Raw genomic sequence first — 144,179 nt, forward strand, 5'->3', positions numbered from 1 at the left:
CCACCATTCACATGCCATAAGGTAAAACTCCTTGGGAGCACAAAACAATGTGTTCCTAAGTAAGAATTTTTCTCAAGGCCTAGTTCTTGAGTAATTCGTTGACTATTGTACCATGAACACTCTTTGCAATCTCTTCCAATACTTGTCCCTTTTGAGTTCCTTGAAAACCTTGATGTGCCAATTTTCTTGATAGGGGGCTAAACACTTATCATTGTAATTTTTAGAGGCTTGCATGACATTTATAAATATGTCAAATCAAGTAACACAAAAAACCAACACGAATTTTTATTAAAGTCATTAAGAGATGTTTACAATTCCTAATTTTGTGCTTCCAAGCTACCAATGCAACTAATACTAGCAAGAGCACGTATCCAATATTTATAGAAGCCTTAGGTTGGCCAAAAGAGCCCACTAATGTGTGCAAACTCAATAGCATAAAAGCACCCATATGGGAGTCCTTGACATTGCATGTTGTTGAGGCTAAGCTTGGCTCTATATATGAGAGAGAGAGAGAGAGAGAGAGAGAGAGAGAGAGAGAGAGAGAGAGAGAGAGAGAGAGAGAGAGAGAGAGAGAGAGAGAGAGGACATGATATATGGATTCATGCCCCTTTAAAAATAGGATGAGAGAGAATCTCAAGAAGCTCTTAAAAGAGGATAAATGGTTGGTCTTATTTCTTGTATCACGTGCTCTATGAATATTCTACTCTTGGCATGCAGGGTTGGGTCTGACAATTCTCATTTCCTTGCTTTGGGGCTTAGGTTCTGAAGATCTCTCATTAAAAACTAGGAGTTGTTCTTGTGAGGGACTTCCTGGAAACCCGTGTTCTAAGTGGTTTCTGGGTGGCAACTTACAAATTACGAAAACAAGCACCAAAATTGTTATCTCTTTCTCAGTGCAATTTGATACCTAAATCCAAAAAGAATGTTTTTTTTGAGACCTTTCCTAAAATATTCGATAGTTTCTAATAAAGAAGCTAGCCAAATTGTATCTTCAAATGGATACAAGGTTTTCACCAAAAATCGAAAACCACTCCGCATGATTGGGAGGGGTTTTCGAGTTTTTGGAGGAAACCATTTCTTGGTTTTTGAGAAGAAACTCCCTCGTGAGAACAGCTCCCTAGTAAAGACTAGTGTAGATGTATATTTTAGAGGAGCTTTAGAGCATAATCAATGACATTAAAAACTATAACTAACTGAAGTTTATCTATATCTCAAATGTCTCTTTAAATAGACCTAACTTGTCGAGAATGATACGTCGCTCGAGCGATTACACATATTTGTAGTCGTCGTTCGATCGACGCGAAGGTGACTATGGCGGCAAGCAGCAGTACGACCACCAAGGCCTCGGAGGAGGAGCTCACCCTGAGCGTCAAATGGGTGGGCAAGGACTACACGGTGCGCGTGTGCGCAGACGACACTGTCGGAGAGCTCAAGAGGCGCATCTGCGAGGTCACTAACGTCCTCCCCAAGCGCCAGAAGCTTCTCAATGTCAAGATGGGAGTCAAGCCTGCCGAAGATTCTGTGCTTCTCTCCCAAGTCTCCCTCAAACCTAACGTGAAGATTATGATGCTCGGGTATGGCCTCATACACTCGCTACTTAGCTGCGTTTAGACGTGAAACCATGCATCTGTGCTTTTAGATTGTGCTGCATCTATGCTTTCATACTATCCTGGCTGCTTAGCTTTCGATATCTCTCATACGCGGTCTAATAACGTGACATTTTGTGTACTACGAAAGGTGACACCAAGTCATTGTGTACTGTGAAAGGGTGACGTCAGTCATTGCAAACGAGCTCCATTAGTCTCAAAGCAGTAATTAAATAGGGTGTTCTGATTACACTATCATCTTGTCATCATGGTCACGGCTTTAGACATCATATCATGGCAATTAGGAATGAGGTCTCAACCGAGCATACATCCTTTGATATTGTTTAAGGGCACTGCCACTAATCCTAGTATCGTTCTATTGAATCGTGTACTTGTCACTATGTGGTGGTCAAATTTATTATTGGCATGAGCAGGATTGTGATATCGAAAAGCATTAAGAAGGACATCTTCTTGAAGTCTCAAAAAGTAGACAAATTGAAGTTTCACAACAATAGAGAAAATATTACCATCCACAAGGTGCAATGCATGCCAAGTTCAAACATAGCAAGAAACAAATTTGGAAGGCTTAGGTGGTTAGGAGTAGTGGGTCTACCTGGAGTAGCACATCAATTTGGAGAGTTCCCATGCCAAGCTTCATGCAAGAAGTGTTAGAGTGCAGCGATGTGGAAGCGTGGGACCAAGACCGAGAGAGAATGAACACGGAGAGAAGAGAGAAAGAGAGAAGGAGACAGTGAAACACAGAAAATCTGCAGTGAAGAATGCTATATAGGAATGCAGAAATATATATGGGTGTAGAGAGAATATCTGCGTAAGTCTTTGCCTTGAGGACCTCGATCTCCATGAGCTCATGTGTTGTCTGTCACCAGCAGGCCGTCTTTGTCAGATACAAGTGATCAAGTGTTGGACAAGATTGTCATAAATAGCAGGAAAAATACCATGAAAATAGCCAGCATTAGGTTGGTTGCATTTAATGTAGCCGACTGCATAAAAAAATTGTCCGATTGCACCAGTCCGACTGCACCTGCCACGTGGCATATGATTCGATTGCAGACGTGGCTCCTGCGCTGTACTGGCTATACTGCTTGTTGCTGCTTTGCAATACTCTTGGCTGTCCAGAAAATGATATCTCTAACAACCTCTCAGAGCCTGGACAAGTCAAAAGACTGAGGAATTTGGCATGTCTCCGAAGAAGAGCCTGGGGAAGCGCCTTTGTGAATAAATTTGCAAGATTATCCTTCGTTTTGCAGTATTCCACGTCAATGGTCCCATCCAGAAGCTTCTCTCGAATGAAGTGATACTGTATCTCAATGTACTTCGTCCGGGCATGGAATACAGGATTCCGTACCAAGGTAACGCAACTCTCATTGTCGCACCGCAAAAGAGTAGGATGAGTCTGGGGGCAGCCAAGCTCCTCCAATAATCTCCGAAGCCACACAACCTGACATGTGGTGGAAGACGCGCCCCGATACTCCGTCTCAGTAGAAGAAAGGGCTACGGTGGGCTAATTCTTGCTACTCCATGAGATAATACTTGAACCCAAGCTAAAACAATAGCCTGTAGTAGACCGCCAGTAGTCCACATCGCCAGCCCAATCCGAGTCATTCCAACTGCAAGAACAAGATCTGAAGCATCTGCACCTGTTGGATAAGAAATTCCTAAGGCAGAGGTCCCCCTTATATACCGAAGGATCCTAAGGGTAGTAGCCTGCCAATGCACTTGTTTGGTTTCACTCATGAACCCTGCCAAAAGACCCATAGCAAAACAAAGATCAACACGAGTGTTGAGTAGCCAAATCAAGGAGCCAATCAGCTGACAGTAGCGGGAAGTATCCGTCAAGGGAATAATTGAGTGTGAAGTGGCCTTCCAGTTCGGATCCATGGGAGTAGAAAGGGTCCGACAAGTCTCCATCTCAAGTCACCAAGAGCTCCTGAATGTATCTCTGCTGAGAGATGAAAAGCCCCCTTTGAGATTGATAAATCTCGTGACCCAAGAAGAAATGAAGAAGCCCTAAAACACAGCCTTCCATCCCTTCAAATAGCAACAACCTGCAGCAAATTCACCAACTGGACTCCTTTCCTGCACGCCCACACTCGCTTCAGCCTTGTTCTGATGCGCAGCCCTCTTGCTCGCCCTCGAATGCTGGAAACGCAGCCTTGTGTCACGCTGAAATCTCCTCTTCAGGTAGATTTTTGACTTAGCCAGTCCGATTTCACCGTTCTGATACCATGTCAGAGTGTAGCGATGCGGAAGCGTGGGACCAAGACTAAGAGAGAGTGAGCACGGAGAGAAGAGAGAGAGAGAAGGAGACAATGAAACACAAAAAATCTGCAGTGAAGAATGTTGTATAGGAATGAAGAAATATACACGGGTACAAAGAATATTTGCGTATGTCTCTGCCTTGAGGACCTCGATCTCCATCAGCCCGCGTGCTGTCTATCACCAGCAGGCTGTCTTTGTCAGATACATGGAGAAGAAAAAAGAAGAGAGAAGAAACTCTGATGAATGGAATGATGAAGATCTGAATCATGGAGTGAATGTGATACAAGGGAACAAGGGTGCCGTAGCACAAGGAAGATGATGAAGACAGCCGCAAACCACGAACCACGAACCACAATGTCCTCTTGAAGGGGTATGAGGGCAGTGGAGAGGTTGGAGAGAAGAGGTGACAGACTGAATGAATCAGCCGTGAGGAATGAATGAGAGAGTGGCCTATAAATAGGCACAGTCAGTCTAGGATGGCGCCCCTTTTTGGGGCTGCAAACCCTAAACGCAAAATGCAGAAACGCAAAAACGCAAACTGCGGGTGAAGGGTCTCTCAACATCTAGTACTAGATGTTACTTGATTTGATGGGAGAGCTCTTTGGGACAAACTATTTCTTCTTTGAATTTATACAATGCAATCATAGTTTTAGTGTGGAAGGGCAATGATTGACCTATTAGGTGAGTTTGGAGGGTTTTTATGTACCGCATGCACATGGTTGTCACTAAGGTCAATATAAAATAATTGCACAATAGTAGGCGATAGAAGATTATGGTGGGAGTTGTTAACTTGTTTTATTTCATGTTGTCATCTCCTGGTTGTGAGCTTTGTCAGAGGTTGATGGAGATGGAGCTATGACAGGTTTCAACCTTATATTTGAGTGGTTGAGAACTAAAGTCCATAGTAGTGCCATTGGTGGACTAATTAGATAACCCCTTGGGTGTAATGGGAGCGGATGGTCTTGCCACCATGTGAGTAGTGAATCTATCTTACTGGGGTGGAGGATGACCTCCTCTTGGTTGTGGAGGTGGTATTGAAGTGCCCTTGCTTGTTGATGTGCTTGAATTCTTAGGTGGGGTCTAGGGAAGAGGTTCTAGTCTTGGGTGGATTGCCTTGGTCTTTGAGTGACACTTGTCCTTGAGATGGCTAGTCTTTTGGCAATGTTGCTAGTACTTGTTTTTTAAAGGACATTTTGCCAACCCGATTTCAATCTTGGAGGGGAGTTACCTGGCTTATCACTTACTTGACTCAATCTTGGAATTGTTCTTTCTATAGGAAAATGGGAATTTCTTATGAGATTGATTTAATAGTTAAGTGTAACACAACAACTAACACTCAAACTCATATAACATGTGTAATTGGGGATAGGATGTAACTCGTTGGATAAAATTGAAATATTTTTATGATAATTTGTTCATGAACGAAGTAACTTGATCATCCAAGTGATCGGCGTAAGCTAGTGGTGGAAAAGTCTGCAGGCAATTGGTGATACTCAACCAACGCGATAGTCAAATGATCCCTCTCAATTATTTTGAACTCTTGGAGCTCATAGTCAAGGTTGATACATAGGGTATGATCACGCGTGGTGTAGTAGTCAACTAGATGTGCCCAACACTTAGATGCAAGGTCAAAGTGTTGGAGTTGAGAGTGAAATTTGGGCATAAGACCTTGCATCGACTCAAGTATGGCTATGCCATTTATGCTCTTCCAAGAGCGAAATACCTCATATAAGAATCAACAGAGGTCAAGCTGAGGTTCTTGCTCCTAAACAAGTTCCCATAAGCCTTGGAAATCCAAGACATGCTGCATCAAATTAGACCAAGTAGTAAAGTTAGACCTGTTAAAACAAGTCTCATCTGTTATCGAAGGCTTGGTTGATGTAGATGGATGGATGGCTAGAGGAGGTGGGGGATAGATGGGTGCCCCAAAGGAGGTGATTGATTTGTGGTGAATGACCCTCATGTTGAAAAGGTGTAGGATGGCCCGTTGTTGAAAAACCCTTCACCCTTCACCCATAGTTTGCGTTTTTGTGTTTTTGCATTTTGCATTTAGGGTTTGCAGCCCCAAAAAGGGGCGCCATCCTAGACTAACTGTGCCTATTTATAGGCCACTCTCTCATTCATTCCTCACGGCTGATTCATTCAGTCTGTCACCTCTTCTCTCTAGCCTCTCCATTTCCCTCACACCCCTTTTGGAGGACATTGTGGTTTGTGGTCCGTGGCTGTCTTCATCATCTTCCTTGTGCTACAGCACCCTTGTTCCCTTGCATCACATTCACTCCATGATTCAGATCTTCATCATTCCATTCATTTGAGTTTCTTCTCTCTTCTCTTCTCTTCTCCATGTTTCCTGAGTTCACTCCGTGTTCCTCCTCGCAAACCCTACTGTGTCATTGGTACACCATCTTTTGACATGGTATCAGAGCTGAATCTACTCAAACAGCAGCAAAGATCCTCCACTCTAGTGAAGGCAAAGACAGGTGGCAGGTTCGATATCCACTTCTCTTCTTCTGCTAGTGTGTTTTACTACCACGCTTTATTGCTGTGTTCTACTGCATTGCTGCATTTTATTGTGACGTTTTACTGCCGCATTTTATTGCTGTGCATTCGGAGATATCATTTTTCTCCCTCCCACCCTCCCTTATTCAGTTTACCATACCGGTACCATGGCGTCTCCACTAATAGATTGCCCTTCTATTGGGTGCTCCTACTACAGCACGAACGGTCATCCCACTGAAGACTGTTGACATCGACCTTTGCTCCCCACCCCTCCAGAGTATATGCATCTTCCACCAGGCACTCCTTGTGCCACCTCTCCTTTCTGGGCCACAGAGATCGTTCTACATCAGCTATCAGAGTATTATGCTCAAGGCAATAAGCCGCACCCGTCGCACACTAAGTCCTTTCGAGCACACGGAGGCTCTAAGACCTTACGAGGCGATAATCCCTCTTGGAGACTACCCCACTATGTGGAGGTTTTCCCCATCCACTTCTGGGTATAGTGGCTTCCGTGGCCCACATCTCCTCCATAGTCCACTCTGTTGAGAACCCGCGACTATTCCCCACCCTTGGCTCATCATTAGTCTCCTTCCCTACCCTCTTCCACTCAGGTTTGAGAGGCCACTTCTGGGTGCTTTCCGGCTTCTTCTTTCGAGCCCCAGATCCCTTCAACGTGTGGATGTCATATCCTTGTATATGGGTTCCATGGATGGTTGGATTGGGGAAAAACCCCACCAATGGTGCACCTCCACCACCTGGATGTGTAAAAGTGGAGAACCTAAAGGGATAGGATGTGCCTATATTAAAAAAGATCCCCCAAGTGTGGTATGTGGTTGGACATGTAGAATAGTGAAAGGTGATGTGAATAATGGTGTTAATATAGATGCAAAAGTAATGGAAGAAAAGGGTGGGATTTGAAATTGTGGTGAAGACGTAGAGGGAGTGCATTTATTAAATTGATTTTGAGAACTTAATGGTGGAAACAAAAATGTAGATGATTATGGAAATGAAGATGAGGCATCGACATGTGACTAAATATGAGAAGCAAAACTCAAAGAAGAAAAGTTGGAAGAAGAACTACCTCTTATATCCATCTTTATGTGTTAAAATATAGAACTTGGTCCTCTTTAGGACTTATTCTATAGTCAAACTGGAATCTACTTCCTTGTGACTTGCTCTAGAATCTTAGATAGATTTAGAAGCAAAAGAAGAAGAAGAAGGGTCCAAAGTAGAAACTTGTGTACTTTGCACGGGAGTGGATGTATTAGGTCGAAAGAATGGAACATTCTTGGATGTCTTTCTCCAATAGGAGGGCCCATCCCTATGGAGGCTTTGATGATCCTGCAACATTTTAAGGGAAAGGGTCATTATTACCTTCAATGGTTTGTTGGGCTCGATACATGAGAATGAAGTCGCACGTAGCACGTGAAATCTCAAAGGGTTTGTAGATACCATGATAGTTAGAAGTCTCTCCAACAGTGTCAGAAGAGTCGTACCTAGCACATGAAATCTCAAAAGGGTTTGTAGATACCATGATAGTTAGAAATCTCTCCAACAATGTTAGAAACTTGTTGGACAAGTTGTGAAGCCTTGCTCGAGTCTCCGAGTAAGATGTTATGGAGATTGGAGTGATATGAAAGTGTTTGAAGTCATCTTCCCTTTGAAAGTTCCTATTTTTTATGACAAGCTTTTCGATTGAGGGCCTAGGCTTTTTCAGAGAGTATCTAGCTTTGATACTGTGTAAAGAAATATTTGAACATAGAATACAAAACACAAGTGTATGACAAAGCAAAGATTGATAAAATAACTGAGTAGGGTTAGGGTAACTTAGAGTAAATGAATATAGAAGATAAACGAATGAACGAATAGATGCAATGATAAACACACTATGTAGAGTGAATATAGAACTTTGAACTCCCATTTCTTTGAAGGACCAAGGCAGATGGTATTAGCTAGAGAGTGGTGTTGTACTTTCTATGGATCTAGAAACCATAGTTGCCCTCATATGTAGTACGGATCAGCTTGTTCCGTATAATCCATATCGTATGGTACTGTATAGATTCGTATGAAGAAATGGGCCACTTTTGGCCACCTTGTTTGGCACATTCTCGTGGAGCGAAAATGTGTTCCAATAGTGCATTTGTGCAATGGTGATGTCCTGTGTGGCACTGTAGGGGGTGGCAAAGCCTTGGATACTATAGCCCACCCCCTTTTCCAGCCATGTACTCCTCCCCTAGCCCCCTTGGATTCCACCCAGCCCTCATTGACTGTTTGACCCTTCTTTGGCTGTTGACCCTTCTTGGATCCCTCTTTTCTCTCAAACTCTTCTCTCATCTACAAAGGATACTCCTCTCCTCCATGCTTTTACACCAAATGAGCAAACATTTGCCATTCTCATCTCCCTCTCCTAAGCATCATTTCAATCTTGATTCTTGGTGGTGAAGCTCTCCCTCTCTCCTCTTTCTCTCATCCCCTCCCTCTTCAAGCATCAATATATTAAGGCTCAAGCCTCTCCTGTCCCCTCTTTTCTTACTCTTCCTCTTTCAAGTTTTTCCCAATCCTCTTTCTCTTAAGATTCAAGCCTCTCACTCTCCCTCTCCATCGGCATCATGACATGTGTGAAGCATGAGGCCTTCAATTTGCATGCGATCCATGTGGAGAAGGATCAAATAAGTCCAACTTCCACCATTAGATGTGCAAGTATTGTGGGAAGCGCTACACAAGTGGTGTGATCCGACTTCTCCAACATATTTCCAAGACGGGGGGCAAGTTGCTCTATGCAAGGAAATTTCTCAAAAACATCATGACCGAGATTCTTGCCAAGATGAGAGGGGGATCCACTAGAGGAGGAAATGGCTTATTTGCACCAACACCTATACCTACTCATGAGGAAGCATCGAATATGGGCATATCTTCAACCGGTGAGGGCTCCACAATTGGTGTTCTTGGCTCCACATCCGCATCTGGCTCCGCTAAAAGACACAAAGCGGAGACTCATATAGTACCTGAGAGGCAATCCTCTCACTCTCAAGCTGCCGGTCATGTGTATGGATTGGTTGCAGATAGGCACATTCATCTACTGTGACATTCGGAAAGCTATCATTGAGATATACATTGTCTTTTTAAATTAGTTTCTTTCAAAAATTTGAGTTTGGTATTATAAATATAATTTAATGATCATGATTCGTGAAGCCTCTCTATCTTTATCTCTCTCCCCGCGAAGGCTCTCTCTCTCTCTCTCTCTCTCTCCCCTTGCGAAGGCTCTCCCCCCCCGCGAAGGCCTCAAGAGTGTAGCTGCTCCAAGACATCGAGGCCCTTCACAGAGGCAACTCACAGACTTCTTTGCAAAGGAGACTCAGAAGACTTCAATACAGTTATAGCCACAATCCACACGAGAGCCTCTCTCACCGCCACAGTCCACACATAGACAAGGAGTATTGATTGATCAAGCCGTTCAGCTTAGCCGATCTAGACGTCCTAGGCCTCGACACAGACACCGACGACACCTCCAAAGGCGGATACAGGGGATTATTGCTCGGGCTAGAGCTAGGCTCTCCACACCCACATGAGATTGTACCATTTGGAGCTCATTGTTACTAGATAGAGCTCTATGTTTTACACAGCCGTAGTTAGTTTCCTTTCTTATTTTGCTTTGTGCTACATATTTTACCTAGACAGTTGTACCATCATACACATGATTGTAACTCAGGTCTCATAGGTCATTTTGACCTTTTGTAGACGTTAATATATCATTTCTCTTGATTCTCGAATGATGATTCTTTTTAGGCTCAACTCTCTCTCTTTCTCTCTCTCTACTTATTGTAACTTGTGGTTGTAGGTAGGTTTCTCAAATATGGTGCAAGTTGTTACCGATAATGCATCCAATTGTCGTCACATGGGCCATTTGCTTGAGGCTGATTTTTCTATAATTGTGTGGACTTCATGCGTAAGTGATTATTTGGATTTGCTCATGGAGGAGATTGGGAAGTCCAAGTGGGTGAAGATGGTGGTCCACAAAGCTACAATAGTTGTCACCTTCTTCATAGTAAAGGTAAAGGTGCTTGTGATGTATCGTGAGCATAGCACACTTGAATTAAAGAAACCTTCTTTAACTTGGTTTGCCTATGTGTGGTTGTTGTTGAAGTGCCTTTATGAGGTGTTGTTCCTTGACAGTGGTGTCCACTCTATGGAATGAGTATGAGATAGAGGAGGCTAAGGCCATGCAACACTTGTGCCTCAATGAGTAGTTTTGATAGAAAGTCCATGTAGAGGCACTGTGGCTCGCATGGTGATCACAGAGATACAACGTGCACATGTTCTACAGATACAGAGAGGAGATGGGCATGGATACGTAAGCCCTTCCATGGTTTTGTAGCATTGGTACATTCGACCTACAAGTTGCCAGCAATCATGCATGATAGAGAGTTCTGTTTGGAACAGCTTGCATATTGAACTCGTGTGGTCCCCATGGATAACCACAATGCAGTGCTAGAGGAGCTACGATGCTGTGTAGATCAGAGAGGGCATCACGCATTGGAGGAGAGAGTCACTTGTGAAGCCTCTCTTTTTGTGGCAAAATTTTGGATATGTGTTGTAGACTCTTCAGCCCTTGGCCATGAGAGTCCTTGCTCAGGATTGCTCTTTGGGTGCTATTCTCTCATTTACACGAAGATTCAAAATCGGCTTAGCACATGATAGGTAGAGGGGCTAGTCTATTGCCACACTAACTGACCCATGATTAGGGCCATGATGAGCATGGGTAGTACAAAGTAGGTAAAGACTTCATAAATCTAAAATTATAAGTTAAGTTTTAATTTGTTGTTTTAAACTTCATACTTTACAATTTAGTATTTACTATCTTATATGCATTGTGTAGGTAAATGTTGATACATTCAAGACGACGGGAGACACTCTTCTGAGTGTACATCAAGAGGTTGACGAGGAGGAGGAGATGATCTTTGCATAGTAGGAGGGGCGTGGTTATTCGACACCCTTTGACATTGAGGAGGTGTGGTTTGAGTGGCTTGTAGACATATATGAGGCGGAGCTCTAGTAGCTCTCATCACGTGCGTGATGATGACATCACCCTAGTAGCTCTCATCCCGTGCGTGATGATGACATCACCCCCTTGACTATGCAAGCATCGCTTAGGGACCCATCATTTGATGATGATGGGAACCTCATCATTGAGGATGAGTATGAGAGTGTCTCACCATCTGATGCCAAGGAGTCATCTTCAGACTCTCTTGATAAGCACTTAGATGGTTTTGATGCTGATGATAGTGATGCCTCATCATAGGCCTATCTCTTTTTTGTATCATTGTCTCCACTATGATCCATGTATGCACTATGATGTATGTTGTATCACATGTTGCACATGTGATTGCGAGGGCGTAGCATATGACAATTTTGGCTTTTAATCTCATGTATTCATCTTATTTTGCAATGGCATTACTATTTTCACTTTAAACATGTGTTCTATCATTTATATTATTAAAAAAATCAAGTTGACTTTTTGTTTCTCATACTAATATTGTACTGTACCTCATAAAATCTTAAGGCACCATTTAGTACCATGTTTTATTGTCCCATATTGTATCGTACCTTTTGTAATTGACAACTATGTGAGAAATGTAGTAGAGAGCCTCCGTATGTGATTGACAGCAGCAAAAACAGATCCCATGAGTTTGGATCAGGCTGAATATGCAATGGCAGCACCAAATACTGGGCAGCAAGCTGGAGATGCTTTGTGTAAAACATGCAACAGCAGCTAGCTGCAATATGCATAAAATATTGGGCTGTTGGTGTGAGAGCGTGCAATGGAACAGGATCACAAACATGGAGAGAAAGATAGCTGGAGATGAAGGAAAGAAATCTGCACTGATTGAACAAGAATGCTGAATACAAAAGAGAGGACTGTTTAGTCTGTGCATGCAGCCCAAGGCGTAAGTGAGGGCCCTGGATCATACTGAATAATGATGACAGCACCATCGATGGTGATGGAGATGGATGGTATGTAGCCTGCTGTCCATGCAGGAGAAGAAGACTGCAACCATCTGATGGAGCATGTGTGAGGCAGAAGAAGTGAACGACGGCTCCAAAAAAGTGACCAGCTATAAATAGCTGGAAATCAGCATTGGCCGACCTGATGCTGGCTGACTGCATTTAATGCAATACACTTGGCAGCATAAAATAATGCAAAAAAATTCTGATGTGGCATCTAGGCAGTCAAGAAAAAAAGCAATAAATGCTGGTCACATAGAAAGGAATGCTAGAAAAATGGGGGACACCCTGGAAAAATTCGAGATGGCAATGACAATGTTTGGTAGGTGTAGACAAATTGTGGAAAGCAGTAACTGGTCTAGGAATGCACATAGGAAGCTGAAAACAAAGAAAATTCACCTAAAGTGCCAGAACTCCTATGTCTCCGTTAGACTCCAAGAGGAACTCACAACCAAGAGATGACTGATCGACATAACTAACACAGGTAGACTAACACTTCCTCTTAGATCTTGGGAGTGTTTGGAGACCCAACAACCTCACATGATGAAGCATAGAAGCCTTAGGCAAAGGCTTCATGGAGATCTGTTGCATTGTTCTCTGTGGGACAGTAGGCCACCACCAACTGGAAATCCATGATTCACTCTCGAATGTAGTGGTATTGAACCTCGATGTGCTTTGTGTAAGCATGAAACACGGGGTTCCTAGCTAGGGCTAGAGCACTTGGGGTTGTCCACACGCAACTCCATAGGTCCTGGTTGAGGAAAGCCAATCTCGAGCAACATGCGGCGAAGCCAATCCGGCTCCATAGTTATAGAACATAAAGGTATGATACTTTGCCTTTGTAGAAGAAAGGGTCACAATAGGCTACTTCTTGTTGCTCTACAATATAATTCCCAATCCAAGGGAGAAGGCATAACCTATAGTGGACCTTTGTGAATCCACATCACCTGCCTAATCAGAATCACTCCAACCAAAGAGAGTAATCCCCTCTCCTTATATGATCTTGTAGGATCGAGTCCCCTACAAATAATGAAGAACGTGCAAGACCGTGCTTCAATGCGCTTGAGTGGGAGTTGTCATAAAAGAAGACAACAGAGCCACAACAAAGGAAATATTCGGCCGAGTGTGAATAAGCTAGATGAGGGAGCCAACAAGATACCGTAACGGGTGGCATTTGTAAGTGGGACTCCAGCTGCCAAAAGCTTGGACTTTGGGTCTATGGGGCATGAAAGAGGTTGACAATCAGCCATATCAAATTTTGAGAGAAGCTCGAAAATGTACCTGTGCTGCAAAACAAAAATGCCTTGTGCCATTTGAAAAACCTCCAAACCAAGGAATAAGTGAAAGATCACTAGATCTGTCATGTCAAACTCCTGTTGCAAAATCTCTAGAGTACCATCAACCTCTTGAGTATGGCTCCTTGTAATAATAAGATCATCCACATACAAGATGAGCAAAACACACTTGTCACCCTCAACCTGGAAGAATAGGTTAGGGTCATGAGTTGATTGATGGAAGCCAGTTTGAAGAAAGAATCGATCAATCCTCTGGTACCAAGGTTTGGGAGCTTGCTTCAGGCCATAGAGGGCCTTCTACAATTTGTAGACATGGTCCTCCTTCCCTTGCACAAGAAAACCAAGAGGTGGTGAAACATAAATCTCCTCCTCAAGGACTCCATTCAAGAAGACAGACTTTATGTCCATTTGATAAACAAGCTACCAACGGTGGGCTACAAGAGTCAAAATAACCCAAATAGTAGACATCCGAGCCGTAGGTGCAAAAGACTCAAAATAGTCCAATCTTGCTCACTTAGCAAAACCCTTGGCAACAACCTGAGCTTTGTGCTTGTCCAAGGAACCATTTGCAAGGTAATTGGTCTTATAGACCCACTTCACACCTACCACCTTCCGCTTTGGAGGACACGGAACCAAATCCCAAGTCTGATTACGCTCAATAGAATTGAGCTCCTCCTGCATGGCCTGACACCAAATATCCTATGCAAGAGCCTTCTCAACTGTAGTAGACTCACTATTATGAAGAATCTGTGACATAAGAGCATAGTTCACACAAAGTGAATTATTCTGCTAGGCTTGTAAGCAAGCTGGTTTGCATGGACTTGTAGGAGAAGCAGGAAAGTGAGAAACACTTGAATCTTGCATGAGCTGTCAGTATCAACAAGGAATCCGAAGAGGCTCATTTTGCTGCAAGAGAGATTGTCTAGTCTCTAGTACCTGTAATGCACCTGTCTGGAGGTAAATCCTCCTTATTTGAAGAAGGCTCCCCCTTCGCCGACTGAGCACTCCTAGAAGACTCCGAAGGGGAGGCAGAAGGGGGGGAAGTATGTGATGTAGTAGTAGTCACATCTATCAGTGGTGGTAGGGAAGCCAGAGTAGAGGAAGGATAAGGCAGAGGGGGAGGAGCTGAAGACGAAGAAGGGGTGCGAAGAGGCAACTTGGAGGGAAGAAGAGTAACTGAGGGTGTTGGAAGGGGTCAAGCGTTGATGAAGAATCACTTGCAATAGAATCATCAATTGGATCCTTGGAGGCTGAAGCCTCATTGAAGATCACATCTCTGCTCACCTCAAGCTTCCATCTTGTTGGGTTGTAGAGTGGATAGCTCTTCATGGTAGTTGTCACGAGGATGTGAAAATTTGATGCTTTGCTTGTGTTTAATTGACATTTGATTAAAGGATTAATCAAATGTGCAATTAAAAGATGCACATGTGTTGCACATGTGAGGTGCAAGCTACTTTTTCATAGTTGAAGGCCAAAGGACCCTGTGTAAAAAAGATGGGTGTCAAAGGCAAAAGTTGTAACAAGTTACACTTGTTAGATTCTAGGTGAATTTTGGTGTCAATTTGCCCCTAGGACAATTAATTGTCCATTAAGTGTCAGTGGTGACACTAGGGACTAGGTATTAATTAATGGATTAATGCTTGTCCAAGGGTCAATTAATGCATGGGACCACTGTGGGTTGCAAATGGCCTAGCCAATTAATTTTTGGATGGGCAAGGTCAATTTTTTGGGCATGGATTAAGGGCTGAATTAATTTTCAGAATTAATTAATTCTGAAAATTAATTAAATGACTGGAAATTGCTGAAAATGGATTAAGAAAGCTGCCACTTGGCAAAACTTTCCCATGCAAGTGGGGGAAAGGCTAAACAGGGCTGAAGGAAGAGGGAAATCTTGTTTTTTCATTTTGGAGCTGTTGGAAAGAGGTGTTGGACTGTTGCTGCCAGCTTTTGGGGCCATTTCTCAGCCATTGGAGACCATTTTGGTGATGGAGATTGCATATTCTTAACCTTGGGAAGCTGGCAATTGCTGCTGATGCACTTTCTCCTGAAGATCACAGTCTTTGATGCTCCTATTGTTGTTGGTGCATCCGTTTGGGGCTGGTACAACAGGGCAGCAACTGATTTTGATTAGTTCTTCATGAAAAATCTCAAAATTTTCTCTCTCTATAGCATTCTCTCATCTCCTTCAGCCTATGCTCAGCCATTCTTAGCAATTCTTAGCCATTCGGAGGAGATCTCAGCCATTTTGGGTGGGCTGATCTGTAATTTCTGCAGTAAATCCTAATTTACAGCAGAAATTAGAGTTTAGCAGCCACCTTGGGATCCGTGCCAGAGATTGAAGGCTCAAGGGACTGAAATCAACAGCTGATAATTGAAGATTATCAAGGGATTTCAAGAGGCACGAATTGATTTGGGGCAGCATTTGGCCAGCCAAGGGTCAAATTGGAGAAGAAGTCCTGGGTGAATCAAGGGGCAAATGACCCAAAAGGCTTGCTGGTCATTTATGACAGCAAGAGCAATTGGTTAGCAGGAGGAGATTGAAGAATCTCAAGTTGTACTCCTTTCAATTGAATGAAAGCTAAAGAAATACCGCAAGGGGCGTCAGTTTTGGGGCCAACAGGGAGTCTACTGTCCAAGAATGTTATGGTAAAGTGTGTATTTCATTTTATGTGCATTTATTTATTGCTGTAATTAACTCTTAAATGAGGTTATCACCACCCATTCAAAGAAGGAAGGTTGGTTACAGTAGTGGTGTAGCCCATGAAGATGAGCTTCCTTGACTTCAAGTCAAGCTTCGTCTTTCTCTTTTTCTTATCCACATGCACAAAAGCATCACAACCAAAGATGCGAAGATGAGATACGGAAGGCTTTTGACCAAAGAAAGTCTCATAAGGAGTCATGTCTTGTAACACAGAAGTCAAGGAGTAGTTACGGATGTGAATTGCAGTAGCCATTGCCTCACCCCAAAGGGTATGAGGAAGACCTTGATGCTTCAATATCAATCGGGCCATCTCTAGCATGGTCCCCTTCGCACGCTCCACCATACCATTCTCCAATGGTGTGCTCGGATGGGTATACTGCACTTGAATGTCGTGATCCTCGCAAAACTAAGAAAAGAGATTAGAAGTAAACTCGCCACCATGATTTGCTCGTATATCACAAACTTTGGAAATAGTCTGTCTCTCCACAAATACCTTCCACTCGTAGAAACGGGAGTACACCTCTCTCTTATACTCCGGAAAATAAGGCCACACATAACAATTGAAGTTGTCGATGATTAGTATTAAATACTTAGCCTTCCCAAGGGAGGTTGTGCCCATAGGTCTGCAAAGGTTGATGTGAATAAACTTAAGCGGGGTAGAAGCCCTATACTGCAATAATCTCATCTCCACTCAGAAGAGTGTCTGGAAAGAATCTCCTCCTCTGAGTCATCAAAGCTTATGAATTGGTAAGACATCTTCGAATTTGCAATCACCTAGAAAGTTGTGTTTGACAAAGAAACAATTGTCGCCTACCACCAAGAGGTTGTTACTTGCACAAAAACTATTATCCATAGCAGAAAGCTGTTGCCAAAGTCGAGGAAGCTATCGCCTGGAAAAATATCCCGACGATAGTAGAGATTGAACACCAGCAAAAACACAAATTTGCATTTTGGACAAAATGCAAAAGTTGATGTTGTTTGATGCAAGAAAGTTGTCGTCTAGTCCTTGGGGACTGTCATCTAGCTACTTGGGGGTGCAAACGGGTAGTGGACCACCTGTTCGGGATGTAATGCAGGTTGAAATCCCATGTTTTGGAAATTTGGGTTGCCCCTCCACGATGAAAACTTGCTCTTTTGCAAGAAATCACTAGACAGTGTCCTCACTTAGGTGATAATACCATGCGAGAGTGCACAATGGAAGAGAAACACGAGAGAGAGAGAGAGAGAGAGAGAGAGAGAGAGAGAGAGAGAGAGTATCATGAGGACATGTATTTTTTAAACCTCACTTAACATGTGGATTAATTTTTAATCACATGATTAAGTAAATGTTGCACATGTGAGGTGCTACTGGGATTAGAGTAAATTTACGAGCGCGGGACTCGAGAAAATCACGGAATGTCAAAGGCAAAAGTTGCTATAAGTTATACCACATAGGTACTTGGTGGTATCTGGTACCAGTTGTTGGCCTAGATCATTCATTTGGCCATAAGTGTTAGTTGGTGACCTTAGAGAAGTGGCCTTTAATGGTACCTAAAGCTAATCTGATGGTTAAAGATGGCGCAGAGACACTCCCTAACCAATTTAATTATTGGCTAGTCAGATTATTTTTCAAGGCACCGAAATAATTATTAGATTAATTTTTAGTATTTAAAGATTGAAAATTAATATTTAATTATGGCTAATATTGAGAAAACCATTTGGGAAGGCTACTACTTGTCAAAAATGCCCATGCAAGACTGAAAAACATCTTTAGAGATTGGAAAGAGGCATTTTTGGTGTATTCAGCCTGCAAGAGAGAGAGAGAAGATGTTGCTGGTTTGATTTGCAGCCATTGGAGGACCTCCTGAGGTAGCCAGGGGCTGGAGAAGACCAATCAACAACAGGTGATAGCATCTACAGGCTGTTGAGATAGGGCAATAGCAGTAAATGACTGATTTTCTTCAGTTCTTTGCATCTACAAGTTGTTGTGGAAGGGCAACAGCTGCATTTGATTAATTTTCAGTCATTCTTCGCGACAAAACTCTGAATTTTCTCTATCTACAGCTTTCGGTATTAGTTGACCAACTGGCTGGGAAGCCTTCACATAGTGCCATGTTGAATAGGTGGGCTAAGAGGGGGGTGATGGTATCTCTAGCGAATGAGAGGTGTTCTGCTACTAGTCCCACATGGTCCTGGGCCCACCAACCATTCTAGAGTCTGTCAATGGCATCACGGACCGTTTCAATCCTGAAGAAGGTGGAGGTAGTTGGCATGTTCTCTGGTGGTCAAGGTAGAGGGGTTGTCTTGGCACGTGGAAACTGGATTCACCATCCACATAAGAGTGACCTGTATTCACATCAAACATGGGCTGATCTACCTTCTCTTTTCCTCACCTCCCAGCCATTTCACAGCCTTGCTCCAAAGATCTCAGCATTTGGACCCTTGGAGATTGAGAAATTGCAAATTTCTCTAATGTAAACCCTAATTTACAGTAGAAATTAGGGTTTACTAGCAGCCTCGAGAAGCATTCCAGAAATCGGAAGCTCCAAGACTTGGATTTTTTAGGGCTGAAGGTGAATTTCAGCTAAATTCAAGTGGAGGACTAGCCAACCATTAAATTTGGGGCGTTTCCATTATCTATGAAGTGGGTGAAGGGCAATTAAGTGCTCGAATCAAGGGGCAAATTAGATTGAAGACTTGCCAGTCACTTTGGACAGCAAGGGGGGTTTGGATTGCGAAGGGGATCGGAAAAATCCCATTGTAAATCAACATTTTCTTCAATAAACCTAAAGAAATACCGAAAGGGGCGCCAATTTTGGGGCCAATCAGGTGTGCATTGTCCATGATCAGTTGGCATTTGTTGCCGTAATTAGGTTGTAATCAGGGATTTACCACTCATCCATGGAAGGAAGGCTAGTTACACACACACACACACACACGCACACACACACGCACACAGAGAGCAGAAGATGAGGGATGAATATTGCACTGTCTGAAGAAGAATGTTGATACAATGATGATGGACGCATCAGTCCCTGCACGTAGCCCACAGCGATAGTGATGGCAGTAGATCAGGCTGATGATGATGGCATCACCAAGCATGGAGAGTTTGAGTTTGCACTTGCAAAGGAAAGACTAAAGACTAAAGGGCACCAAACTGCCAAACGTAGCATTTGCTACAAGGATGCAATCAAATGAGAAAGGATAAAAGACTGGGAGACCTTAATAGGCCTAGTGGAATTAAGTACATACCACCAAGAAGCGTGAATAATCGTGCTACCATGAGAGATGCCTGTCTTCTCTAGGAAGAATTTAGTAATATCTGACCAAGGATGTCTCTGAACACATAGACTTTGCAAATGGGATAGCCTCAAAGTGGCCATATGCAAATTAACATCCAACAAAGCTGCATCCCCCATCCTTGTCCTCTCTCTTTCTCTCTCTCTCTCTCTATGGTTGTCACTTGTGTTTGCTCTTTCTCTGGCTTGTCATGTCTTTCGTTTGTTGCCTTTGGCGTGATCATCACATGTCTCTAGTCCATTCACCTTGATCCATGATTGCGCCCCTCTCTCTCTCTCTCTCTCTCAGTGGTAGTGTGAAGGCTGTGCCTGCTTGTATGGCAGTGAGACTCTACATCCCTCAAAACCAAAAAACAAATTTTCTTTTTTTCTTCTCTCTCCATCTGCTTTTTTTTCCCCTTCTCTGTCAAAAATTTTCCTCTCTTTCGCATGGGACCCAATTGGGCCTCATAACTATCATGTTATTTGACTTTAGACCCAAATGGCCTGGACCTTCTATAGGAGACAAGTTGTCAGAGTACATTTAAGACCTTGGGGCTATTAGTGTTTTGCTGGTTTAGCTGATACATGTGCATAAGATAACCTGCCCTAATAAGAAGCAGCAGTTAACTTTATGCTGACCTGTTGTAATTTATCCTAAAGAGCTGAATGTAAAACAGATAAAGAAAAAATGCATTACTGTAGTGATTATTTGAAAGCTAAATGCTTAGACCACACATGCCTTCAGATTTGTTATGCTCAGATATGCATTTTTTTGGTGAATAGCCTTGAGGCTTGTTTTCTCCTCTCTGTTACTTATCATGTTGGGAATGCACATGCTTAACTTATACTGCAGAGATGGATCACCTTACAGAGAGAAGAATGATAGTTAATGAACTGTATGCTAATGATGTGGGATTTTTTTCAAAATTATTATCGACAAACTATAAGCAGTTTTATGAATTGCTGTGGTCTCTTGATTAGAAGGGCAATATGGTTGATTGGATTATCAGATAGGTCTTTCTTTGTTCAAACAGTTAAGTTTTGGTCCACTGGCTGTTCTAATTGATGATTTCTAGCACTTTGGAAGATGAATTACTTGTAGAGCCAGTAGATGCCCCTGAAGTCTTAGATGATTTTGAACTTGAAGAGGGTGATACGTTGGAGATTAAGGACAAGGAGATCAACAAGCAAAAGCTAAGAAGGCGGATTGAGCATTATAAGGTAAGGATTGGCCTCAAATGTACATTTCTTGTCTCATATTTGTGTGGTGCTGTGGCGATGCGCGGGCAAAAGGCCTGTGTTGTGTTTACATACAATCGGTTACTTGTTTGCTTGCTAAGGGAATATTTTTGCTACTTTATCTGTTTAATCATTTGATTGGAAATTGGTAATATATATATATGTTGTCTAGTTATCAGTGGTTGGTTTCTTGGTGCCAAAGTAAAGTTTTGAGCTGTACTATTTTGCAAGCCAGGTTTCCAATAATTGGCTGCAAAATCCTTTTGTTTTGGGGGAAAAAGGTGTGGGGAATTATATTACTTAGAAGAAAAGTACAACACTTAATAGTCTTGCTGGAGCTAAGTGACAAAGAAATCAAATATATACAAGGCATTTCAGACCGAAGGAATCTCTTTTTGCATGCGCAAGGAGGATGTTACATAAAGTAGAAATGTGATTTTGGAGAGAGATTGGAGGAATCTCTTTTAGCATGCGTGAGGGATGTTATGACCTGGAATATGTTTATACTCCACTTGTAGGTTATTAAACGAGAGGGACCATTGGAATAGCCTTTAATTCCCTATTTCATAAAGGTTTTTAGAAGATAAAAATTCTGTGATATTCTTTAAAATCTGTTCTACCTATAAAGGGGTTGTACTTCACACATGTTTTGAAAGCTCTTATGCATTTTTTCAGGGCTATATGCTTCAGCTGTTGGCAGTTTGATTTATGCTATGGTTGCTACATGTCCTGACATTGCCTTTGCAGTGGGAGTGGTTAGCAGATACATGGCAACGCCTGGCAAGAAGCATTGGGATGCAGTGAAAGATGTGCATCTACTTTGGAAAGCAGAAAGCATCTGTTGTTGGCTTTACGGATGCAGACTATGTTGGTCTTGTGGATTGTAGAAAGTCCACTTCTGGGTATGTGTTTACTTTCATAGGAGGAGCAGTCTCTTGGATCTCTAGGCTACAAAAGTGTGTTGCATTGTCTACTACAGAGGCAGAGTATGTGGCTGCCACTGAGGTATGCAAGGAGGCTTTATGGCTTTCACGTCTGGTGGGAGAGCTTGGCATCACAGAGTTACCTGTTCTTCATTTTGATAGTTAAGAGTGCTATCATGCTAACACGGAATCCTGTCTTTCATGCAAATATACAAAGCACATACAGGTGAAGTACCACTTCATTAGAGATGTACTTGACAGCAAGAGCATTGAGCTTGTCAAAGTACATATAGATGATAGTCCTGCAGACCTCATGAAGGGTCTTCTAGCAAAGCAGTTTGTTCATTGCCGACAGATGATGGGAGTTGGATAGATATATGTATTTCAGCTTTGTATATATCTAGACTTAGTTGATTCTTTTCTCCTCTTAAGGCACATTGCTTTTAGGTGGGAGGTTGTTGGGAATAAAGGCCTTGGTGCCTTTAAATGTGCTCGGGTGTGAACACACCCTTAGCAGTTGTACTTACACATTTATATCTATCTAAAAACCTAAAGGTATACACTCGTCATTGTACCTAAAAACGTGCTCACTCTCTGCTATTGCTCTGTCTCACACTCTTTGTCTCTCCGCGACTAAGAAACACCCACTGTCTCGATCTTCGTGTCCGACCCGTCACTACAAGTCTCACATGTAGTAGAAGACGCCCCTTGATACTTCGCCTCGGTCGAAGATAGGACAACCTGTAAGAAGTGGAGGAGCAATGGAAGCGTAAACATATGTTGTAATAAACTGCTGAAACACAAGATAAAAGAGAAAGGGAAAGAAAGAACACAATACAGATGAGAACTCAGATGTATGGCTTGGAAAATGGAATCCATATATCAAATACGAGACTTTCGCATACAATAGTGAGTCACTGGTTGTGTGGGCACCGGCACCGACTTCTCTCTGAACGGGACCTCTAGATGGTGAATTGACCAACTGAGAAGGAGGAGTGGAGAATAAATAGACATAAATAATGCCATAAAATATGTTAGGTTGGCCAGCATTGAATGTTGGTCGGCCAACAATAAATGCCCAATATGACCATAAAATGACACAATAAAAAATGCTTGAATAGCCTAAATAATGTGCCCAAGCCTCTACAGCTCAGACTCACACGTGAGGTGACATATCAGCTAACACCCTCTCTCAGATCATGGGTGATCTGATACAATACAATGGTACAATGAGAATGAATTATAAAACATACAACATAGAACCACCAAGTAGAATGATGGATATCCAAGTAGTGGGTGATTAAGCCACCACTAAGGTGCCTCGGAGAGAACTTGAGGTCGATGTCGATCGTACCGGCTCCTGAAGATAGAGAAGATCACAACAGCTCTCAATGTCTGTCAACAATGTCTTTGATGTAGCATACATGACCATCCTGTCACTAATGTCGCATCACATAAATGACCATGGATTCTCCTTCTTTGGCCAAACCGCCAAAGTGTCCCCTTATGTGAGCTCTAGACGAAAGCCACCCGCTCTCTGTCAAGTAACCAGCCCATCATGAACCTGGATGTCAATCCTAACTCCAGGATTTGAACCTGCTAGACTTCGTCAATGCATCAGGGACGTCCCTCTTTGGATCCTGTGCGTCCGTATAGAAATGAGGAGGCACGGCTTCCCCATCGCACCACCCTCTTAGACTCCCTCTTTGGCACTGGAGAGTCGTGAGGGATGACCTCATCACCACCACTAGAAAGCAGCTGAGGAAGGGGCAACCAAGCCCTTCCCACGATCCGAAGAAGAGGATCCCTTCCGCGCCTTGGACTTCACCTTGGCTAGAGGATTTGAGTTGGAATCTAAGGCAGATGATGACTCGTTGGAAGAGTCTGCATCCTGCTTCGTCTTTTGCTCCTTTTTCTTCCTAGAAGCTGCTAACTCTTTGTAGTCCTTCCACAAATGGCCCTTCTTGCCATAGTGGTAACATTGGGCCTTCGACTTCTTTGTCTTCTAACCCCTCTGTGAAGCTCTAAGAGCCTCACTAGAACCTGGTGAAAGCCTCCCTTGTAACTGCTTCTATATAAACCAAGCCTTCATTAGAGCACTCCATGTAAGATAATCAGATCCATGTAACTTATCATTAGTGGATGTGCATGGAGGAGCCATTCGTAGAGGATTTAGAAGGGAAGTAGAGAAGAGAAGGAATTTGCAGAGGGAACACAACCAAAACACAAGTACAGACTGTAAAAAAAAAAAAAGAGTTCACATACAGTATAACCCAAAATTTGACCAAAAGAAGACAAAAGCTGCCGCAAAAAATCAACAAATCAGTCAAAAACTGCCAAAAACAGCAAAAACGGCCTGAAAATACAGTCGCCCAGCCAGGAAGTGTGTGTGTGTGTGTGTGTGTGAAAGAGAGAGGGGGGATTGGAGAGTAGCAAGAGGGAGCCAAGGAGAGAGACTGGGGGGTGACAGATAGAGTGAGGGAGGCGAAGGGAGGGGAGGAGAGAGAGAGAGAGAGAGAGAGAGAGAGAGAGGTGTACATACTTGCAAGGTTAAGAAAATATTCCACAACTTGAGGGAGGGAGAGGAGCTGTGTCATAGGGGGTGTGTGGCCTTATATAACCACTTTGAGATAGTGTTGCATTAAATGCATGTTAGATAGAGAGAGAGAGAGAGAGAGAGAGAGAGAGAGATAGAGAGAGAGAGATGGAGAAAGGGAGACTGGGAAACATGTGTCATACGAAGAGAGAGATGCAAGAGGGAGAGGGAGGTGTGATTATCATATTTTCCTATACCAAATATTGGGGTGTCGGTGACCCCTTCTTTGGCAACAAAATAATCCCAATCCACATGCACTCTCTCTCTTCAACCATCCTAGGGCCCAGACACACTCTCTCTTGCATACCCTAGACCCTAAACCCAAAGAACTAATATAGATGCGGGCTCCGACGACCCGTTTCTCGATAAGCAGAATGATCCTAATCCATATGCACATGCACTTTCTCTTTATCTTCTCAAAAAAAAATCCCATACAACAACATATTAATGTACTATCATATTAATTGATTAATTAGTATTACTATACTAACACATTGATTTATATGAAATGATTAATACTAACATATAAATTAATAGACAAGTTAAGTAATATTAATATACCAATGGTTCACTTCATACTCATTGATCATTATAATAACTATTTTGATTAACAAATTAAAAACATAATTATTGTGTGTTATAAATTAATTAATAAATTATTTGTTATAAATAATTATTTCAATCGATCTTAATTTAAATGATTTATATCTAATAAATAAATAATTTATTATTAGTTATTAATTATTAATATTAACTCATTTATTTTTAATTTCAAGTAACTAGTTATTGGTTATTAGTTATTAGTCATTAATTTTAAGTAATTAGTTATTAATTTTCACTAATTGACTAATAAATATTATTATTAGCTATTTAATTGACTTAATAGTTCTTTAATCAATTATTTATTATATGCTTATAAATTTTTAGTAATTAGTTATTACTTTTAAATAATTAAATAATAAATAATTTTATTAGATAATGAATTATTAATTAAATAATTTATTAATTAGTTACTTAATTAGTTATTAATTAATTAATTTTTAAATTTTATTAATTAACTAGTTAATTTAAAGAAGTTATTACTTAATTTTCATTAGTTTCTTAATTAATTAATAGATTTATTAGTAAGTTAATTAATGAGACAGGCATGTAGGTGGTGTAAACGAGCGTGGGCAAAGAGGTAAGGTCGAGGGAGCCCCATAAGGAGGCATCAATGCTGCCTTTTTTGAGGCAAATAGAAATTGCCACTAGGTCATTTGCCGCGTCTCCCATCCAACTTTTTTCTCCCTCGCCCCCTACCACATACACCCCCCCCCCGCCCCAAAAAAACAACCAACATCCCTCAAAATTTAGTTATTCTTTATTTAGCTAGTTAAATTTAATTCGTTAAATTAATTTAATTACTTAGTTAATAATTAGTTAAACTTTTTATTAGTTATCTAATTTAAATAGTTAGTTAGAAATTAGTTAGTTCATTTATCAATTAGTTTCAACATTAACTAAACTAAATTGATTTTAAAAATTTGATAATTAAAAAGTTTATTACTTAACTAATTTAATTAGCTCGTTACTTTTGTTAGAAATTAACCATTTTATTAATGAATTGATATTAATTAGCTAGTTAATTAATTGAATTAGCTGGTTCTTAATTAGTTAGTTCATTTATCAATTAGTTTCAACATTAACTAAACTAAATTGATTTTAAAATTTTTGATAATTAAAAAGTTTATTACTTAACTAATTTAATTAGCTCGTTAATTTTGTTAGAAATTAATCATTTTATTAATGAATTGATATTAATTAGCTAGTTAATTAATTGAATTAGTTGGTTCATAATTAGTTAGAAATTTTTGTTAGTTAATCAATTTTATTTGTTAGTTGATAATTTGAAAGTTAATTATTTTATTAATAATTTCATTAGTCAAAATTATATTAATATTTAATAATTTTATTGATTAACTAATTTAATTAGATAGTTAATTTTATCAATATTAATATTTTTGTGAGTTGAGAAAATTCAGTTAGCTAGTTAATTAATTTAGTTATCTGATTAATATTTAGTTATACTTTTTTAATAATTAATTAAAATATTTTTAATTAATTTAAAATAGTTTATAATTAGTTAAAAGTATTTAATAATTAATAATTGGTTACTCATTAGTTTATTTTTACAATTAGTAATCGATAATTTGTAACTAATAACTAATAATTAGTAATTAGAAGTAATCATTAATAACCACTAAGTATTTATTAAAATTCAATTTACAACTAATATATATTTAAGTAGTTAATTATTACTTACTTAATTAGTTTATTATTAAATATGATCTCTCTCTCGTAAATTTAATTAAGTAATTATTAATTAAGAGTGATGAGAAAGAGGGGGGAAGAGAGAGAGCATGCGATATGTGTAATTTTGTCTCACTAGAAAAGAGTCGTCGGCAGTCCCTTATTGGACGAAAAAAAAATTCGATGACTCATTCCTATGGTGAGAGTAACTTTATGCCCAACTAGATTTGTAGGTTTTTTTTCACCCAATAAGGGCCTGCTGGTAACCTCTTTTCATCAACAAAAAAACAAACTACAGTTCTTGCAAGAGAATAGACAGCACGGGAAGAAGAGAGAGCAACAGAGTGTGGGTTTTTTTTTCACCTAAGAAGGGGTTGCCAATGACCCCTTCTTGACAAAAACAAACCCACATCCAAGAATGCATGGGAGAAAGAGAGAGTAACAAAGTGATGGGAGAGAGAGAGAGAGAGCAATATGTGCTATTTTTTCTCATCGAAAGGCATTGTCGATAGTCCCTTCTTGGATGAAAAAATATTGCATGCTCTCCCTCTCTCATCACTCTGTTACTCTCTCTTTCCCCCATGCTCTCTATTCTCGAACCTGTGTATTCTTTTTTTTCAACAAAAAGAAGTCGCCCACCACATCACCTTCTTGGGCCAAAAAAAAATCACACTTTGTTACTCTCTCTTCTCCCCATGCTATCTATTCTTAGAATTGTGGTTTGTTTTTTCACCGAGAAGGGATCGCCAGCCATCTACAATAATATTTTGAAGGATGAATATGTTGCTAAATGTAAATTCATCGTGTTGCAGAGGGCCATATTGAAAGTCACATGGAAGTTCCCTTGCAAGACATCATCTCCCACGAAACTACAATGGTGCAAGATGTGCCAAAACACATAGGTAAACAAACATGTATTAAGAATATTATCTATCATAATATTCAGTAAGAAGAATATGTTGTTAATTGATGAGTCGGTCAATGTGCAGAGGTCCACACTGAAAGCCCATGGAAGACCCCTTGCAAGTCGTTGTCTCCATGCCACTATGATGGTGAAGGTAGAGTGGTGTACTCTTTTATGCAACCCATTTGAGATAGCAAATGCATTTGTAAGGGAGCTATGAAGCTCTACCCTCGAGACCTACGGACCGCTTATCAGAAACTATACAACATAGAACCACCAAGTAGAACCATGGATACCCAAGCAGTGGGTGATCAAGCCACCACCAAGGTGCCTTGGAGAGAACCTGATATCGATGTCGATCGTACCAAACACCTGAAAATAGAGAAGATCATAGCATGTCTCTGTGTCCATCACCAATGTCTCTCAGTAGCATACAAGACCATCCTGTCAAAAATGCCGCTGAACATATGTGGCCATGGACTCCCCGCCTTTGGCCAGACCGCCAAAGTGTCCCCTCATGTGAGCACCAGACGAAAGCCTCCCGCTCTCTGTCAGATAACCAACTCAGCATGAACCTGGATGTCAATCCCAGCTCCAGGATTTGATTCCGCCAAACTGAAGTCGATGCGTTAGGGACGTCCCTCTCTGGAACCTGTGCACCTGTATAAAAGTATAGATGAAGTGCGGCTGCCCCATCTGAACACCCGCTCACACTCCTCTCTGGCACAAGAGAGTCGTGAGGGATGACCTTATCACCACCACTAGAAAGCAGCCGAGGAAGGGGCCACCAAGCCCTTCCCGCGATCCGAAGAAGAGGATCCCTTCCGTGCCTTGGACTTCACCTTGGGCGGATGATCTGAGTCGGAGTCTGATGAAGGAGATGACTCATTGGTAGAGTCAACATCCCGCTTCTTCTTTTGCTCCTTCCTGGACGCCGCTAACGTCTTGCAGTCCTTCCGCAAATGTCCCTTCTTGCCACAGTGGTAACACTGGGCCTTCGACTTTTTCTTCCCATCACCCCTCTCTAAAGCTACATAAGCCTCACCTCCATAATGTGCCGGAAGCCGCCCCTGTAATCTCAAGGATGTCTCATGCTCAAGAAGCATCGAGGTCATATGTGTAAAACTGACAGGAGTTGATGATGTCTGCGCCCGCAAAGCATTGGCCACTCCATCAAACTCCGGGGGGAGCTTGTAGAGGACCGTCCCGACGAGATGCGTCTCGGGAAGAGCAGATTGTGTGTGCCGAAGCTGGTCTTGTACCTGCGTAACATGAAGAAGAAAAGATTGAAGAGTATCTTTCGGCTCAAACTTCATCTGCTGGAGCTGGCCATAAAGTGTGACTGCCCGCATGGTGGAAGGTGCCTCGTACATCTGCTGCAACTTCTGCCATACTTCAGGAGATGTCCTACAGGAGGTAACCGCCGGTAAGACCGCTTTAGAAATACACTGAAGCAACGCCGAGTAAGCACGGGCATCGTCCGAGTCCCATGTGAGCACCGCTTCCTCATGGTTGTCCTCATCAAAGTCTTCAGGAAGAGGAAAAGGATAGAGAGGTCGAGGAATAGCTCCACAGACGATGTACCATAGCCGCTTCTGCACAAACCAAGCTTTCATGACAGCACTCCATGTGAGATAATCAGGTCCATGTAACTTATTATCAGTGTAAGTGCACGGAGGAGCCATATGGAGAGGATAAGAAGAGAAGTAGAGAAGAGATGGAATTGAGAGAGGAAACACAAGCATAGACTGCAGAAAATGAGAGTTCACATGCAATAGCAACCAAAATCTGATCAATAGAAGACAAAATCTGCTGCAGAAAGGCAAAAAAACAGTCAAAAACTGCCAAAAACAGCAAAAACGGCCTGAATTAATAGTCATCCAGCCACGAGAGATGCTTAATCAGCAAAATGCAGGCTGTAAACTGGAGAAAAAACAGGTAGAAAACTGTCGCCAGCAGCTGCAGATGAAAAACGCAGGCAGCAGAGGGTGCGTAGGCAGCAGACGATGGCAAAACTGCAAAAAACGCAGGCTGAAAACAGCCCCAAAACAGGTTGCCTGGCTGCTACACAGTCGCCTGATCAGCAGGGGCACAAAACAGTCCTGAAATCAGCAAGAAAACACAGCAAAAACACACATCCTAAAAACTGATACCATGTCAGAAGTGGAGCAGTGGTGGAAGCATAAACATGTGCTGAAATAAACTGTTGAAACATGAGACAAAAAGAAAAAAAGAAAGAACATGATATAGATGAGAACTCAGATGTATACATGGGAAATGGAATCCATATATTTGAATACGAGACAATCGCATACAACAGTGAGTCACTGGTTGCGTGGGCAATGGCTCTGGCTCTGGCTCCTCTCTCCACAGAGTCTGCAAATGGTGAAGATGATGATACTGACTGAGGAGGAGCCACTGAGTATAAATAGGCTGAAAAGTGGGGAGCAATAAATGCTAGTCAGACAGGATTAATGCTGGCCGACTGGTGCATAAAATGCCCCAATGGCATAAAATGCCACACTAGAAAATAACCTAAAATACCTAATAAAAATGCCCAGCCCAGATCAAGCTCAGACTCACACACGAGCTGACAAATACTCTGCTAACAGTAGACAGCAGGTGATGGCAAATCTGCAGAAAACGCAGGTAAAACAAGTCACCTGTATGGAGCAGCAATCACCTGATTGGCAAGGGTGAAAATAATCCTGAAATCAGCAAGAAAACACAGTAGGAGTAAAATCTTGAAATTTGATACCATGTTAGAAGTGAAGCAACAATGGAAGTGTAAACATACGTTGTATGAAATTGCTGAAATACAAGACAAACACAAGACAAAAGAGAAAGGGAAAGAAAAAACACAATACAGATGAGAACTTTGATGTATCCTCGGAAAATGAAATCCATATATTAGACATGAGGCTGTCGCATACAACAATGAGTCATTGGTTGCATGGGCACCGACACCGGCTCTCCTCTCCATGGGACCTCTAGGTGGTGAACTGACCAACTGAGAAGGAGGAGCCAAGAATAAATAGGTATAAATAATGCCATAAAATATGTCAGGTTAGCCAGTAATAAATGCCCAATATGACCATAAAATGACACAATAAAAAATGCCTAAATAGCCCAAATAATGTGCCCAAGCATCTGCAGAGCTCAAACTCACACATGAGCTGACATATCAGCTAACACAACCATGGGTTGCTTCTTGTTGCTCCATGAAATAGCACCACCATCCAAGGAAAGAAGGATCCCCTTCAGAGTTTGATAGATCTCATGACCTAGAAAGAAGTGAAGAAGTCCCATATCCGTAATCTCAAACTTCTCATGAAGTGTTGCCTTCGTTTGCTCGACCATTTGAGTGTGGTCACCTGTCACAATCAAGTCATCCACATAAAGGACAAACAACACACGACCTCCACTTAAGGTGTGTACATATAGCTAGGGGTCAGCTTTGGAATATCGATACCCCAATTTCTCCTAGAGGAACGAGTCAATCTTCTCATTCCAAGCACGGGGAGCTTGCTTAAGGCCATAGAGAGCCTTTTGCAACCTGTATACCTTACCATTAGAAAAATCGAAACGTGGAGACTGCTCAACATAGATCTCCTTCTTCAACTCCCCATTCAAGAAGGCAGACTTCACATCTAACTGATAGACTCGCCATCTCCTATAGCTAGCCAAGGCAAGAACTACATGACTAGTTGCCATCCGAGCTGTAGGGGCAAAAGTATCATGGAAATCAATGCTTGGGCATTGTGCAAAACCTTTAGCAACAAGGCGAGCCTTGTGCTCGTCCAATGTGCCATCACTGCGGTACTTGGTCTTGAAGGCCCATTTGACTCCAATGATCTTCTTATGAGGAGACTTAGGCATAAGATATTAAGTGCCATTCCTCTCAATCGACTCCAGCTCTTGCTCCATCGCTTTCCACCAATGATCATGTTTTAAAGGCTCATTTACAGAGGTGGGCTCCCAATCTTGCATGACATGAGTCATCAAAGAGCAATTAGTGTAAACAAGCTCGGTGTGGGGTGCTTGGTTCCTCCGAGAATGCTGTGGGCCATCTTGCAGCGGCTGCCACTCCTCAGGGACCCCTTGAATCCATAAATAGGCCGGCAAGAAATGGTAAAAATTACCAGGTCGATTGCATTAAATGCAGCCGACTGGTTAGCAACGACTCTGATTGCCACGTCAACTGCTGCCTACCATGTGTCACCTACTCCTATTGCTCCTACTACTTCTACCTGTCGAAGGAATGTCCAGCTGTCCAGCTCTAACATGTTGCCTATCGGAAGATTAAGTAAACACTTTTTAGGTCACAAGAAAAGCAAAGAGGGTAGTTGATCATCATAGATGCGCTATGTAGTTTGTAGAGGGTGATTATGTGGTACCGTGATGATTTGAAAAGGCATGGGTGAAAAAAATGAAAGGTAGAGAGTATATGTATCCAAAGCGGAATATGCGTTATTATGGGCCGTTTTAAGTGTTGGAAAAGATTAGTGATGTGCCTATAGGTTGAAACTACCATCACATTGATATATAGGTATTGCTTTTCATGTCAGTTTATTGAGGCCTTTTCGTGGTGATGTATCTGAGGATATGTTTGCTGAAATTCAGCAAGAGGTTGAGGAATTGGATAAAATTTTAGTACTAGAGCAGATTTTGGCATATAAAGAAAGGAAAAATAAAGGTAAGATTTCCAAAAGGTACTTGGTGAAGTTTCAAAACTACTAATCCATGGATGCCAAATGGATGGAAGAGAGTGACTTGGTAGACCACTCTTAGTTGTTGCAGCTTATTTAGGAGGCATTTCAACTTGAACATACTTTAGATTGGGTTCATTCAAGTTCACTAGAGTAGAGGTCTAGAGCGCTAGTTGATGCTCAAGGGGAGGTAACACTTCCACTCCCCTAGTGATAGATAGCTCGTGTATAGTGGATCTCTGATGTATTCAGCATGTATCTAAAGTATTGTTTGTTGATAGTATGTTTGCCAAGAGATCACTATTTAGTGTTATAGTCACTGTACTATGTATGCAAATGCACATGGTTTCCACTACAGCTTTGAGACTGTACATTTGCATAAGGTTATTAGCATAATATGATGAGTTATGCATCATTGGATCATGATTGGCTCACAATTAGAGGCTGATTTTCAGTTGCTGGTTTTCAGCGTACGGTTATTAGTTTTAGTGGTATTCAGCTGGTTTTTGTGCAGAGCAGCATGTAAAGTAACAACACTGATAGTGCAGCCATGGTTTATGCTTAGTTTATGCTTTACTATGGTTGTTCGGTCAAAATACTCTTGCGACAAAGTTAATGGATGCATGCACATTGGTTCTGACAACAATTAGAGTTTCCTTTTGGTTAGTTATGACTTGGTTATTTTGGCTGAAAATTTCAGTATGAATTGGCTAGTAGCATTATAGAACAACAACAACCGATGTTCTTTGGCTATGATGCATATGCTTTTTCTAGTTCAATGTTAGTTTTGCTTTGTTACTTGTTAGTGCAATCAAGGATGATTGCAAGGATTTCAAGGGGGAAGTGTGAGGATTTCAAGGAGGACGATTAAGTTGTGCACATGTGGAATGCAAGCGAGTTCATTGACAATGAGACCTTAGTAATCCTAGTAATTAGTAGGTGACATTGGCAAAAGTTATACAAAGTTATGCTAGACAGGTACTTGTGGGTGCTTGGTATTAGTTTGGGTCTAGGCTATTAATTGTGCCATTAAATGTTTGGTGGTGACATTAGAGGGGTATGGCAATTGTGAGAAGTCTCGTATTTTATGCTTATTGAAAGCACATTGAGGTGTACTATCACTATTGCAAGGCTCCATGCTAGAGAGATCAATGTTATTATCCCTATAGAAGAGAATGTGATAGATGTGTTTACCAATGCTCTTTTGAGAGAGAAGTTTAAAGTCTTTTACAAGGTTACTACCATTTGGGGATTTATATGTTCATTTCATTCAATCGAAGGGGGTTTGTTACACTTATTGTTCTAGTGTGAGCAATCTCTTACACATAGGCGATTTCTATGTTTCTGTTGGGAAGAGTTTTTCCCTTGCATAACTGCCCTCTTGGTAGCAATACTTCAGTATCTTAGAGATAGTCTACTTTCAATTCCACATTATTTTTGTTTGTGTTCCAATGCGTGCACGTGTGTGTGCACACATTCTCTCTCTCTCTCTCTCTCTCTCTCTCTCTCTCTCTCTGTGGGTTTGTCAGTATATAGCGTGTGCACTTGTGAGTTTTGCACTTAAACCCATACCTGGTTTTTGACCACGTCAAATAGGAATTTGTTGAGGAAGCCCTAGATTACCTTGCCTTTGACCATGTCGAATAGGAATTTGTTTAGCAAGCCCCAGATTTCCCCCATGGGCATACATCAAGCATCGTGGAACGTAAATAACTTCACTTTAGTGGAGTTTGGGATTCTAGGAAGCTAATTGTTCGGTAGGAGCTAGAGTTAGTCCTTGCAAGTCACAGTGATGTTTTGTTACTTTAAGAGCACAAGCTCTTCTCGTGTACAGCCCACAGAGTTGGGAATGTGCCTCTGGGAGGTTCCTTCAGCGATGAGTACTCAATCAATTCCCATAGGTGTAGTGGTGGATTTTGCACTTCAATTTGCTTGAGGCTATTGTCTTTGTGAGAGATTTATGACTGTCTTGCTAATGGGCCTCGTGGATCACGATAGATTTGAGGGTTCTAGAACCGTTTTTTCCATGTTTATGTACTGTAGAGCATGAGTTGTTTTTGGACTAGAGTTGTGGCTGGCTTGCCTCAAGTGGATTGTTAGAGATGACTTCAACAACCTAGAGACCCTTGAGCATTAGTAAGGTAGAGACTCAAACTTTAAAGGCGACATAGAGAGAGAATAGGAGGGTTGGGAGGTATTTCTTTTGTAGTTGGTGCTAGAGATTTTTGAAGTAGAGATTTTTGAAGAGGAAACAATCAAATTCCGTAATCCAACAAAAAAACGCTCTCGCCCCGTCGCACCGCCGACCTGCCATTGCGCCCACCGCTGACCCCCCGTTCCTCTACCATGGCCGTCACACCGCCGACTTGCCATCATCGAGTGCCATCGCACCTCGCTGACCCCTCGTTCCTCCCACCTGCTTCTCCACGCGGCGCACTGTGCACCTCCCCTCACCCGGCGCTGTGGCACCTCCCCTCGCCTTGGTCACCCCCATGCCTTGGTACCTGCCCCACGCCTGGTCCCCCCCCCACCCTAGTACCTCACCCACGTTGCCTCCCGTCTCCTTTACCCTGCGGCCACCTGCCTGTAGGCCCCCCACGCTGTTACCTGTGGCGCCCGATGCCTCTATCGGCATCAGAAAACATAATCTCCCACCCCTCTCCCCCACCCCCCTTATTACTCCCTCCATTTGCAGCAACACTCCCTCCTTCTGCAGTACAATAGTGTAATTGGTAGGTTCTCCATAGGGACGCGCAATGGAAACTTTTGGTGCATTCTGCGAGTGCCTTCTAGTCAAACACCTTGCGCGTTGTCCTCTTTGAGGAACAACTCTTGGCCGTCCGTGCCACAGAGCTAGAGCTTAAAGAAATAGCGATTTTTGGTCAGGTAATAGGGCATTCTCCATCCAAGGCGCAGCTTCGGGATTGGCTTCACTCCACCTGCGCATTGGCACAACGCAGATTGTGGAGGCAATCCTCATGAGCCGAGGGATCTTTATGGTTCATCTCACCTCTGTGGATGTAGTTTGTGAGTTAGTGGAGAGCTCGCCCTATGCCTCCACGAAGGGGGTCATTCACATGGTTCCTTGGTACAATGGCTTCACAGTGGAGTCATTTGAGCTCCACAACAGATTTCTCAGACATCGAGTCACTTTACTTTTCCCCGGATTGGCGGTAGAGTACCGCCAGTTAGTGGAGGACTTTGGACAGCTCTTCGGCACAATTCTTCTTGCCTCCTTCGCGGATGCAGTGACAGTTGCAGGAGTCCCCAAGGTACGAGTGGTCGTGAAAGACACAGAGTGTACCCAAGTTCCTGGAGATTGAGGCAAGAGGTCACTCCCTTAGGCAACAAGTCACTGTGATCGGGCAACTAGGGCAGTGCTTGTGTTGCCATGACTTTGGGCATCGAGCAGTAGATTGTACGCATTTCAGTGCCCAGGTGGCTCCACCAATAGGCCCGTAGGTGGACGTTGACGGCTTCACACGGGTCCAGAGACGATAGAGAGGGAGACGACAGAGGGGTCGTAGCCAGCTCCTCAGACGCAGCCTCGACAACAGGGAGCAGGAGGGCGAGCGATGCCCCCTCGGCAGAGCACTTTGTAGGCCCTTGTGCCTGCCCCACCCGGCAAGACTGCAACCCCCCACATCCACCACCCGCGCTACAGACTATCTCACCTGAGATCCCCGCCCCCCCCCAAAGCACACCCACCACGTACCTCCGATCATCCCACCATCCCTCAATCTTTTTCCCCCCCACCACCTCCTCTGCGAAGCACCCCCCCTGATCCGCCTCCGGTTCAGGTGATCCCCCCTAGATCCATCCCCCTCCTCCCATAAGAGGTGATGAGCCACACACGCCTACATCCTCCTCGCACAAGCAGTTCTCCCCCCTTCCACACAGCCACCGGCTCATTTGCCCCTGTCACTTGTCACACCTTCCCGAGACAGGCACAGCCGTTGCCACAGGAGTTCTTCTGCCGTGGCCCATGGTCCTACATGAGAGTTGTGGAGCGCGGAGAGTTTCCACTACCTATAGAGGTGGGAATCTTTGTGGTTCGTAAGTCAAGGAGGGGCAAGGTCCATTTACTAGCACCACCAGATGGATCAAACTACGCTTTTTTTCTTTAGTCCTCTCACTCAGGGGATTGGATGACGACACAGATAGAGGAGGAGTTGAAGAGTCAGGTGGAGGACCACATCTCCCAGTGGATGAGAGAAGAAGAACTAGCACTGTTTGCACAATAGTGGCCTGGTTGCATGATGGACATTAATTGGTGGGCTGGTGCCGAGGTCCCACACTTGAGCATCATCTTTCGAGCCCCTCCACAGTGGAGAACTCCACGGGATGTGATCGAGTGACCCCTGGCACAGGCGGCCCGTTTCTACTAGTGTACAGAGTCACGATTCTCAGCATGGTTGATAGATGCATTGATAGTATCACCTGGAGCATCTATTACCCCTATGGTCCGGTCGAGGGCCACCATGGGGGATTGGAGTTCACCGTCCAGACCTGCGGCATCGCGCACTTGCATACCCCATAGGTTCTCCTCCTCATCAGCAGCCTCCACACCGAACAGATGCCTGTTCGGTCATGTTGAGAAACCCTTCACCCTTCACTTGTAGTTTGCATTTTTACGTTTCTGCGTTTTGCGTTTAGGGTTTGCAGCCCCAAAAAGGGTTGCCATCCTAGACTGACTGTGCTTATTTATAGGCCACTCTCTCATTCATTCCTTACGGCTGATTCATTCAGTCCTTCACCTCTTCTCTCCAGCCTCTCCACTACTCTCACACCCCTTCAGGAGGACATTGCGGTTCGTGGTTCGTGGCTGTCTTCATCATCTTCCTTGTGCTACGGCACCCGTGTTCCCTTGTATCACATTCACTCCATGATTCAAAACTTCATCATTCCATTCATTAGAGTTTCTTCTCTCTTCTCTTCTCTTCTCTATGTTTGTTGAGTTCACTCCATGCTCCTCCCCGCCAACCCTACTGTCTCGTTGGTATGTCATCTTTTGACATGGTATCAGAGCTGGATCTGCTCACCTAGCAGCGAAGATCCTCCATTCTAGTGAAGGCAATGGCGGGTTCGGCATCCACTTCTCTTCTTCTTGCACTTCATCATCATCTCATTTTTGTAGGTTTCAGGTGTTTTCAGCTTGCTGCCCACACCCCTTTTATGGAGGACATCGCAGTCTTAGCTATCCCTTGCTGTCATTTGCAGTCTGGCACCTGTTTCCAGCCTTTCACCCGCAGTTTGCAGCTGTTTATAGCAGAGCGACAAGTGCTGATCACTCTCCATTCAGAAAACAATCTCGTTTTTGCAGATTTCAGTCTCTTACTGCTGGTCACATCCTCCTCCCATTGGCAGCTCACTTCCAGCCCTTCCACTACCCTCCCACCCCTTGAGGCGAACATTGCGGTTCGTGCTTCACATTGCCCTTACACCCCTTGAGACGGACATTGCGGATTGTGGTTCATGGTGGGTGACCTCTTCCTTCTTCAGCAAGGCACATTGGTATCCATGGCTTCTTTACCAACAGATGACCAGACTATTGGGTACTCCTACTGTGGCATCACCGGATACACCACCGATGCTTGCCGACTTCGACCTTTGCTCCCCACCCCCCTGGAGTATATGCGTCTTCCACCAAGCACTCCTTGTGCCACCTCTCCTTTTTGGGACACAGAGATTGTTTTGCATCGGTTATTAGAGTACTATGCTCAAGGCAATAAGACGCATCCGATGCGAAAAAAAGCGCAATGCCAGCGGCAGTCTTCTTCCACGTATTTTCAGGTACAGTGGCTTCCATGACCTACGGATCTGTAGTCCGCTCCATCGAGAGACAATGATTGTTTGATATCGTCTCCTCGTTAGTCTACTCCTTCGAGAGACAATGGTTGCTCGACTCCTTCCTCTTCTTCGGCTACCCAGTCTGCTCCACTAAGCGACAACGACTGTGGCCCATCTCTTGCTCATTTTGAGCCCCACCCTTCCCCACCCTCGACTACCAGGTTCGAGAGGCTACCTGTGGGAGCTCTTCGGCACCCCAAATACCTTCTTCAGTACGACCGGCGGCACTTCCTTCGTCATCAGACATTTTGGAGTTTGTGATTCATTAGTTTTTGGATTCCGTATCTACTTCAGAGGGATATTCAGAGGGGGATGTTATTTCTTTGCCCTTAGAGGGGGCATCTACTTCTTCTTCGACTTCAGGGGGGGCCCTTCCACCTCCCACCTCCCATCTCCCACCTCAGAGGGCGATCCTACTCCACATGAAGTCCTTCACCCATCCTCTACTTTCTTGGGGTGGCTGTCTTCGACCAGTCATCTCTTCTACTGATACCGAGGATCTTCAGGTACCACCTAGATCGGGATCTTGGAGGTTCAGCCGCGACTTGGTGACAAGGCCTTCGTATTCCTTCCAGCATGGATGCACGGAGCTAGTGGCTTCTCTCTGGAGGTTGAGTTTCGGATTCTCCAGTTCACTCTGTCTACTGTTCTTTATTGTAGGTTCCCTTTCCAGTGGAAATCTTGAATCTTCGGGATCCTCTACATCTTCTTCCTCCTCTTCTTCTTGTCTTCGTCCCTTGGTCAGTATGGAGCCACCTCCCGAGATCAAGTACGTGCATCTTCTTATGGTTCTTGGCACCACATAAAGTTCGACATTCCTCCTATGCATTGCATGCTTTCATCATCTTTGTACTAGGGCGCTTGGGCAAGTGAACAATTTCCCCACGAGGGACACTATCCAAGTGGCATCTGCTGCATGAGCATTCTTCAGCATGTAGCATTGTATCTCCACCTCACTCTTCTCTTGTTCCCCTTTTTGGGCCTGAGAGGGGGTGTTGAGAAACCCTTTACCCTTCACCCGCAGTTTGCGTTTTTGTGTTTCTATGTTTTGCGTTTAGGGTTTGCAGCCCCAGAAAGGGGCGCTATCCTAGACTGACTGTGTCTATTTATAGGCCACTCTCTCATTCATTCCTTACGGTTGATTCATTCAGTCCGTCAACACCCCTTCAGGAGGAGATTGCGGTTCGTGGTTCATGGCTGTCTTCATCATCTTCCTTGTGCTACGGCACCCTTGTTCCCTTGTATCTCATTCACTCCATGATTCAGAACTTCATCATTCCGTTCATCAGAGTTTCTTCTCTCTTCTCTTCTCTTCTTCATGTTTGTCGAGTTCACTCCGTGTTTCTCCTTGCCAACCCTGTTGTCTCGTTGGTATATCATCTTTTGACAGGTCAGTCACATGTTTTCCCATGAGCTTACACCTTGCATCATGGAATGTGAATAGTCTTCACTACAGTGGGGTACGTGGTTTTAGGAAGTTGATTGTTCGGTAGAAGCTGTAGCCTGCCCTTGCCGGATGGATCGACATCCTACTTCTACAGGAGCACAAGCTCACACCCACCCAGCCCCAGCGGATAGGAAAGGTACTCTCGGGCAGCTCGCGCACTTATTGGGAGCCATAGGTACCCATGGCAGGAGTGGAGGCATATGTACTTGTATCGTCCCGAGTCTCACCGCCTGTGTACGAGATCACGGGACGATAGTGGCACGGAGGGTTCTATGGATAAGACTGGATATTGGGGACTCGTGCCTTGGAGTCCTCAATGTCTATGCCTCTAAAGAGGTTAGGGCATGCAGCATCTTTTGGGTGGAGATCAGGAATGAACTCCCAGAGGTGGATTCCCGGATCGTTGGAGGAGATTTCAATAACCTGGAGGCTTTGGAGGATCAGTAGGGCAAAGACAGAAACTACCAGGGCATGGTTGGGGAGGAGTAGGAGGTATGGGAGGTTTTTCTACTGGCAGTAGGAGCATGCGATGCCTGTAGAGACCTTGCCTTCCACACATGAGGGAGAGGTCGCTGGACTTCTCTTGGGGTACAGGCGGCTGGGTGGAGTCTTGCTGGAGCGGTTGGATAGGTTTTATGTGGGAAAGTGGAGAGGCTCTCGTGGAGGCCAGATTGGGTAGTTGGCGGGTACCATGTTGTCTCGGTTCTCCTAACAGTTGATCCCCCAGTATTTGCCCTAGACACACGATCCTATCGGATCCCTGACTCGATCTATAGGAGGGAGGAGGTGGTGAGATAGATGGAGCAGATTTGGAATAGGGAGTGGGGCATGAGGGACTGGATTGCAGAGGAGGTTGCAGAGGTCCTAGTCGAGTCGAGCAGTATTTGCCAAGAGGCAGCCATACAGGCCAAGTAGCAGAGCTGGGAGGAGGAGAGAGCACTGCGGCGGGACCTTGCAGCCATATAGAGATTATTACAAGAGGCTCCAGGGGATCCCACCCTCCACGCACAAAAGGCGCGCGTGCGCGAGCAGCCATTGCTGGCCTAGAGGACATGCACTAGGAGTTTCCTTTCCGCACCTTTGCAGCTTTCTGGGCGCAGAAGGGGGATACGATGTGCAGGGAGTTTTTCTAGGTGCACCAGTCTCGCACCTTAGGAGAGTAGATACGCAGCCTTCGAGATTAGTATGGGAGGACTCGTTCTAGCTTAGATGAGGTGATGGAGATTGCCACCAACTACTACAGACGCCTTTTCCAGCAGGAGACATCCTCAGCTAGAGGAAAACGATGTAGACAGTAGGTCTGGGATCACATCCTATCCTTCGTCACAGAGGAGATGGGACGCTCCCTTCTAGCCCCCTTCACAGAGAAGGAACTAGAGGCGGCTTTCCATACACAGGACGGGCAGAAATGCCCGGGAGAGGATGGCCTCTCGAAGGCATTCTTGACCACCTACTGGGAGGTGGTGAAGGACCCCTTACTGATGGCCTTCTAGGAGATTTGCACTTCACGACAAATGCTAGGGAGTCTTTCGGCAAGCCTTATCAGTCTTCTTTTTAAAGGGAGAGACTGGTTGGAGCTTTCCCAGTGGAGACCGATCATCTTATTGTTAGTGGCCTATAAGACAATGGCAAAGATGATTGGTAGGCGACTATGCCCCGTGCTTCCAAATATCATCCATGACACACAGACATGCTTTGTCTAGGATAGGAGCATCCTAGACAATGTATTTACCTTCTTTGAGGCGACAGAGTGGGCGCAGCACAGTGGGCAGAGACTGGCCGTACTACTCTTGGATTTTGAGAAAGCTTATGATAGGGTGGACTGGGATTTCTTGGAGGGCATCATGGTGAGGTTGGGGTTCCCCCAGGCTTGGATTTGCGGGGTCTCCGCACTTTACAGATCGGCCACCGGCAGGGTTCTCATAGGTGGTAGGCGAGGGGTGGAGTTTCGACTGGAGAGATCGGTCTGGCAGGGCTGCCCGTTGGCCCCGTACATGTTCCTACTCTTTGCAGAGGCGATGTCTCATTGCCTTAGGTCATGTTTGAGTGGATTACACAGCCTCCGACTTCCCGTGAGAGAGGAGATTGAGTTGTTAGACTTAGAGTATGCAGATTATACATCACTCTACATAGAGGACGATGAGTTGATGCTGAAAAGAGTGAGGCTCGCTCTTGAGGTGTTTTGTTCTCCAGCGGGAGCGAAAATCAATTGGCGAAAGTCGGTTGGTTTCCTCACAGACCCGGACTTTAGCATAGAGTGGGGTGTCCACCTGGAATTTAGATGGGTGAGCAGAGGGCAGACTGTCCGTTATCTAGGGTTCCAGGTGGGACTCGACATCACTCTCGCCCAGCAGTTTCTCCCAGTCCTCGATTCTATTCGGAGAAAGTTGACCTATTGGAGTACGGCTCGATTCTCACTAGCAGGCCAAGCCCTGGTGGTTAACCAGGTCCTCCTAGCGATGGCCTGGTACATCGCCTCATGTTGTTGCTTCTCCTCATCTTGAGTAGTGCAGCTTTGCTATCTATTGCGGAATTTCCTCTGGTCCAGGTCAGACGGCTCCACAGATTCAAGGGCCAAGGTGGTGTGGGCAACCATCATATGGCATCGGTCAGAGGGAGGCCTGGGGATCATAGACCCAGAGTATCAGAGTATGGGCCTCTTGGGCAAGCTAGTTTTCCGCGGCCTCACACTAGGAGGGCAGACATGAAAGGTTCTATTGCAGGAGGGTCTTCAGGACTATAGACCGACCGAGGCTTGGCCATGAGTGGAGGCTGTCCTTGAGATGGATATTCACATCAGCCCAGATCACCTTGCCTAGATTACCTTTCTTGCGTAGCTTGATCCGCGTGTGGCAGGGCCTTCGTAAGGCCCTAATCAAGAGCCCCCCAGGCTACCAAGAGGAGATGGATCGTTAGGCGGTAATCAGAAACCCCCAGGTCAAAGATCGAGAAGGGGCACAAATTGGCAAGCGCCTCCACATCCAGTTGGCTGGTTGGGAGGCCGGCCCGGCTCGTACCATCAGGACATTGCGGGAGGTGTACAGGATGGTGGATGAGGAGGTGCTACAACGAGTATCAGGCTATCAGAGGGGAGTGGAGCTGAGGAGAAGGAAGATAGACGCAGCAATACCTTAGGAGTGTCTTGCTTCTTCGAGACGAGAGCCGATAGAGCCCAGGGAGGTATGGACTGCTAGGTTTTCACCAGTAAGCATCCCCCTACAAGTGGCAGGTAGAGTGGGCGACGCTCCACCTGGGACTCTCTTGATCATACAGGAGGGGGGGCCTCTGGCCCTTGACAAAGGGTAGCAGGATGAGGGGTTAGATGTCCTTTCATGGAGGAGGATCCGGGTGATTGGCCTTCAGGGGAAGATATGGCGGCTGGACCCTTTTGTCTTCTAGCAGGATCTCAGGGAGTGGCGCCTTTGGATATGGGAGGGCAGGTCACTTGATGAGTCGGAGTGGGACCCGGGAGAGTGGCTATGGCCTGCCACAGTGGTCGCCAAGAAGCCATCGAGGTTCTTGGAGTACACTGCCAGGATTGGCAAACATGTACTGATGTAGGAGGATATGGATTGGGGACTGTCACGTAGCAGGCACTAGGCAGAGCACGGCATCACAGAGCCTTTCTGACGGACCTTTTGGCGATGCCTATGGGATAGTTGGAGGCCGAGGAGAGTATCATATTTCTTATGGTTGGTGGCACATGGAGGCTTGGCGGTGGAAAGTTGGCTTGTCCAGATGTAGAAGGAGGGAGATTGCATGCGCTGCACACAGCAGCCTCTGGAAACACCAAAGCACTGCCTTTGGTCATGTGAGGCAGTGCAGCTCGTGTGGAGAGGTGCATGCCGCATCCTTCGCCGTATAGCACCTAGCCTTGGATGTATCTCATGGGGAGCTTTCTACTAGCAGGCAGTCAGCCAGGGCCGCCACCTTCTGTATGAGGCCGAGATGCTGGACACGATATTCATTATCGAGGCAGGGTCGTGCACAGTGGTTGGTTTGGAGGCTCTACCCATGCGCCAGGTATTGGAGCCCACAATAAACCGCTCTGAGGTATGGGAGATCATAGGGATTCTTACTGGTTGGCATATTTGGAAGGCGCGGTGTCAGGGGGCTTTCGGCAGAGATAGACTTTCAGTACAGGCGACCTTAGCAGAGCTCTGGACCTCCATCATCCACTCCCTCCGTGGCCGATGGGATCAGGTGCAGGGTGAATCAAGGGCTCGTCAGGAGCTCCGATGTCATTTCATGCACACTTGGGGCGGCCAGGACCTGTTTTTTGTGATGTAGGCAGGCAGCCCCAGATGGTGATACACCCCCCCCTCCATGGCTTCTTGCTCCCATCCCCCCAGACCGCCTTGAGAGGCTTGTGTACATGATGTACTTGTGGCTTTTATCAGCTCCAGCTAGTCTGTTGAGCATGAGCACTCCGTTGTAATCAGTTTTTCTGAGTAATATAATCCGCCACATTTTACTTGCAAAAAAAAAAGAGATTTTTGAAGAGACTTGGTAGGGACCACATTGTTAGATCATGTCCTTGTCCTATTGTCTCTAGATGCACTAAACTTGGCCCTCAATTCATGCTCATGTTGGATCCTAAACTAGTGTATATATAGATTAGCTAGCTTTGGGCTAGAGAGAGGGTGCAAGAGGAGGGATTGCACAAGGGATGGCACATACCTTGGGAGAGTAGAGCAGGTTATGCCAAGGGGGTCCCTTTGAGCAATGTAGTGTTGGACAGAGGGCTTTGCACTATGACTTGGTAGCCTTAGAATAGCTGCTGTATGACTCTCTTGGAAACCTCACCCTTTAGACTTAGGGGCTATTCATGAGCTAACCTAAGTAAGTATAAAGGACAAGAGGATAAAGTTTTTCTTTTTGCACTCTTATAGCCTTATGGACGTAGGGGCTACTCATGAGCTAACTGAAGCAAGTATAAAGGATAGGAGGACAAAGTTTTTATTTCTGCACCCCTATAACGTTTTGGGCACGAAAAGTTCTAAGTGTTCTTCTTGGTGCATCAAGCTAGCATATCGAGGAAGAAAATTCCCACCCTTCAAGATCAATATGGGAGAGTTAGGTCTTGATCAAAGGAGATGATTGGGCTAGCCATTGATCTATAAACAACTATTGTAGTAGGAGATGGTCTCCATTGGAGTGCTCATTGTTGGGAGCAGGATGGGATTGTTTCCTATCTCTCATCATGGAGGGGATGAGGCCTCAGGTGATCCCTTCTTACATCCTTCATCAAGGAAGAGATACTTTGAGCCCTCTAGTTGGAAGGTGTCGTCCAAGATTAGAGCATTTTGGACAACATGTTTCTTGTCTCTCATCATGGAGGAGATGAAGCCTCAGGTGATCCCTTCTACATCCTTCATCAAGGAAGAGATACTTTGAGCCCTCTAGTTGCAAGGTGTCGTCCAAGATTAGAGCATTTTGGACAACATGTTCACTTTGTTCAAGGCTATAGAGTGGGCCCAACACAATGGATGGAGGATTGGAGTGCTTTTAGACTTTGAAAAGCCTACTACATGGTTGATTGGGACTTTCTTGAGGGTACCATAGCTTAGTTAGACTTTCCTTAGTAGTGGATTGGTAGGGGTCTCTATGCTTTACAAGTTCATGGACCTTTTAGACGTAGTGCAATATTCTTCTTAGTGACACCTAGAGACCTACAAGTACTATCTTTGTGAAGCGTACCCATCCCTAGCTAGACTAGAGGAGGTAAGAGATAGTAGTTGCTTGGATGCCTTTCTTGAGTAGCATTGTTTGGTTATCATAGGATTCACAGACTTAGCTAGTCAAGTTGTTTTTGAATCTACCTTGTAACAAAACGTCTAGGCCTCAATCCATTAGGGCCAACCTGAAGGATCTTATACTTCTATGGTCAACTAACAACAATCTAACGCTCATCTAAGAAGGGTCACTTTGCAACCAATCGACTATGAGAGTAGTTAACATTGCACTTTGTTCAAAGAGTGTGAAATGAGGGGACCTGAGCGTCATTGCTTTGATGCAACATAGTTACTCATTTGGTTTCCTATAATAGTGTTAGTTTGGTTTTATAATCTAATACTTAGACAGTCACAATCAAATGACTTTAGTCCTAATTAAACATACAGAAAGCCACTCAATTTATCTGGTCCACCCATTCATAGGATCCAATGCATCCATCATAGGGTGGTTTTTGTATGTTTAGTATGATATGATACGATTTGAACGTGAACTAGTGCGGTATAGAACGTACACAAAAACTTCAAAAGTAAAATACGTTGTTTCGTAGGTTCATTAAAAAATACATGTAAATTTATATATATGTATATATAAAAATACATATAAAATGTGCAACTTAAAGATAGATCAATCATCACAAAGGCTCATGAATTAGAGACTAGAGTTTAGAAAACAATTGCGATGTCATATAGGTCTAAAGAGTTGAAACTAGAGTCATGTATTGAGTGCTTCAAAAAGATGCATCAATTGCAAATACTCATGAAAGGACTCAAAATGTATAATGACAAATGGACTAAGTACAAAATGTCTAGACTCACGAGGACTCCTCATCATCACGCCTTAGACACATCAGAAGAGGGAGAGCAGCCCTCATTAGAAGAGGTCTCAGATGGCTCACCAAAGTCGCCATCACTTAACATTCCCATCATCATACTCAAGCTCCCTAATTGGAGCATCCTCTACAACACTTGCATGTGTAGTAGAGGAACTCTTAGAGCCTCGTTTCACATAGCTTGATGGTTGGTGTAGGGCTGATCCTAGTGCTCGCAACTCGAGCAACAACTCGACGGTTCCTACGCATGTGTGAGACTCGACGGTTGATCTCCTCCAGCTCCATATAGAGATCCTTGAAGATGGCCTCTTGCTTCTCATTTTGCTCCTCGTTTTGACACTCTTCATGGTAGCCCCACTTAACTTGATCTCATCAGCATTCATCTAATTGAAATAAAATAATAATTTGTATATTTAGAATCTGACTCATTATTTAGAATATGTAATAAGTGGAATACAACTTGTTACTTCTAAGTTCTAACTTGTCTAGCCATAGGCATAGTTTGAATCATATGCAAGTTAGAATGATAATAAATTAGTCGCTCTAACTGCCGTGTGATCAACTTGTTTCGGATCTTGGTGTGAATGAGAGAATATGCTGACCAGTTTCTCTCACATGCATCAGCTGAACAATCCTACATTAGACAAAAATTTCAAATTGTTTCAAAATTCAAATTCAATGATCACACAACAATTCAGCTTTAGGTGACAACGTACAAGTGGGTACTTACAACTTACTTGTGCAAGCATTCTAAGGGCAATCTTTTGGATAGTGGGTACTTGATATCCAAAAGATTCGCACAAAAAAAGAGGCTTGACCAAAGAGACTCTCTTTTAGCATAGAGTGCTAGCAAAAGCAATTCCTCTTTGGTCACTATAATTGATGATTTCTTGTAAGAATGCTGCATGCTAGTCTTCATCCAATGCCTTCGAGAGGTAGGCATCTCTTTTGACTGCCAACTCTTGATCCATAAAAAAGGATGGAGCTTTATAAGTAGGATGTAAGAGGGCAATCAATCCGTGGATGGGCCTTCTCATCCACGCCCATCTTTTCTCCACTAAGTAAAGGATGTCATCATACCTTGGCATGGTATCCAATATGTCAATACTACATTAAAACAAAAAAACATTTAGTTTAGTCATTTGAATTGAAAAATTGAAACTCTTTACTTTAAACTTAATTAACTTATGTAAAAACAAGTGTAGTCACCTCGAGTTCTCTGCATCTAGTACTTTGCATGCCTTGATCTCTTCAATGGCTTTTCTCATGAAGTACACGAGAAGACCCAAGGTGGTGCCCTCCATGTCAACAGTCATGCATAGAATCGAACCCTATATAAGGGAGTAATAGCTTTGACTAGCACTCGCACATCATTTCAAAATGCCTCTCTCAAGCAAAGCCTTTGAATGGTTTTCCCCTCCTCCACGCTTGAGAGTGGCTCCTCCTGTAGCCATGCCTTGAACTCCTTCGAGACCATGGCTTACTGAGTTTTCTTTTGCACGTCATATAGTCACTCTAAAAGCAACCACATGGCAGTAAAACGGATCTTGGAGGGCTTCTTTAACTCTATATCACTACAGGCGTGGTAGATAGGGAAGATCTTTACCTTCTTGGTGATGAATTCTACTATGAGACGAGTCCCAAATAATCTTCCTCACCTATTTCAATGACTCTATGTCTTCCATGAGGAGATCAATGCAATGGGTGGCACATGGGGTCCATACAATGGATGGGAACTCCACTTCAAGCAAGCAGCCCATTCTTTGATAATGGGAAGCATTGTCAGTGACCACTTGCACCACGTTGGTCACACCAATCTACATGGCACAAGTGGAAGAGAGGATAGGTTTGAGTTATGATGGAATCATGGATCATGGAGATATAGATTTATGAATCATGATGGAGAATGAAAAGGTAGAGGTTTATGAACATTGAAGAGATAAAATGAACTACGATTTATAAATATTGAAACATGAAGTGAATAATGAATCATTGAATCATAAACCAAAAAGAGATTATCTCAATGATAGCTTGGCGAATATATGAGTATATGAATGCACCCGTAGTTCTTTGTCCTCGTTGCTCCACATCCATGGTTCGCAAGAAGAATGTGCCAAGAGGTGAAGAAATAAGGATGTTGGTGATGCATCGTTTCTTCCGATCGCTCCATCCATTGGAAAGTATGGTGTAACTATAATTTGTCCATCCAACATGCACGGGCTCGAGAGATTTATCGATTCTCTCTCTCTCTTCTCATTGAGCTTCTTGGTCCGCATGTCATCGTAGCTAACACCATACCACCTCTCACATGGATGAACTGCGGCAATGGCTTTGACCATTCTCTTCCACCTATCCACTCGAAGCAAGTGGAATGGGAGATTGCACTCAATGATAGTGTGTGCAATCTCTATCTCTGTATTCCTTTGCCTCTCTTTGAGGAAAGTCAAAGAACCTGTATCTTCTTATAGTGAGGCTTGCCTACATAGCCTTCTGCGTTTAATGGTGGTGGTGGAACCCAAGGCCGTTGAGACGCATGGGCTAGGAGAAGGTGTAGGAGGAGGCATTTCAGAAGCATCCACTTCCATGTTGGGGGGAACCACCTCTTCTTGAGCTTTTGCCATGCTTGATGGCACATGGCCACTTTGACGGGAGAGGGGAGAGTACTTCTTTATGATCTCATCGGCTACGGATTGAGGGATGGATGGACATGCACCCACCTTGGTCAAGTGGATGATGAGCCTTGCCGCATTACTAGTCATCGTCTTCCCACAATACTTGCAAGTCCTTCAGTAGCAGGTTGTATTGCCCGAGACCTTCACAAGATTTGTGATGTAGAGACCAAAAGTTTCGTGAAGAGGCTTCCACATTATGGATAGGGATAGGGAGAGGAAGAGGGAGGTGGATGAAATGAAGAGAGAGGGAGAGAGAGGGCAAGAGAGAGGGAGAGGAGAGCAAGAGGAGGTGAGGGAAAGGGATAGGGAAAGGGAGAGTAAGAGGAAGAGGGATAGGGATACGAGAGGGAGAGAAGTGGAAGAGAAGGAGAGGGAGAAGAGAGGAAGAGAAGGTGAGGGAAAGGGATAGGGAAAGGGAGAGTAAGAGATAGAGGGATAGGGATAGGAGGGGAGAAGACTCGAGAGGAAGAGAAGGTATTGGAGGTGCTTCAAGCTTGAACCCAAGAGGGGAAGATTGAAGGAGGAGGCTGATTTTTGGATGAAGAGGTAATAAGGGGGGGCTGCCCTTTACAGTGGGCTGAGGTGAGGGAGAGGAGAGAAGTTAGAAAGAGCCGAGAGGAGAACAACTTTCAAAAGTTACAAAATGCCCATCAGCCAACGTTCATGTGTGCAACGGGCAGAAATTTGAGAATTGTGTGCAGTTTGCAATGGTTGGATCCGGTTGGCACTTGCTAGAACGCACGGAACAATGCATGATACCATATGGAACGTCCGTATGGTACAGCACCACACGGAACATTCCATGCTTGCACGGAATGCAACCTTGATCCATCATCTCTAGTTCTCTAATTAAGAGTCCTACCACACTGTGATGATATATAAAAATAGCTTAGCCATTTAAGAACATTCGTTGAATGTCCTTTAGGCATGTATAGAAAGCTAATTGAAGAAAATATTTTCCAAAGCAATTATTTATAAACAACTTTTTGTAGTTTGTACAACTTCTCCCCTTTGAGACAAATATCTTGTTATTGGATACCACAACCCTTTTCCTGTTCTACCTTGCCCTTATCTAGAATTGGCCTATCTAATGCATGTACATCATGCTTGTGACAGGGTGTCTTCTCCACCTTTGGATCGGCCATGGGGATGATTTGCATGATTAGAGACCTATTGGTTCCCATGCCACCATCGGAGAAAACCTTCTTGCATTAATGACTTCTTACCTTAGGTTCCGGTCTTGATACTCTAGGTAGCTATATTCTAGCTTGGGGTGATGGAGCCTCTCCTTAGTGAAGACCCTCATGAAGTGTGATTTCTAGTAACTTCTGTCAAGAATCGCATGGTGGGGGGACTTGCTTGAGCTGTTGCGCCAAACACACATTGTATACACAAGAGGAAGCTCACTCAAGAACACAAGAAGAGAATCGGAGGCCAAAACGTTTTCTTGCTGATTTTTTCTTCTTCCACACACTATACAATGTACACAAAGTATAGATAAGATACAACATAAAGGAAAGTGGCCTACTTAGTCAAACAGTGCATAACAGACCACTAATCGAGTGGCGCTATATCTTTGCTACCTGTAGGTAGGTGTAACAAACTAAATATAATAAGTGATAAGTCAGTTGCCATGTGAGTATCATAATGACCACCAACGTGGTAAGTGTAGGGGTGCGGACCCATCTAGCCAGGCCGTCCATCATCAATGTCTGCACGTGTTGAGCTTGCCATCTCAACAACTTCTATGCAGTTAACATTTATATGTTTTTATTCATATTGTTTAATACATATTAAGATTTATAACACAATATCTTTTTACATGCTCAATTCTTTTGTTTTAAGATAGGGTGATTTCTTAAACACCTTGTTGTACTTGTATTTTTCATGCTGTTTGGTTTTTTTACTTTATGGAGTTTTTTAAATAATACCATTTTTTGATAACACAACGTCTTTTTACATGTTTAATTCTTTTGTTTTAAGTAAGGTAATTTCTTAAACACCTTGTTGTCCTTGTATTTTTAATGATGTTTGGCATAGACTTAATGGTAGCTCTTTTGTCAACCACAACAAAAAAATAAGCCATGCCTAAGGTACAAAACAATCTTTTCAAGGTATTTAATCCATTTTAGGATAATACAACTGCAACATTTCAATCAATGTATCAAAATACATATATAGAGATACTAGGTGCTATTCATCTAGGCAACCTTCATATCGTACACATTATTTAAGAGGAGGTTGAGATGATGCTAAATGCTGATTTGAGCCTTCAACCCTCTCATTTCCCATCTAAGTCACTCTCCTCCTCATTATAATGAAGTTTAAAAAGTAGCTGTATCTAATTCGATGATAGAGAAGGAGACGTTTTTGACAATGTGGTGGTTTGGAGCATGAAGCCTTATGAACTTCATAAAGCCTGGCTACGTGTTTGAGCGATGCCATGCCACGACTTAGACAAAAAAGGTTAGAGTAACTGAAGTAGTAGGAAAAGAGAGTAACATTAGTAGAGAGAGAGAGAGAGAGAGAGAGAGAGTGTGTGTGTGTGTGGGCTAGACTCTTTTAGCATCACCATTGTCATCATCATTATTATTTCATCTTGACGCTATATAATTTCTTGTTATTCTTCTCGTCAAACAATGGGGATACAGCCAAATAAGCTTTGTAGGCTTTTGGCATTGAGAGGAGCAATCGTACTAGACAAGATGACAGAAAGAAAGAGGCATGTAGTGGCTACAAGACTTGTATCCAAAGAGACTCCTACAAACACCATACCCACAGTAAACCATGATATATAAGTAGTTGCCTAATTGAATTCAATTCTTCTAAACATGGTTATGGTATCATTTAATTGCAAGAGAATGATAGTATAGTATGCAAAAGAAAAGGAAAGACAAAATGATAAGATCATTCAGTGTTATACTTGAAAAGTGGGACTCAATTAAGGATCCTAGGTTGATTCTAAGGCAAGAAAAGGATAAAACCACTAGCCTAAGGATTGGGTTCATGTGTAGGAATCAATCTAAAGTTTCTTACAAAACAATAGTCACTTCCTCAGTGGGACAATAGCAAGACCTATTGATGGGTTGAAAGGTACAATGAGAGGATTAGAAGTTAGAATTGGGAACACTCACAAGGGCTTAGCACAATGAGGGAATAAATTAAAGATTGGGAATTGCGGATTTATGAATTCCAGAGTAACTTGAGTCTTGGCAGGCAAATACTTATTGTGCTAAAAAAGGAAGCCTTTAAGGACCGAGATTAGGATGTTTTTAAATCCTTTGAAAGAGTATATCGCGATTAAATAATATGTATGATGGGAAGGGTGCCTAGGTGGATAGCACGTGGTGTTTGTACAGATGCATTATTGTGCATTGATTGGAAGGTTGCAGTTGTATTACCCCTAAAATGGATTAAATGCCTTGAAAGGGCTGTTTTATACCGTGAGCATGGTTGTTTTTTTGTTTGTAATTGAAAACAGGAGCCACAATGAAGTCCATGCATATTTGCTGAACAAAAGTTGTTAGGCACCCTATGTCCCCATGGTCTTCGCCACGGAGGAGAGGCTCCATCACCCTAAGCTGGATCTATAGTTGCTTAGACTGTTAAGACCTGCACCTAATGCAAGAGGTCATTGATGGAGGAATGTTTACGGCATGGGGCTTTGGTCGTGCAATAATTCCCATGAGTGGTGGTCCTAAGATGGAGAAAACACCCCTTGCAAGCGCAATTTATGGTTATCGGATAGGCCCGATTCTAGATAAGGATAGGGTGGAACTCAAGAAGGGTTGTGGTATTTAATAGCGGGATATTTGTCTCAAAGGAGACAAGCTATACAAACTACATAAAGCTGTTTTCAAATAACTGCTTTGGAAAGGATTGCCTTCAATTGTCTTTGTGTTCTACCTTAAGAACATAAAGACTAAATTAAGGAAGCCATTTTTATATGCCTTTACATTGACTCTTAATTAGAGAATTGGAGATGATTGATGCATTCGGTGGAAAGCAGGTGGATGGTGGTTCTGAAGATGCTATCGCATGGACAGGTGGACATGATAAGTTGGGTGGTTTTCTAATGTTTTAATTAGGATTAGAGCTGTTTGCTGATGATAGTCTAAGTATTAGTTTATAAACCTAAACTAACACTATTTAGGGGATTGGATGTATGATTATGTTACGACAGAGGGGTTGAAGCTTAACTCCCCCTCATTTTACACTATCTTTGAACCAAGTGTAGTGTTAGCTAGTCTCGTGTTTGTTGGGTTTTCAAGTTATCCTTCTTAGATGGGTGTTACATTGTTTTTAGGGTGACCAGAGAAGTATAGGGTCCTTCAAGTTGGGCTGAGGCCTAGACATTTCGTTGAGAGGTAGACTCTGAAACAACTTAACTAAGTCCGTGAATTATATGGGAATTGGATGGTGCTACTTAGGATATGTGTCGGAGCAACTACTAAATGTTACCTTCTCTAGTCTAGCTAGGGCTCGGCATGTTTCATTTTGGTCATGTGAGGCTGTGTAGCTGGTGTGGAGAGGAGCTTGCGGGGTTCTTTGTCGAGTAGAGCCTAGCCTCCGATGTGCCAATTGGGGTTCTTTTTGTGGCAGCTAGTTAGCCAGGGGTGCCACCTACTCTACGAGATGGAGGTTTATGATATGATCTTCATCATCATTGAGGTGAGTTCATGTGCAGTTGTGGGCCTAGAGGCTCTATCTAGTTGACAGGCATTGGAGTTTGATATGTCCTGATCAGAGGCATGGGAGATTATTGGTAGCCTCATAGGGTGGCATGTTTGGAAGGCTTACTACCAGTTGACCTTCAGCTGTGAGGATCTTTCAGTATATGCCACTTTAATGGACTTTGATTGTCCACCATTGATTCCCTCAGAGGTTGCTAAGAGCAGCTCCAGAGAGACTCTCAACATTTGATGAGAGCTTCAGCATCAGCTCCTTCGTGCTTGGGGTTGCCATAGCCTGAATTTCACCTTATGGGTCTATACTTCTCTGTGATGGCTTCTTTCTTGCCCAAGATTGCTAGAGAGGCCTTGTATATATTTGATTTGATTTGCATTCAGCTCCAGCTAGATGGTTGAGCACTTGTTCATAGTCATCTTTCCATCAATCAGCTATATCTTTTGCTGCAAATTTTCTTGTGCTACTTGTTTGCATTGTTGAGAATTAGTGCTGCTTGGGATCTTGGTCCCTTCCTTGTTCTTATATCTCTACCATCTCAATCTTTTCCTTTCATGCTTGATCTAGTGTGATTAAATACCAAGTTACAAATAGTAGCCAACTGGGCCTATGGTGAATATGGGCACAGAGAGTATGCTGCTTGGCTGCTGTAGAAGTGTGGTACTATCTCCAAGGTGCCATTTTGGAGTGAGAGGCTGTACTATGCAAAAACGAGTAAAACATTCTTGACAGGCTGTGAACATATTGCTAAGTGAAGAAGGTGTCCTCTTTGTTAAAAGAGATGGTGGTGAAGTTAAACTGATGAAGTCAGAAGGGACCTTTTGCTATTGCCTCCATCTGATACGACCCATACACATGGTATGGATGTATTCCATTGAGATAGGATTTTTATTCCTTGTCTCACCCATAACCTATTCTACATTCTGAATGCAATTCATGCGAACATTGTAATGAGGAAACTATAACGCACACTGTATATCTCCAAAAGTATATTACTAGATGGCTGAAAGTAAGGATGTAGAAAGCTCACTGCAGCAGTAAAAGCACTAATTTTAAACCGCTGCTTTGTGCAGATTGAAAGTATTGAAATGAGCATTATCATGTTATTAAGGCTTTTTGTAGGTGCATTGGTTTTGGTTGGGTGATATTTAATTATACGCTCGATGTTGTGCTACTTGAGCAATATGATTTCTTTAGTGCCATGCTATAGAAAGGTTGTAGAAATACATTTTCTTGATATAGAGACGAGTCACATTTGATGTCTTTTTTTCCCCCCCCCATCAATGGTAGCTTTCTGAAAGGAAACTATGTGATGATCAAGGTATCTATGGCACACGCGCAAATTCTTATTTCTTAATTTCATGAACTGGACTGTCCATCAGCTGTTTTGCAGTTGTTACTCTTTTTGAAAACTTGAGTCGTTTAGAGATTCTTGGCCTGAGAAGCAGGTTGTTGTATGCAGATCCGTGTACTGAATAGCCCTCGTGAAGCTAAGAGGTTGGTTGTTCTGGATATTGATTACACATTATTTGACCACAGGTCTGCAGCCGAAACCCCACATGAACTGATGCGACCATGTAAGACAATGTTTTACATGTTGTTTTATTCGGTTTACAAACTTTTTCTTGACATATTTATTTAGTAGCCTTGTATGCTGGCAGTCCTCCATGAATTCTTAACAGCCATTTATTCTGAATATGATATCGTCATTTGGTCTGCCACAAGGTGAGATGTTTCACAAAGTTATTTCAGCAAATTGAAACTAATATACAAGCGTTTTGTATTCTAACTGTTTCAGCTCAGATAATATTCTAATGCAAGTACTATGTTCCTTTTTGGGCTCAGCATGAAGTGGGTTGAAGTGAAGATGAAGGAACTTGGTGTGCTAAACAATCCCAATTACAAGATCACTGCATTGCTTGATCATCTTGCAATGATTAGTGTCCAGTCTGAGTCACATGGTGTGTTTGACTGTAAACCTTTAGGTTTATTATGGGCAAAGTTTCCTGAGGTAAGCATTTGTCATCCTTTTTTATATGATTGACAATTGAAGTGATGCCTGAGCCCAAAAAAAGGCCCCATTTTTCCTTTACGTTTTTTCTCTCTTTTGCCTTGTCCTGTGCTCTCATTATGAATCTCAATTGCCATTTCGAAATGAAACACTTGGATTTTTGAACGAGGGAAAAGAAATGAACGAAAAAACAATGGTACACATAGCTGAAGAGAATATTGACCCAGTGTTGTCTTGTCACTAGTGTGAATATGGATGCAAAAGAAGAATGGAACATTTTACTGGTTTGTGTTCTCACCAAAATGATCAATCGTAAGAAGACCTGACAGATTGTGGTCCCCTATTTAGCAGTTTTGCCAACCTCTTATCAAATTTTGACTTTCACCAAAGTAGCATGAGACATTGAACAAATTTCTATGGAAAAGCTCATAACTGAGGCAATAGAGTTTTCAAATTTAGGATCCAAATGGATATAAAAGAAGAATGGAAAATTGACCAGTTTTGGGTTTTCCCCAAATTGATCAATTATAAAAGACTTGACAGATTGTGGTCCCTAGTTTTAGCAGTTTTGCACACATCTATCAAACTTTGAAATTCAATAAAATAATACGGGCATTGAACAGACAATAAAATAATACGGGCATTGAACAGATTCAGTGGAAAGACTCAAAGTAAGATGATATAGATTTCAAATTTTAGAGTTTGAAGATGATCAGTCAGTTGTTCTGTGGTCAGAATGTCAAACAAACCAGCTCCAAATGTTTCACATATGACTTCGTTGCATCAATAAAGATTTAACTTTTACAATTGGCCATATGATCAGCATATGTGTCCTAAAATTTTCACCTTTATTCAATCTCTATCCACTTCCTATCTTATCCTTGTCAATCACCCTTGTTGTCGTGAATGACATTAAAAAGCGAAGCATTCAGTGTTGTGAAATATGCCAAGAGCCTATCCACAACAGAAGAAATGGAAAAGGTTTTAATGCTTCTCTTCCAATTTGCCTTGTACCAAAAATGTAGTCATTGACCTTAGAGGGTTGGTGAGTAACAGCCTGGCACATTTTAGAGTTTTGTGCACACAACATCACTGGAATAGGTGTGTGCACTCTGAATGAAAGATGTATCTTCAAAGAAAAAACCATCCCATTAAGAGGAAAGATGATTTATGAAGGGAATGGCCAACAAAAATATTGTAAGAGGGTTGTGAGTGCTGTAAGCAAGAAACACAGAGAGAAGAATGAATGTGTTGCATTGAAGGCGAAGAAACAAAACTGATCTAAACAGAAAGCTGAATACAGTGACAGTCCCTGCACATGTGGTTGAACCATGTCAGTGAGGGACCAGGGTGGGCAGGAGACAGAAGATCTGATTGAGGAGAGAGGATAGAGAAGAAGATGATGGCCGGAGGAGAAGACTGGATCAGTAGATGTGATCACAAGCAGCAGGAAGAAGAGGGAGGCTGATTGTAATAGTGGGCATTGCTTAGCATTTGGCTCAGGCATCAATCAAATGTGTACATGTGTGGTGCGCAAGTGGTGTGCAAGTCAGTTAAGTCACAATGACAGACCAAGGACCCTAAGTTTGCAGTGGGTGTCAAAGGCGAAAGTGCAAGTCAGTTAAGTCACAATGACAGACCAAGGACCCTAAGTTTGCAGTGGGTGTCAAAGGCGAAAGTTGCAATAAGTTATATTGGTCTGATATAAGTGGGGTGCCTGGTGTTACTTTTGGCATAGGGCATTTAATTATTAAATTAATGCTAGTTCATGGACCAATAGATGCAAAGGACCACTTGGGGGTTAAAATAGCCCAGCCAATTTAATTGTGGATGGGCAATGATAGTTTCTTTGGGGCAAGGATAGAGGGCTGAATGAATTTTCAGCGTTTTTAATCTTGGAAATTCATTAAAATGGCTGAAAGTTCAAATTACAAGATTTCCACTTGGCAAACTTTCCCATGCGAATGAAAAGAGGCTGGTTGGGGGCTGGAGGATCGATTTTGGACTCTGTGAGGTAGGGGGAGAGCAGGTTCGCTGCTGTCAAAGGCCATTCTGGAGCAGTTCCAGCCAATGGAACATCCACCTATAGCAGGCAACCTATCCAGAGACCCCATTTGCAGTAGGCGACAGCTTGGAAAGGCTGTCCGTAGAAGGACGACAGCATTTGGAGCAGGCTGCAGCACTTTTCAAGGTCCTAGGCAGTAGATGACAGCCATTTTTGGCCCTGCCTTGAGTGCTGGCTGCCATTCAGCCAAAGTTTGGCACCAGGTTTCTGAAATTTCTCTCCCCTCAGCATTGTCTTCATTCTCTAGCCAATTCTTAGCAACTCTCAAAAATTCTCAAGAATGCTGCCCAGCATAAAGAATTAATGGCTGCAAATAAGTGCTTGGTTTGTGAGTAGGAGGGGCATATGGCAAGAGTTGTCTTAGTAAACAGCAAGCTGAAAAGGCTGAAAGCAAAGAATGTTTATAAAATTATGTAAAACATTAGGACAAGTGAAGTTGCATTAATAATAGTTTCTTTAGTTTTTACAAATCATGTGAACATAAAGGATAGTAAAAATCGTATCAAGGATATTTCTCTTCGCGCTTATGAAGTTCTTCATTCTCAGGGCCGAGATTCACCCTGAGGAAGGCCGCGACAGACAGGCTGACACGTAGCTACACTGCCTTGGGATCCATGGAAAGCCACATGTCTACAATTTCAGAAACCTCGGACGAAGCTATGACTCTTTGATACCTTGGTCACACTAGCACTTCTGTATGGGGTCCCGATATGGGGTTCTAGCCTCTACCATACACGACGAACCACACAAGATCAGCCATTGCTGAAGGGGAGGAGAGATACGAAGGATGGGAGCAGATGGAACGTCCCCTGGTGATGATGATCTCCCGGCTGATTAGGAGCAAACCATTAGTACCACACGAGATCATGAGGGCAAAATTGGGAAAAAACCTATAGTAGAGGCCCTATCCCAGACGGTGACTTTTTTGCATAGGCTTTGGAGCCTATCGTGACACAGATACTCTTGCCTTGCACTAGAATCATCCAAACAACTTGCATCGTAAGGGGACACTGAATGCTGGTACGCCTGTACTCAGGCGTGGCTGCAGCTGCATGGGCTACACATGGACCACCTCACGCCCCTACAATATAGTTTGGATTGCCCCCACCTGAAGATTAGCCGGGAGGAGCTGAACCGCGTCATTAGGGCGGATATTATTCAGCTACACACAGCCAGGACATGGGTGTTACCGGCCGAGGATTTGGGGAAGAAGATGGCCTTCTACTGAGAGCACCTCCTACGGCTCACACCTGACGGCTTCATTATGCGTTCGAGATACATGGATGTATACCTATCCCATGGGGTCCGAAGTGCCATCGGGCAACTTCGTATGTCATTACACTAGCTATGGATTAAGACAGGCAGATATAGAGCGGACTCTCTCCCCCCAAAGGACAGGATCTGCCAACTCTGTCCGTTTGGAGCCAGAGACAGAAGAATATTATATATGTAGATGCCTAGTGTACTACGGGATCAGAGGCGGGCCACTCTCCCAAACACTAGACTTCCCCAACCAGAAATGCCTCGGGCTTTTCCTCCTGGAGCTACGCCGACATAGAGACCACCTTCTACAGGTTCGGGACCATACAGCCGGGAACACACAGCAACGCACCCTCCAAGAGTTCTATAGATCCTTGGCTACCCCCTCTACAACAAGGATTGCAACCGATTGACCAGTGGCCCCACCCCGAGGAGTCAGCTTGGATAGAGCTACAGAGAGAGGCAAAGCTTGCTGCTCACACCTAGCAGGCCCACGTTCCCGTAGGAGACATCACCTACAGATATAACGGATACTACAGCGCCACCGGGGAGGCATACCTTGCTGCTTCAGCCTCTCCATGCTAGACAGGCCCATGCGGGACATCTTAAGATGACCATGCTCCATGAGCAGTTCCACATTGCACTTAAAGTACATCTAGATTGTATCAAGTTTGTATACCATTTTGTACCTACTCACCTAGTTCACCATAACACTATAGTAGCTTTATTGGGACTTGGAAAACTTCCCAGACATTTTGTATGTAACCTTTTGGCCTCATAGGCCAACTTGGCCTTTTGTAGACGTTAATATAACTTTCTTCTTTCTTTCTTTCTTTCTCTCTCTCTTCCTCCCTCACTCTCAACGATAGTAATATTAGATGATAACATAGAAGAAGAAATTGAATGCTCAATAGTTGCACTTGACAGAGCTTTAGCAGGATGGATGCACAAACTTGGATGATTAGGATTGAGATTTTCCACCCTTATATAGACCAAATTAGGGCTAGGGTCAAGCCTTCTATGGATTAAGGTTTGTGCCTCTTTTGCTTTTAGGGTTTTTGCCACTCTAAATTAGGGTTTGGAAATTATCCAAAGGGTAAAAGACCCAAAACATCAATTGCTTTAGTCCTTGATGTGCTTAGTGATTGGCCTAATGCCAATGCTACTGAGTTTTGCAGAGTGTCATGAATCGCGTGGTGGGGGGACTTGCTTGAGTTGTTGTGCTAAACACACACCATACACACAAAAGGAATCTCACTCAAGAACACAAAAAGAGAGATTGAGGCCAAAATGTTTTCTTACTAGTTTCTTTTTTTTCTTTTACACACAATAATGTACAAAAACTATAGATAAGATATAATATAAAGGAAAGTGGTTTACTAAGTCAAACAGTGCATAACTGACTATACTAATCGACTGGTGCTATAAGTATGCTAGTTGGAGGTAGGTGCAACAAACCAAATATAATAAGTGATAAGTCAATGACCATGTGAAGATCATAATGACCACTGACGTGCTAAGTGTAGACATGCAAACCCATCTAACCAAGTGGTCCATTATCAATGTTCCCACGTATTGAGCTTGCCATCTCAATAATCCTTCTTAAGCTCAACCGTATCTTTGCAACTTTAAGTAAGTTTCAATATTTTCGAAGCTTCTCTGTACCCAATGCCTTTAAGAAAATGTGAGCTATTTGATTCTATGTGTTGACATATACCAAGTCAATCTCTCTTGCAAGCACCTTCTCTCTTACAAAATGGTAATGCATCTCAATGTGTTTTGTGCTAGTATGGGACACTAGGTTCCTAGCTAATTGTGTGCTGCTCATGTTGTCATTGTGAATGACAATTGGACCATCTCCTTGCACATCTAAATCGCCCAATAACTTTTTTAGTAATACCACCTCACATGCTGCTATAGCAATACCTTTGTACTCGATAAAGCAACTGCAGGTTACTTTTTGCTACTCCATGTAATTGCTACACTACCAAGAGAGAATATGAATCCACATGTAGATCTTTTGTCAGACGTGCTACCAGCTCAATCTACATCTGGCATCTACGTAAATTGATTGACAAGGCTAACAACATAACTCAAGTTTGGCCTTTTGATAGTCATGTAAATCAAACTCCCTACTATGCTCATGAACATAGTAGGGTTTTTTATCTCACCTCAACATCAACACTTAACTTCACATTTTGCTCCAATGACATTGAAAGAGGTTACATATCATATCATACTTAGACAACATATCCAAGCTATACTGCCTTTGGAATAGCCATAAACCGTCATCACATTTGATCACCTCAATATCAAGAAAGTACCTTAGCTTACCCAAATTCTTCATCTCAAATTTCTTTTTCAAAAGGTTCTTAACTTCAACAATCCCACTATCATTGTTACTTGTAATAATTAAGTCATCCACATAGATGACCACGATGACCAGACCTGTATCTTTATTTCTCACATAAAGTGAGTGATCGGCATTAGAAACATAAAAGCCAATGTTGACAAGATACTGTCCGATCTCGTCAAGCCATGTTTGGGTGCTTGCTTTATCCCATAGAGTGCCTTTTGTAACTAACCTAGTCCTATACCTGTTGACAAAACCATCTGTATTATGCTTAATTTTGTAGATCCACTTACAACTAATAGCTTTCTTGCCCTTAGGCAACGGTACTAGATTCCAAGTCTTATTGGCCTCTAATGCAGCCATCTCCTCATCCATTGTTGCATCCCAAAAAATGAGCTTGATCAACAACATCCTTTAAATAAGTGGGCTCAACATCCTCAAACGTAGTTTTTATCGGACGCGTCTGATTGCCCAATTAGATGTATGAAAAACATATAAAAATAGGAGTATGAAATCTTGTTTTATACTTGACATACTTTCGAGGAAAAAAACAGACTGGAAAAAGCAAATAACATCACAATTTTGCCAAAAAGGCTTTTCTCTGGCAAAAACCATAAAAAACACTTGACGATTTCACCTTGGAAGGTGTTAGTTGCTGTTGCTTGTCTTGGCCTTGCCCCAAAACATGGAAAATTTTCTTGTGGATTGTGCAACAGGTCGACTCAGCCTTTAGCCTAGATATTGACTGCCCCAGAGTTGAATGCTTTTTCATACTATTTTATCCCTCTGTCATCTTTTACATGTGCTATTTCTGTCTGTCTGAAATTTCAGACTGCATCTCTCTCTCTCTCTCTCTCTCTCTGTGTGTGTGTCTTGCATGTCTTGACTCTCAAGTCTGAGTAGCTGATTACTATTGCAAATTTCTTGGACTGGTCTGAAATTTTTAGAAATTTCAGATATTAACGGTCGCTTAACTCTCAAATTGTTGAGAAACACTCCTTTTCCCTTTTGTATCAGCTTAAGGATCTCTGAAAACTTTGATTAGAAACTGAAATTTTCAGAAATTTTTGACTTTAACAGTCGTTAAACTCTCTCAAATTCTTGAGAAACACTCTTTCCCCCTTTAGTATTGGCTTTAAAATTTCTGAAATTCCTGATTTTACAGCTGAAATTGACATTTCAGCAAACTAAATTAGTTGTAATGTCTTCATCTGACGAAGCCTCATTCCCATTCTTTTGCTTCAAGACAACACAAATGGGAGGAAAGAAAAAAAGTGAAGGGGAATTTGTAACAAGTGTGAAGCAATGAAAGGGGGCAATTTACATGCAAGTGCAAGTGGTGTTAGCATACTTGGGATTCTAGTTTTCATTTAGCTTGTTAGCTTGCTTACTCAATTTAGTTTAAAATACTAGATTTAGATACATTTTTATAGTTTTTTAAAGTTAAAATCAGGGTAACGTATGATTCAGCCCTAGGGTGTGAATCATACTTCAATCATACTTTCATACCCATTTGTATATGACATGTGATTGCTGTATGAAAAAACTATGTTCTCAACCATCTTTACTATGCAAGTATAATGATGAGTTGCATAACTTTCAAAACCAAATCTTTTAACAGGATATCTAACTTGCTAGGCTTGTGTATCACTAGATTACTCAATGGAGCCTTTACATTACCATGTCCTCTCTGTATACCTCATATCTTGATTGAAGGAATACCAAGCTCATCATCTAAACTCTTTGAATCACTAGAATCTCCATCAAACCCCAAATGACTAGTAGATGCATTATTGCTATCTGACACTCTCTTCTTTCCTTTGTCTTTACTTGCAATACTCGTAGATGCACGTGAAGATGTGGGATTGATCCTTAGTCTCCTGGACCAAAGGCTCTAATTGTAGATGTATTACTAGATAATGTTTCTAGTCGATTAAGACTTCGTGATTCTTGTTTTTCTATCTGTACATGATGATCATCATTATCCAATGCATTACCACTAGATATATATCAATTGCTTATCTCATTAAAAATAACATCTCTTCACTTTGAACTCACTTGTGACAGGGTTATAATAGTGATATCCTATCTACTCTAAAGAGTATCCAATAAAAATACAGTTTTCAATCTTTACATTAAACTTCTTTGCAGCTCATCTAGCACATGAATATATGCAATACAACCAAACACTTTTAAGTGTGACACATTGGGCTTATTGCTTGTAAAGCATTCTTCGGGGGTCATTCTAGTAGGAATTGTAGTTGTGGGATTTCTATTTATAATATATATAGTAGTATGAATAGCTTTAGACAAAAAATATATTGGCAAAATTTTTTTAGTCATCAATGCTTGTGCAACTTTTGTAATATGCATATTTTTCCTTTCTGCAATCCCATTTTGCTATGGGATATATCTATAAGTAAGCTCTCTTTATTCCATGAGACCTCAAAAAGTCACTAAATTCATTAGAGGGATACTCTACCTCTATCTAACCTCAAGCACTTAACTTTTAAGCTTGTTTCTGTTTCAACGACAACCTTAAAAGTTTTAAAGTGCTCAAATATATCACTCTTTTCTTTCATAAAATATATCCATAACTTTCTTGAACGACTATCAATAAACGTGTCAAAATATTTGCTATCATGAAGACATGTTTTGTGTAGGTTCTCAAACATCTGTATACACAATGTCAAGTATATTCTTGCTGACATTTCTATCATGTGAAAAAGGTTGTCTTGTCTGCTTACTAAACTAACACATTTCATACACGTTATGGAATTCTACAACCCTAAAAGCAGATAACCTTGTGACCAATCCATTGGATTGCATTAATTTTAGTCTTTGCACATTTTTTGCATGTTCAATACGTTTGTGTCATATTTCAATGTCTGCAATCATTCCTTTTCCTTTAGCATACATAGTAGCATTCATAGCAGGATATCTAGTATCTAAAGTGAATATGTGGCCAACTTGACTTCTTTTTATAACCAATGTGTATTTATCATTAAAATCTTCCAAAAAACAATCTTTTTCATTAAATTAAATTTGCAGCCCTCGCTCTAGCATCTAGCCAACATACACTAAATTCTTTGTGATGGATAGTACATGTAATACATTTGATAAACTCTTTGTCTGACCATCATGCAAGGACAAGGAAACTTTTTCAATGTGTGAAATTGGGTGGCATGAATTATTATTCATTTGCGCATAACTTGGATTTTGTAAATCTTGTATCTTCCCATACTATTCTGTATGGTTGGTTAAATGATTAGATGCACTTGAATCAGTATACCATACATCATAATGTATCCCCTTTCTTGTAATAACATTTATCATATACTACATAATAAAAAAATGTTAATTTTTGTCTTTATTTTATCATAAAGACAATACATAGTTCCTTTGCTGCAATTTCCCACTACGAATATCATCCTTCTTAGCATAACATTAGGTTACAATATGATTTGTTTTGTCACAATAATGACAAATAATACCAAAATTGCTAGAACCTCTATTTGGCCATCCAACTTTTGCTCTAGTGCTCCCCTTGTCTCTAAAGTTGCCATGGTCTTTTGAACCTGCATTTCACCAAATTACTGATTTAACTTGTTTTGTTGGTTATCACCAGCACGTTCTATACCACGGTTCCTTGAAGAGGATCTGTCACGTTCCCTTCTTGAACTTGAGTAAAATACTTGGACTTGTTGATCATTTCTTTTAAATAATTCATCCTACATGTTAATCTCTTCAATGATCATGAGAGAGACCAATTCATCAAAAATTGGAAAAGGCTTCTGTAAATGTATAGAAGTAACAAACGGTTCCAAGCCTTCTCATTATTAAGACCATCCAAAGTAGATGAAACCAAATCATCATCGTTAGGCATTGCATCAATAGTTACTAAGGTATTTGTAATGCTTCTCACTTTCAAAATATACTCATTTATAAACATTTTTCCTTTCTTCAAAGTATTTTACTCTTGCTTGAATTGAATCTTGCATGCCTTTGTGTTTAGTGAAAACATGTTCTAAAAAATTGTCCAAACTACATGTGAAGTTTTTGTATTTTTGATAGGTCCCAACATGGTATTGTTAATGACTGTAAATAGCTAATAAATCATCTTTTTGCCTTTTGCATTCCATTCTTTCCATGCCTTTAATTCTTCTGTAGTCACAAGATTATTTAACTTTGGCTCCTTTTTTTTTATACCTAAAACAAACTCATAGAGGCATTTTACAATAAATAAGTTTGTCACATGAAACTTCCATGATGGGTAGTTGTTATTGTCTATCTTTTCAATGATGGGGTTTTCATTGTTCTCTGCTATTATTACAAAATTGATACAAAACAATAAGTCTTTTGTAGTCTTTCACAACAAGTGCACAACAACATTGCAAGTAGTCTTTTTCACTAACTACTCAACAGTATATGTAATTTGTAACATGTTAGCAGTTAAAACTTGTGTTTATTTTCAGGTAAACACCTTAAAACTTACAAATTCAAAATTTATAAGTCGTGCATTTTGGTTAAATAAATCAAAATCGTAGTATACTCTAAAACTGCTATTTGTAACCTTGTGGATCTAAAACGGAGCCCAAAATGGCCTTAGATGGGCAAAAATGTAGTAGGATAGTCCTAAAGGGCTAATTTGCAGAATATAAAGTGCTCTGCTCATACACCAAATCTCAAAGTAATTTGAGATTTTCACTTCGCTCTGCTTTCGGTGCCTCCACAAGCACTATCTAATAAAAAGAGTGGAAGAAAGGGAAAGCTTTTTACCCATTGCTTGCTTGCTCGAGTTTTTGTTTCTTTTCCTTCTCTTCAACCTTCAAAACTAGCCTCTCTTAGTGGCATAGCTTTGATATCATGTCTCGAATTGCATGGTGGGGGGACTTGCTTGAGCTGCTACGCCGAACACACATCATACATACAAGAGGAAGCTCACTCAAGAACACAAGAAGAGAGATAGAGGCCAAAACGTTTACTTGCTAGTTTCTTCTTATTCTTTTACACACAATACAATGTAAACAAAGTATAGATAAGATAAAACCTAAAGGAAAGTGGCTTACTAAGTCGAATAGTACATAATTGACTAAACTAATCGATTGGTGCTATAACTATGCTAGTTGTAGGAAGGTGCAACAAACCAAATATAATAAGTGATAGGTCAATGGCCATGTGAGGATCATAATGGCCATCGACATGCCGAGTGTAGATGTACATACCCACTAACTAAGCGATCCATCATCAATGTCTACACGTGTTGAGCTTGCCATCTCAACATAAAGCATGGAGAAAAGTCAAAGATCAATATACTTTAATATTGCTCATCTTAGTGCACAAACGAAACTTATCCTTTAGGTTGGGTTGTCTGTCTAGGCATTGAGGATGATGAGATGGGGTGTATGGGAGGGATTGGAATGGCATGTAGAGCCCATTACACCCATCGTTGAGAAACTTCTCTTGCATATACAAAGGTATGTGGATAGCAAAGTGTTCTTCATGTTACCATTTGAGGTTGTGATGTCTTATTGGGAATGCCATGGTGTCATTGTGTGCATATAGTGATTGTACCCATAGCAAAGTTATGAATTTGCAGTGTTTGGGCAAAGTACATGCATTGGATGTAAACTTAAGAGGTAAATCAGTCCTAGTTGTATTTGCTTCAACCATTTCTAAATCAATGGAAAATCATCTTTTAGCGTACTTTGTTTTTGTCAAGGATAAAGACGATAGTGCTATTCTTGGAAACATGTCTAGGTCGGGTAAAGATTGCGTGTCATCTTTGAAAATGTATATTGATTGCTTCTTACGTGACATGTAAAGAAATGCTTGTTTATAGATAACAAATACAATTGTATGACAAAGCATGGATTGATAATGAATACAATTAGGGTTAGGATAACTGAAAGACAATGAACACTGAAGATGAATAATCGATGAATGAATGTGTATGATGCTTAATGCAGCAAACATAGTATGCTAAATGAAAATTGACCCTTGAATTTTGTGTCTCTGGGACCGGGATAGAATGTATGAGTTGTGAATAAATATCTTATGCAAAAACATAAATGAAAGTATATGACAAAGCATAAACTCAACATCTCACCATGCCAACTGATCTAGAATTTGATTGAGAAAGTGCAAGGATAGTTATCCTTGGCCCTCTGTTTATTTAGCTCCTTGAAATCTGCACATAAGCGGATTTGATTGTTTTTTTTCTTTCTAATCACAACTGGTGAGCACTATTTAGTGTGTTCAATCAATGAGCACGATCAACCTTGCCTTTAGACGCATCAACTTCTCAAAAATAGGCGCTCTCAACTTGAAATGCATTTGTCTTATCTTCTAGCTTACAAGCTTGCTTCCTTCTTTCAACGGGATAGTATGCATGGCAGCAATAGAGGAAATGCCCTTTAATTCATCATAGCTCCATGCAAATACATCTATGAACTCCAATAGAAGTTCCATATAAACCTTGTGCAGAGCATTAGATAATATAGTATTGAGTTCAATGGATAGGGATCATTGGGAGTTCCGAGATCAAACTCTACCACATCAGCATCACAAATCTAGTCTTTTGTCCGTATTGGTTCATTTAGACACACTTGATAGACGTCCTCCATGGTAGAACCCTCTTTAGAGGCTCTAGAACTAGAGGTTCCAGTTGCAGAGATCCCCTTAAGTGCCCCCATTTTATAGTGGGAGACAAAGCCCTTCCATTCAATGGGCATTTGGGATAAGCATCTAAAATTGTCCTCTTTAACCCATGCCCAAAGTTTAACCGATCTGATAGGATGTCAACCAAACAATTAGAGTGTAAGATCCATGGCCACCATTGGACTGCATTTCCCTTTAGGGTTATGCTAAAGAACATCACGTGGTGAGCTTGCTCATTTACTTGGCAGTTGGATATTAACTTATGGAAAATTTTTATATGTAATTATGCGTCCTCAATTGGATCTCCATTGGCTATGTGCTATGGGTATCCTAAAACGAGGACTACTGTACTTACCAAAATATGGATCACTTGAGAATGTATCAAAGGTGGTTGCTGTGTTATCTCTGTGGATGTAGGGATAGACTTTTAAACGATTGAAGCACTAGGCAGAGTCAACCCACCACTGTGACTAGTCCTTGGGGGGGTGAACTGTCCAAATACACCGTGGTGTTAGGGATAAACTTCCACTTTTATGTGCATTAGGACTGTTTGCACGATCTAAGCTTAACCTCATGATAGTACTGAATTTTGTTCAGAGCCTTTTTCGAATTTCAATTCTCGCAAGTTTAGGTGCATTTTCTGTTCTCAGTTTTACTCTTTGGACTGATGAATTGGCGTTTACTCGCAAGTTGAAGCGCATTTTCGGTTCTCAGTTTTACTCTGTGTACTGATGGGCTTTATTGTTGCAGTTCTATAACCCAGGAAATACTGTCATGTTTGACGATTTGAAGCGCAACTTTGTAATGAATCCACGAAACGGACTTGTGGTTAGGCCCTTCCGGAAAGCCCATCTCAATCGGGCAACAGATCAGGAGCTTGTTGGGCTCACTCAATACCTGCTTGCGATAGCCGATTTGCATAGCTTTGAAGGATTGGACCATGCCAAGTGGGAACATTATATCGGGCATGACTCCAAACGGAGTCGGAGGTCTGCGTAAAGCCCTGAAAGAGGCTATTTCTGTCTATTAGAGTGCCCGCACTACATTAAAGAAACAGATTGGTTTTGACATCTGATTAAGATTGTTTAATGCAACAAGCAATCTTTCTCTATATTACACATATTTAATGCTTGGGTGCATACATTTATCACATGCACATTCATGTAGGCCGCTGTATATTTGGAACAGGAAACCCTGATGCTCATGGCTTCTCATTTTCTCGCAAGGCAGTCTGTGTCAAGGACGAAACCACCCTCGTGAAACCTGCCAGATTATATGGTTTGAGTGGACATGTCAAGTGACAAGATTCGTCCAAGCTCTTAATATTGCCTGGTAGAGTTCTGTTTCAAAACTGGCCGTATACCAAAATATGAATTTTGAGTTCATTGTGCATGGCAAGATTTCCTAGACAGTAGCTATCCTCTTCCTGTTTGATATGTCCATGATGGGAAATTCAGAAAGACATTTTTTCCCCATTTGATATCTGGGATTGTAACCGGCATGTACATCTTCCTTCCATCTTAATAATTCGCTAACAAGTCAATTATGATGATGTCTGTGCTGGGTAAGGCAACTTCACCTTCCAAATGACTTGATAGTTTACTGAACCGTTTAATTTTATAGTTGGCTCCATCTTCTTAATTTCTCCCTTCTTCAGTTCAACCAACAAAGTACTTGGAGTCTGATCACTGAAGCATTGCAGGACTAAAGATCTTTCAGATGAAGACATGAACTTCCCTTTGTTGTGTGTTTTGAAATGAGTCTATACTCTAGTCTTCACAGTGACAGAGATGACCTTGTTGCAATTGGATGTACCGACTCTATCTGAAGAAACTGTTAGCATTAGGAAAGAGGGCCTCCTTCCACAAAGCATACAGTATTGCCTAGGGTTGGCCATTGCACGCAGTCTACATTTGACAATAGATTAACCAGTTCGATGGGGCAACAGAAACATGAGATCATTTGCTCCCATAAGAACTTGGCGGTTTTCTTGCTTCTTTACAATCGCTCTGGAAACGGAAGATTGCTTCTTTAACTCGCGTAAAATTTTTTTGAACAGGGTGCAAATTTGGATTTGTTTGCCTTCTATTAGTGTTATTGGTTGTTTCATCGGCTACTGGCAAGTGAAAGGCTGGGGTGTGTGATGGCTGCCAAAACGAACCCACCCGGGGGTACTAAAAAATAGAAGCATGGTTGAGAATTTTGTGGGCATCAATTCATGTAGCTCTTGTTGCAGGTGACATATTGCTCTTATCTTGACTTACATGGCGACACCCCTGGGTTCCACGGTTTGTCACTGTTGCAGCTCACAGCCTTCAGTAAAACTGCAGCCCTCCTGTCCTTATAGGCCTCCCTGACATGCCATGTTGTGCCGACACCTCGGCACTCGTGGTAGGGTACAGGTGATTGTTAATGGTTAGGTTGGTCTCCATGCAGGGTAGAGGCGTCAGTAAAAAGACGGGTAGCAGTAATATAACACTCTTTTGGTACTAACAAAGACCGGTGATGGGTATTGGAAATTTTTTTCTGCACCGCTGCTGATGAGGAGCATCAGCGAGCGACAGATCGGAACTAGCTACGATTACAAATTAGTGAGAAATGAGTGGTAGCGATGCGCAACTTTTACAAGCTGTCATTTTAGTGGCTCCTCTACCCTATGTATATCTAAAAGGCTTGCTCTACCAAATTTGGAGGATAGCTTTACCAAATTTGGACGATAGCTTTAACACTAGGTGGGTGGAGGTTCCTTATGTATGTTTCACACTCCAGGATCCAATTTTTGGACAAGAGGTTGGTTCAACCTGCCAGATCATTCCAACCCGCTTGAAAAATCCTTGGATGGTGAAAAGTCGAGTTCTACTTGATAATTTCAAATATGTCGAGAAAGGCAATCACATTTAAAGAAAAAGTGTAGGGGATGTGTATGCATGTGCTTTTTATAATCCTAAGGGTTCAAGGATTGGGTGAAGGGGGAGGGAGAGGATAGAGTGACTTAGACAATTGGTGGCTACCTAGGAGATAATGTTGGAAATAGAGAGTTGATGTAGTAAAAAATTGGGGAGGAAGGGGTGATTATGCTCTGTGAATCATGTGCTATGAATCTATTGTTTCTATAAGGCTTCACAAGTCAATAGATGGCAAGAGTTCGGCTTTAAGATAGAGTTGGGACCATGGCATCCAAATCGATTTATGTTTTGATGTCAGAGGACAAAAGGCAAGGGGTTGGGTGCACAATCTTGCCACCTCACATGTGGTGTTTACAATAAGACTATATCGAGTTGTAAGTAGTTCATATTCATACTAGCTCAATCACGGTAAAGTTTTGGGTGAAATCTCTTATGGATTAGATAAGGGTATAGAGTTGAAACTAGTTAGAAGGGTTGGTTAAGGCATAGACCTTGGGTACGATAGGGATGTGCCCAATGCCAATCCCTTATTGGATCAAATCCCTTGTCGACCTAGTGAGGGGATGGGTAGTGACTAAGGTTGGCTCAAGCATTAGATGTAGCCCAATATGCATATCATGTGTAACGACATTTTTTCTTGTTGCAGCAAAATGTGCCATATGGGTTGAATACTAGAGATTCTCACATGCTTAAGCCTTGTGGTTATTTTGCCATTTATTAGCATTTTGAAAGAATTGAAGGCAGGTTGCTCTCTTTTGTGGGTCCATAAAGTAATATGTGAATCTTGATCCAATGTCAATTAAGTGCTTGGTGAGGAATAGAGAAAGGGTCTTGTGTTGCCTAGGAGATTAGCTCACTATCAAATGTAACAAGGATGTTCACCATTGAATGCAAGTCTTAAACTAGTTTCATTTGTACAACCGCATTATTAAAAAACATGTTTGATGCTTTCAATACCCTCATATAGATTGTGTAATATCTTAATTATCATATAATCATTAATCTTTTGCACATAAAAATTCTTTTGTACAAACGATATACTTTCTTATAAGTTAGAATCCATTGTCAAAAAACTTGTAGGAACGAAAGAATTTAAAATAGTCAAAATTGGAGCTTATAACATTACAACCTTTAGTAATATTAGTAAACTTATATTTACATGGCAAAAAAATGTTTTAATTTTAGATTAAAAATGAATAAATAAATGAATAAATAATTTTAATAAATGTTAAAAATTATTGAACGAATATCTATCGTAAAGTGGTGTGCAAAGTAGTTAACTCAAACAGGCTAATATTCTTAGTCATTGAAAGAGCAGTACTTTGTTTCAAAAGATCATAATAAGAGATACTATTTGGGAAAGAATAGACACTAGGATAGGATGTATGGAGTATTTTACCTTAATAAATATTGTAATTAGTTTTGAATGAAATGAGTATTAATATTGATCGTGATTTGAATTTTCATTTCAAAAGTGATTTGATTGAAATTGTTAATATTGATTGTGATTTGGATTTTTATTTTACTCATGATTTTAGTGCTTAGAGTCATTAACATGAATGTATAAATTTTTCTAATATTTGTGGTTACTACACTTTGATAGACTCATGGCTAATCTTAACGATCATATTGATCTAGTTGAAGTGCACTAAATGATAAACAATAGCTTCAACACTTTAGGGTAAGCTTGATCATTCGACCTACCAAAAGGCCATGACCATAGCACTTGTGAGGATTTACCTTCGTGCAATTTGAAGGAGGTTGGAAAGTTATGCCCAAAGTGCTTTCTTTTTCACAAAACAGACACTTACATGGACACGGGTCCCCCAAATTTCCATGATTATCAACATATCAGTTTGACAAAGATTATTCTTCAATGCTTCATCGAAATGGAGAAGTCGGTACCCCACAATGAGCAGTCGCCTCTATACATTGCCCAAGAAATTTATGTCCATGACATCTTTTTTAAAAAAGTGAAGGAGCAAAGAAGCTTGTCAACGTCGATATGGGCTTGAAAAGAGTGATAGCATGGCTATGGGAAACAGAATTGAGTACAAGAACATATGCTACCTATCACAATGATAGAATAGCAACATAAGGCCCTCAAAAGCAAATTGAACACATTGAAACTAGTGGGGAGTCTCATAGGAGAAAACAATGTATTGCAAAGAGAAATACAAGGCACAATGACATATTACTTATCTATTGGAAAAGCTCAAGAGCACAAAAGCTAAGAGGACAAAAAAACAACGCAATGATAAGTGGGATCTTGACCAAATCCTTGGTGGCTCATGTAGGCCATGAGTCAAGGAAATGCAGATAATGAGGCAGGCCCTTCAAATATCAATGAGACCAAGCCATCAAATATAGTTGAGTAAAACATTTTTGTAAACAAAGTCACATCCTCATTGTAAACACTATTCATAATTTACATGCTTTGACATTGTTTGAATTTGCATGCTTTGATAGTGCCTTAATTTATATGCTTTGACATTGCTTCAGTCATGTTTCCACTCATAAGTGAGTGAGTCGTGTTGCAATCATGTACTTTGTGATTCAATTGTTTAGAGTTCATTGTCTTTTGCATCCAATTGTATATGAGTTAGTTGTACTACAATCCTATACTTTACAATTCAATCTTTTAGAGTTAACCATATGCTTTGCATCTAATTGAATGAGTTAGTTGCATTGCAATCGTGTACTTTACGATGAAATAGTCTACAAGTCAATCATTTACATTGTTCCTATTAAGAGTCAATAATTTAAGACTCACTGGTCAATCACTTGAGTGCACATGAATCAAGTTGCAAAGAGATGATATGTATACTAAGGTGCACATGAATTATTTCTATACTTATGAGAAGCACATAAGCATCCTTGCATACACAAAAATTATTGGTAAATCGATGAAAAAATTGCCTTCACTTAATGATTGAATGCATGATTGTGTTGCACAACAATGGTGATGTGGTTAGTTACACATTAAATATTGCTAAACTGATGATGAGAAACTTCTAAACATTCAATGCTTGAGTGCATACGAATCATCCTATGAAATAGCCACAACATATAAAAGTTAGGATCACAAAATACAAGGGTGCTTGATCATGAAGGTTATGGATTTACACAAAATACGAGGGTGCTTGATCGTGAGGGTCACCAATTTACACAACTAGGATTACAACCATCACAGTATATGGGGCACACACATGAATTCACATGCTTTTCTGTGTTTATATCTTTACCATGTTCAGTTTGGAGGCATCGACCGCAAAATGCAATTATGCATCAGCTATACAATATGATACATAAAAGTATAGGTAGAGTCAAGCGCAAAGTAGTCTTATGTATTGAATGCATCACTGCATTTTGTCGGCAATGCCTCGTAACTCAATGATCATATTTTGAGTTCCTATCCTTCAGGTTTCCCTTACGAAAGATCCCAAGTTCTATTCTTCTAGGTTTTCCTCTGCTCCTAAACATGTAAACTTAAATAATAAATTCAATAAGTAAAGCTGTTACTATTGTCTAAAATTTCCCCTACTCTTAAATAGGTTTGCTTGAAGTATGGATTCATTCTAGCTGCGATCAGACTTTATGCTCAACAATGGGAGAGTAAAAGTATTAATGGACTTTCTCCATCTCTCGAGAGTCCCTTGCTCTCTCACTATCTCTCCCTCACTCTCAAAGAATAGAGGACACAAGCTTCGTGAAAGAGAAGATAGAGAAGAGGCTCAATGGCTACATACATACGAATCAACTCTCTATTCATTTCTACACATTATGCATATAGGTTTTCCTTTTGGATGGGCACCCTCAATCCTTTGGTTTCTCTCTTATCCACTTGTAATGCCTGGTTTTAGACCAAGATATTAAAATTTATTGTTCACAGGAGTAAGCCCCATTCTCAAATTTTATAATAAGGGATAAATTTAAAGAGATATCGATGTCTCAACTATATGTGAAAATCACTTTGCTATCTATAGTGGATGGAAAGCCTTTGCAAAGGGTCAGGCCATTTCCATGAGAATGAGAAATTTCTTAATCCAAGGGATGAAGAAGTGGTTTTGGTTGAAGATTGGTTATCTATGGCCATATTTTAGTGCAAGGAAGATTGCAGACAACTCACTATTTTACACCAATTTTTACTTTGAACTCTGAACAGCCAAACCCAACCTACATGGGCTGAAAGCACTTACCAAGAGCTCCATTTTGATGTGTAGCATGCCTTGATCAAGGTTCTCTACAAAAAGTTATCTCAGATTTACTACAGCAAGCTCCGGTAGTACACAACATGTTGTCCACTCCCTGCAGGCTTCATCTGAGTCAAGATTTAAATTTTATCATTTCCTAACCATACATGTGTACATACTTGCAGCTTCTTCAAGCGATGCCTTACATGCTTTTGAGATACATTCTATGTATGCGCAGTGCTGGCTTTTGGATTCAAGTGCACCATTTCATGTGACACCCTGCAGAGATTGGTTTCATACCTATCGTACCATCTCTGGTTCTGTGCGTCTTGCTGATAACACGTCTCTTGACATTATGGACATTGGAGATGTTAGGTTGCAGTTTCCTTCTGGTAGTTCTTTTGTTTTGCATGATGTACGCCATGTATCTGCGTTGACTCATAGCCTTATGTCAGCCTTATATCTCTTTGTGCGTTGTTTGGATGAAAAAACGTCCAATACGAAAGTTGTAGATCTTGTTGTTTACCGTCGCGGCTCGTTTTTAGAGATCTTTTTTCTATTGCGAGATATTTTAAAAATGGATTTTCCAAAAAACAACTTTTTAAACTGTACTCTTAACTTGTGGTCCATGCAACCACCTTGAGTCATAGATAAGGAGAGTTCATTAGATTGCCTTGGGCCTCAACCTTAAGATTGAATTCCACACAAAAGCTTGTGTCATTTTAGACCTTAGAAAGAGAAAATCACCTCTCTCCTCACTTCTAGAGGATCACGTCTCTCATCTTTCTTAGTGAGAAAATTCGCTCTCTCGTCTTTCTTAATGAAAGAAAAGACCTTAAACCTTGACTTGTAGGGGAGAGGATGACCCAAAATGAATGCAATGCTCATTACACACAAGTAAACATTCCTAGGGTGAAAATGCTTCGTGCTTTGCAGTATCTTCCACCTTTTGACTCTTCACATTTTGATTTTTGTGATCCTTGTTTGTATGGCAGGCAGACTAGGAATACACATAAAAAGTCTAGTAAGAAACGCATGGGTGAGCCCTTGGCTCTTGTGCACTCAGATGTATGTGGACCCATGCCCTGTCAGTCACTAGGTGGGGCAAAGTATTTTGTTACTAGCAGAGAACTAGTCTGGGAATAGGTTGAAATGCCTAAGGTTAGATAATGGGGGTGAGTATGTATCACGTGCTTTTGAGTAGTTTTGTGATGAGCAAGGTATTAAGCGTCAGTTGACTGCCCCTTACACCCCTCCCCAGAATGGTATGGCTGAACGCATGAATAGGACTATTCAAGAAAGGGTTTGTAGCATGCTTAGCCAGGCTGGCTTACCACAACACTTTTGGGCTCAGGCAGTTACTATTGCATTGCATCTCATTAACAGGTCACGTAGCAGTGGCATTGACTTTCAGGTTGCAGAGGAGGTATGGGCAGGCAAGCCCCCCTCTTATGATCATTTGCGTGTCTTTAGATGTGAGGCATTCTACCATGTGCTCAAGGACAAATGCAATAAGATGGATCCTAAAAGTGTCAAATGCATTTTCACTGGCTATGGAGATGCAGGAGAGATGGGTTATCGTCTATGGGATTGGCAGGTGAGGAGAGTGATCCGCAGCCATGATGTCATTTTTCATGAGGACAAAATGCATATGGAACTTGAGAAAGTGGTTGAGGTATGCAGAGTTAAGGAGCCACCTGCTCCTGTACAGCCCGCTCCACGACCAGCTAGATAGCGTGCACCATCACTTGATGCTCATGGCCCAGATATTAGAGATGCTGATGTTAGACAAGATGTGGTCAGGAAGCAATAGAGCCTGGGTTGAGGCGTACTACTAGAGATAGATGACCTCCTAACCGTTTTGCGCCCTCTATGGATTATGTACTGGTTATAGATGCATGAGAGCCTCTCACTTATGATGAGGCTATGCACAAGGGTGATCGTCACTCTTGGGAGAGGGCTATGCAGTCTGAGCTTGACTCATTGTATAAGAATCAGACTTGGGATTTGGTTTCCTTGGCTCAGAGTAAGAAGGCTTTGCCATACAAGTGGGTGTATAAACTGAAAAGTACCCCTAGACACCCCAAGTCAGTATACAAGGCTCGATTGGTTGTTAAGGGCTTTAAGCAAGAGCATGGTGTTGACTTTGATGAAGTCTTTTCTCCTGTGGTCAAGATGGCCACCCTATGCTTAGTCTACCTGCAATTATACCAGATGGATGTCAAGACGACTTTTTTACATGGGGACTTGCATGATGAGATTTACATGGAGCAGCCTAAGGGCTTTGTAGACCCTGGAAGGGAACATCTAGTGTGCAAGCTAACGAAGAGTCTATATGGCTTGAAGCAGGCACCTAGGGAATGGTACCATAAGTTTGATGCATTCATGCAGTCACAGGGCTACAGCCGCAGTGCTATGGATCCATGCTTATACACGAAGAAAGCCCGTGACAGTTCTTTAGTGAGTGCTATGGATCCATGCTTGTACACGAAGAAAGCCCGTGATGGTTCTTTACTGATTTTGGTACTCTATGTGGATGACATGCTTTTAGCAGGGACATCTTATGAGGAGCTAGATGCTCTTAAGGCTCAACTCAAGAAGAGCTTTGAGATGAAAGATTTGGGACATGCCTCTCATATACTTGGTATGCACATTATGTGCGCCATATCTCAGGGACTACTCTGTCTGTCATAGAGAGAGTACATTCATAAAGCCCTTGAGCACTTCCTTATGCAGGATGTTAAGCCTATTGGTTGTCCATTAACTTCTCATGTGAAGGTTTCATAGGCCGATTGTCTACAGACATATGAGAAGATGACTGAGATGGCCAAGATTCTCTATGCATCAGCCGTGGGCAGTCTTATGTATGCCATGATAGCCACCTGTCTCGATATTGCTTTTGCAGTTGGAGTTGTGGCACATTATATGGATACACTTGGCAAGAAACATTGGAATGCTGTGAAGAATATCATGAGGTAGCTGAAGGGCACAACAGATATGTGTATTTGCTATGGCAGTCAAGATACAGGAGTCGTGGGATACACTGACTCTGATTATGTAGGACATGCAGATAGTAGGAAGTCCACTTCCGACTATGTGTTCACTTATGATGGAGGGGCTATCCCTTGGATGTCCAGGGTGCAGAAGTGTATGGCTCTTTCTACTGGATTGCTTTAGTTGAAAGGATTAAATGATAAAAGGCTATTTGTCTACGTAATTGTTGTTGAGGGGAGGGTATCCCTTGCTTGTAAGAGAGGGAAATGGAGCATGTCCTTGAAGACTTGATGTGTCAATTTAAGCATTGGGCTTACATTGATCCCATGGGCTTGTCATGAGTCTTAGGGGAAAGCTATTAATGTATGTCAATGACCCATGTACTTGATCGTATGTCTCAAACCTTGCGTTCTATCTTCATGTGGAAGGCATGCCCTTTAAAATTGTATTGTAAATACACTCTTTATACAAGCATTTTGAAGTGATAAAAACCTAGCAACTACAAGCTTATATTGTAATCCCTGACAACTTTCCAAGTGGGATCATTAATGTAATACCTTGTAACGAAGATATGCATGTGTGATTCATTTGACATGTTGTCAATAATATAGTGTTTACTTGTGCTTCCAATAGATTCTTGTAAAAGTTAGCTCTCTACTTGATCTTGGCTGTGTCTCCTATAGTCTTTGCTATAATACTTTATGGGTGCTTGTGTATTCTCCAATAAGTGTCATAGAGCTACCACCTCTCTTTAAAATCTCATTCTACCTAGCGACCTACCTAAGCATGTCTTTCATGGTTCCAAAGGAAGAGACTTCTTTGTAAAAATACATCCACATGATGTACATGCCCCTCACTTGTAAAAGGCTATTGTGAATACAACCTATTAGAAATAAGTACCCGTTGTGCCAGGAATGATGAGAGACAAAGGTTGTTTAGGACGTTTAACTTTACTAAATGCACCATGTGCATGATGGATAAGGCTGATTGGAAAATTCTGCATGGAACCGCACTAAGGGAAATGGAGGAATTGCATGCATCTAGATTGCATCTTGAAGGTCTAAATGAAGAATCATGTGTTGCTAAGTGTGTTAACTGAGCTTGGTTGAAACTAGAATATTAAAAGACCCTTGGTTGGGTTGCGAATAAGGCATGTCCGTTGCCTTGACTGACCAGCTAATGCTTGAGTTAGGGTTAAGATACCCTAAGGTAAAACCCAAAAGAAAAGGGCAAATAAAAAATAAGTTAACTTACCAAGATCATTTGCTTGCATAATCTTGTTTGAGATTATTGGGATCTCACCAAGTTGTGAAAAGACCCAAGATCGGATGCTGGGAGCATCCGGGGAGAAAGGAGTCACACCTTAACAGTCGGTCGTACAACCGACCTCCGAAATGTTCATGCTTGTACTTAGGTACATTACTTGATCTCTTTGCTCAAGGAACTAATTCAAGGAAAACACTTAATGCTTCAGGTTAAAAGCCTGGAGGGAGAGGCATGAACAGTTATCTCCGACTGTCTGTCTGGCCCTATCCAAGGGGGTTGTTAGCCGTGCTGGGTATATGGACCTAACCCACTGCGAGAGATCTCTCCGTGGGTGCTGCTTGGAGCGGGAGGACGCTTGGGTGCTAGGGGAGGCTCTGGCCATAAATCCCTTGCCTTTGGATCCCGCATAAGAGGCCGACGTGACTCGAGATGGGATCTCGAGGCACGTGTACTAGTCAACGAGCGGAACTTGGAGCAGCAACCTTGTAGATTGCTAGGATAGCCTTCGGGCATGATATTGGATGTACTCCAGGATTTTTATAAATAAAGAGCAGTTATTGGAGAAAAAGGAACTTGCTTGGCATTGTTTTTGTGTCGGTGCCTAAGTTACGCGAAGGAACCCGTGATTAATTTGTTTAATTAAGGAAGCTGATTTTGCATGTCGAAATGTAATGTGTTAGGTAATTAGATAACTAAAGCAAACTGAGGAAAGTGCGGTGGATGTGACTTAGGTCCGTCCTATGGAAGGGTGGTTCTGGTTAGCTGGGAACTTTTCTCAAAAGATGAGATAATAAGACTATGAAGACCTAGTGTAAGTAGATGTAGAATCTCGGTTTATTCTGTTTTAGGGGAAAGGGATGGGACTATGCCATATGGCAGAGAGGTTGAGCTCCGCATCCCTCTCGTTTCCCATTCACCATGAACCAAGTGTGACATGAAACCACTTCGATTCTGTTGTTCCTACGCAAAGTGGTACATCTAGAGTTCGACGCTAGCTTCTTCCTAGAGACTTGCTGATAGGAAAGGAACCCTAACCTCAGGTCAATCCCAAGTGGGAATGGCTAGACACTTTGGCTCGGGGCAGACTCGGGAAGACCTAGATCGCAAACCCTGTGTCATTCCTTGCGAGTGCCAGGCGGAGCCTTCTAGACCCTTCTCTCGATGGCTACGTGTTCCACAAGCGGACAAGCAGACATGTTACAAGTCCCCCCTCTTATGATCATTTGCATGTCTTTGGATGTGAGGCATTCTGCCATGTGCTCAAGGACAAATGCAATAAGCTGGATCCTAAATGTGTCAAATGCATTTTCATTGGCTATGGAGATGCATGAGAGATGGGTTACCGTCTATGGGATCCGCGGGCGAGGAAAGTGATCCGCAGCCATAATGTCATTTTTCATGAGGACAAAATGCATATGCAACTTGAGAAAGTGGTTGAGGTACACAGAGTTATCTTTCAGGAGGAGCCACCTGCTCCCATACAGTCTGCTCCACAGCCAGCTAGATAGTGTGCACCATCAGCTGATGCTCATGGCCCAAATGTTAGACATGCTGATGTTAGACAAGATGTTGGTTAGGCAGTAGAGCTTGGGTTGAGGTGTTCTACTAGAGATAGACGACCTCCTGACTGTTTTGCACCCTGTATGGATTATGGACTGGTTACAGATGCAGGAGAGCCTCTCACTTATGATGAGGCTCTGCACAGGGGTGATTGTCACTCTTGGGAGAGGGCTATGCAGTTTGAGCTTGACTCATTGCATAATTGGGATTTGGTTTCCTTGCCTCAGGGTAAGAAGGCTTTGCCATGCAAGTGGGTGTACAAGCTGAAAAGTACCCTTGGACACCCCAAGCCGGCATACAAGGCTCGATTGGTTGCTAGGGGCTTTAAGTAGGAGCATGGTGTTGACTTTGATGAAGTTTTTTCTCCTGTGGTTAAGATGACCACCCTATGCTTAGTCTTGGCTTTGCTTGCACAGCTTGACCTGGACTTGTACCAGATGGATGTCAAGTTGACTTTTTGACATGGGGACTTGCATGATGAAATTTACATGGAGCAGCCTAAGGGCTTTGCAGACCCTGGCAGGAAACACCTAGTCTGCAATCTAAAGAAGAGTCTATATGGCTTGAAGCAGGCACATAGGGAATGGTACCATAAGTTTGATGCATTCATGCAGTCACAGGGCTATAGCCGTAGTGCTATGGATCCTTGCTTGTACACGAAGAAAGCCCGTGATGGTTCTTTATTGATTTTGGTACTCTATGTGGATGACATGCTTTTAGCAGGGACAGCTTATGAGGAGCTAGATGCTCTTAAGGCTCAGCTCAAGAAGAGCTTTGAGATGAAAGATTTGGGATAGGCCTCTCATATACTTGGTATGCACATTATGTGCGACAGATCTCAGGGACTACTCTATCTGTCACAGAGGGAGTACATTCATAAAGTCCTTGAGCGCTTTTGTATGCAGGATGTTAAGCCTATTGGTTTTCCATTACCTTCTCATGTGAAGGTTTCATAGGCTGATTGTCTACAAATAGATGAGCAGAGGGTTGAGATGGCCAAGATTTCCTATGTATCAGTCGTGGGCAATCTTATGTATGCCATGATAGCCACTCGTTCTGATATTGCTTTTGCAATTGGGGTTGTGGCACATTATATGGTTACACTTGGCAAGAAACATTGGGATGCCGTGAAGGGTATCATGAGGTACATGAAGGGCACATCAGATATGTGTATTTGCTATGGCAGCTAGGATACAGGAGTCGTGGGGTACACTGACTCTGATTATGCAGGACATGCAGATAGTAGGAAGTCCACTTTTGGCTATGTGTTCACTTATGCTGAAGGGGCTATCTCTTGGATGTCCAGGGTGCAGAAGTGTATGGCTCTTTCTACTACAAAGGTCGAGTATATTGCAGCCACTGAGGCTTGCAAGGAGGCTATCTGGTTAGGATGTTTGATGCAGGCCTTGGTATGACAGATGCTATGCCTACAGTGTTTTCGGATTCTATGAGTGCCATTCAGTTGGCCAAGAATCCGGTCTTCCATGCGAAGAAGAAACATATCGAGGTGAGGTATCACTTCATTCGCGAGGTCATTGAGGACAGGTCTGTTGACCTTGTCAAGATTCCGACTGAGCAGAATTTTGCAGACTTGCTCACGAAGAGCCTCACTACAGAGCGCTTTGCCTTCCTCAAGAGATTGATGGGCATTGGATGAGATGACATATTTTTCCTCATCTTGTTATACATGTGTATATGTTGTACTGTCTTTTGTTTTCTTTTCTCTCTCATTGGGGTAGATTCGCCTTTAAGTGGGAGGTTGTTGGGGGTAAAGGCGCCTCCGCCTATAGCAGCCCATGTATTACTACACTTTACTACACTGACAATACCTGCCACTGCACACTGCAGGTGGCGAGCTCCCGTCACAGTCACTTATTCTTTATTCTTTTAATGACAGTTTGAATAAAGGAAGGTTCGGCCACACATTGTGGTTGTTGGAGTTCCCACTTTGAGTTTCTCTCTCTCTCTCTCTTGCTCTTTCTCTCCATTTGCCATAGCCCTCACCGCCAAGCTTCTTCCTCTTGGGTTCTACTTCCCTTTCAAATGAAGTTGTTGCCATTCTCTCACATAAACTATCTTTTATCTCTTATTCACTCAAAACCATGTGAAGACTTGGAAAATTGATGAGGGCTAGAGTTTCATGCATTATAGAGGATTGAAGTTGTTGAGAAGACCAAGAAAGAGAAGGCCATTCGACCTTTAAACCACAAGCTGTACCTTATTTCTCTCGATTTAAACTCATAAAGTTTGGTCTATGGTCCATTAAAATGCTTTCTACTTGTGTCAAATAATTCAATCATGAAATACCTTTGTTGACCCTTTGTTGTAACCAAGAAGAAGTTAGAGAAGGAAGTTAAATCTTCCAATGACCTAGACTACTCATGAAGGTGGATTGCTTTAGTTGAAAGGAGTAATGATAAAAGGCTATTTGTCTACGTAATTGTTGTTGAGGGGAGGGTATCCCTTGCCTGTAAGAGAGGGAAATGGCACATGTCCTTGAAGACTTGATGTGTCAATTTAAGCATTGGGCTCACATTGATCCCATGGGCTTGTCATGAGTCTTAGAGGAAAGCTATTAATGTATGTCAATGACCCATGCACTTGATCGTATGTCTCAAACCTTGGGTTTTGTCTTCATGTGGAAGGCATGCCCTTTAAAATTGTATTGGAAATACACTCTTTATACAAGCATTTTGAAGTGATAAAAACCTAGCAACTACAAGCTCATATTGTAATCCCTAACGCTTTTCCAAGTGGGATCATTAATGTAATACCTTGTAACGAAGATATGTATGTGTGATTCATTTGACATGTTATCAATAATATAGTGTTTACTTGTGCTTCCAATAGATTCTTGTAAAAGTTAGCTCTCTACTTGATCTTGGATGTGTCTCCTATAGTCTTTGCTATAATACTTTATGGGTGCTTGTGTATTCTCCAATAAGTGTCATAGAACTACCACCTCTGTTCAAAATCTCATTGTACCTAGCGACCTACCCAAGCATGTCTTTCATGGTTCCAAAGGAAGAGACTTCTTTGTAAAAATACATCCACATGATGTATATGCCCCTCACTTGTAAAAGGCTATTGTAAATACGACCTAAGGAGACCCATGTGATATGCATGCTTGAAAATGCAAAGGATTGAATCCTTTAAAAGCAAGTTTTTGGTCACCACTCATTAAATTGTGTACTTTGGTTTGTTAATATATTTCCATCTTTTGTGAGAAGTATGGAAGTACAAGAGGGAAATTAGTTATAGAGAATAAGTCTATGTTGCTTTATTAACTCCCATCAATATCCCTCTCTCACCTCATGTCCAAAAAGAAATAATATTTTTGGCTAATCATCATGATGCATGGGGAGTCGTTATAGCCATATTTGGCTATGGTGTTATCCTAGCAAGAATAAAGTTTAGATAGGAAAACCTAAGAATTTGGACATCCTTTATAGAACTAAAAGTGGTGATATACTAGATACATCAGTGTATGTGAAAGAAGATAATAAGGGTTTTATCAAAGGAGCCTCTAGTTGTAGGTTAAAAGTAAACTCTCTATGACTGAATCCATCTAAAATTTGGCAAGTAGGGTGCAAGCTAGCTTATGAGTTGTTCACAAGACACTATAATTATGTTTAAGCTAGCTTATGAGACATTATGATTCTATTTAAGCAAGAATGGCATACAAAGTGGGAAGAGATACACACAACTTGTGTGTGTGTGTGTGTGTGCGTGCGCGTGCACGCACATGCATGCATGTCCACAAGAAAACATTATGACATCGAAATCAACTAATCCACAATCGCGCACATGCATGTATATCCACAAGAAAACATTGTGACATCGAAATCAACTAATCCAGAATGCAACAATTTGTTGATAGCATGAGGGATCTCATAAAGGGAATAATCCATACTCTCATAAGGCTCACATACACTAGTAAGAATTCGAGGTTGACTCCCTACTATTTAGGACCCTCTAGTGTAAAAGTTAAAACACTAAGCCCATTTATTATCCTTGTTTTTTCCAATCCATCATCATATAGATTTTTCTTTTTCTTATTTATTTGGTTGATACCCCATGGATACATCCCATCCCAAGGAGGATAGGGCATCAGCCCTAGGCTTGTCTCAAACCTAGAAAGCTACCAAGCCCTTGCAAGGTGATAAGTATCTTCTAGTGCTTATATTCTCATTTTCTTGGTGGCAGGACTCTTAAGCTACCAAAGCAACCACAAATCTAATAGTTTCCATCCTAGCAATTGGACCAAATGTCTCTAAATAATCTATGCCATATATTTGAGCATAGTGTCTTGTAACTAGCCTAGCCTTACACTTGCTAATAGAACCATTTGCATTATGCTTAATTTTGTAGACCTACTTACAACCAATAGCTTTATTGCCCTTAGAAAATGGTACTAGATCCTTGTTGAGAGAGAGAGAGAGAGAGAGAGAGAGAGAGAGAGAGGCAGAGACAGAGTGAAGAGCAAGCATGCTCTCATCTTCTTCCATTCATTCTCACATAACCACACACATAGAATAAGTGTATACAATAGTACTAAGGTCCGTAGGACCATTCACACTGGGTCTAAGACCACTGACTTATTTAATGTCCCACACTTGCTGATACAGCTGGACAAGGCTAATGTCGGTCATACATGCTAACAAGATATTCTAACACTCCCCCTCAAGCTCAAATCATTTGATGAACTCCAAGTAGCTGTATAAAACTACTAAACTTATCTTTACCCAAAGACTTGGTAAAGATATCTGCAACCTGTTCATCAGTCTTCACATGCATAAGATCTACTCTTCCTGCAAGAACCATCTCTCTGATAAAATGGTAGTGTACCTCTATGTGTTTTGTCCTGGCATGGTATATTGGATTCGTTGCTAGGAGTACACTACTGAGATTGTCGCATAATAAGGTCATTGGAGCATCCACCCGAATATCCAAATCAGCCATAAGCTTGAGCAACCATGAAATCTTGCATGATGGCAATGCAACACCCCTATACTCTGCCTCAGTACTAGATAATGCAACCGTTGGTTGCTTCTTGCTGCTCTAGCTGATCATGCCACTTCCAAAACCAAAAGCATAACCACTCGTAGATCTGCGATCATATGAGCATCCTGCCCAATCCGCATCTGTGTATCCAACTAGTTTCAAGGGCTTATCTCTCATATAGAACAAGAACAACCCATAATCTACAGTGGACTTAACATATCTCATAATCCATCTAACAACATCCAAATGTGGCTTCCTAGGCTTCTGCATATACTGACTTATGAGCCCAATTGCATAACTCAAATCTAGCCTAGTGATGGTCAAGTAGATCAGACTTCCGACCATCTACCTGTACATAGTCACATCCTGAATTTCAGCTCCAGTGCTAATGTCCAACTTGACATTCTGATCAAGGGGTGTATCCAATGGTTTGCATTTAGCCATGCCATACTTTTTCAGCATTTCCATGGCATAATGTTTCTGCATCATCCATAAACCATTTTCAACCTTGATTACCTCAATACCCAAAAAATACTTCAATTCACCTAGATCTTTCATGTCAAATTCAGATTTTAGCATCTTCATTACATGCTGTATGTCCAAGTCATCATTACCAGTGATTATCAAATCATCAACATATATGACCAGCACTACCAAGCCACTGTCAGTCTTCTTTGTAAATAGGCTGTGATTAGTCCTACCAACAATAAATCCCAACCTCTGCAAGTAGTTACTGATCCTAGCATGCCAAGCTCTTGGAGCCTACTTCAGCACGTACAGTGCCTTTTTTAGCTTGCATACATAATGCTGAAAATCAGGGTGAACATACCCTTCTGGCTAAACCATATAGACATCCTTTGCTAAGTTGCCATTAAGAAAGGCATTCTTCACATCCATTTACTGTAATTTCGAGCCTCTAGCAGAGCAGCCAAAGCAATCACAGTGCGTATGGTTGCCATCTTGGCAACAGGGCTGAATGTTTTCTCATAATCAAGTCCATACTGTTGGGCATACCCCTTAGCAACCAACCTGGCTTTATACCTTTCCACACTGCCATTCGACTTGCATTTGATTTTGTAGACCCATTTGCAACCAATGGTCTTTTTTCCTTCAGGCAGTGGCACAAGATCCCATGTCTTATTTTCAGCCAAGGCATTCATTTCTTCATCCGTGGTTGCATACCAGTTCTCATCTTCCACTGCTTCAGCATATGTACCTGGTTCTTTGATCTCCATCACTTTTGCCATGTAAGCATAATGCTTTGCAGTGTAGCCACTATATGTCAACGTGTCAACAGGGTATTTGACCCTTTGTGAGCGTCTAAGCTGTGGTGCACTGTTCGATTCCCCTCTCTCATGAGGCGGAATGTACTGCTCTGCCTTGCGCGGTGTATAGACAGTCGGAATACCAAGTTCATTGTCTAAAGTGTCAGTAGACTCATATCCCAAAGTCATTCTACCAGGTGTCATCATCCCAGATACATCCTCAGTAACTTTCTCTTTTCCTTTGCTGTCCACGACATCATATCTCCCCCTCACTGACATACTGGTGTCAGTGGACGGTGAGCTTCTCAATCTCCCTATCCATGGGGATACTGTCTGACTACTAGGTCATGTCATAGTAGTGCTCTGCTGCATATCAACTGTAGATACATGAGTAGAAGGCATATCTGATGGCACTGTAGCTGGTGATACATACTAAAAACCCATCTCATCAAAAATAACATCCAAGGTCTCCCTGGTAGAGGGATCATAGCATTTGTATGCCTTCTTCTCCTGCGAATATCCAATGAAAACACACTTATGCGCTTTTGGGTCCAGCTTCTTCCTTTTTTCATCTGGAATTTGCACATAAGCAAGACAGCCAAAGACTTTCATGTGACTTACATCCGACTTATAGCCATCCGACTTATAAATTACACGCATGCATAGGCCATGTCGAATTATTTATGTAGGTTGTGGATTGTTTGGGGGTTTGTATGATCTAATCCTATTGGTTTGTGTTATTTCTTGATTTCCTCTCAGTGGTGGTCTCTATGCTGGTTTTGTAAGAATTTTCTTTCTTGTGTCCCAATTTGTGTGTGTAGAGTATATCTTGTATAGCCTGAATGGCATCCCCACCAATAGTGGTTTAGCATGTCTCACTCCCAGTTCTTCACGATTAGTCCTTGTTGCTGGACATAGATTTTATTCGTTGAGTTGGTCTCCATCATTTTGTGGCCCTCAAATTCCCACTTTGTGGATGCTAAACTTTGTCATTCCTTTCTAGAATCCTATAAAAAGCATTTTGGCTATACTCCAAACCTTGACATTGACCAGAGACCAATACAAATGACAATAGACTTATAATAGGGCCACAAATTGACAAACAGAAAAGACATGGACTAATAAGACCAACCTTAATCAACAACTCCATCCTCTTGTAAATGCATTGTGTCAACCTACGGTGAGGTGAAGTAAGAGGGTGAGTGCTCCTTGTATTCCTTTTATGCAAAATAGGGATATGACTTGGAACAAAGGTTACAAAAGAAATCATCCACTTTGTCAATAGAATCCACATGATGATGGCTATCAGAAGCAGTATAAGAAGAATTAAGGAACGATGCTAAAGGGGAATATGAGCTATCTTGTTGTGATTTTTAAGATCCCTAGGGAGAAAAATATTTATTTACATGATAGCCATTGATTAGGAAGGGGTCAATAGAATCCACATGATGATGGCTATTAGAAGCAATATGAGAATAATTAAGGAGCAATGCCAATGGGGAATAGGAGCTATCCTACTGTGATTGTCAAGATCCCTAGGGAGAAAAATATTTCTTTAGGAGATAGCCATTGATTAGGAAGGGGTTGTCAGAGGCATCTAAAGCTTGTATCTGCACAGAGCCGTTAGGGTTGATGGTTGGCAAGTACCTTGTAAGGGCCCATCCAATGCTGTTGAAGCTTTTTAGGAAACTTGCCAAAGCATGAATCATATGCTAGGATGAAGCCACCTTCTTTGAATTCTTTATGTTTGATGAAGCTATCATGGTAAACTTTGCGTCCAGTCGCTTCCATGCACTATACGACCATCCTTTGAGTCTCGTCTATACATTCTAAGTGCAAGAGACAGTGCTATAGAGACTTTTCATCTTCTAAACATTATGTGATAGCCACTCGCAAAGAGGGGAATTCCAGCTCAACAGGAAAGATGGCTTCTGTACTATAGACTAATTGAAAAGGTATCTATCCTGTTGTGGCCTTATGGGAGGTTTTGCATGCCTAGAAGACTTTTGTAAGTTGATCATCCCAATCACAACAATGTGCAACAATCATCTTTGTTAGGATCGAATAGAGGATACGATTGGTGACTTTGAATTTGTCGTTGGCTCTGGGGTAGCAGGGAGTGGACTTACGATGGCGGATCTTGCAGATATTTGTTAGCTCATTTATAATCTTGTTTAGAAAGTGAGTGCCTTTGTCATTGACCAACTTCATAGGATTGCTAAAGCAGATGATAATATTCTCATACAGGAATAGAGCCATGTTGTTGCCATCATCTCGCTTGAGAACTTTAGCTTCACACCACTTAGTGACATAGCCTGTACATACGTGAATGTATTTGGTCTGCTTTTGTTTGGTTGAAGGGTTGATTGCTCCCACAAAGTCGATGCCCCATTTCTGAAATGGCTTCAAGGGAAGGATTAGCTAAAATGGCATGGCACTAGTTTTTGTTGGCTTTCCCATTTGTTGATAGGCATTATAGTGCTTATAGTAATCATAGGTATCCTTGTGGAGGGTTGGCCACCAATATCCTATAGAGCTTTCCTGGCCATTTCTTCTCTCGAAAAATGTCCACCACATGGCTCATCATAGTATGCCTTCAGGATGATTTCAATCTCATCTCATGCTATGAATCCTTGCAATACTCTATCTTTACCTTTTTTGTATAGAGCATTGCCTAGTAGGGTCTATGGGGCTAATTCCAATAGAGGCTGCGTCAAGAATGTCTCTACTAGAAATAGAGCCATATTAGAAAGGTCTTATTTAATTATTTCAAAACTTTCAAGATTGCTGTTGAAACCAAAACATGCTTGAAAGTTAAGTGCTTGAGGTTAGATGGAGAGGGAGAGTACCTCTCTAATGAGTTTAGTGCCTTTGTGAGGTCTCATGGGATAAAGAGACACTTTACGTATAGGTACACCCCACAACAAAATGGGGTTGAAAAAAGGAAAAATAGACATATTGTAGAAGTTACACAAGCATTGTGGCTGAATAGAATATGACAAAATAATTTTGGTATGAAAATGTTTGCTTGATGTGTTGCACTTGAAAGTGCTTGGTTGTATTGCATATGTTTATATACTAGATGAGCTGCAAAAGAAGCTTAATCTAAAGGTTGAAAAATGTATTTTTATTGGATACTCTTTAGAGGAGAAAGAGTAACCCTATCACAAGTGAGTTTAGAGTGAGAAGGGATGTTATTGTTGATGCAATGAGCAGTTGGTATGCATCTAGTGGTGATGCATTGGATGATGATGATGATCATGATAGTTACGCGCAAAAAGAGAAGAAAGAATCACAGAGCCCTAGTGGACCGTAAACATCATTTGATACTACACCTATAGTTGGCCCTTGGTCTAGGAGGCTAAGGAGCACTCCCACATCTTTAGGTGCATCTACTAGTATTGCAAGTAAAGACAAAGGAAAGAAGAAAGTGTCAGATGTTAATGATGCATCTACTAGTCATTTGGGGTTTGATGTAGATTCTAGTGGTTTAGAGAGTTTGGATGATGAGCTTGGCATTCCTTCAATTGGGACATTAGGTATACAGAGAGCACATGATAATATAGAGGCTCCATTAAGTGATCCAATGCTCTGCAGGTCTAGTAAAATTAGATATCTTTTTAAAAGATTTGGTTTTGAAGGTTATGTGACTCACCACTATTCTTATATGGTAAAGGTGGTTGAGGATATTGAGCTCACTTGTTTCGAGGATGCTATTGGTTATGCTCATTGGGATGCAACAATGGATAAGGAGATTGCTGCATTAGAAGCCAATAAGACTTGGGATCTAGTACCATTGCCTAAGGGGAAGAAAGTTATTGGCTATAAGTAGGTCTAGAAAATTAAGCATAATGTAGATGTATCTATTAGTAGGTATAAGGCTAGGCTGGTTGCAAACAACTATGCTCAAATATACGGCATAGATAACGAAGAGACATTCAGTCCCGTTACAAGGATGGAAATTGGTAGATGTGCAATTGCTTTGGCAGCAACCAAAGGTTGAAGTTTGCAGCAAATGGATGTTAAGAACACATTTTTGCATGGTGAATTGCAAGAAGAGATGTATATGGAGTAGCTAGTTAGTTATGAGGATTTAGAGCATCCCACATATGTGTGTAGGTTAAAGAAGGCATTGTATGGCTGAAGCAAGCATCTAGAGCATGGTTTGACAAGATTAGAGAATATCTTGTCAACATTGTCTTTTATGTTTATGATGCTGATCACTCACTTTATGTGAGAAAGGGAGACGAAGGCTTGGTCATCATAGTCTTTTATGTTATCAACATTGTATTTTATGTTTATGATATTGATCACTCACTTTATGTGAGAAAGGAAGATGAAGGCTTGGTCATCATAGTCATCTATGTGGATGACTTGATTATTACAGGTGATAGTGATAGTGGGATTGTTGAAGTTTAGGACCTTTTGAAGAAAAAGTTTAAGATGAAGGATTTAGGTGAGCTAAGGTACTTTCTTGGTATTGAGGTGATTAGATATGATGATGGTATATGGCTATCCCAAAGGGAGTATGGCTCGGATATGTTGTCCAAGTATAGTATGATAGAATGTAAGCCTCTTTCAGTGACATTGGAGCAAAATGTGAAGTTGAGTATTGATATTGTAGGGGGTAAAGGCGCATGTGCCTAGTCATTCATGTATTACTATGCTGACAATACCTGTACACATGTATACTATAGGTGGCAGGTGCCTATCACACTATTACTTTATTCTTTATTCTTTCAGTGATATTTAAATAAATGAAAGGCTAGTGATATATTGTGACTATTGGAGTTGCCACACACATCTCTCTCTCTCTCTCTCTCTCTCTCTCTCTCTTCGTCACGTGCTTCCACTTTGGGATCACTCCCTTTAACTCATATCAGAGCTAACCATTTGAGGAGCTTCTCCATCCTTTACTTTTCAGTCTAGATTCAAAGCTTCAACTCAAGGTATCATGGAAGCCATTGTTTCTTTTTCTTGAGGTATGCATTGAGTCTTTCCTTCTTTCAGCTCGTTTGAGCTTGCTCCGTGCTTGTTAAGGAGATTTCCAAGGCTTAACTGAGTCTTGTTGAGTGCTTATTGAGCTAAGAAAAAGCCATTTTATCCATTTTGAGTGGATATAGAGCATGCTATAGAAGTTGTGGATAGTTATGGTAGTATGATAGTATTGGTGTATTTTGGCCATAACTTTTGTATACAATATTCGATTTAGATGTTCTATAGCTAGAAACAAAGAGTGTGATGAGAGGTACAAATTTGGACACTGATAGAGTTGATTTTATGTAGTTTCTATTTTTTTCTTTACACAACGTAAAAGTGTTCTAGTTTAGGCAATAAATAATAAATTGTGTTTGATGCTTTAGGGATGCTATTTTGGGGTGTGAATGGTATGGTGATGCTTTTGGGATGATTTGAGCACATATTTGGTTCAACTTTCTCATAGATTTCATTACTGTAATAATATGGTTGTTGAATGTCATTTATCTAGGAAAAGCATATGCCTCTTATTATTTGATGCTTGCGATTCTTAATATTGATGCATGAACGTTGGGTTGACATTTGGGGATACTGGATACATGCCTTGAAATACTTTTGGGCTTTGATTGAGCTTGCATTGGCTCAGTTTTAACAAAGATTTCACTACTATTCATAGTGGATAGCAAGCAATATTTTGATAAGGATTATACTCATTATACTTTGAAGCTATTAGGGTACCACATATTGGATGTACCAACACTTTGATTATCATGTATGACTATGGATATGTTTATGACATGATCCTAAGCTGAGATTGGAGCTTGGATGCTTTGACATTGGTTGTCATTCCTATCCTTGGATGCTATTTTGATGCTACAATCAGAATCTTGTAGATTACTTGGTTCAATGCTTTTGGATGTATGCTTTACGGATCTTGGATACTCGAATGTTATTCAAATTATGTTTTGAGCTTTGCTTGCTCATTTAGAATTTGACTTTTGCTTTAGTCGACTTTATATAATGAGCCACATTAACACTTGGATGTTCTACATAGCATTTGGTTTATGCAGTTGAGGTTGAGCTTATCACAATGAGACAATGAGATTTATTGTGACAATACATGCTCTCTTGATATTTATTGGATGCAGTTACCCTATCATGGGATGATTTTATCTCTTGGCTTGGACCTGATACTTACGTCTATTAGGGTATTGTTAGTGGTCTTTATTTGATTCTAGGTTATATATTGAGCTTTGCTTAGTGGGTTATGCATCTAGCAATTCTCTTCATTTAGCTTTGAGACCTACCTTGCGCATGATGTCTATACCTATTGCATGTATGGCTTCTAACACATTACAATTGTGATAGTCTTTAGTGCAGGTTGTTCCTAGATTCTTCCTTCTTGGTTTCTCATAGTTGGTTGTTGGAATATTGCTACAATTTATTACAACCACCTATCATTTCAGTTCTAAGGTTTCTATTTGAGGGCAGTCATCTAGACTTTATAGTCTTTTGCTTACTCATTACTTTGGGAATATCTCTTGTGTCCACTCATTGATGATTATTCACATAAGCTCTAGGCTTACCCTATTATGTAGAAATTAGATGTCTTCTCTATCTTTTAGCATTGGCTTACTCTTGATGAGAACCAGTCTAGGTATATATTGAAATGCTTAACGTTAAATAATGGGGGTGAGCATGCCTCAAAATCTTTTGAGCAGTTTTGCGATGAGCGAGGTATTAAGCATCAAGTTAACCACCCCCTACACCTCTGCCTAGAATGGCATTGCTAAATGCATGAACAAGATGATTCAGGAGTGAGTCCGCAATATGCTTAGCCGGGTAGGCTTATCCCAACACTTTTGGGATGAGGTACTTAGAGTTACTGCCGTACACTTGATTAACTAGTCCCCTTGCATTGCTATTGATTGCCAGGTTGTAGAGGAGGTCTGGACTGGGAAACCTCCATCCTATGATCATTTGTGTGTCTTTGGTTGTGGGGCATTTTGCCACGCTTCTAAGGACAAAAGAGCCATAAGCTAGATCCTAAGTCCGTTAAATACATCTTTCTTGTAGGTGAGATGGCCTAGTGTCTATGGGATCCGTAGCCATGATGTGTTTTCCGTGAGGAAAAGATAACATAAGCAGCTTGAGTAGGTGGTTGAGATATGCAGGGTGATATTTTAGGAGGAGCCTCTTGCTCCCTTATAGCTGGCTAGACAGCATGCCATAGCTAATGCTCTAGTGGCCCAGACCCCGGTTGTTGCATAGGATGAGCCTGCTTTGAGACTCTTTGCTAAGGCTAGATGTCAACTTGTTGAGCACTTTACACCCTCCTCCATGGGGGCTCCATGGATTATGTTATGGTGGCAGATGCAAGTAAGCCTCTCTCTTATGATGAGGGCATGCACAAAAATGATAGTCACTTATGGGATAGGACTATGCAGTTGGAGTTTGACTCCTTACATACTAACCATACATGGGATTTGGGCCCTTTTTCTAGTAGCAAGAAGGGATTGCCATGCAAGTGGATATACAAGCTGAAAAGTAACTTATGTATCACCATCATGGGTAGTTTGATGTATGCCATGATAGCCACTCTACTTGATATAGCATTTCCAATGGGAGTTGTGGCACACTATATGGCCACACTTTGCAGATGGCATGGGATAGCGTCAAGGGTATCATGAAGTACCTAAATGGTATAGAAGCTATGTGCATATGTTATGGTGGCCAGGATATAGGAGTCATGGGGTACACTGACTTTAATTATGTAGGACATGCAGAACAGTAGAAAGTACATCTTTGGCTATGTTTTCACCTTTGATGGAGGTGTTGTTCTTGGATGTCCAAGGTATAGAAATGCACATTCCTCTCTACGACCAAGGCTAAGTATATTATAGCTAGTGAGACTTGCAAAGAGGCTCTCTGGTTAGGCTGCCGTCTAGTGGTAGACCTTGATATTATTGATGTGGTTCCTACACTACATTTGGATTCTATAAGTGCTATCCAATTAGTCCGGTCTTCCATGTGAAGATGAGACACATTGAGGTATGTTACCACTTCATTAGAGAGGTCGTTAAGGAGTAGTTTCTTGACCTTATCAAGATCTCAACTAATCAAAATCTTATGGATCTACTCACAAAAAGTCTCTCAATGAAGTGTTTTTCCTTCCTTCGGAAGTTGATGGGCATTGGATGAGATGATATCTTTCCTCATTCTGTTATATCTATGTACATTTGTATTATGTCAATTTTTGCTTATTCTCTCCTTCCTAGGGGTGCATTCACCTTTAAGTCAGAGGTTGTTGGAGGTAAAGGCACTTGTGCTTAGCTACCTGTGTATTAGTATAGTAACAGTACCCGCACACTTATACTTTGTATGTGGTGAGTGTACATTGTATTTGAATAAAGGAAAAGTCAATCACACATTGTAACTGTTGGAGTTCCCACATCTTGTGTGTATGTGTCTCTCTCTCTTACTCTTGCTCCTTCCACCATAGCTCTTGCTTTTGCTTACATGCTTCCATGCTTCCACTTCGGGCTCACTCTTGTTAGATATTGGGGATGAGATAGAAGATCCTTCTATGTTCAGGAGGATAGTAGGGAGTTTGATCTACATTGCTATCACAAGGCCATGTTGTTGGCCTTGTTAGTTACTTTATGTAGATGCCTAATACGCCTCATTTGGATGCAGTTAGACACATATTGAGGTATGTAAAGTCTACTTTGCATTATGGACTTTTTTATGAGGCAGGTAAGGATGTACATGTATTAGGATGCATTGATCCAGATTGGGTTGGTAGCATGTTTGATAGAAGACCTACCAATCGATTCATGTTTTCCCTTGGTAGTATAACAATTACCTAAAGCATAAAAAAGCAATCTACAGTTACTTTATCGAGTAAAAATGCTGAGTATAGAGGTGTTGCTATGGTAGCATGTAAGGTGGTATGGCTGCAAAAGTTATTGGGTGATTTGGATGTGCAGGGAGATGGTCCGGATGTTATTCATTGTGACAACATGAGCACTATATAATTAGCTAAGAACGTAGTGTTCCATGCTAGGACAAAACACATTGAGGTGCATTACCATTGTGTGAGACATAAGGTACTTGTAGGAGAGATTGACTTGGTATATATCAACACATAGCCCCATCCCTTTTAGAGGGGAACGATCTCAATGATGCGGTTGTGGTTTTCTTGGTTCCTAGTGTTTTAGAGGGGATTTCCTAGGATTGTGAGAAACTTTTTCATTGGCAATATACATTGATAGACTTCATTGACATTGGCATTCCTCTTGCCACCCCAAATCTGTTTCTTCCTTGGCCTTCTGCCACATTCAATATTTGAGAAGGGGGTGTTAGTAGTTATGTTTGTCATGCCTTGCCATCTCCTGCCTATGAGCCTAAATTTGAGTCATATGAGGAATCTAGGAGCTTTGACGACCTGTTTGTCATTTGTTTCAGCAGAGGAGGTAGCTCATTCTAGAGCACTCACTTTATTTCCTTTCAATGCATTTTCTTCTCGAGTCAGGATTTTGTGTGCATTTCATGGGTAGTTACTGCTTTCCATAGCTTGTTTACACTTGTTGGACATTGTCCACCCTTTTTGGAATTTTCTTTGAGCATTTTGAGAATTTTTACAAAATGTTCGTTGGCATATTTTTGGCCTTAGATTTTAGGTCAGTGAGATTTAAGGTTATTTGGCCATTTACACAGTCTCCCCACTCAATTGGCAAATCACTTGTTCAGCTTCCTCATTCCTTGCTACGTGCACACTTTGACTTTGTCATCTTCCTCCATCTCCAGTAGTGCTGCCGTCATCATCAGCCTGATCTAGTGCTCTCACTAATGTTGTGGATTGTGTGTAGGGACTAATTAGTCTCCTTTCACTTTTCCGTTTGTATCAGCATTCTTTCTTGTTTAGTGCAGATTGCATTCTTTTTTCTTTGCAGCCTTTCTCTCTATTTCTTTGTCTCTGTGTTTTCATTCCTTTTCGTTGCTCACTCTCATAAAAAAGACATATGGAATTCCAAGAGGGAGAGTTGGTCCTATTGAAAGTGCCTAAGTCCAATTTACTCTTAAGGATGGTAGTAGTAACAAGCTGGCCTATAGATTTTATGGCCCCTATTAGATCATGAAGAGAATTGGTGACTTGGCTTATAGATTAGAACTCCCCTCCACCCCCAAGATTCACAATCTATTTCATGTCAACTAGTTGAAGCTCTTCATTGACACCTTAGTAGACTATCTGGAACAATTACCTCCCATAGAGGAAGAAAGCGTCATTCAGTATATCTGTAAGTCAATCATTGGGCAAGTGAGATAAGCATTTGAGATCTCGATTGATCAAGGTATACCTCATCAAACGGCAAGGCCTGCCCCAGAAAGAAGCCTCTTGATGACCATCCACTATTTTAGAGGTGTTTCCCCACTTAAGAGAGGCCCAACAACGGGCTGAAGACTAGTTGGATATGTCCTGTTTTGACCCTAGACTTCATGTAGACTGCACTCTATTTTAGAAAAATTTTGTACCTCTATTAATTATAGCCAAGAGCATCATACATGCTCCAAAAGTGCTCATCATAAGCTCCATTTTGACATGTGGCATGCCTCTTTTGGAGTAGCCTATCAAAAGTTATGGCAGGGTCACCTCAACAGGCATGTGGACAACATGTTCTCCATAGTCTTCATGACATCATTTATAATAAATTGGTGACCTAGTTCCCTTGTGTCCATGCTCCATTCATACATATCATCTATATATAGCACTATGCTTTAATTCTTCTAGGATATGGGCTCCCCATCCATCAAATTCTCTCATTGAAATGTTGATCAAAGTAGTGATGGAGTGTAAAGAGTGAGACAGTGCGGGAACCAATGGTTACATACCTAGTCACACTGACCAAGATATAAAAGGTGTAAGAGACCTAGTTTAGGGCATCCACGTATTATCAAGAACTAACTCTTCATCTTCCTTCCAAGTTCCATGGCTTCCTCCCTCTCTTTATCTCTATCTTTTGCTAGTCCTTTTCTCTCTTGTTCTCTCTTTCTCTCTCTCCTCTTCCCTAAGTTTCCTTTATTTCAGATATACACAAAGTGGAAGACCAATATTAACACGATCAAGCCTAAATTATATCTTCAAAGAACCCTTACGACCGTTTTTGAAAGTTTCTCAAAGGCAAACACATTTGGTGGCAATTTCTATTCACATTGAGCTTATCATGGCATGCATATTACCCACAGTGACTCTACAACATTACATAAATTTGACCACCCATAAACTATATCGAGAATTACTTCTCCTTCTTCTTTTTCTCCTCACACACACACACACACACACACATTAACAAATTAATAATTAATAGTATATATATATAATTATATACACACACATAATATGTTAAATTATATATATATATATATATATATATATATATAAATACTTAATTTATAAAGTAATACGTAATAATTAATACCTAATTGATTACGCTATTATATCATTATATATATTAAATATTATACATATAATCAATCATATTACAATATTAATAATTATAATACGTATATTACAATTATCATTAACATAAATAATGTATAAAGGATCATTATAAAAAGAAAAACTAGTTAAAATAATAATATATTAATTAATATAATATATTATAGTTATATACATAATGCATATGTGACTTCGAGAACTACAAGTTAGTTAAGATAACGATGATTCTGATTTTGATACAATAGATTATGCCTCAGATGGGCATAACATTGAGAAAATCTGTATGGACCCCAAACCCTCTCAGACTGAGAGCTTGCTCATTAACACAGGTTTTGTGAGACAGATATTAGAGTTAGAATGGCTCCAATATCTCAATGTACTTGACTATGAACAAATGGGATGGAAAAACTATGGGAAATAAAAAAAGAATGAGGAACACACTAGCGAGGAGGAGGAGAATGGAAAAGGTGAATGAGGATGGAGGGAGATAATCAAATGTTGAATGTATACATATTAAGTATTATATATCTTAATATATATAAATAACTCTAATAATATAGCAATATGTATTGATTACTATGTATATTTTAATAATTATTATATATATAATCATAATTAATCTAAATAAAATTAAAAAATAACTATAAATAATAATTAAGTATTATATACAATACAATAATTGATTATAAATATATGTATTACTTATAATAATATTTAATAGTTAATGATTAATGTATAATCAATAGTATTAACGTATTGATAACTATTGATTAATATATTGATGAGAGAGAGAGAGAGAGAGAGAGAGAGAGAGAGAGAGAGAGAGAGAGAGAGAGAGAGAGAGAGAGAGAGAGAGAGAGAGAGAGAGAGAGAGAGAGAGAGAGAGAGAGAGAGAGAGAGAGAGAGAGAGAGAGAGAGCTCGTCCTTACTTATCAACACGAGAGGGAAAAAAGTGCAAAGAAAGAAAGTTTTGGGGTGATGAGCATGGCACCCTCAAAACTTTCTAACAGTGAGTATGGAAGATTTGAAACTAGCTCCAATGCTAGCCATATAATATTGACTTGAAGGCACATGACTTTTCAAGTTTTCTTTTGTAATATGCAAATTATGTTAAACAAGTAATATTGACTTTCTATCATTATATCACTCTCATTGCATTTTATCCTCCCTTTTCCATAACTTTTGGTTGGCAAATGTGAGAATCCCTACAGGTCCTCAAGTTCCCACTTGGAAATAGGCAGTCTTACAAAACAAGAGGGTTAAAGTTTAATGCTTACATTAAGTGAGGACATTGACAAGTTCTTCAGAAAACATATTTGAATTGAGGATTAGAACCTTCATATTTCAAATTAGGCTTGAGAAGTTTTGTAAAACTATACACTTGTATTCTGAAAGAGATTTATTTCACTGTGAGACCATTTTAACCTAGCTTTTTACATGCTGTAATATGAAGCAAACTCGTCTTTTTCTAAACCATTATGTCAAGGCACCTTGGTCATAAAAGTGACAAACGTAGAAAGAGATGCATTTCCTTGTGAGACCATTTTAAGTTAGATTGTTACATGATGTAGTACAAAGCAAATGAGCCTTTTCCTGAACCCTTATGTCCAAGTATCTTAGTCATAAAAGTGACAAACTCAAAACAAATATCAATATAGGGTAAGGATGTTGATACATGGGGATTGGCAATAAAAAGGCAAAGATTTGGTCCCTTGACTTAATGTATATCCCTTTTTGTGTTTGATTTTCCTGTATTATTGATTTAAAAAAAGCTGACACGTTGAGTTCTCCTTCTACTATTTTTCAGAGAGCAAATGCCCGATTACTAGCCGTACAGTTGTATGGTCCACAAATTCTTAGAAATCATCCTTCCAAAGTATTAACTCCATAGTCTTTGTGTAAATAAAACTTCACACACCATAAGATTGGCCTCTCTACCCCACATCTACCTGGAAGTAAATTGATCTAATAAACAAGTGGGATTGGCAAAAGGATGTGTATAAGTTACCAATATTTGTGAATGGATTGCCCAGAAGTCTGCAGACTTTGGAAAGTTAGTCCAGGGATAAGCAACGTTCTCGAATTTTACATTACGAATTCGGATAACGGCCTAGGTGGCTAGGCCCTAGGGGCAGGAATTGGTGAAGATGTATTCCAAATTTTGTTGATTGTGTGTGGTATGGACATTGAAGAAGGTTCTAAGTCACGTGGGGGGATGTACTTGCTAGGGCATTAAGGAAGGCATGGACGTCCGAGTGGCAAAGAAGAAGACGTGGCGGTATTTTGAACATTCAGTGTTCATCGAGCAGGCTCACGGGCTCGTTGCAAAGCACAAGTCATGCCCAATCCATCCACCAACCGGGATTCTCCTTCATGAGGGCTCCCTTGGAAGATTTCCCGGCAACCGCCATTCAAAACCCCTCGAGGACCTTTGTAGTGGTTCCTTTTTGCCCTCGCGTATCTTGATTTGTAGTGTAAATTTTCTATCCTCTAATGAAAAAAATCAATGAGTATCGCATTCGGCATTCATTCTTAAGGTTGAAATTTGGAAATCTACTTATTAATCATTTTTGCAAATACTGATAGCTTCTATGGAAGTCCCACTTACTTAAATTGATCACCCTCAAATTAAAAAAGTTTCTTAAGAGCATTGCTTGTCTGCAAGCACATGCCATTGTTATCATTCAAGTCCCTTGCTCGTTCTTCGTTGAAGCGCTCTAATGGTTATTGTTGAATTATTTCATGTTAGCTAAAGTTTTTTATGGCCTTTTGAAAACGAAAACATAATTTTCCTATAAGCTTTTCCTTTTCATTTTCAAGGCATGGACTAACACCTAACATAAGCTTTTAAGAAACCCACAATAGGAGGGCATGCCCCAAGGCACTTGCATGTGTCCTTGCTTTCACCCCCTAAATGCCCTTACTTTCAAGCATGAAACATCTCACCAAGTTGTCTCGAATCCTAAGGGCCCAAAATCTAAGCGATTTCGATTGCTCTAGACATTGAACAAAGGCATGATTGGTGATAGGCATGTTCATGCAGTTGTTAGTTCATTCTTACATATTAAAATAGAAAAACCCAACACAACTAGTCTAGGCTGATTTGTTCATAGTTGCATTTTTGACACGATTAAAAAAGAAGAAACAAATGTGAATATGCACTAGCAAATTGAGTGAAAGGGGAGATTATTTGTAAAACCAAGTGATGCACCAAAAATGAGTTGAACCCACAACCTCATGATTTTGGCCCCAAGTTTCAACCATTAAGACATGAACTTTGGGACTATTGTATTATGCTAGAAGGAATCCTCGTCGTGAGTAGCTATAACTATGTTCAAAAGCCTACCAACAACCAAGACAACAAGCACATGCTTATTATTCCATCTTAGGGTGAGAAACCCCTAAATGAGATGAAGACCACCATGAAAGTGCAAAGAGATTGAGAGGGTAAGTTGTCGTAGAAATATCATACAAGCCCAATTCTCATTTGAGGAGGAAAGATGGATGAAAATTTTCCAAATGGCATTTTGAAGAGACCTCCCTTACTTGGGGCATTATGATATGAGTGTCCTAAAGAGATATTGCCATAGTTTATAGTTGATGAATGAAGGTTCTGATATAATTGGTTTTGTAGCATTACTGAGACATGTGACTTGTTTGCCTACTTTTATACTCTATCGAAGCAAGCATTAACAAATGAGGCAAAGTGAGGCTTGAGGCAGTGCCCCATGCCAAAGTGTACATCCAAAATTGTTAGAATTTCATGTGCCATATATTGAACTATACAACCATGCTTTGGGATATGGAAAAATGGATATGAAATAAATATGAAGTAAATAAGTAAAATGATACCATAAGGGCTTTCAAAAAGACCTAAACTAGTGCTTTGTGCCTACCATGTTGACCAACTTATCTTTATTTTTCCAATCCAACGCAATGAGCAAATGCCTTGTGACAAAAGACAAAGGGCTTCATCTTGCTGACCAATTACATTCCTCACCTATGCTACATAAAGCATGAACTTTGACCGTGAAATAGAGGCACATATAGATGGTAATGATTTGTGACCATTTGTCACAAAGTTAATCCAATAAAGAAGGTCCAATATCAATGTACAAGCACATAAATTGAGTAGATCCATCTAGTAGACTTGTTAGATGGGTGGAACTTGAAGCTAGTACAACCCTCTTCTCTTCCCATACATTCACATTTGAGAAGAGTGCTTAGGAGCAACTACCATAAAGAGGACCATGGTAGGTATCGGGAAGGATCAAGTTCTTAAGAAGATCCTCCTCTAATGTCTCTCCTTTGTCTCCCTCTAGAATAAAACTACAAAAATTTGGGAATAAATAATGTATTGTCCTTCTTCTTCAGACTTCATTTGCAATGCCCCCCCCCCCCCCAAAACACACACACACATACGCATGAACGCATGTTCAAACTATTGTTATTAAACGTCTACATTGAAGTTTTGGTTGAGAAAAGTTTGCAACAACTGGCCACTACAAACACGCCATGTTTTCACATTAGAAAACCCTTTACAATATAATCATTCATAACTTCTATGGGGACTACAAGGGATTCAACCTTATAACATGGCAACTAAAACTATCATATCCTACCATTTGCACTCCATATGTACTTCAAGAGCTAGAAGTTTATAGGTGTCCGTAGGATTTCTTGCTCCATAGTATATGTTTATGTTAGGGTCCCATTTCTATCTGCCCTAAATGCTATTAATTGTCACGATCATGCGTGGATTCCATAGGTTCTGTTTTTTGTAGGAAAGTTTTTTGAGGTGAAAGAGAGGTGAAATGATGGAAAAGTTTTTAATAATCAATCCCATTGACAAGTCAACATCTGTAAAATATTTTCCATTCAATGCTTAAGTTAGATAAACTAGCCCCACTATAATTTTACCTATAGTACATAGAAGTACATGGTTGATGTGAGTAGGGTTTTAAATAAGCATTGACTCATATTAGCATGTCATCAAGGTTCACACATTTCTAAACATGGTCATATTCATGCATGAAATTCATGGTGTATAGCCAGCATGTTTGTATAGTTCTTCCTAAGGGTCAACCATGGGTAACTTAGTATATCATCCAACTGCAAGGAGGGGTTTTTTTCAACAAGTACATAAGTATCTAGGGTTTAGGGTTGAGTCTCCACTATATTGGACTATAATGGCATTAATTCGTCAATGCTATATTGGTTTTTCTTTAAAAATGATTATTTGAAATTTATTGAAAAACCTATTCCAATGTTTCTATTTTAGTCTTGGTCTCTACTAATATTGTCTTTGATCATCATAAAATATACTTTACATGTAGGGTGCACTTACTTTTGCCATAACAAGCATGCACAAGCAATAAATTTTTTTGGGGTGAAATTTTGCAAATTTGGCTATAAAAATGCCCAAAATGCCAAGATTTGGCTATAAGTCATAATAAATCACGATTTATTGTGAAATATGGCTATAAGCTAAGTTTGTAAAGGTATTTTATCAAAAAAAAGGTCACATATATTGCAATGTAAAGAGGGATAGTAAATCAAATACTCTTTGACTTCCATATTTGTTTCTCATAAAATATGCATTTCATGTGTTATTTAACATGAGGTAAGGAAGTGGGCACATGAGTATGTATGTCTATGTGCTTTGTGTATACATATGTATATCTTACCTAAGATGACAATTATAGATGATAAATGAGCTTTGATTGCCAAATCTACGAGCATATTATTTTGTAGGGGCTCTAGAAAAAAAACATTGTGCACAAGTTGATGGCATGAGCATGCTTATAGAGTATAAAAGTGGTGCCACATTGAGGTACTAGACTTGCAAATGTTTGGCAAGTAAAGGTAGCTACATTTTTAGTAAATAAGGATGCACAAAAACACTCCGCACCAAGTTTGCTTTACTTTTAAGTCTTCCACAAAACTCTAGTAAGGTTGGTCGCCCAAGGCATACTAGTGAACATGGTGTAGCATGTTCATCTTAGTCATGAAAATGTATTATATTCAATATCTGAAGAGAACAAGTACACGGTAATGGGAGTAGAAGACTAGCCAAAGCAACTTAAAAGTTTCGCTAAGTCCCTACTTTTCATCTTACCAAACATACACCTTAACTTCCAAAATGACTTAGCTCTTTGGATGACTATTTGGCATAAGATATCTAACCTCCCTCATTTACAAAGATTTATGTTCCTTTCTTCCCATATCATTTGCAAAGTTATCAATCTAATCATTCCAAATCCCATTCTCTTTGGCTCATCTTGGTCTTTTGGAATCCCCAATTGTGCATGTGTGAAAACTATGTGCGTCCAATGGCATGCCGATTTTTCTTCTTTACTTGCTAAGAATGTGGCTACTAAAAGTGTTTACGAAAAACCAAGACATACTGTAAATTAAATTGCAAAAATATAAAAAAGCCCTTTAAAATTTAAAGGCGAATGTTTAAAAACCCTTAGTGTTTACAAAAAAATTAGTTATAAAATTGGTGAACACATATAACTTGTTTTAAAAATCCCTCGAAAATATTGAGTCAAAGGTTTTTGTATCTACTATGGAAAATGTTTTTTCTTCAAACTAGACTATTTTACTTTGTTAAAACACTCGAAAATCTAGTAAATCACCCTCTCAACCTTGAAGGTGGGGAGGTCCCCTTATTGGAGACTCCCATATTAGGGTAAAGGGGCCAATAAAGTAGCGCCCTCCAAAAGGAAAACACACCCCACCCCAATTGAGTGACAATTTTACAAGAAAGATGTGGCCTTTTTAGCCACTTATCAATATAATATAAAATTTTTAAAATTACAAAAGAGCTTAACTTAAGTAAAACAATTGAGCCATGTAAAATTTTTTATATTTTAGATTTTGTAAAACCCTAAAGCAATGCATCCTCGAGTGTCATTCTGTTGGCCCCTCACTGTCCCTCTTTTATGAACTTTTCATTTGTAACTAAAGCTACTTGATAAAATTATCAAAATATCCTAATATTTTTTCTTTGAACTCTATATAATATAAATAGTTTGAACATTAAAATTTTTTTATGCAACTCACTTGAAATTTATTTTAAATAATGGAAGATTGTTAGATGACAATCTATTGGCCCCTTTACCCTATTAACAATAGCATCTCTCTCTCTCTCTCTCTCTCTCTCCGGGGGGGGGGGGGGGGGCGCTTGTGAAGGAGTTGTGTTGGGTCACTTGGGTGATAGGGGATTGTGAGACAAACATGCAAACAGCTTGTTCCCATCTTCCCGTGCTTCTTGCCTGTCTCTTCTTCCTCCATCTTTCTTTTGCAGTCTTTTATGAACGTGGGGTCCTCTCCATTCATCATCGAAAAGGTCTGCTGGGAGCCCAATCTTATACCCATGGGTTCTTTGGTTGCCATCTCACACTCTCTCTCATTCCACACATACTCACACACAGATAATAAACAGAGCGACATAATATTCCCATTCCTTGAGCTCCTGCACCCTTTCCCTACTCAGAGCGTCCATCAATCTTACACATGGAGATGACCTCAGCAAAATGGGGCACTAACTATGGCGCTCTCCAACGGAAGGGACAAGCTTGGTATATATGGTTTCTGTCTAGTACTATCCAGTGAACGTTCATTCATGTGATTGCTGGGGCTGGTGATCTATAGACTGACATACAAAGATCTGGCAGGTTTTGCACAACAGGGCTTCCAAGTGATATTACAATAGAGGTGGATGAGATGCTATTCCATCTCCACAAGGTTTGTACAATTAGTCACTTTCCATTTCCTTCTTTGTTACTAATGCTATGGTGGTCTGATCAGATACTTGTGACTCAAGACTATGTTGCTTGAGTCCTTAAGCCATGGTTGTCGTTGAGTTAGGATCAATGCCTGTGTCTCAGCTCGATCTTCAGTCTGGTAAGAGATTCTAGATCGTTAGACCAAAGCAATTGGATAGGCTCCATTACCATTATGCCTCCCTACCGATGAATCACGATAAGCATATCTCCTCTGCATGAAGATTAGTATAGACCATTCAGAGTTAATCATACATACAATAGGTTCTGCATGGGATTAACGCGGTCAAGTCCACTTGATGAAGTTCTCTAGAGCTGCAATCCCATCCACAGGATTGGAGAGCTCCATGTGTTACATCTGTAGTATTGCTAGTGAGCACAGTCTCTGAAGTTTACTGTTATGTCTAAGATCCCAAACTGTGACTGATGATTGTGATCATATTGTGTTGCTGCAGTTTCCTCTTATATCAAGGAGTGGCAGACTTGCAAGGCTGGTTGCAGAAGCCAGACCTGGTGCTGCTGCTGCTGCTGCTGCTGCTGCTGCTGATGATGATGATGATGATGATGACGATAGTGATGGTGACATTACAAAGGCCATGTTGTGCATCTCCTTACATGCCATGCCAGGTGGTCCTGAAGCATTTGAACTAGCTGCAAAGTTCTGTTATGGGGTGAAGGTGGAAGTAATGGCAAGCAATGTGGCAGCCCTGAGGTGTGCAGCAGAATATCTAGAGATGACAGAGGAGTATGGCGACAAGAACCTCATTGCATTGACAGAGAATTTCCTCAATCAAGTGGTGGTAAAGAGCTGGAAGGACTCAATCAGAGCCCTCAAGACCTGTGAGCCCTTGTTACCCTTAGCAGAAGAGTTGCAAATAGTGAAGAGGTGTGTGGATTCCCTCACTCTGAAGGCATGCACAGACCCAAGCTTCTTCGGGTGGCCAATGACAGAGAAATGCTCGCTGCAGAGTCCGGATGGGACTCTACTGTGGAATGGCATAAGCACAGGTGCAAGGCCCAGGAATTCAAGGTTTGATTGGTGGTACGAGGACATATCCACCTTGAGTTTGCCTCTGTTCAAGTGTGTGATACTCTCCATGGAGGAGAGAGGGCTGAGGAGTGAATGCATTGCAGGAGCTGTCATGTACCATGCAAAGAAATGCATACCTGGGCTGAGTAGAAGGGGTGAAGAAGAAAGAGAAGAAAGTGGCTATGTCAAGCCCAGTAAGTCAAGGGCAGCAGGGCAGTACGGTGGGATAGCTCCATCTGAGGCTGAGCAAGTGTATCTCCTGGAGACAATGGAGAGTTTGCTGCCGATGGAGGGAGGGGTGGTGCCGATCAAGTTCTTATCTGGGATGTTGAGGATTGCCATTATTCTGAATGCAAGCTCAGCCTGCAAGGCCAGTCTAGAGGGAAGGATAGCAAGGCAGCTAGAGGAAGCCACACTGGATGATCTACTGATACCAAGCTACTCACACACACAGGAGACCTTATATGACATTGATCGTGTGCAGAGGATAGTGGAGCATTTTGTAGGGGGGCCAGGCAAGGATAGGATAGCAGCCAGAAGCAGCAGCAGCAGGGGTGAGAGTGAGGCTGCCAGCCCACCTCCACTAGATGTGGCTGTGGTCTCGCCACCTGCCAAATTGAGGCCTAAATTGGTGGGGTTTGCCAAGGTTTGGGATGCTTATTTGGCCGAGGTTGCCCCTGATGCCAGCCTCAAGCCCTCTGGGTTCCGAGCTCTGGCAGAGGCCTTGCCTGACCATGCAAGGGTCCTTGATGATGGCCTCTACAGAGCCGTCGACGTGTACTTGAAGGTAACCTCCATCGCTAATTTGCTCGCCTTTCCTTTTCCAGTCCTCAGTCATCGTTGCCATCAAAGGCACCTGAAGGTAATAAAGAGACTTCCTTACCTGCCCTTCACTCTTTAGGTGAATAAGAGCACATGCCACATATCATTGACACCTAGTAAGTAGAGGCACTCCCGAGTCCCTAGATAGCTATCACCTTTAATGCCCACAAAACAAGAAGAAAGAACACACATTTGTAGTTCACACTTTACATAGGTAGTTATCACATTCAGCACCTACAAAAGGAACTTCCTAAGTCATTGCTTACCTACAAAGAACACTCCTTCCTCACCACGTTTTTTTTAACTTTTTACCGAAGGATCCTCACCCAAAAGCTTGGCTCCTTAGAGGGGCTTCACACTTTACGGTAAGACTTCACCTTTGACATTTATCACTACTCTAGTTGTAGACATTTGCCCATCCAAATAAATCTTTCTTTTTCTTAACTTTTTCATTTTTGGCATAGTTAGAATTCCATATGCCGAGTTTTAGGAACTAGGCTTATCTATTAGAACTAGGCATTGTGTGAAAGGCGTCTTATTGGTTTGGTTATTGCCATTGTCTTATGCAACTCAAGACTTTCACACATCAATCATGGACCACCTTGTATGCTTATGCTAGTGCTTGTGAACTCCTCTTTAAGTGTTATAAACCTAAAGCAATGCATGGAGAGAATATGCTTACACCATCACACATCCTTCAACAAGAAAAAGCAAGTCCTACATTTTCATTAACATAGGTGGAGCAATGTAGGATATCCTCTAAGTGCTTACCAATATTATCAACTCATTCTTCTCAATTGTCCAAAGTTGCAAAACCCTATGTTTTCCCTAAACATAATTAGAAGAAGCCTAAATAGCCCATATGCCACAAGAGGAAGCCTAGATAGCCCATAAGCTACAAGAGGAAATATAATTGCCATATGTTCATTCTACTATGCAAATCTTGATCAATCAATTGAATCTGGCATTAATGCATGTAAGGACCCTAGGATGGAAGGAGACCAATGGTACTTTAGTATTGATGACACAAGACAAAAGAGGTCTCAATCATTCTTAGAGGATTGGTCACATGCATAATTACTTGGATGAAATGATTGTAGAGGCATTTTTGCATCTAATAAGCCTTGGGCCTTTCCAAAGTTGAATTGCATTAGCAAGATATCTAAGGATCTTGTCTCCATTTTCAAGTTTTGTCTATGCACATGTGTTTTGTTTGTTTCTTTTTCTTTTTCTTTTACGATCCATGGGTTGATGCATGGAGGTTGGAGGCAACTGAAGTATCGATCTAAGATATATTTATACGCATTGCAATTTGAGGGTAAGGCTATTACTATGGTGATGGTGTTGTCTTTAGAGGCTAGTGCCATTACTACAATGATGACGATATGTAGGGTTGATTGTAAGTTATTGTCATGTTTGAAATCTTGAAACAAGAGGCAAAAAGATATTGATGCAAGGTTGATTACAAGTTGAGGTCATATTTGACTTCTTGAAACAAATGGAGATATTCTCTCTCTCTTAAAGTGCCTCCTCCCTTAGGCACCTAAATTTGAAAGATAGGCAACAAAGAATGAGTTAAGTACACCAATAGTTTAAAAGGACAATAAGGAAATTCCTCTCTCTCTATATATATATGAGCATAAAATACGAGGTTTTGGCGGTTTAATGATTGATTAAGAAGGGTGCTAAGTCTGAATGGAATGTATTTTAGCATCACGCAGGCGCATGCATGGCTGGGCGAGAGGGAGAGGGAGGAGGTGTGCAGCGTGCTGGACTGCCAGAAGCTGTCGCTGGAGGCCTGCACGCACGTGGCCCAGAACGAGAGGTTGCCTTTGAGGACCGTCGTGCAGGTGCTCTTCCTGGAGCACTTGCAGCTGCGCGACACCATCGCCGGCTGCTTGGGTGGCGGCGGCGGGCCCATCGTCGGACAGGTCGACGAAGTCTCTGCTCCCTCCATCACATCGCCGCCGCCGTACGCCCTGCGAGCCGAGAGTGGTGGGGCCGGCGCCAACACGGCGGGCCTGAGCTGCCGCGTGGCAGAGCTGGAGCGAGAGTGCGCGCAGCTGCGCCGCGAGCTGCGCGGCAGCAGCAAGCCCAGTAGCAGGTGGGCCGCCATCCCTGCCAAGCTAGGCTGTCGGCTGCCTCTGGAGGACGTGGTGCCATCAGGCCCTCCCCACGTGGGCCAACAGCAGCAGCAGCAACCTCACCAGCGTCAGCCAATCAGACGCAAAAATGGCCCTGTGGTCGCCACCCCGCCCGGCCCCGCATCCCCCCACCGCCACGCCTCCTCCCCCCCTCCACCACCCCTCTCCCCCTCGCCCTTCCATGAGGTAGAGTTCCCCCACTCTCCCTCCCTCTCCCCTGCCATCTCCCACCTTTCCATCTACTCTTCCTCACCCCTCTCGTTCACATGAGGTAGAGTTCCCCCACTCTCCCTCCCTCTCCCCTGCCATGTCCCATCTCTCCATCTACTCTTCCTCACCCCTCTCCTTCCATGACCTCTATTCCAAATGTAATACCTCGCTTGCCGGCTAGGCCTGCTAACCATGCGTTGCACGGGGTATGTTAGATAACTTCATCTCCCTAATCATGCATTGGACAAGGTATTTTAGATGACATCCTCTTTCACACACCAAATCTAAATTTCATACTTTCCTTTGCTTCCCATGCTCTTATACCATCCTTATCCATTCTTAGAACCTACATATTAGACCACACAATGTATATTTTACTTGGCTATCGAATCCCTTACTTTCTCATACAATTAGAATGTTCCATAAAAATGCTTCAATAAGGACAACAATTTTCTCTTAAATACATTTCTAGCCTATATTCCAAAGCTAGTCAAACACCTATGATCGAAGTCTAGCAATAAATAACACCAATAATATCTTCTTTCACTACATAAACTCAAAGAGATGTCATTTTATTCAAAGAAGACATAATAACCATAAGAACAAGAAATTACAATGTACTATCCTATTCATTTGCTAAGTCATCTCTCCTTATTAAAGATTCAGAGTCAATTCAAGTCACCAACATGCAATCAAGTCAAGGTGAAAGGAGTCGTAAAATGGAAATGAATTACATGTTATCAATTCATAACTATCAAAATTGAAACTACACTTTTGATCTCTTGATATGTGATGGACCAAACACATGCATTGAGTTTTTGAATGCGATTGCATTCCAAAAGCAAGTCATACTATACATTATGCAAATTGTAGCTAAGTTAATGCTAGACCAAGAAAAGCCCAGAGTGTCTTGCAAAGCCTCTTCAAGTATGCCTTTCTAAATTGTTTTCCAAGAATCATATGAAAGGCCCTATTTGGAGTAGTGCATTCACTCCATGAAGGTTTCAATTGATTCGCCACTATACGAGGTACGTGGGATGAGGTCCTTCCTCTTGTCTACTTTTGTTTAGATCTAAGTGAGTGTTTTGGGTCATGTGATGGACTAAATCTCTCTCTCTCTCTCTCTCTCTCTCTCTCTCTCTCCCCCGCCCCCCCAAAAAAAAGCTTGTTCATTAGGCCCCCATGATCTAGATATAAGTGATTTTGGATGCCTACTAATGCTCATTTGCTTCAACTTTAAATTTTGGTAAAAGTTTTAAGTGACCCATAACTTGCACAAATTGTCATCTTATGTCTTTATGTATGATTAACCTCTCTATGTTCATAGCCACATGGCTTTCTTCTACTTGGGATCCAAGCAAATACAATTATATTGTGAGATAATTGAGGCAATACTAACTAAAAATATCATAACACCAATTGGGATATTCCTACTTCAATAAAATATGCTCAAACTAACTTATTGAGACAAAGGGCATATTCTATGGATATATTTACATGTAATATATTGGAATTTAACCCACATATTTTCTTGTCTTGTTACACATGCAACTTACTTTGATTTTTGGGTAAACATATTCATGTAATATATTGGAATGTAACCCACATATTTTCATGTCTTGTTACACATGCAACTTACTTTGATTTTTGGGTAAACATATTCATGTAATATATTGGAATGTAACCCACATATTTTCATGTCTTGTTACACATGCAACTTACTCCCCCCCCCCCCCCCCCCCAAAAAAAAACCATTATTAGAAAAAGGAAAGCCTTGTGATCAAAATCTCGTGACATTAACGTACATGTTAATAAAATTCACAAAATTGAATATGCTTTTGCCATATTGATGGAAACATTATGTCTAGAAGCAACAAATTAGAGTAGAAAGAGAGAGCAATCACAATAGTAGCATGGCCATTAACAACAAAAACAACAACCATGCAAGCCACTATTTATTAAATTAGCAAAACTAATTTCAAATGAAAACAAGGTGATGTAATTGCAATGGCCTACCAAGATAACAGGGCTATGTTCAAAGGCTTAGAGAGGTTTCATGGGGTGAGTTTGTCCTTCTCACACATACAAGGATATCGAATATTAAAAATCAAATATTAGGCCATGCAATCTTGGACAACAACGTCTTGTAGTTCTATTAAAATACAATTGGTGTTAGCAAGTAAGATACATGAATTGAATAACAAAACCTTGGAAACTTTTGCTAGATTTCAATAGTGGTATAATGCATAATAGAAAACCACAAGCTATGTATACACTAATTTTGGCTAAAAGATTCCTCCCATGCATTTGTGACAAGCCCATGAGAGGGCATTAATGTTAGTCAATGTGAATTGAGAATTGTTTTACCATAGGCCAAACTAAATGTCAAAGATAACATTGGAGGACAATTTCACATAGTAATGCATTACAACTCTAAAATGGCTAAGGATAACAAAGGGTGAATCCTTCAATCCCATCATATTCCTACTATAGATGTCAAGTAATAGATAAACAACTTAGCCCTTTTTAAGCAAAAAATATCACAAATTGGAATATATTTAAAAATATGAATCTACTAAAATTACATAAAAGACTTTACTAGCCACTATTAGGTTTAGACTATAGAAGTTAAAGGGTAATACATATAGTAAGGGCTTAAGACCTTGATCCATTAGCTGTATTGTCAATATGCATCATAGCAAATTTACACAACAATTAGCCTTCCTGGCCTTTATCTATGGATGCAAGTGGATATATAGATATCTTGCACACATGGAAACAGAAACCCCCAACAAAGTGGCAAAAGAAACCTTCTAGTAGATCAATAACAAAATATTTTCCACCACATAAAGCCCAGACAAATGTTGAGAGCAATAATGTCTCTCAATTGCCACTCTCACCCGCACACAAAATTAAATATGCTTGCACCATATTGATGCTAGCATTATGTTTGAAAGCAACAAATGAGAGTGGAAAGAGAAAGCAATCACAAAAGTAGTAGTGCCATTGACAACAAAAGCAACAACCATGGGAGCCACTATTTATTAAATTAGCAAAACTAAATTCAAATCAAAATAGGTGATATAATCGCAAGGGCCTACCAAGGTAATCTTAGAGGTTATGTTGAAATACTTAGAGGGGTTTCATGTGGTGAGTTTATCCTTCTCATGCAAACAAGGATATCAAATAATAAATCGGTCAATGCAAACCATAACAACCTATCAATGTTTGTTGAAATTGAACCATTTGATGGCCCCATGCCATTGGGCATATTGCTAGAGCTTTGCTTCCTTGATTTGTTTTACGATGAGACCCATTTATGTGTTTCATCTATGTGGAGAAACTATAAAAATAGATTGCAACATGGGAGTCGATATAGTTTGACTTACACTTTGTTAATAACATCCCAATCAATATTTTTCAAAACATGTACACAACAAATTCTATATCATCTTCCATATCCATATTCTCCTAACTTTTATACACGTAGTTCTCTATTGTAGGTTCCACAATTACACACGCATTAATGTTGATTATACAATGCATTTATACAATAAACTCATACACACTTGTTGTTACACATACATGAAAGTGTATCATCACTCTAGAAATTTATTGACATAAATATTTTCAAATACATGCACAATACAAAAGTTGAAAGATTTCAATGAAATTACTCTTTTAAAGTAAGACTTAAGTGTCCCTTATGAAATTTATTTTAAGGCAATATATTTCGTTTAAATATGCATTTCTTATGTTGATGCATTGGAAAAAAAGTTAAAGCCTATACATTGAATATTGAAACTATGTCAACATGTTAGATGTCAAAAAATATATATTTAAAAAATCTTCATTGAAAATATTAAATCTTTAAATTTGAATTATTCTTAAGGCTAAATGTAGAGGCTTTTGTAAAGGAACGAAAAAGAATTGGTAATAATAGGAAATTGAATCCAAGATTCTTTCCTTGCAAGGAAACTATGTTATCATTAGACCATATACATAACTAATATGATTTCTTGTGGTCAAAATAGTTGTAAAAATTATATAATTGTATGTTGATGCTTTTTGACAATGACATCCTAAAGGGTTCCCTAGACTCCTTATGTACTCCTAGGTTGCATTGATATAAATATAATATAGAAAACATGAGACTATTATACGTATTGGGCACAATACGAGGTCACCTTGGCAAAGACATGGATTTCGATATTGGACTAATGATTAGATGGACAAATTCTTGCACATGTAATCATATTTTGTCTAGAATATAGGGAATATTCTTTCACACAAAAAAGTTCCTCCATAAAAATGGGACGTGTATTGTAGTGATATGTTAAGGGATTGATAAGAAAAAGGTAGATAAAAAGAATTTGATTTATTAATATGAATTTAACTCATGATCTGTTGTGGATTAGTAAGGTTAAGGTTGTGAAATTTATGTAGTAATTTTCAAGTAAGAATAGTAATGATTGAAGACCTTACTTAATTGAGATTTTAATAATATAATAAATATTTTTAAAAACATAATAAGACATTTAAAATAAATTAAATTATTAAATAAAAAGTAAAATAATAAAAAATAACAACTTTACTTGATAAATTCATTCTTCAGGTAGAAATGTTTAAGATAGGGGAAAACTCAAGAGAATAGTAATGACTTTACTTGATGAATTTATTCTTTAACTAGACCTCTTTAGGAGTAAGGGAAAACCAAAAAGGATAGAACTCAAAATATTGTGAGAAAAAACTCAAAAAAATAGAGCTCAAAATTATGATAAAAAAATTAAAAGGCATTAGCCACAAAATGCAATATGCACTAGATACACAAGACTCCATCGGGCTTGGAATTACCTACCATTTTGTGTATCCAATGCGTGATTGCATTTTTGGCCAATTCCTTGGAACTCAACCTGGTGAAGATATAACTGCAAAACAACAAGCCCCAAATGTCATGGAGGTAACAATCTTGGTTACATGAACTAGTAAGGGATCAAAATGCATTAAAAAAGACACTTTTCTTAATCATTCGATTAAGGTAAGAGCCAAGGAGAGTTTGCTACATGTGCAAAAATGTTGTATTCTTATCTCCTCTACTTCGGAGACAGTAGAGACCATTTCATGGATTTTTCATCTTTTTTGGTTGAGATCTTTGAGATTTGACATCTTTTGGTAGTAATTCAAAAGCTTATAAAGCCAATAAAAGCTAGTAAAAGATGAGATAAAAATGAGATGCAATTAATACTATTGGTTTTGCAACCTTTGAGACACATTTGAATATTCTTCTTAGTGTCGAGTGTATTTTCATTAGTCTTATTGATATTCATTTTAGTTCATCGACCTTTTTTCTCCGAGTTCCATTCTTTGCACATTGGTTGCCCTCCCTTTTTTTCATGACTTCCATGAGGCATCCTTTTCATTTTGTAAACTCTTGCACTATCTTTAAGAAAAGTGCAGATGAAAAATGGAAGTTCAATATGTTTAGTATAAATGGTTGGGTTGCCATGTTGCCATCTTGCAGGGGATATCAAAAGGTGAAGAAAACAAAATGAGAATATATCAAGTATCGTGGGAAGGGACATATCATTGGTTTCAAAATCATAGCTTAGGGGTGGTTTTCTAGGGTTCATGTTTACATGGTTTCAAAATCATAGCTCAGGGGTGGTTTTCTTAGCAACGCCATTGTAAGTTTGGTTTTACGTTGAATCTTGTATGTGAATATATATATATTTTTTGTTGAAGCACTAAGTAAACAACATATTATTAATGTTAGATAACTTTTCGTTGGCAAGTTTTTGAATAACAGCCAATGGAGAGTCTTAGCGGCACATTCTATGCAATTCATCAAGAATTTGGTTTTTTTAGTGAAGGTAGGCTTTTTCTATATTATGCACAATATATGGTTCCATCAAGAGAAGGTGTATATGTATTCATTGAGGATTTACTATTGCCAAGACTTATATCCTTAAGTTGGGAGACTCCTAATGAACTAACAATAAAGAGCTTCAAACTCAGAATAGGTGAAGACATTCAAAAGACCATGACTCTTATAAGGATATCTAGAAGAACACGATTGTCGTGGTTTCTACCCTTGCATGTCTTTGTAGCTTGTTTAAAATCAGTGAATTTATAGAGGATGAAGGCTTCATGGCTAAGTAGAAAGATTTCAAAGGGGGATTTGGACAATGTTCTAAGACTATCCTGGAAACTTAGGAAATGTGACCACAAGGGCGATTTTATATTGTGCAATGCATATCTTGAGTCTTTGGTTATATCTTATAATATCTCTCGATAATCTTTTGTTATGGGTTTTGATTGTAGGAGTGTGGTGCATATATACAAAGGAAAAAATACAAGGCTAGTCGGCCTTTTTATCTTCAATTTCTCCTTCCTTTGAGCTTTCCTTCTTGTTTGGAATAGGTTCATTTTTATCACTTTAATTTGCCATCTCTAGTTTCCTCATTGGAGTCTATTTTCTTTGTTGTTGGATAAATTTGAATTTTATGGGCACCCTCTTCTCTTGGGCCTTCAAAGGAGATGGATAAGCTTCAAAGGAGAAAGCTTTGGTATACCCTTCTTTGTGTAAGCTTGCTTACCATACTAAAATCCTTGTTCATCAATGTGACCCTGTGTGCATGAGCAATAGCAATGTAAGCATCATTTCAAAGTGGAGACTATTATTGAAGAAAGTAGTGCCGAGGTACCTGAAATATTTGAGTCAGCCTTGAGCCTTATTATACCCTCTCTTCCAAACTTTCCAACGAAAGACAAGGAGTACTTGCTATTGTTTAACATCTGAAGACTCTTTAATTTGAGAGAGGACTATTGTTTGGGAGTTATTTGTAGAAGCTTGTGTAGATGCCAGATAGTCACTCTTGGGAGAGGGCCATGTAGTCAAAGTAAGACTCATTCCTGGGTAATTCACTATATGTATACCCTCTATACCACATTCATTCAAGGCCTATTTATAAATATCCTTATCTGTGAATTTTTTCTTAATAAAACATAATCATTTTCTATTCAATCTGTAAAGTAGTCCCTTTATGTGGATCCTTTTGTATGTAAAAAAATGTGTAAAAATTATATTTAAAAAATCCCTTATGTTGAACCCGATTGATATATACATATGTTTAATTGACCTCCCTAGGGACTCACTATAGAAAAATCATACGTGGGCTTTAGTTCCTTTACCTAGTGAAAGGCATGATTTGCCATGCAAGTGGATGTACAAGTTTAAAAGTATCCTTGGATGCCCCAAGCCAACAGCCTAAAAGGCCAGATTGGTTGCTAAGGGTTTTAATAAGAGCATAGCATTGACTTTGATGAAGCCTGCTCTCCTGTAGTCAAGATGACTACCTGATGCTTGGTATTGGCTTTGATTGTGTAGCTACATATGGACCTCTATTAGATGTATACCAAGATGAGTTTCTTACATGGGGACTTGCATGATGATGAGATTTATATGCAATAGTCTAAGGGCTTTGAGGCAAAAGGCATGGAACACCTAGTGTGCAAGTTAAGAAAGAGTCTTTATGGCCTTAAGTAGGCAGCCAGGGAATGGTACCACAAGTTCGATACTTTCTTTCATGTATTCACATAGATATACTTGCAGTGATATGGATCCATGTTTATATATAAAGAAGGCTTGTGATGGTAGCCTTATGATTTTGATACTCTATATGGATGGTATGTTGATAGCTGGGAGTGCTAATGACAAGGATGATGCTTTGAAAAGTTAGCTTAAGAAGAGCTTTGAGATAAAAGACATGGGATAGGCCTCCACATATTCTTGGGATGTGCATCATGCACGATCGCTTTAAGAGTTTCCTTTACTTGTCATAGAAGGAGTATATCTAAAAGGTCTTTAAGCAATTTCATATGCAGGATATTAAGCCTATTGGCTATCCTTTACCTTCTCATGTAAAGGTTAGTTAGGCCGACTATCCACACTTTGATGAGTACAAGCTTGAGATGACCTTGGTACTATTGATGTGGTCCCTACACTACATTCAAATTCTATGAGTACTATTTAGTTGACCAAGAATCCGGCCTTTCATAAGAAGACAAAGAACATTGAGGTGTGTTATCACTTTATCCGAGAGGTTGTTAAGAGAAAAAGTCCGTCGAACTTGTCAAGATCTCAACTGACCAAAATCTTGTAGATCTACTTACTAAAAGTCTCTCAGCGGAGTGTTTTGCCTTTGGAAGCTGATGGGCATTGGATGAGATAACATCTTGCCTCCTCCTATTGTATTTTATGTACATTTGTACTTTATGACTTTTTTCTTGTTCTCTCCTCACTAGGGACACATTTACCTTTAAGTGGGAGGTTGTTGGGAGTGAAGATGCTTGCACCTATACTACCCATGTATTGCTATAGTGATAGTACTCGTACAGATCTATACTATAGATGGAGGGTGCCCATCAATGTTACTTGATTCTTTATTCTTTTAGTGATATTTGAATAAGGGAAGGCTGGTTACACATTGTGACTATTGGAGATTCCACATATTGTGCCTCTCTCTCTCTTGCTCGCTTGTTCCATCTGCCATAGCTCAGTTCTCCATTGCTTCTGCTTGCTCCTGCTCTCACTCAAGCTTCTTCCTTCAAAAGATGCCTACATCTTAGAGCCTTTCCATTTGTCAAACGAGTAGCCCCAGAGACACAATGTAATCTATGCATGTAATACACCTCCTTGCCTCCCTCTGCATAGGAACCATCCCCCCTTTTTAATAGATTTAATAGATTTTTTAAAAATCACCCCTCCACGTCATCGTCGAACAGGTCACGGGGGGGAGGATGATGACAATCGAGGAGGGAGGAAAGTAAGCCGATGATGATGACATGGAGGGAGAAGAAGGAGATGACGATGACATGGAGGAGGAAGGCGATGACACCGACGAAGCTGAAGTGGAAGAAGTTAACGATGATTTTGATGGAGGGGGAGGCCATGTGGCCAAACACCCCCCCTTGGACATAACAACCAGTCCAGGTAGCCAGCTGGGGACTTCGCACCACCATGCAATACCACCCTTCCCCCTATAAAATCCCCCTCCTTCCATGAGGAAGGATACTACTTCCTTTCCCCTCCCCCTTGTTGCAAAGAGAGAGAGAGAGAGAGAGAGAGAGAGAGAGAGAGAGAGAGAGAGAGAGAGAGAGAGAGAGAGAGAGAGAGAGAGAGAGAGAGAGAGAGAGAGAGAGAGAGAGAGAGAGAGAGAGAGAGAGAGAGAGAGAGAGAGAGAGAGAGAGAGAGAGAGAGAACCCTCCAGAAGGTTCTCCTTCTCTTCCCATCCTTAGAGGGTGTCCACACACGTTTTTTCTTTCCCCTTTTCTCGCGAACCTATACCTTTTCCCATGAGATTATCCTCCACCCGCAAGCTTAATTCTCTCTCCACTTGACCCGCTAATTGAGTAAAAGGCGTTGAAGTCTTGTGTGAGCTACGCCTAGAAGCAACGAAGGTCACGAATGGCCCCTAAGCAGAGAATGTCACACGGGGATGGCAACCCTGCAATGAAAGCCTCGGGCAAGGGCATCACTACCAATCCAACTGCGGTACCGGTTGTAAGTAATATATTTCCAAATTAATATATGTTTGCTTTGATTCCCGCATGAGATATGCTAGTCCCCGCACGAGAATAGGTTGTTGAAAGGGATATGTTTCATCTCACATATTCGAAAGATGGAGTTTGCAAAGTGCAGGTATCAAGAGAAGTAAATTGCATTTAGTTGCTATGCAACAAATTCGTACATAGCATAAATAGCATATAAGATTCCAACGTATTGTCGACTCCCCTTTTCTTGTAAATAATAGATATCTTTTTCCACCACACTTAAGGTATGCTGTAGCTTGCACGCTTTATGGATGGCATGGTAAGCGATCTAGCCTAAGGAAATTCATCCTAGAAACTCTAGATCTTTGCCCAAGCTCTTGCTAATAACATGAACCAATAACTCATATTTAATGGATTGGGATCTTGATGATGTGCGTAATTAGTGCAAACAACGATCATAAGGATTAAAACTAAGAAGCCTTGAGATCCTTCTGATAGCTACTATGTTTGTGAATCCTATTCAGGGTTGGGCTAGATGCAAACAACAACTCTAGTCCTCAAAGGCAAGTAAGAGAGCTTAAGAAATAGGAAACCCTAAGCCAAAGGAAAGGCCAATACTATTATACTAGTTGGAAAGAATGTTGGGTTATCGATCAATGTAAGAGATCAATAGGACTTATATTTTTGCATAGCTGTATGATCCCTTAACCTATATCTTAGCCGAGGGAAGGAAGTGTTAAGAAACATTTTGCATAGTACTACTCTTAGATCCCAAGGGGGGGAAAGCGAATATATAATGGAATTGTTATTGCATCTATTCTTTCATTGTTTGGAAAAATACAATTGGTTTAGTTGGATTGATCAAACAACATCCTAAATGCTTTCACATTCAACTGATTGTTGCTGGATGATTATTCCAAGTGCTTGTCATTGATGGTAGATTCATGGCAGGGGTCTGTGATGACAAGTTGCCATGGGGATAAAGGAATGTTTTCTTGGAAGATGATATTAGGCTGATTGCCTTGATTGTGCTTGATTTTTAACTGGATTAATTAAGGAAACGATATCTTGTGCGGGTGGATCATCTCCAAGGTCACACCACGCTTCAACCCGAGAGGGCACTGCTCGATTCATAGGGGCCAAAGGTTGAGTGGTGAAAAGGCCAACCACAAAAATTGTGTGTCACTCCTAGGCCGCTTGTGTGTCAGGTGGAGCTCTGGACACCCATTGCGAGTCCAGAACAGAGTTGAAGACTACTGTGGGCCCAACGTCTGTGGCGTTTGAAGATCCTATTCTAGATAAAAGATGGAAATTGTGGTGCCATGTGATTTGGACCAGTTACTTCTATAGGGCAAAAGGGATATATAATTTCTCTTGTATGGACATGAGACAGTTAAAGAATTTGTTTGAACTTGTTTGTCAAAGGACTGTTAACTGTATTCATCTTTGTATCGTAAATTACGCGAACGAACCCTGTTCCCTAAAAGGATTAATTAAGGAAGATGATTTTAAATGTCACTCATAAATGTGATAGGACCTAATTAAATAACTAAAGAATGCCTATTGAGGGAAGCGGGTGGGTGGAACCCTCGACAGGTTTGTCCTACAATAGGGTGGTCCTAGAGAACTGGGAGGCTTCTCATGAGGTTTTACTATCGTCCGACCCTTAGAAATTATTAGGTTAGAACCTGGATTCATGCCATTTTAGGGGATCAGAATGGGATTGTGCCCCACGGGTAGAGAGGTTGAGCAGCATATCCCTCTTGTTTCCCATTCTCTTTGAACCAAGTGTGGCATGGGTCTGCTTTGGCTTGGGTATCTCTGTGTAAAGTAGGATATTCAAGACCCAACCCTAGAATGCTATCAGGAGACCTTGACCACTAGAAACCCAGATTACAAGTTGATCCTAGTGGGTTCAATCGCGAACGTTCCGTTGCGAGGCAGACTCGAGAAACCCTAAGCGGCAAACCCCGTAACATTCCATGGGAGTGCCGGGTGGTGTCGCTTAGATTTGTCTCTCGATGGACTGCTAAAAATATGCTTGGACAGTGGGCACGTTACAATCGGTATCAGAGCGAAACTTTGTAATGATACGTGACTGATTAATATATATTTGGTAGACATATCCTAAATAGAATAATCGAAGTGGTATGGCTTGATTGTCAGGCACCTTCTGCACCCACAAATTTAGACATGCAAGAGAAAAAGTTCATTCTCAAGAAAATTAAGGCACCTGAGTTTGGTGGAAAAGGAATAGACGTCGCAATCGAGGCAGAGATATGGATTGAGTCGATGAATGATTATTTCTCTGCCGCAGGAATTGCTACTACCAATCAAGAAATGATAGCCAAACTTAAGTTAGTTTGCCAGGCTAGGATGTGGTGGAAGCAATGGTGCAAAGATCAAGGTATTTTTGAAGCTGCTGTCACTTGGGCTCAACTGAAAGATGCTGTATGAGGACGATACCTTCTACCAACCTACTAGAATTTGAGGATGAATGAATTCTTCAAGCTAAAGCAGCTAGAATTAACCTTGGAAGATTACTACTCAAAGTTTGTAACCCTCCTAAAATACGCACCACCTATGGATATTGTGCAGCAAGTATCCAAGTTTTGCCATGGCCTCTAAACACTCCTTCGAACCATTGTCTTGAAGCAATGCATCCAACAGACTTGCAAGATGCATTACTTCAAGTAAAGCCAATCATCCAAGAACTTGATTCGGGCAATTGTGACAAAGATGATTCCCAAGATCAGAACAAGATATGCCACACATGCGGATAGATAGGGCACATCCATAGGAAATATCCCAACCGTTGATGCTACCACTGCAATGAGCTAGGACACGTCCAAGCAGACTGCCCTGACTTAAGTCTAGAGAAGATATTGAGCCTCCAAGGAAACAAAGCTACACAAGTACATTATTCGGATATATAGAGGAATCTGATGAAGACGAAGACTTAGAATCCACTACACCCCTTCAGGATGACTAGAAATCCTGAAAATTTTATCAACATGAAATATAACTTATATTGGAATAAACTTTGCTCTTGTAACTATAATTAACCCAAGTAATATGAGTTGCATCAATTTTGAGCTTAGAACTTACAAGTGATCAGAGATACTTTAGCAAGTATGATAGTTATAACTTACAATGAACTTCTCTTACGTTGTTTCTTCTCAACTAATATAGATAGGGTCTTACCAGAATGTCAAAGCTTGGGAGTATTCTTTGGTATTACAAGCAAAGCTGATTGTCCATGGATCTCGGTCTAGATCTAAGAAGAGGACAATCTGGAAACACAGTTTCCAAGATAAAAGACCACTTCAGTTCGCAAAAAGGATCCTAGGAAAACTAGGTCTACAAAAGACAATCCTGCCAACAAGGACAACCAATAATCTTGTGACCCCAAGTGATAAAGCTTCGCACTGTTTCTATTGTAAGGAGTTAGGTCATTTCAAAAGGGAATGTCCAAAAAAAACCTAGAAGATATTCATGAGATGTAACTACAAAATTTTTTTCTCTTGTAATCCAGACTCGAATATATCAAATACAATAAGTTGATGTTTTAAAAGACCATATGCATATGAGTGGTCAGAGTGTCGCAACGAATACGTGATGGGTCCTACCCCACAGGTTCCAGAATGAACTCCCCCATTCTTCTGAGATGAGGACATCTCGAGTTCTCTAAGAGGGAGAGGATGTAATACACCTCCCTGCCTCCCTCTGCTTAGGAACCACCCCCCTTTTTTAATAGATTTAATTGATTTTTTATAAAAAAATTACCCCGTCATCTTCAAACAGGTGGCAGGGGGAAGGAGGATGACGATGATGTCAAGGAGGAAGGAAAGGAAGCCGATGATGATGACATGGAGGGAGAAGCAGGAGACAACAATGACATGGAGGAGGAAGACGATGACACTGACGAAGCTGAAGTGGAAATGCCCCCCCTTGGACATAACGACCAGTCCGGGCGGCCAGCTGGGGACTCCTCGCCACCATGCAATACCATCCTTCCCCCTATAAAATCCCTGCCCTCCCTCCTATGAGGAAGGATACTACTTCCTTTCCCCTCCCCCTTGCTGCACAGAGAGAGAGAGAGAGAGAGAGAGAGAGAGAGAGAGAGAGAGAGAGAGAGAGAGAGAGAGAGAGAGAGAGAGAGAGAGAGAGAGAGAGAGAGAGAGAGAGAGAGAGAGAGAGAGAGAGAGAGAGAGAGAGAGAGAACCCTCCAGCTTTTCCCGTGAGATTATCCTCCATTTGCAAGCTTAATTCTCTCCCCAATTGGCCCTGCTAATCGAGTAAAAGGCACTGGAGTCTTGCACGAGCTGTGCCTAGAAGCAAAGAAGGTCAATAATGGCTCCCAAGAGGCGAATGTCACGCGCAAATGGCAATCCTGCAATGAAAGCCTCGGGCAAGGGCATCACTGCCGATCCAATTGCAGTACCGATCGTAATAATGTATTTTCAAATTAATAGATGTTTGCTTTGATTCCCGCATAAGATACGTTAAGCCTCGTACTATGTTGCACGAGAATAGGTCATTGAAAGGGATAGGTTTCATCTCACACATTTGAAAGATGGAGTTTGCAAAGGCAAGTATCAAGAGAAGTAAATTGCATTTAGTTGCTATGCAAAAAATTTGTACATAGCATGAATAGCATATAAGATTCCAAGGTATTTTCGACTCCCTTTTTTTTGTAAATAATAGATATGTTTTTCCACCACAATGAAGGTATGTTGTAGCTTGCACGCTTGACGGATGGCATGGTAAGAGAACTAGCCTAAGGAAATTCATCCTAGAAACTCTAGATCTTTGCCCAAGCTCTTGCTAATAACATGAACTGATAACTCATATTTAATGGATTGGGATATTGGTGATGTGAGTAATTAGTGCAAACAGCGATCATAAAGATTAAAACTAAGAAGCCTTGAGATCCATCGTTCCATAGCTACTATGCTTATCAATCCTATTTGGAACTCCAGGCCTCAAAAGGCAAGTAAGAGAGCTCAAGAAATAGGAAACCCTAAGCCAAAGGAAAGGCTGATATTGTTATACTTGTTGAAAAGAATGTTGGGTTGTTGATCAATGTAAGAGATCAATAGGACTTACATTTTTGCATAGCTATATGAGCCCTTAACCTATGCCTTGGCTAAGGGAAGGAAGTGTTAAGAAACATTTTGCATAGTATCGCTCTTAGATCCCAAGGGGGAGAGTGAATATGCGATGGAATTGTTATCACATCTATTCTTGCATTGTTTGGAAAAATACAATTGGTTTTGTTGGATTGATCAAACATTGTCCTGAATGCTTTTACATTCAATTGATTGTTGGATTGTTGTCTGGATGATTATTTCAAGTGCTTGTGATTGATGGTAAATTCATGGCAGGGGTTTGTGATGACAAGTTGCCATGGGGATAAAGGAATGTTTTCTTGAAAGATGATATTACGATGATTTCCTTAATTGTGCTTGATTCTTAACTGGATTAATTAAGGAAAGGATATCTTGCATGGCTGGATCATCTCCAAGTTCACATTGCGCTTCAACCCGAGAGGGCACTGCTCGATTCACAGGCCGAAGGTTGAGTGGTGAAAAGGTCAACCACGGAAATTGTGTTTCACTACTAGGTCACTTGTGGGTGAGGTGGAGCTCTAGACACCCCTTGCCAGTCTCTAGAATGGAGTTGAAGATTGCCATGGGTCCAACGTCTGTGGTGTTATAAGATCCTATTCTAAATAAAGGATGGAAATTGTGGTGGCATGTGATTTGGACCAGTTACTTTTGCAGGTAGAAGGGATATATAATTTCTCATGTATGGGCAGGAGACAAAGATTAACGTGAAGATAAGTTAAGGAATTTTTTTGAACTTGTTTATCAAAGGACTGTTTGCTCTGTATTCATCTTTGTACCATAAATTACGCAAACAAACCCTGTTCCCTAAAAGGCTTAGTTAAGGAAGCTGATTTTAAATGTCACTCATAAGTGTGATAAGGCCTAATTAAATAACTAAAGAATGCCTATTGAGGGAAGCAGGTGGGCAGAATCCCCAACGGGTTTGTCCTACAATAGGGTGGTCCTAGAGAACTGGGAGGCTTCTCACTTGGTTTTACCGTCATCCACCCTTAGAAATTGTTAGGTTAGAACCTCGATTCATGCTGTTTTAGGGGACCGGAATGGGACTGTGCCCCATGGGTAGAGAGGTTGAGCAGCACATCCCTCTTATTTCCCATTCTCTTTGAACCAAGTGCGGTATGGGTCTCCTTTGGCTTGGGTATCTCTGCGTAAAGTAGGATATCCAAGACCCGACACTAGAATGCTATCAGGAGACCTTGACCACTAGAAACCCGGATTTCAGGTCAATCCCAGTGGGTTTAGTCGCCAACGTTCCATTGCAAGGTGAACTTGAGAAACCCTAAGTGACAAACCCCGTAACATTCCATGGGAGTGTCGGGCAGCGTCACTTAGATTCGTCTCTCGATGGACTGCTAGAAATGTGCCTAGACAGCCTATAGGCGGGCACGTTACAATGCATTGGGCACATGTTTACAATCCAAATGCATGCTTCTATCCACATCGCCTTCCTTAATCTTTCAAAACACTTGAGTAACTGGTCATTCTTTAGAATGATATGCAGTTGTAGCCCTTTCAAACATGGCTAGTCTAAAAAATGGCACCACATTAGCTATAGATTAATGCTTCACAAAATTTGGCTTTACAGCTTTTCAGTGAGATATCTCTTGATAATAGCATCGACACCATCATGTTCACCCTTTCCATGACTTGAACCAAAAAAATGATGCCATTTTTATACATATCATTATAGTATATTGGGAAATGAAGTAGAAAGACCTCTTTGCTTTAAACTGTGATGTTACACTATTCAACCACACCCGTTGTTCCTTGTATGACATCTCTAGGTCTTTTAGCCACCCAAAATGGAGCATAAGACAATGTTGAGTATCATGGGTTTTATCATCAGATACATATAGATGATAGTACCTTTGGATATTACTTGCAATACACACATATATGATGTGGAAAAAGATTGTAACTTGGTTAGACAACCAATGCATGCCTTGCACCCCATTTTGTTCTTTCAATTTGTAGTTTTTTGCAAAATCTACTACGCTATAGACATAACCTTATCTTCGAGGAACTAAGCAAAAACTTTTTGAATTGCCCTACTTGCCATCTATAAATGAAATTATGCTCTATAAACTTGTGATTCCTAAATAGTGTTAAAAGTTCTCTGCATTGCATCTTCTTCATTAACAAAACTTTAATTTTCTTCTTCTTTTAGGTATTTATACAACGAACTTGAACATCCTCAAATATCTTTATTATTACCATGCACGCACTATACGATTCCTCTATTGGTCAAATATGCAGTTTTTGTGAAGGTCCACATGATATACAATCACTAATCAAACACTTTTCTGCAAAAAAGCTTGAACCACTATCCTTGGGACATAAAATAGATTCCCAAAGCCCTATAATGCTGGAGAAAGTTTCTGCATAAGAGTTGCATTTCTCATATTAACCACAAATATCACATCGACAATTGCACTCTTTTCCATGTATACCATAGGAAACTTGTCTTATATGATTTACAACATCACTTAGAAATTACATTTGCACATGCGTGATGCAGTAGTAGGTGTACCGATCTTGAAGCTTGCGTAGAAAGTACGGCTTCAACTTCTTGAAGGCCCTTTGTTGGTAACTTCCTTAGAACCATTATCATTGGGACATAAAATGGATTCCCAAAGCCCTGTAATGTTGGAGAAAGTTTTTGTATAAGAGTTGCATTTCTCATCTTGACCACAAATATCACATCAACAATTGCACTCTTTTCCATGTATACCATAGGAAACTTGTCTTATATGATTTACAACATTCCTCATAAATGACAATTTGCACATGCATGATATAGTAGTAGGTGTACTGATCTTGAAGCTTGCGTACAAAGTAAGGATTCAACTTCTTGAAGGCCCTTTGTTGGATTTGCTCCTCTAGGGATGGACTCTATTTGAAGGCAAGAAAGAACTCTACCTGCATTAAATATAGATAGTTAGTAAAGTTGATGAAAAATTTCCAACATAATACTCATTGAAAAAAAAATACTAGCTCTCTTAGGTAGTAGATTGGTAGTAGCATGAAAGTAGCACAGTGGTATCAATATGATAACAAAATGGTAGCTTTCTTAGGTGGTGGATTGGTAGCATATAAAAGTACCAGACTGGTATCAAGTAAGAAAAAAATCTACTTGCATAAAATACAGATAATTAGTAAAGGTGTTGAAAAAATCCTAACATATTGATACTAAAAAAAACGTAATGCTCTCTTTAGTGGCAAACTAGTAGCAACCTAGAAGTAGCAGAGTGGTATCATGCTAATAATAAAATGTTAGCTCTCTTAGAGAGCAGACTAGTAGTAGAGTAGACTGGTAGACTAGAAGTGGTAGATTGATATCAAGCTGAAAATAGTTAGCAAACTGGTATCAAATTGAGAACAAAATGGTAGCCTAGACTAGTAGTAGAGTAGACTGGTAGACTAGAAGTGGTAGATTGATATCAAGTTGAAAACAATTAGCAAACTGGTATCAAATTGAGAACAAAATGGTAGCCCCCATGCTACCAATGTAGTAGGACACTTGTAGTAGCCTAAAAGCACCTCACTCATAGCACTCTGGTAGCACAATAGGAATAGGAGACTAGTGTGAAGTCAATAACAAAATGCTATCTCCCAAGTTGCCAACCTAGTAGCACATTGGTAGCACAATAAAAGTAGCATAGTGGTATAATATTGGGAACAAAATGGCAGCTCCAACCTATCAATCTAATAGCACATTGGTAGTACCATGGCAATACCTTGATATCACCTACTTGCCAAAAAGTAGCACCTCAATAGCGTATTAAAAGGGGCTAAAAGTGGAATGGTACCTTCTATCCGATAATCTCCTAGGCTAGTAGCAGATTGGTAGCTCTAAGATAGTAATCTCCTAAACCTTGAGCATGGTAGCAATGTGGTAGTTAACAATCGATCAACATGCTAATACTACGGTAGATTACAATTTATAATTGCCCAAACCTTTCATCGGTTTTTGGTAGTATGTTAGCTTCCAATGCAGACATGTGGCATGGGATATTAGAATGGTACCTCTTATGTCACTAACAGGGTACTAGCTATAGTTTGATAGTAGAGTGAGAGCTAATAGCAGACTGCTAGCTAACAATGCTCTAGTAGTTGAGTGTTAGGTGGCGATGGACTAGTAGTTGAATCAATGTAGTAGAAATCTTTTAATATGCTAGTAGTTAATAGTTTTATTGTGGGAGCTTTCGCTCAACCGCCAAGACCCACGGACGGCTTATTGTTCAAGCGTTCCAAGCCGAGCACTAATGGCTACCTCTCACATAGCCGACGCGCCATCCATATCTACAGGTGTAGTGAGCTTACCTCCATGCCGATTGAGTTACCTCCTCTCTCGCGCACTCCGGTAGCTCCACAATCCAAGTGCAAGCTTCAATCAAGCTCCATCCCCAAGCTCCACGCTCCAAGCTCCATTGCCACGAGCAAGACAAGAGAAGAGAAGAGAAGAGAAGAAGAGAGGAAAAGATGGAGAGCTTCTCCTCCCCGGTCCCTCACCCTCACACACTCACTCCCTCACACTCTCACACTCCCTCTCTTAAGCACAAGCTCAAGCAAGCAAGAACAAGAAGAAGAAGAAGAAGAGAGCTACTTTTGGCCACACATAAGAATGAACTCTCATTCACTTTTCAACTTTATGTATAAAACCCTAAATCCCTTTTGTGCGGTCATCCCCTTATTCCCTTTTTTATATGGCCGTTAGGCCCTTTTTCCATTGCCCTTCTATCTTCCTAGCTTCCTTCCTACCGCCCATCTACCTTTACAAATTGCAGGGGTGAGAGCCCGGCGCTCTTTAAATTAAACCATGATGCGCTTGCGCTCTTTTACAAAAGTATTGATTCACGCTTTTTCTTGTGCGCCCTTTTCCTTTATTTAGGACTTTTCTGCATTTCTTGTGCTTCCATATTTTTCTTGGCGCGCCTTCGTCTTCCGTTTCACTTTTGCCTTGGCCTTTGTCTTCTGCTTTAGCTTTTTCAGATTTTTCACCTTGTTCATCTAATGGTTAACATTACCCCCCTCCTAGACAAGTGCCAGTCCCATGGCACTCACCGTCGTAGGTAGCAAGCTTTAGCATGCACCGAAGTCGTGGGTGGCAGGGACATTGGTGGCTGCCATGGAGGAGTGTTGGTGGTGGTGTGGAGGAAGGTCGTTGGGGGCACGTTGGTGGCCTAGGTGGCTGGTGGTAGGGTTGTTGGAGTTGGTGGTAGGGTTGTTCTTTGTTGGGGATTCGGCACATGCCGATTCTTGGCAGGCCTGCAGGACGATAAAGGATAAGAATTCAGAGTTGGGTGTCGATGAAGAGCGAATGACACGGTTGTTGGAGTCTTCAATACCTGCAATTGAAAACCTCTCATAGGTGGTCTCTCTCTAGGGGTAGTGCTAGTCATCTCTATTGTGCACAAGACATAGTGCAATTAGTTTGGGAGACAGGTCGAACTCTAAGCAAGCTGAGAGTATTGTCCTGCACTTGAGGACCCAAACTGTATATATAATTCGGTGCAAATATTATGTGAGTGCTCGTACATACTTAGATATTACGTAGTTAGAAGACCGCGGGCTAGTTTCTCATAACAATGTGTGGATGAAGCAAAGTTGTCCATGTTGAGAAGAAGTACACGTGAAGGTATATGAGACATCCTTTGCATTGTGACTGCACGAAGTAGCATAATTGAATACAGGGACACCGCACTTTCGGTAGTTGGAAGCTATTGGACTTGCTTGATGAGGACGGTGTACTTTTCATGGCCAATCGTGCGGTGCTTACCACAATTGATTGCAATGGTATTAAGGCAGAGTGCAAGAGGGAATTGTGCAAGTGGGTTAGGGTGACAGGTCTAACTATAGGCGAGACAAGCTCCCTAGGTATGTCCTGCCCTTGATGTGCCCTGAACAATTGTGGGTGATGCTAAAGGGCTAGGGGACTAGGGACGGAGCCAGTTGACCAAGGTGACTGGACGTACCTAATTTGAGGACCCCTAGGTACTGTGCTGTGATCGTGGGAGCTTCTTATCTTTTCGTTTGTTTCTTTTTTTTTCTTTTCTTTTCTTTTTTCTTTTCTTTTTTGTTTCTTTTTCTTGTGTTTTTTTCTTTCTTTCTTTCTTTCTCTTCTCTTTTCTCCTTTTTTTTTTTGGACTTGCCTGAGTACAACCATTGCAATATGTTGAGGCTATCAGCCCTTCAATGGGTTGGAAAATGTCAAGCTTCGAAGGCTCAGGAAATGGATATTACAGTGATGGTTGTGCCCTAGCCTCGTTGTTAGAGAAGCGGTTGTTGAGATGGGGAGATACACTTGAGATATTGCAAACCTCCTTGCGACACACGCGATGTTGGTACAATTGAGGTAACGACTGCCGTGAGCCAACTATAGAGCTTGACCCAGAAAGAGAGCGTAGCCCATGAATATGCTTTGGGCTATGCAATGTGGGCAGTCCGGCAAGGGTGATTTTTGCTTTCGACAATGTGGCTTTGTCGCGGCTCTTTGTGGGGTCGATGGTCTTGCAGTGGTTGGGCATTGAACACTTTCGCACAAAGACCTATATCATCTTGTATCCACTTGTCACTTCATGAGAGTACATGCATGGTATATGCCGCAACTATAATAAACCAGTGCAACGCAAGGAGACATCACTTATCTGAATTCTATGGTGTTGACTTAGATATTTATCACCTGTGCTTGATTAGCTTTTTCTTTTGCTAAAAACGTGAAATATATTAAACGCAGATATGAAAAGTTCATATAATGCGGGAACATATCAACACTGAACCATTTAAAGGCAAAAAGTCCTGGTTAGGTAGCATTTGATAATCCTTTATTCAACATGGGGCAAAAAGTCTGGGTGGTCGGGTGACTGGGGCTCTGCTGGTGCGGGGCTCCCGTGGGGTTGGGCAGGGAACTTGTCTGCCAGGACATGAATGGTGTAGTCCTGGGCCGCCACCGTTTCCAAAATGCCTTTAAATAGTTCATTGAATTCTTCCCTGTCCCGAGTTGCCCTTTCTGCCCTTGAGCATCTGGTGCCCGAGCGTACGTTGGGGGTTTGTGCCACTGGTGTTGCCACATTGTGTGTGCCTCCTTGAGCGTCCGCTCCCCTGGCCCGCAGATTCTTCAGCCTTCGTTCGGGGCAGTGTTGCTTGGGGCCGCGTTTCTTGGCGCACCTTTTAAGAGTGGGCACGTAGCACAATGGCGGAGGGGCGTGTGCTGCATGTTCCTGTTGGCTGCGGAGAGCATCCTTGCAAGCTAGCTACCCTTGGTTCTCCATGTTTTCCTCGCGGGGGGCCTATAAGATGCAAATCAAGGATTAGGATTTGTTACATGATAAGACAATTCATATGTAAGGGATTATAGTGCAAGTTATCAAGCGCATAGAACGAGAAGGGGAGGGGTGGGGCATGCAGTGCTTGTTGTAGAGGGATGGCCCCCGTGATGTATATTTAGCCTCCTGCCATTAGCAGATCTTGGCTCATGCCGAGTTATGTCGGCTGGTGGTCATGAATTTAGGCAGGGCTCAACCTTGGAAGGATAGATCGGAAAGGGAAGAAGGTGTATAGAAAAGGGGCTGCACCCTGTCTACACCATCAGAGTTGTTGGTCAAGGCTTCCTATGGTGGTAATGTGGGTTGCATGCCCTTGACTTGGAGGTGGGGATGGTCACACGGCTTCTAAATGTGTGATGAGAGGAGGACTTGAGGAGCTTAGCTTGTCAGATCCAACTCTTCTCCCTGCGCTTGACTATCATTGCTTGTGTGTGTTGATATTGTTTATACACGGTGACACAAAAATCAGTGTTTATTTATATACATATTTATGAATCCATGTCACTTCACGAGGATAAGAACCAATTGTAGAACTCGGGGTTGTACTGGAGTGTGGCACACGCATCCAGCACTCATGGCAGCTTACTTAATACCGATAGATATTTTGTGACATCGAGCAGTATGGACCCTTGTCCGAGTCTACTGGCAACATGTAACTCCTCCTCAGTGAGAACCTTATCAAACAGAGAGTTTTCTTGGCTAGGTTCAGCCAAGTCCATACCCCGAATGGCAGTCAGCACTTGAAGGGAAGTTGGTGCCACATAGGTTGGGTCTCTTTGAGACTGCCATTTGGCTAATCGCTCCTCAGGTACTGTCATGATCTGAGCTCCTAGTTCGGCCATTGCAACTCGGTTTTCACACCAACGCTGTTCAAATCGACTCCGACCTGCTGACAATAGCTTTAGTTGCTCAATGTTTACGAGATTTGGTTGGTAGAGCATTTCATTAAATGTCACGGTTAAGCGTAGTTCGTCAGTCTCCTTGTCAGATATGAGTCGCATGTGTTCATGTAAGAGCTTGTTATAATGCTCGTCAAGATGTTCCTGCTCTTCCCAGGATAAAGGGAAGGGCAAGTAATCTCCAAGCTGCTCTTTAGGGAATACACGGATGTTTGCCAGGACATAGACACGAGCGAATACCTTGAGCTTAGCATCCAACTCAGTTAAGCATTCTGTGACACTTCTATGTTCGACGAGGTCTTGCTGGGTTGCTATCTCATGCAAAGTTCTAAGGGTTCCCTTAGGCTTTAGCATAGTTGGGGGATCAGGCCTAGATGAGCAAGATTGATCAATGCCAAGATTGCTTATGCCTTCGAGGTTTTCATGTTTCTCCTGAGGCGTTATGGTAGTTGTGTCATGGTTCTCCTCGGATGTGACCGGCGTGGTCTTAGCATCCTGTTGTGACAGTGTTGTATCCACTCTAGATTTGTCAATGCGAGTTCTATTGTCAATGGATAAAGTGTTGCAAGCAGCCATTGATGGTAACGACTGCTTTGATTTGTCGGCGCACACAGATGTGACTGAGGTTTCACCGCTATTAGGAGAGACATAAATGGGTTCATTGGTGGATGGACTTGATGCTTTATTCCCTAGCTCTCCATCGCTCTTGGTCTCAGTGCTCTTGGGGTCCACAACCACCTGCAACTGTTGTTGTTTTCACTGTTTCCTCCTCTTTTTCTTGGTCAGCGCAGGTGCATCTAACGTCTCAGGACCCTGGGCTATATCGACCGTTGATATGCTTGGTCGGGCCTAGTCGTCCTCATGGGACCTAGTCGTGGCCTGCGGAATAGCCTTGCTAGGTTGCGTGGGTACAACTGTCTCCCTTTTGGGGGAGTCTAGCTCTTCAACCATTTCCCATGTGTTTAACTCTTCCAGCCTAGGCTTTAGGTTCTTTGGATGTGCTGGAGTTATTAATGAAGTTGGTTGCGACACCTCCTTCACAAGTAAACTACTAAGGACACGTTCCGCAAGGGGCATTGTCACGGCCAAGGGTTGTGACTGCTGTGTTCCTTGATTGGAAGTAGTAGCAGCTAGTTTAGTGGGCTGGCTACCCTTGGTGGATTGCGGTGTCAAGTCCCTAGGGCGATCAGAAGTGGTCGCATCTCTTGTTGCCCTTTGAGCATTCATCTGTATAGATCGAGCATGAGTTGATCTGGTCACATTGGGTTGCACAGGCATATCCTTGGGCCGAGGGCTGTGGCCAGTGTCATGTTTTCCCTCTTGGGTATTTGGAAGCTTTAATGGAGACATAGGTTGGGAGTGAGTAGCCGCCATCGACGACCGTTGTTGTGCTTCCTGTGTCTGTTTGGAAAAAGAGGATATAGGAGATCTAGGACTCTTAGGTGGACTTAGCACTGGCTGAATGATTTGCTCGAGGCTATTAGATGATTGTGCCATTTGCTTTGTTGAGCGATCAACCTTGCCCTGAGCAATGTTGTGCCTATGATGCTTGTTCTCCCCCTGGGAAATCAAAGGCTCTTTGGGCACTAATGATTTTTGTGCATGCTCAATGGCTACATATGACATCTGTCTATTTAGCATGCTAGGCAGAGGCTCTTTCTTTCGAACAATCATGTCTGGTTTGTTGCCTCGAGACCTAGAGTTTCTCTTAGATTTCCTTCTGTGCTTCATTGCTTTTGATGCACTCTGGCCTTCAGCTAATGGAGGCGGTTTAGCAGGGGATTTTGGTACCCAAATCCATCGGTTACCTGCATAGTACCCTTGAGCATGTAGCAACGCTTTGGATATCCATCGCGGCGTTGTGCTGACCCTCCATCGATGCCTGCGTCTATAAGGCTTGGGCTTCTTTTGGGGTCTTCTATGATATTTGTAAGTCCAAAGCCCATCCTTGGCATTGTCTCTTGACCTTCTTGTTTCAGGCATGGCCTCACTCGCTGGTTCTTGTTGTTCGACCGGTGCTTGTATTAACTCTTCCAACAAGTCCTTGCTCTCGACAGCAAGCTTGACTATTATGTCAGCACCATGCTTGCCTTTCCCTCGAGGTTTGATGAGGTCACCCTTGCTAAAGGTTGTGACTATCCTCACACTCGGTAGTGTCAGGTGTATCCTCTGTGCTACATAGTCAGCCTCACACTTGCTCGCCCTTTTGAAGGGTCTTCCTAGGAGGGTTTCTTTCCCCCAGCTAGCACTATTTGGAGGAACATGAAATAGGATAGGAAAGCTTTCCGTTTCAACAATCGCAAGGATTTTGCACTTCCCTATGAGTGCTTGTGGGTGTCCCCCATAAGGACTAAGAGTTGCACTAGTCGGTGTGAGCTCTGGTTGGCCTAGTAGGGTCCATGATTCATAGGTCAAGATGTTAAAATCTGCTCCTTCATCAATCAGAGCATCGATAGTATGCTCTCTTTTCACGGTGAGTTTGACCCTAAGATAAGCAGGTGGTACTATGTCTTCATCTTTCGGGTCTTGGTTTGTAAATTTAAGCCTTCTGACAGATGCCTTTGAGTCCCTGACTGCACAGTCAGACGTGGATTCTCCACTGAGGTCTTGGGTCATTTGTGCAGCGCTGCTCAAGGTACATCTATTGTCAGGACTATCATGTCTAGTCATCCTCACATTGATAGCTTGATGATGTTGCATTCTACTTCGACTAGATGCAGTTTGAACACAATGTACATGTGTTCTCGTGGTGTGGCCTTTTTGCCCTGGATGGCTAGATTGGCCCGTTGAGGTTCTAGGGTCTCTGTTTCTCTCCGTTCGGGTATGGGCTTTTGGTCGCTCTTTTACAAGTGAGGATCCATGCTCGTGCAGAGCCATTACTACACTAGGGTCTAATTTGGAGGACCTGTCATGACGCACATTTTCCCTCCAATCTACTTGGGGGAGGTGCGGAGGGGGCAGAGCCTCCTCTGCGGGGGTCCGGGGGGGACAGTCCCCCCCGGCCCACAGGGCCGTTACAGTAAACACCATGCGCAATTTGGAGGAACGTTTATAGCCAAATTTTGAACTACTTGCTCTAAGTTTCAGCCCAGTTGACGGATCTGTGATGTGCCTTTAGCTCTACGTAGCCTTTGGGGTCGATTTCGGGGTTTAGATACGTCAAAATTTGTGTTTTAGATACCTGTTCGATTTTGATAGTTTTTTATCCGATTCTCAGATGTCCGATTTTCAGGAGTCCGATTATCAAAATCAGACATTCAATTTTGGGTTGGTCCGATCGGCCCAGTGGTTCGATTTTGGTCACGTTCGATTCTGGGAGTCGAATCGAAAAAGTGGTCAGATTCTGGGAATCGGATCGGACAGGGTTGTCCGATTCTAGTAGTCGGACGGTTCGATTCTAGGACTGGTCCGATTCTGGACTGGTTCGATTCTTGGTGGTCCGATTTTGGTTGGTCCGATTCTGGGAATCGGATCAGGAGGGTGGTCCGATTTTGGGAGTGGTCCGATTCTGGGACTCGGACAGCCTAGTCCGACGGTGCGGCCCGCGGCCCGCGAGTTGTGCATGATGCCTCTATGTCAATGTCTACTCCACCGAATTATCCAGTGCCCTCCAAATAGGTACAAAACACTACAAGGAATTGCTAGACATGCCTAGAATCACTATGGTGCTCCAATCAAATGGCACTCTAAGGATCTGTGCCCCTATTTTCCTGTTTTAGCCTGTTATACAGCAACAAAAAACCCTACTGTTTGCTTCTTTTTCTTTGTTTTTTCCTATCCTAAATGCATACAAATCACAAAGCAATCACCTACACTACTCCAACATTCTATTCCAAATCCAAAAAACCAAAAACCTACTTGCTAAGGAGATCGAATACCTCTTCAAACTCCCTCGCTTCCTACCTATCTACCTCAAGCACTGGTTCGGGGAAAACCCTACTCCAATGCTCGATTCGAAGCACGCAAGCGCTCAAGGCTTGAATCCGTTGGTCTCGGCAAACGGAACCAAAATGTGGGAGCTTTTGCTCAACCGCCAAGACCCACGGACCGCTTATTGTTCAAGCGTTCCAAGCCGAGTACTAATGGCTATCTCTCACATAGCCGACGCGCCATCCATATCTACGGGTGTAGTGAGCTTACCTCCATGCCGATTGAGTTACCTCCTCTCTCACGCACTCCGGTAGCTCCACAATCCAAGTGCAAGCTTCAAGCAAGCTCCATCCCCAAGCTCCATGCTCCAAGCTCCATTGCCGCGAGCAAGACAAGAGAAGAGAAGAGAAGAGAAGAAGAGAGGAAAAGATGGAGAGCTTCTCCTCCCCGGTCCCTCACCCTCACACACTCACTCCCGCACACTCTCACACTCCCTCTCTTAAGCACAAGCTCAAGCAAGCAAGAAGAAGAAGAAGAAGAAGAAGAAGAGAGCTACTTTTGGCCACACACAAGAATGAAATCTCATTCACTTTTCAACTTTATATACAAAACCCTAAATCCCTTTTGGGTGGTCATTCCCTTATTCCCTTTTTTACATGGCCGTTAGGCCCTTTTTCCATTGCCCTTCTATCTTCCTAGCTTCCTTCCTACCGCCCATCTACCTTTACAAATTGCAGGGTGCTCTTTAAATTAAACCATGATGCGCTTGCGCTCTTTTACAAAAGTATTCACTTTTTCTTGTGCACCCTTTTTCTTTATTTAGGACTTTTCTGCATTTCTTGTGCTTCCATATCTTTCTTGGCGCGCCTTCGTCTTCTGTTTCACTTTTGCCTTGGCCTTTGTCTTCTGCTTTAACTTTTTCAAAATTTTCACCTTGTTCATCTAACGGTTAACATTTATGCTAGTGGGAGAAAGAAGACAAGAATGTGTAATAGACAATGCTATTGCATGTCAAACTCAATGTGCAACCACAAGCAATTGAAGAATGATCAAACCAATCACATAATTGATGCTTGAACAAAGAAAACAAACTTGAGGTTGTTCAAGGAGATGTGCTGGGTGTTGTGTATACACTTTTCTTCCAATATGCTTTTGATAGATATCCTTTTTATTGGGTGAGATACATGTATTGTTTGCTCAAAGGGACAGTACTATGTCTTTGACTTCCTTTATAATTACACTTCTTGTGATGTTGCAACTAAGATCTAGCTGCATAGAGGTTTCTTTGATGTATACCAAGAAGCCATGATGTAGCTTCTATATTTGGTTTCCTCATATGGTTTGCAAAATTCAACAGCATCATGATACTTTCCCATTTCAAGAACAACTCTTTCGAGCTTTTTGGTTTCTTCATTGCCTTGAACATGTTGTGCAATCCACTCATGAAAAGACTTTGCTCAACACTAGAAACCTTAGGTCGATTAGATTGAATTTGTAGGCCTCTCAACTCTTGGTGTTCAAGAAACCTTCTATGGATCTCCACCTTCTCCAACTTGCCAAGACCCTCTGTGCAATGTGGGAAACACTTCAACATCTCAAAATAGATTTTATGTAATTTATTGTCACTTTGCCTAACTCATGTAATTGCAGCATTCTTGGCCTTGAACTTTGCATGACATTTTGCTTCCTCTTTGCATCATACTCCTTGATTATTAGATCTTTTTTACATGAGATGCACTAAATTGAGCCACTGCGTAGGCTTGTAGTAATAGAATCACTCCCATTTGCTATTGGCATCTCCATCTTGTAGGTCTTTGGGAGGCAGAGTAGAATGGGAAAATAATTTATCCCAATTCACAGATACACACCACAAGGTTCCAGATGCAATTTGTGTGTATGGAGAGAGAGAGAGAGAGAGAGAGAGAGAGAGAGAGAGAGAGAGAGAGAGAGAGAGAGAGAGAGAGAGCATTGTAACAAAGTAAAAGAATGTCATGGGCCATCAATTGGCTGCGTTCAGTTTTGTTAATTTGAATTTTTAAGTTGATGATGCTTCACCTTTTAGACAAAAGTTCCCATTACATTTAAAGAGGAAGCTACCAACTTATTAGTGATGTCCAAGACATAGGTATCAAATCCACCCATTCGTGCTTACATCTTGATATTATTATTAGTTGATTTGTGAATTATAGGTTTAAAGCTTCTTGAGTAATAATTTTAACTAAATCATTGATTTTTAATATTATTAATTTATTTCAGTTTAATATATTTAGTATAAATAGTATTAACTTATTAGAATTAAGCTATGCTTTTATTAAAATACACTTTCTTTATGAAATGCTTTGTTATTTTCTTTGCATGGTTCAAACTTACCTAATTTTCTTTGCAAAAGTAGTAGGATTGCGCTTAAAATAGGAGAATAGGGTAAACACTTAGTTTGTTATTTCTCCCTTTTTTGGAGTTAGAATTCAAAACTTTAGAGTCATTTTAAGGGTTTTGGCATGTTTTGGACGCAATGGCAATATCAAAACATCATGATTTGGCACATATAATTTTTTGCATTAACTGCAACAAGCTACATGAAATCTCTTAATATAGAAAAACTCTATAGTTTCATTGATATTTGTATTTTCTTTGTAATTAAATATATGATATAAATATAAATAGTTATGTAATCAATATTTCATAATACAGGATGGTAAACAATGGCTTTTGTCATGGGGGAGGTTAGACCTTGTCGTCTATTTTCTCTTATTCTTTTTGAATTCGTTAACTTATTCCATTCTTTTTATGTTGCATAATGTTGTCTATATTTAATATTTAGGATGTTGGACTTGCCACATGGTCCATTTTGCACCAATTTTGAAGTACAAAAGAAGAACAATTAGCCAATGAGAAGTACGCATCTCTCACTCCAACACTACTACAAGCAAAGTTATTTCCCAAGTGAATCACTTCCTTCCAACATGGCGAACCATTCCCTGTGGGGAGTAACATGAAATGATTCTCCAAAATCAAGAATATGATCTAGACATGTGTCATCATTAGTAGCAACCAAGAATACATCTACAAGTGAGACATAATGCACATCACTGTCATCTGAACTCCTTATGGTGTTGAACTCTTCAATCTTTGCCTTTTGTTTCTCCTCTTTCTTGCTACCACTTGCTATTTTTCATCCTTTACCCTCGCTTTTCCACTTGAAACAATCCTTGATGTGACTCTTTTTATTGCAATAGTAGCATTCCACATCTTTTATAAGGCAAGACTTACTCCTTGGGTTTTCCTATGATGGGACTTTCCTCTTGCATTGGACCTCCCTCTACTTGTAAGTGCATTAGAGTTCTTAGAACTTGCATTATACTTCATGTTTTTTTATTCCATAAGCAAGCTATTTTCACTAATAAGTGTCGAGTTATGATGGCAATTCTCAAAGTATCCCAACTTTTGAGTAAGATGAAAAGATTCACTAAGTCATTAAAAGTAATATTTTATGTTGTCAATCAACTAATGATTTTACTAAACTCTTCCAGACTCCAAATGCACCACCTTCCTTATCCTTTACATTCAAATACACTAACTTAGAGAGAGTAAGCATGATGATAGAGTTTGCAAGCTTATCCATCTCATCCCATGCATCCTTGTCCATATCTTCAAGCTTTCCACCACGTAAGTTAATTGGCTTGATTTGTCTCTTTTGTACGCATATATTGCAAATTTTCTCTTTTCAATACAAAAAAATCACATCATCCAAAATTTCAATGTTGAATAATGCATTTTTAGAAGCAGAAATGATAGAAGGCAAGCATTGCCTTTGAATATGTTAAGAACATCCTCTCCTATTCGATCCAAATTAAAGCTCTATAGTATGAGCCATCTAACAAAAAAGAAGTAAACCATGCGCTTCCAATTGCAAGCATGCTTTGAGCTTAGCAAGCTGCCTTGCTTAATCCCATAAGCAAGCCCCCTGCTTCTTAGCACAAGGTAAAACCTTGCTTAAGTACGCCCCGACTAGGCCTCCATCTTAGATCCACAAGTAAGCACTGTACTTTTGATAAACAAGCTCCCCTTGAGCTTACACATAAATATGCAAACCAAAACCTCATCTCGAGTATTTTGAAACTAAACTTTTTTGTCTTGAATCCAGCCATTATTGGCTATCAAAATGATTACAAGTTAGGATATGAAAAATCTTGAATTTAGCTTTAAGGGTTCCCAAAACTCGAATACTTGTTTGACTTAAATAGAGAGCTCGGTTAATGAGATTAATATCTTTAGCATAAGTTTCACAAAAGAAGCTTGAATCTTGGACCTCATGAGAGCTTGACTCCTCATGCTCCTCACTCTAGCCACAAGCTCTCACAAGCTTTGCTATGATAAAAGAGGGTTTTTTGGTGGGTACAATGATGCCCTTATTCTTCATTATCTTCATTTATATATTATTGCATGGGCTAGTTTTTGGCCATTGGCCTTTAGCCCAACACCTAGGATCTAGAGATTTTCAAACCTTGGACTCTCCTCATCCATATTAGCTTGGTTCTCAAGTAAGATAATATTCATTTCAAGTTGACCACATCCTTGTAAAAGAATCCATTTATTGTTATATTATATAGCTTCTTAACCTCTCTATAGTACCGAAATAGAGTGTGATTGATTCCTTCCAAAATAAATACATTGTATAGTAAGGAGATCCCTTCAACACTTTGGCCACCATTGTGCCTTTGGTGGGAAGATCAAACTCCCTACTACTCTTGAATATAGTAGGGTCTTCTATCTCATCCCCAACATCAACAGTCAACTTTATTTATTTTTTCAATGGCATTGAAAGAGGCTTACATGCTGTCATACCAAACTTGGATAACATATCCAAGCTATACTTCCTTTGGGACAACCATATACCATCATCACATATGATCACTTCAATACCAAGAAAGTACCTCAGCTCACCGAAATCCTTCATCTGAAACTTATGCTTCAAAAGACCTTTAATATTGGCAATCCCATTGTCACTATCACATGTAATAATTGAGTCATCCACATAGATGACTATGACAACCCAACCTACATCACCTTTTCTCACATAAAGTTAAATATTTGCATTAGAAATATAAAATCCAATGTTGATAAGATACTCTTTGATCTTTTCAAATCATGCTTTGGGTGCTTGTTGTAGCCCATAGAGTTTGTTCTTTAACTTGCACACATATGTGGAATGCTCTAAATCTTCATAACCTATTGGCTGCTCCATATATACATCTTCTTGCAAATCACCATGGAAGAATGCATTCTTCACATCCATCTACTATAAAATCCAAACTTTGGCTATTACCAAAGCAATCACACATTTGACAATTGTCATCCTAGCAATTGGACTAAATGCCTTTTCATAGTTTAGCCTTTTGCAACCAACCTGACCTTATACTTGCTAATATAACCATCTACATTATGATTTATTTTATAGACTCACTTACAGTCAATATATTTCTTGCCCTTGGGCAATGATACTAGATCCCAAGTCCCGTTGCCCTCTAATGCAACCATCTTCTCGTCCATTGCTACATCCTAATGAACATGACCAATAGGCTCCTCAAAACAAGTGGGCTCAACTTCCTCAACTACCTTTATATAAGCATAATGGTGAGATGCATAACCCTCAAAACCAAATCTTCTAACACAATATCTCACTAAGCTATACTTGCGTACCATTGGATCATTCAATGGAGCCTTTACATTAGCATTTTCTCTCTATACACCTAATGTCCTAACTAAAGGAATACCAAGCTCATCATCCAAAATCTAAGCTATTAGAGTCTCCATCAAGAACTTAATATCTAGTAGATGCATAATTACCATCTGACATATGATTTTTTCCTTTATCATTTCTTAGGATCACAAGTAGATGCACCTAGAGATGTGGGATCATTCCTTAGTCTCCCAGATTGTAGATTACTATTAGAGGATGTCTCTGGTCTACTAAGGGTCCATCTTTCCTATTTTTCTATTTGCATATGACTATCTTGATCATCAACATCATCAAATTCATCTCCACTAGATGCATACCAACTAATCATCTCATAAAGAATAGCATTCTTGCTTATTGAAAACTCATCGTTGACAAGGTTATAACAATGACACCCTTTTTGCTGGGTAGAGTATCCAAGAAAGATATACTTTTTAGCCTTTGGGTCCAATTTCTTCCTCAACTCATCTAAAGAATGAATATATTGATACAATCAAATACTTTCAAATGTAATACATCATGTTTTTTATCTCTAAACATTCTTCAAGGGTTATACCATAAATTGTAGTTGTGGGAGTTTTCTTCATAATGTAGACAATAGTGTGAGCAACCTCAAACCAACTTGGGCTTATACTTTTCAACCATTAGTGCCCATGCAACTTTGACAATATGCTTGTTTTTCCTTTCTACAATCCCGTTTTGTTGTGGGATATACCTGCATGTAAACTCTCGCTTTATCCTTTAGACCTCAAAAGTTCACTAAACTCATCAAAGATATTCTTCCCCTCCATCTGACCTCAAGCACTTTTAAGCGTATTTTTGTTTCAACATAGTCTTGAAAGTTTTGAAGTGCTCAAACATTTCACTTTTTTTCTTCATGAAATACACCTAGAGTTTCCTTGAGCAACCATCAATGAATGTAACAAAACACTTATGCCACTAAGAGATACATTCTACATAGGCCCCTAAACATTTGTATGCACAATATCAAGTATATTCTTGCTTATATCTCTATCATGCAAAAATGGTTGCCTTGCCTGCATTCCAAACTGAAATTCTTCACAAACTTTATATCACATAACACATTGCCTACTCTTACAGATTAGTCTTACCTCGACAAATTGTTGCCTCCAATGTGGATATCGAATATG

At 41.1% G+C, this 144,179-nt stretch overlaps 2 protein-coding genes and 1 long non-coding RNA gene across 4 annotated transcripts; all 3 read left to right on the plus strand.

Annotated features, from left to right (window-relative positions):
- Nucleotides 1–1,238: 1,238 nt before the first annotated feature.
- LOC148014933 (ubiquitin family protein) lies at nucleotides 1,239–69,238 on the plus strand. The gene is made up of 6 exons (XM_087665951.1): nucleotides 1,239–1,574; nucleotides 20,701–20,845; nucleotides 54,967–55,081; nucleotides 55,166–55,229; nucleotides 55,350–55,515; nucleotides 68,604–69,238. The coding sequence occupies exons 1-6, from the start codon at nucleotides 1,312–1,314 to the stop codon at nucleotides 68,850–68,852; spliced, it is 1,002 nt and encodes a 333-aa protein (XP_087522077.1). The 5' UTR covers nucleotides 1,239–1,311; the 3' UTR covers nucleotides 68,853–69,238.
- On the plus strand, nucleotides 6,100–15,502 carry LOC148014934 (uncharacterized). The gene is made up of 2 exons (XR_015688458.1): nucleotides 6,100–10,416; nucleotides 11,242–15,502. It is a non-coding gene; the product is annotated as an uncharacterized LOC148014934 (long non-coding RNA).
- Nucleotides 69,239–105,715: 36,477 nt separating the features above from the next.
- LOC148014935 (BTB/POZ domain-containing protein At1g30440-like) lies at nucleotides 105,716–111,056 on the plus strand. Of its 2 annotated transcripts, none has more exons than XM_087665367.1 (4): nucleotides 105,716–106,103; nucleotides 106,200–106,269; nucleotides 106,763–108,124; nucleotides 109,881–111,056. In XM_087665367.1, the coding sequence occupies exons 1-4, from the start codon at nucleotides 106,039–106,041 to the stop codon at nucleotides 110,571–110,573; spliced, it is 2,190 nt and encodes a 729-aa protein (XP_087521493.1). In that variant the 5' UTR covers nucleotides 105,716–106,038; the 3' UTR covers nucleotides 110,574–111,056. The 2 variants fall into 2 exon arrangements, with proteins under 2 accessions (XP_087521493.1, XP_087521494.1); XM_087665368.1 differs by having other exon boundaries at nucleotides 105,717–106,103; nucleotides 109,871–110,402.
- The last annotated feature ends 33,123 nt before the right edge of the window (nucleotides 111,057–144,179 follow it).

Source organism: Lygodium microphyllum, chromosome 24 (assembly GCF_053477565.2).
Source record: "Lygodium microphyllum isolate KBCC chromosome 24, Lygodium_microphyllum_v1.1.10, whole genome shotgun sequence".
Classification (NCBI taxonomy): domain Eukaryota; kingdom Viridiplantae; phylum Streptophyta; class Polypodiopsida; order Schizaeales; family Lygodiaceae; genus Lygodium; species Lygodium microphyllum.

Bases quoted from the DNA above. Each gene is read 5' to 3' on its own strand.
- LOC148014933 (XM_087665951.1), top strand. From the start codon at position 1,312: ATGGCGGCAAGCAGCAGTACGACCACCAAGGCCTCGGAGGAGGAGCTC. The intron at 20,846-54,966 runs GTAAGGATTGGC...TGTTGTATGCAG, and splicing joins GGCGGATTGAGCATTATAAG to ATCCGTGTACTGAATAGCCC. The intron at 55,230-55,349 runs GTGAGATGTTTC...TTTTGGGCTCAG, and splicing joins GTCATTTGGTCTGCCACAAG to CATGAAGTGGGTTGAAGTGA.
- LOC148014935 (XM_087665367.1), top strand. From the start codon at position 106,039: ATGGAGATGACCTCAGCAAAATGGGGCACTAACTATGGCGCTCTCCAA. The intron at 106,104-106,199 runs GTATATATGGTT...AAGATCTGGCAG, and splicing joins CAACGGAAGGGACAAGCTTG to GTTTTGCACAACAGGGCTTC. The intron at 108,125-109,880 runs GTAACCTCCATC...AGCATCACGCAG, and splicing joins CCGTCGACGTGTACTTGAAG to GCGCATGCATGGCTGGGCGA.